At 39.9% G+C, this 111486-nt stretch overlaps 1 protein-coding gene and 1 pseudogene across 1 annotated transcript; one reads left to right on the top strand and one right to left on the bottom strand.

Annotated features, from left to right (window-relative positions):
- Positions 1 to 16774: 16774 nt before the first annotated feature.
- Positions 16775 to 16871, top strand: LOC121150962 (annotated as a pseudogene).
- Positions 16872 to 61206: 44335 nt separating this feature from the next.
- On the bottom strand, positions 61207 to 105245 carry DNAJC10 (DnaJ heat shock protein family (Hsp40) member C10). Its single transcript, XM_040971820.1, has 23 exons — positions 105027 to 105245; positions 103254 to 103588; positions 100204 to 100366; positions 98672 to 98722; positions 94668 to 94750; positions 94300 to 94431; positions 93062 to 93155; positions 91894 to 91971; positions 90698 to 90741; positions 83384 to 83521; positions 79696 to 79785; positions 78591 to 78704; positions 76904 to 77018; positions 74390 to 74517; positions 74005 to 74121; positions 73185 to 73286; positions 72153 to 72308; positions 70132 to 70265; positions 69405 to 69458; positions 69049 to 69196; positions 66589 to 66708; positions 64857 to 64961; positions 61207 to 61738 (listed from the first exon to the last, which is right to left on the bottom strand). Exons 2-23 carry the CDS (start codon positions 103455 to 103457, stop codon positions 61727 to 61729), a joined length of 2382 nt encoding a protein of 793 aa, XP_040827754.1. The 5' UTR covers positions 103458 to 103588; positions 105027 to 105245; the 3' UTR covers positions 61207 to 61726.
- Positions 105246 to 111486: the final 6241 nt, after the last annotated feature.

Raw genomic sequence — 111486 nt, 5'->3', positions numbered from 1 at the left:
GTGGCATAAAGGTTCTACTATACTAAAATTATTAGGTTTGTGCTTAAATAAGACTGTGTCTGAAATCTTACCATTAGAAAAACAGTCTTTTCTGTTGAACCTTGTTCTTTATGAATCTACTTAAAATGCAAGTGCTTGCATCCTATATCAAGTCACCATTCCTTAGTGACAGAGAATCTCTGAACTCACTGAGGCCAAATGGACCCTGGAAGCTGCATGAGGGTACATACTGTTTAGAAATAAGGGGATAGAAAGAAAAGAAAGAGCTACTAAAGAAAGATGTTGGGCTGTCTCTCCCACTTAAACAGCATCCCCGGCCATATTGTTGTTCCTGTAAAGGTGTGTTTTTTTTACAAAATCTTGCATGAGTGAATGCTCATGCCCAGGTAGAGCATCCCCATTTGGTTAATGCACACCATTCAGCCAACACCTGCTCTGACCCTAGACTGTGTGCTAAGAACTGAAGATAGGAAGCCGAATAGGATAACTTAGCAGAGAAAATTGACATGTAATACTCATTCATAGGATGTAGAAAAGAAGCTAGATGAAAGGATAATTATTTTTCAAAATCCCTCATACTGCTAGTTTTATTTCTCTTTTGCTCTTTCTACTATTCATTCTAGTTTGATGTATTCAACCCTAGTAACTGGGAATCATAGTGCTAGTTAAAACTTATTTTTAACTTGATGTGCTAGAGATCATAAAAAATTATACACATGGTTAGCAGCTGTTATTTCTAAAAAACCTTCTTTCCTTGTTGTTATTTTCTTAAAATTTTCATTTGAATGGCTAAATCTGAAAACAGAGTGCAGGCTGGGCTGCTTGAGTACTAAATTCCTCCTGTGTGTTTAACCCATTTGCCATAAACTTGATTTACAACTGCTTTCTTTGCTTGATGAATCCCACATGCCCCATAACTTAAACATCTTAATGTGCCTCTCACTGGAGTGCCTTTTTATTTGAATGTAAATCGATTCTGAAACTGCTCCCAATCAGAAGTTGCATTTGATATACTGTAGCTTAAGGTTGAATCTGGTCATACTGAGATTTAGTCTGTAAGATTTGGGATTGAGGTTCAATTGCTACCGTAATTAACCTTGTTGGCATTAATTTAACCATAAAATATACACTGCGGTGGACTGTTCAACTTTTCATGAATAAATGAGTGGCATAGATCCTGGGCCACTCAGAACATGGAACGTGGCTTGTTCACAGTGATGTAAGAGAAGCTGGATTTCCTTACTAAATAGGTGCAGTTTACTTATTTATTTTAGAACTTTCAGGGATTTTCAAGCAGACAAGATTCTTGTAGTAGTCTAGCAGCAAAATTCTATCAACTTTAGGTAAAAAAAGATGCAGACCATGTAAGATAATGATTCATCTATTCTGTTTAAAGATAACTTATTAGAAGCTACTAAATGATCTCCATTTATTGTCCTAGAGAATAACAATACTTCCTGCTAGATGCCATTTACCCTGTACATTTTAGTGCAAGACACTATTAAATTACATAAAATATTTAGCTACAATTGTGGAAGTTAGGCCTCTTTGCTCCCCACACCTCAGTTACTTTCTCAATGTGTCACATTTAAATAGCCAAATTCCAAAGTATTTCAAATTTAGGTTGAATATCATCTTAGTAATTCTTAGTACAACTTAATGTCCTGTTTTTTTTAAATTATTTCCATGATACAGTTTGTAGGTATAAGAATTCACCCCTACCGTCCATTCCTCCTTCCAATTTTACCCACCATCACAATTTTCCCCAACATTATTGCAATCTCATAGTCCTTCAGCAACAGTCACAAGACCAACATTCAACTATTTAAATTTACCATGGCATTGTTGGTATAGACAATGGTAGAAAGTCTAGTATCCTATTGATGAAGTTTGTATGACAGTTTAATTGGGAGTCCTTTATTCTGGAATGGAAGTGCCTACTGTATCATGTCTTCATGTGCTAATCTCCATTACACAGTTCTTCTATGAGAACATGTGTATACACATGTTTACCTACATATCTATTTGTACTTTGCTTGACAGTTACCTTGTATCAGAGACAACATATGATTTTTAACCTGTTGGGATTGGTTTATTTCACATAGCAAAATGATCTCCATATTGTTGCAAATGGTAGAATTTCATTCTTTTTAATGACTGAGTAGTATTACGCAGATATGTGTCCCATAGTAGCTTTATCCATTCATCTTTCAACAGACACCTGGGTTTTTCCATGTCTTCACTACTGTGGATTGCCATAAATACAGGATTTCAGATCACTTTCTCATATGCACATTTCACTTCATTTGGATATCCCCACTAGTGAGATAGCTGGGTTGTATGTTGTTCCTTTGGCACTCTCCATACTGACTTCCATAGTGGCTGCACTAGTTTACACCTCCACCAACAGTGCAGTAGGATATCTTTTACCCCACATCTGTACCAACAGGTGTAGGCCAGTGTTGCTGGAGTAAGGTGGAACCTCAGTGTGGTTTTTATTTGTATTTCCCTATAGCTAGGAGGCCAGAGCCACCCCCCCCCCCTTTTTTTTGAAATGTCTGTTAGACACTTGAATTTGTTCTTTTGAAAAATAATAAAAAAAACCTGCTTTGCCCATTTCTTCACAGGGTTGTTTGTTTTGCTCTTTGAGTTTCTGAAGTTCTTTGTAAATCCTGAATATTAGTTCTCTATTTGCTACTGGTATGTAGAGATTTTCTCCCATTCTGTTGATTGTTTTTTTGCTTTCTTGATTGTTTTCTTTGCTGTACAGATGCTTCTTAATTTGATGAGGTATACTTGCTTATTTTGGTTTTGACTGTCAGGACTTATGGTGACTTTTCTAAGAAGTCCTTACCAATTCATACATTTTACAGAGCACTTCCTATGTCTTCCTTTAATACTTTGATGGTTTCTGGACGCATTTTCAGGTCATTGACCCATTTGAGCTGATTATTGTATAAGGTGACAGGTGGGCATTTTGCTTCTTATTTCTGCAAGCTGCTATCCAATTGTCCCAACAGCATTTGTTGAAAAGACCAGAATTTTCTCCCAGATTATTTTCAGCTCTCTTGTCAAGGATTAGTTGGCTGTACATGTGTGGGCTACATTTTGGGATTTCTATTCTGTTCCATTGATCTTCTTTGTTTCTGTATCAGTTCCAGTCTGTGGTGATGACCACTGCCCTGTCATTGTAATTGCTCCAGCTTGAGTTTTATTCTTCAAGATAGCTCTGACTATTTATGTCTCTTGTATTTCCAGATGAACCTTTGCATCATCTTTTCTGAAAAGAATGCTATTGGGATTTTGATTGGGATTGGATTAAATCTGTGTATCATTTTTGATTATGTTCATTCTACTGATCCAGGAACATGATAAATTTCTCTCTCTCTTTTAATGTCTTCTATTTCTTTTCTCATTGTTTTGTGATTTCATCATAAAACTCTTCCACATCTTCAATTAGGTTTATTCCAAGGTATTTAAGATTATTCTCCACCATTTTAAAGAGGACTTCACACACAAGTTTTGTTGTTTTTTTTTTCTCAGCCACGGAGTTGTTTGCATATTCTAGGACCATGGATTTATGTTCGTTGATTTTGTAATCTGCCAAGGTTTTTTTATGAGTTCCAACAGTCTATTGAGACTTTAGATTCTACTATGTATGGATTCATGTCATCTGAGAACTAGGATAATTTTAATTCCTCATTTCCAATTTGAATTCTTTCAATTTTCTTTTGTTGCCTAATGGCTTTTGCAAGGACTTCTACTTGGATAGCAATGGTGCAAGTGGACATCCTTGTCTAGTTTCAGATCTTAGTGAAAAAGTTTCCAGTCTCTCCCTGTTCATTATGATGAACATAGGGTATTTTATATATTGTTTTGATTGTGTTGTAGAATGTTCCTTCTATGTCTATTTTACACAGGAATTTTAGCATGAAGTGGTATTGGATTCTATCAAATGCCTTCTCTGCATCTATTGAGATGATCATATGATTTTTATTCTTCATTTTATTGATGTGGTGTATGACATTTTTTGGTTTGAATATGTTAAACCATCCCTGTATGCCAGGGATAAATCCCACCTGGTCCAAGTGACTGATCTGTCTAATTTATTGTTGGATTCTGATGGCTAGTATTTTGTCAAAGATTTTTTTGTGTCTGTGTTCATCAGGGATATCAGTTTGTAGTTCTCTTTCTGTTGTCTCTATCTGGCTTTGGTATTAAAATGATGTTGGCTTCTTAGGAAGAATTTGGAAGGATTGTATCTCTTTCTGTTGTTTTGAATAACTTGTGAATTGTGTTAAGTCATTCTTGAAACATTTGATAGAATGCAACAGTGAATCCATGCAATCTTGTGCTTTCCCTTTGTTGGTAGGGATTTAATTATTGATTCAATTTCCATCCTGGTTATAGTTCTATTGAGAATTTAATTACCTCAGGATTCGCTTTTTATAAATTATATGTGACCAGAAATCTATCCATTTCTTCTAGGTCTTCTGGTTTGTTGTTATATAGCTGATTATAATAGTTGCTTATTATTTTATGTATGGCTGCCATATCCATTGTTATATTTCCTTGATTGTCTCTGATCCTATTGATTTGTATCTTCTCCCTCCTTATTTATTTATTTATTTATAATTATTCGGGCTAGTGGCGAATCTCTTTGGATCAAAGAGAACCAGTTCTTGGATTCATTGATTTTATGCATTGTTCTTTTGGTCTCTAGCTGGTTTATTTCCTCTTATTTTGGTTATTTTTTTTTCTGTTAATCTTGGGGTTATGTTGCTGTTGTTTTTCTAGCTCCTTCAGATGTATGGGTCATATAAATGCAACTTATTTTTTAAGAAATACATATGTATTTTTAAGGAAATGCTTATTTTTAATGGAAAGGCAGAACAGACTTATGAAGAGGAAAGACAGAAAGATCTTCCATCCACTGATTCATTTTCCAAATGACAAATTCTAGAGCTAAGCCAATCCAAAGCCTGGAGCCAGGAACCTCCTCTTGGTTTTCCATGTGGGTGCTCATGGCCAAGGGATTGAGTTATTCTCTGCTGCCTTTCCAGTCCACTAGCAGGGAGGTGGAGTAGCCAGGACTTGAACTACTAGTGTCCATATGGGATGCTGGTGCCACAAACCCATTGAGTCAGTGCATTGGCCACTATAACATGCAAGTCGCAAAACGAAAAAAAAAAGTTAAGTTTCTAGCCCTACTAATTTTATCACTCACTCAAATAAGGACAGGCCTCTATTGCCAAATGGTTTTGGGTGGTGGCTGGTACAACCCTATGGGAATGTACAAGTTGATACAAGGTTCATATAACACACAAGTGACAGATTTTGAGATGTGTCACATAGTATGAATAGCATGTAGTAATAGAGAATATAAGGGGTAGAGGTGGAAGGAGAAGTCTACTTAACAAAGGTCATCATGGAGTTAGAATCACTGGTGAGTTCATTAGCTACATTTGAAGGGTCTTCCTAGACCCTGAGTATGTACTCCCATGATCACCTTTCTTTGTAAAACCCTCAAAGTTTCACAAAAGTTTTTTTTATGAGAAGGTTTCTCCCAAATTGTGTGTGTTTTAGGACCCACATATTCTTGATCTGGTAGTTTAAAAAGATTTCTCTATGGAACTGACATTTGAGTCGACTAGGAGAAGAAGGATCCTGCCATGCAATATGTTGGGTTAGCAGTCCTTTAAAAAGCTTGACATTGGGCCCGGCGCGGTGGCGCAAGTGGTTAAAGGTCCTCGCCTTGCACGCCAGGGATCCCATATGGGCGCCGGTTCTAATCCCGGCAGCCCCGCTTCCCTTCCAGCTCCCTGCCTGTGGCCCGGGAAAGCAGTCGAGGACAGCCCAAAGCCCAAAGCTTTGGGAACCTGCACCCGCGTGGGAGACCCGGAGGAGGCTCCTGGCTTCGGATCGGGATAGTATCGGCCCATTGCGCTCACTTGGGGAGTGAATCATCGGACGGAAGATCTTCCTCTCTGTCTCTCCTCTCTGTATATCTGCCTTTCCAATGAAAAAAATAATAAAAATAAAAAAAAAAAAGCTTGACATTGAAACCTGTCTTGTGAGGTGGAGGAACTGTGGATGGAAGGGAATGAGGGCTGAGGAGAGAGGCAATTGGCAAGGCTGGAGATATTTTCAGTGAAAAACATATATGGCCAAGGTAGACATATAGGGAGTGGGTTTATATTGAGGGGTATATTAACCACTAGAGCTTGTAAGCAGGAGAATGAAAGGAGCAGGTTTGTGTTTCTAAAAGATAACTTAGATTGCACAGGAAGAATTGATTAGAGAAATGAAGTATTCCAAATGATGTTGTTTGGTTTCAGATTGTGGCAATAGCTAAAGGGGAACATTGAGACACTTAAGCTCTGTTAGACTAAGCTCATGGGAGTAGCTGATGATTGAATTTAGGAAACTGGCAGAGTGAAAGAAACAAAGAATTTTTCTACTGGTCTGGGGACAATGTTGCAATTATTTAAGAAAAAGGTGTAGGAAATGGAAGGGCTGTGTGTGTGTGTGAGAGAGAGAGAGAGAGGAGAGAGAGAGAAAAGGAGCCAGTGGAAGCAGGGACAAGCATGGGTAGATAAAGAATTCTGATCTACAGGTTTGAGATGCTGAAAGAGAATACTCAGAAAGAGAATGCTGAGTTGAATGTTTGCTACATTAATTTGGAACTTAGAAGAAAATTATACATTAAAAATTTGGGAATCATCCATATATATTTTTGGAAAATGTAAAATTTCTTAGCAGTATGCAGTTGTTGCTGTTGTTTTGGTTTGTATTGCTGATCCTTCATTCCATACTTGAACTGAGACAGCAAGGAACCTCTAAACTACGTTGAGCAGAAATGCTAAATTGAAGGGATACTTTCACGTAAGACCACTAGGATTCTTAGCAAAGACGTTGAGAGTTTGGTGTTAAGTACTGCCAAGAGGTCTCCAGAGTCACAGACAGCTGCATTAGGAATATCCAGGGAGACATTTATTACTAGTAAAATGAATATGGCTTTCTATGTGTAAATATATGTCAATGTTGCCCTCTCTTTGAAGGTGATATAAAGGCGGGATTATGGATTTAGACATGTTTCTGCATCACTTAATCCCACTCGAGTGTGCAGGAGTGAATTAGGTATGTGAAATATGTATACAGTACCATCCTAATAAATCAGATCTTAACTTTTTTATCTGACTTAGTTTACATTTCTAGCGACCTTATTTAAGCACCACTGAATCATTCTAATCAGTGAAGAGACCAAGCCTTTAAAGCACACGTGAAATACGGTCAACATTGTGTTTGTGATGAAGGTTTTGAGAAATAGCAGTTAGATGTTTTTCGTTAAAAGGTAGCTTTAAAAATAATTAACATGTATTAGATAATCTGACTTTTTCTTTTTTTTTTCAAATATTATTGAAAGTTTTAAGTGTCAATTATAGTTAAATATTTTCTGGGAATTTAGAATCCGGACAAATCCATATCGTGACACCTTAGCATTACACTGTCTCAGAGAGTGGTGAAAGGGAGCCATAACAAAGGGAGTTATGTGTTGTGCTGGCATTCCAGCATTCTTTCGCTTTCCTTCAGGAATACAGATCCATATGCATAGTTGGTAATCACAAATGCAATAGGAATCGTACTAACTTCAAAGTTTTATTGTACTTTTAGGGGGTACAATAACATCCCACCCCAGGAGCTTCTCCTCTGGCTTCCAGCACCTGCAGCTACATGTTACTGCAAGGATTGGGTTGTTTCACCAGGTATATTCAAATAACCACAGGAGATTAAGGAGCTCTGTGTGTTTCTTGGTGCCCAAGATGATTGTTGACAGCCTAATGCATGAAATACTACCATTAAGATCCTCACTCTCTCTTTGGTTACAAAGTCACTTTTCATGAATGGAGCACCTTTGATGGAAATTTGGTCTTTATTTCATTCTCACCAAGTGTGGCTTCATGAAAGCTTGAAGAGAGAATGAATAAATTTTCATCAATCATCAATGAAAAAAATGCCTTGAGTTTGTGACCTATCCACAAAATTAATTCAGGAAAACTAGCTAGATTTCTCCATCTGTTGTGTTTTACTTAAATGCTTGAGATAAATGCTTCACAGCCAATTTTGCCCCTCGGTTAATAAAATTAATTGTACACGCTGGCCGACTGACCCTGCCTTCTACTGCTGCTTTGGCGTGCTAATTGAATTGTCAACAATAAATGAGGAGGAAAGGAGGCACTTTAAGCTACCACAAAACCTTCGCTTAAAGGCTGCCTGCTGTTCTCCCAACTATGCATGAAAAGCAATTAAGGAAACTCTTGTGTAGCTATAGTCTGTTAAACCAAGAATAAGCTGTATGGTGGAAGTAACAAAGGACACACAAAACACTTGCAAATCTTCTCAGCAAACTGTATGCATTGGTGCTTGTAGGAATGTGTGGTCCAATTAACTGAAAAACACTTAAGAAAAAGTTAAATTGCCCTGTTGCCTTTTGCCATGTAACTGCTGTCTAGCCCCAAGCATGAGAACTCTAGCTGAATGCATATTTTACTAAGGTGGAAACACAATGAGCCAGATATGAGCCAGTCTAATAACTATTAATGCTAGGAATTTGCATTGAATGAATACATAGCTCTTAGTTATTTTTCATTGTGGCAGTGAAAAGCTTACCCAATTCCCACAGGTTTGGGATGGCACAGAAGATGCTGTGCCAGCACAGCAGTTCCATTTGATACTCATGTAAGGGAAGAACTGCAGGCATTTCGGCTTGCAAGATAAAGTTTGTATTGGCTGGCAGTTAGAAGAGTCATGATCATGTCAACTTAGGTTATCAGTTCTCAAAAACTGTATGAAGTTATGTTCCTGCTACTAAATGCTTGCGATTTGGACATATACATTACCATTGTTCTTAGCTCCAAAAGCTGTCTGTTTTAGGTGGTACTGAAATGATTTATGGAGTAATAAATCTACAAGGATTCTTCTACACCTAATCACCTGGTACTTTAGCGTGTGTAATACTAGTGCCTGTGTTAACCCAGGATAGATCACCAAAACTGTACCTAGAAACTGAAATAGATTTAAAATTGCCAGCGAATTTTCTTGAGAATATAAGATTTTGAAAATACAAAAACTAAAATTGAAGATTGCTAAAGATAGACTAGTTTAATCCAAACTATTCTAAAACAGACATCTTAAACCTGTATTTTAAAAATAATTTATACTCATTCTTGAGTTTCTTTATAGAATTAAAATATAACCAAATTTCAAAATGTTTTTCTTTTTAAAAGATTTTATTTATTTATTTATTTAAAGATTTATTTTTATTATTTTTTCATTGGAAAGGTGGATATACAGAGAGGAGAGACAGAGAGGAAGATCTTCCATCCGATGATTCACTCCCCAAGCAAGCGCAACGGCCGATGCTATGCCGATCCGAAGCCAGGAGCCTCTTCCGGGTCTCCCACAAGGGTGCAGGGTCCCAAGGCTTTGGGCTGTCCTCGACTGCTTTCCTGGGCCACAGGCAGGGAGCTGGAAGGGAAGCAGGGCTGCCGGGATAGAACCGGCGCCCATATGGGATCCCGGGCTTGCAAGGTGAGGACCTTAACCACTTGCGCCACCGCCCTGGGCCCCGATTTTAAAGTCAGATATACAGAGAGGAGGAGAGACAAATCTTCCATCCGATGATTCACTCCCAAAGCAGCCGCAACAGCCAGAGCTGAGCTGATTTGAAGCCAGGAAGCAAGAACCGTTTTCTGATCTCCCACACAGGTGCAGGATCCCAAGGCTTTGGGCCATCCTTGACTGCTGTCCCAGACCACAAGCAGGGAGCTGGATAGGAAGCGGGGCTGCTGGGATGAGAACTGGTATCCATATGGGATCATGGTGTGTGCAAGGCGAGGACTTTAGCCACTAGGCTACCATGCCAAGGCGCTCAAAATGTTTTTTAATCAAAGTTTAAAGGATAACACATCTCAGAAGGCTAGAATTTGTGAAAGTGCACAAACTCACAGCCATTCATTAAAAGTGAAAATATTTTCTTTATGCTGACTCCAAGTGATCCCTAATGATATTTTAAACTTAGGATATGACATGTTGTGGTTAATGTTTGAAGCATTTTTTTTTTACTTCAAGTGTTAGGGTATTTATCTATTTATATATAGGTTATATAAAGGTTAGCCTCTGCTTTAACCACTGAGATCTGCAAACCAACCAGCAGATGCTTCACCCTGCTACCTACACGGCCAGTTCAATCATTACTGCAGCCTTGGCTGCTGTACACAGCAGTGTCCTTTGTTCCAAACAAAAAGTGGCTGCAGTAAGATTTGGTTTTCTTTTATGTCTCTATTTTTAGCAGGGGCAGAGTATGTCCTAGAGATTGCTTCCTTTGGTCATTTTTTTCTTCTTTCTGGTGGTACCTGGCAAAAATGAATCATCTTTAAGAAAATTCAAGTCCCAAAGCAAGTTTGGTTAAAAAAAAGAGTAGAATGGATTTGATAGTTCTAGTAATAAGTTTATAGCGACCACATATATTTCCATGGAAAGGATAAACCACCATAAAGATTTCTCTTTCTTCTCCCACTCCACACTCATAGAATATTTCTCTATAATCAGTTAATGCAGGAACAACTTGATGACTATCAGGAAGAGATTAGAGATCTAAGTAGTAGAAAAAGTTTTAAATTTCTCTTTGATCGTTCTCATTTGAATTTCATTCTTGCTTAGAAAAATCCTGTGATGAGAATCAAGGGATTCAAAACATGTTCTCTCAGCTAGCGTGCCTTGTTTATCAATTTGAAGCAACTGTAAAATTTGGAGAAATCAACTACATTTCAGAAGCTCATTGAACATCAATGCCTGGAATATATTGTGCATATTCAGAGAGGTGGTTTTCACCCTTGGAGCCAATCTTGCTGGGTTCCTGGCATTTGAGCCCACAGTGAAGGCTCTGTAACTCCGCTGAGTGCTTCTGAAAGTACCTAGAGACAGAGCAAAATGTTAGCAAGGAGAGAGAACCCGCCAGCACAGGATATTTCCCCTAAACGTTTGCTGTCAGTTAAAGCTCTGTCCCAGGTTAGGCTGGAATTCCTCCCACTGGGGTGCTCCATGTCAAATAAAATATTGCCAGCTGTGGTCAATTATTTGATTTCCCTGTGAAACTCAAGAAATGTGTAATCACTGTTAATACGGGAAACTTGATTGAGTGTGACATGCTATGCAATTCACTGATTGGAGTGGTCTTCAGGTACCTGTGTGGCGCAGCGTCAGCTGATCAGCGTGTGGATGTCAATGGCTGAAGCAGAGGCTATTGTGTATCAGGTTTGGCTTTGTGTCATGTGTCAGAAGATTGCTTGGAGACCCGTATTTTAGCCACTTAACAGAGTAGTATGGATTACTGCATGTTTTTATGAAGAATACTAAATAATATAAAAATGCTGATATTAAATTTAAATGAATAAAGTTGGACTCGAAGTTGGAGGAGTACATGGATTGATTCTAGTTACATTGAAAAAAATTTGAGGTTAAAAATGGCTAGACTACCAAAACATCTTTTTTTTCCCCTGGTTTCAATTTCTTTTGAATCAAATGTCTAATTCAAAAAATACATTTGATAGCCTGCATCTAATTTGGAAAGGATGCAGAGGGTAAAATATGTTAAAATCATCAAAATGTGCTAAAAACAAGAAAGAACTAACATTTAAGTAGTAAGCAGTGAAAAATAGAGGTGTGTGAGAACAGATATTTGCCTTCACAGTTAGTGCCAACAAAGGAGTACTCAGCTCAGGCTGAGGGTAGCTCCCCACGGATCCCTGTACCCCGAAGGCCATCGATGCAGAGTTCCTGCAGATGCGAGGAATCTGAAGATGTCCTTTAGTATCTGTAGAGTCTTTGGTTAGGCCTTGTGCCTCAGCACGTGAGTGAGGGTGATTGCTCTTTCCAGGTCTAATGAAGACCCGTGTCCTAGGTGGGATCATTGCTTTATGTGTATTCACCTAGCCTAAAGGGCTCAGCACCAGTGTTGTATTTCTGGGTCATATCAAGGGACCTGCACCCACTTTGGCCCAGGAGTTCTTTCTCCCTTTGATGGGTGGCTAGGTGCTGTGGCCATGCTCCTTACCTGGCTTTTCTCCCACCACGGTGTGTATACTTGTTTCTCAGGCTGTGTGCTTTCTCACCACTGGGCCTTTGGGCAAGTCCTCTGGAGTTTTCTAAAACGTCTCCGTCACTTAGAAGCTCAAAATGAGTTCAATTTGTTTTTTCAAGTAAACTTATCCATTTCTTTTTCTGCTAACTTTGGGCTCTCCATATCAGCACTTTGGGGGCAGGGGAAGTTCCACTACCCACTCTGTGGCCCCTCTGTTCCACGCTCACAGACAGACATGACCCTCTGGTGCTTCCATGGTACAGAATGCAGCCATATGTGTGTGACCTGCTCCAGTCTTCCTGTTGCCTCTGTAGTATTTCCTTGTTTTTGTTTTCCCAGGATTTGCAGATACGTTCAAAGATGAGCAGAAAGGTTTTATGAAATTCTCAGCAGGTAGTGTTTGAGTGAGTACCCATCCATCGTTTAGAATATTTTCATCAGGAAGAAGCGATGCGCTCTTACTTGGGGGATAACAACAGTGCCGTGCTTAAGTTTTTGCTGTGTGTTCATTTTCCATGCTGCGATCACAGAACAGATAATAAAAACATTTTATTGTTACTGGGCACAGAGACAAGCTGACATTCAAGTTTCTTATAAATCCCACATGATTTCTGGTGGTTTTCCATGAACTGCAGCTGAGCAATTATTCCTGGGGTAACTAGATAATACTCTGGGTTTTGGGTTTATTTTGTTGTTAGGGTGGAAATCAGCCTGATTCATTCAAACAATATGAAGGTACTGAAATTTGAAGACGTTGGTCAACCCTTATTTTTCTAAAAAGAAGAAGGCAATACTACTTATAACTAAGTACCATATGTTTGATTGCTTCAAAGGAAAGAGAAACACTAAATCCAATCAGCTGGTGCTAAAGGAAGCTGATGAGGCTGTGAAAGATTTGTGTGGTGGTTATTTCATTCAAAACACACGTTTCACTGTTGGATTCTCAGAGTAGTGTCTCATTCTCCTTCAGAAAATTGAAATTGGTGGGGTTTTTTTTTTCCATTATCTGTTTTGGTTCTTTATGAACAGAAAGTGGAAACATGGCCTGATGAGGTGACAGTAACGTTGAAATCCACACCCAGTCTCTAACCTCTGTCCCCACAGGATGCAGTCTACGAAGACTCTAACATTTGCTGCTATTAATAAAAGCTGAATAAAATGATGCCTTTGTCCAAAGACATTAGCAGAATTGTAGTCATGTTCCAATGGACTGGGGTGTGGAGGAGGAGGAGGGTTTGGGAAGGCCAGCTGCCCAGGGCACAGACTTAAAGTGTTGCTAATTTTGTGCAGGAGGAAGGCACCCAGCCATCAGTGAGCCACAGTAGTCTGCCATCAATCCAGGTATCCATGAAGCTGGGAATAGTTCTGTTTGCTTGCAGCAATTCCACCACATCTGCTGTTTTGAAATTCTGTACATTTAGATGCTTTAAATAAAGCATGCTTTTAAACACAGGTCAAGCCATCTTACTCTACACTCATGTTAACGACTTTAGAATTAAGGTGGTAAAGACACCAAAATATTTCAAACCAACCAGGAAACCTGCAGCATCTTACACTGCATCCCCTGAAATCCTCCACAATGGAAAATTTGTTTTCCTATTTAGTTCTTATTTGAGGTCATGGTAATGCCAGCATCTTGGCTGAGTGGTAGAAATCACCTGAAAATTCTGCTGCATCACAGTCCAGCTGAGACCCATCTCTGGGGAACGGGTCCCAGGAACGTGTAAGTCTGAATACCCTCAGGTGAGTCTAATGATCACCGAGGCCCCGTGGGGACCACGTGGCAATGGTTCCTTAAGGCCTCGGCATTTGCTCAAGCTTCACCTGAAGAGCTTGTAAAAGCTGAGCTCTTGCCTGCAGTTCAGCGTTCTGGAATCGGTAGGCCTGGTGTCTTGTTCCACGGACGTCACTTCGAGAACCAACTGCTGGGCGGTGCGCTTTCTAAGGTACTTTCATTGCTAGCTAATTCCCACAGTTGCTGTTGTTGTTTATGGTGGCGGAGTTGTAGGTCAGGGGATGGGAGGCCGAAATGTAGGAAGGCGACTTTTGGAAGAGAGTCGAGATGCGGATGTTATCAGGACTCGGGAGAGGACATTGTGAATTTCAGAAGTGCTGGCTGGGAGTCTGACAAAGGAGGACCTGGAGGATCCGGATGGATGTGTGAGAGTTAAAGAAATGGTGTAAAGATCTCTATTTCCTTTAGCATCCTAAGAAATATTAGTAAAGGATGGTTTTAGGCTATCACCTGTCATCAGCGAGCTAAGACACAGCCGTCTGTATATCCCCTACTTTTTTTTTTTTTGAGAACCACACGACTTAGTTCTCTGAGATGCTACATAATTTCTTCTCTCTGCAAATTAACCAACTAGGCCAGAGCAACCTTCCTCTTGGCTCACGGTGGTCCTTTCCATTGCAGGAAGCACTGTTGAATATTAAAAAAAAAATCCCTCAAAGCAAAATGGGAATGTGGTTCCAGTTCTCAATTAATAGGAGGCCTGCCCTTTACACAGGTGCAAGCAGGTGTAATTAAGACAACAGTGGCAGGCAAGTTCATCTTTGAGGGGTCGAGCAAGACTCACGATTTCTTGGTTGTGCAGTTTTGTGTTTGTAAACGTCTTAGGAAGGTATTCCATTGATAATAGGAGTTGAGCTGATCCAGGAATCAGAAAACCTGAGACCTAGTGTGGTGTTACTGATAAATAGCGGGACTTAAGTCCAGACATTTTTGCTTGCTGAGTTGCTGTGGCCTCTTAGGACATGAGTATCATTACAAGTCAGCTCTCGCTAATATCTTTTGAAGCAGGAATGAAAAACCTGATTTCGGGTTCCACAAAGGAGCAGTTTTGAAGCACGCAACTTAACTGTCTTCAACTAGAATCACATTAAGCAAAGCTCACAGTTGCTTACTTGGGTATGTAAATGCCAGAACAGCTGAATCCAGTCAACTAGAAATCTGGAACATTCACACAACATTACAGGAGAGTGGGTGTCAGTTCAGTATTTCTCCCCTCTCCCCACTTTTTCTATTCTCCTGGAGGGTGGAGAAGTTTACAATTCTTAAAAGCAGTGAGCTAAGCAAGATGAGGTGTACGCTGGAATCTTTGTAAACAGTCAAACAGCAGACGAGCGCTCTGTTTATTTGGTTGCCCTGTATTGGTTCTGGTACTGGTAAAGCCAAATATTTTTTTCCCCTTTTAAATTCACCCATTTCTTCAATGAAAATTAACAACACTAGTTTCTCTTCCTTTGTTCTATTTCCACCTCTGCAGAGGTGGTTTGCTGATCAAGTACAAAGTTGTTCTAGAAAACGTGGACATTCTTGAGCAGGTTTTGGCCTAGTAGTTCACACTCGTGAGAGTCAGGTCAGACTGGCTGAGACTGCTCCCGGCCCTTTCTGCCCCTTCCAGCTTCCTGTTCCCACAGACCATGAGAATCCGTGGCAATGCCTCAAGTCCCTTGGTTTCTGCTTCTAACTATAGTAACTGTGTAACCCTTAAATCAATTAAAAGCTTAAATGCACATTGTGCCATTCCAGTAGCATGATCTTACTAGCTTTAAGGAGGGCAAATCGGCTAAGAATAAAGCTTTAGGGGAAAAGAAGGAGCTTGCGGAAGAACGATGCCATGCCTAGGGAGGGGAGGAAGCTGAAGTGAAGGGAAGGCAACTAGTTTGGGTGGTACTGATGTAATTGATCATTTTTCTTCAGTTCCTATTTTATGAAAGCCAACTTATGTGTATTAATTTACTTTTCTACTTTAAGTATTACATAACCTAGATATTTTAATTTCATCTTTTTAATATTATATTTGGTAACATCATTTAGAAAAATTGCAAGGTAAATATAAATTTGTATCCACTCCAGGAATAATCCTGTATTAACTGCTTAATACACATGGATGCTACCTTGTTATTAACATATCTTATTTAATTTTTGATAATAGTGCTTAAGGGAAGGAACTTTCCAGCTAAATGAGAGGTTTGAGTGGGTTTTGGGCTTTGGTAAGGCTTTATTATATTAATCCAATTGGATTGGTTCTTAAATAACAGCAGCCAAAGACTCAGGAGGGAATTTGTTTTTCCTGTTGGAAAAACATCATTAAATTTTTCCCATTAGTAATCTTACAATCAATGATCTTGGGAATTATTCACATTTGTAACATTTCCTGAATTGCTTAAGGTTATTTAGTCTGCAATGCTTAGGAATTAACACAAATCTCTTACTGTGAGATTGCTGCATTTGAACATGTGAATTTCTCTGAGCCCAAATAGGAATAAAAACCAAATATAATTACTTTCACTTGTGTATGCCTCATTAGTCATCATCAGAAGTGAAAAATTGTGAGCTTCAATTATGAGTTGTAATTTTACTGATTAGAAATGAATGCTAAGTCTACAGAACTTGGCGTTCTAGGACCCTGTTAAAGTGGTATTGGGGATACTGGGCTGAAAGGGAAATTATTTTCTAAGTTTATCTTGGTGCTCCAGACAGACATATTTCATTTGGTTTCAGTTTCTGGAGTTGGATAACCTAAGAAACTAGAGCTAGGACGTCTTAAAAGATGTGTGATCTCAGCTGCCAGAAAGAAAGATTTTTCCACATATTTTCAAGTATTGACATTTTGGCAGTAACATTCGCTTTGGCAGCACATTTACTAAAATTGGAACAATACAGGGAAGATTAGCATGGCTCCTGTGCAGGGGTGGCAATAGGGTAGCGCATACTGGTACTGCTGTAACTTGCCACCTTTCAGAAACAGCGTGGCTGCCTAAGTTAGGGTCTTTGCCATGGGTAAGTACCTGCTTGCTAAGCAGATATTAAACAGTTGAAAGTTCTGTAATATGTGGCTTTTAACAAAACAAAAACGGCAGAAATATGACTAGCACAGTAGCTGATTACCTAGCCACTATGACAGGTCTCCAAAAAAGTTCATAGAAAATGCATATTAAAATTATGCTTGGATTTGAAAAAATGTTGCCCCCAAATACGCTTATGCTTTAATTCCATTGTCTATGAACTGTTTGAAGTAGATTCCTGGGAAATAATGTAAATAGCAAAATTTTTACATGGTCATAGTGATATGAATGATAATGAACAAAGCCTCATGCTGACAGGAGAGCTTGCCTTCTAAGATTAGATTAGAAAAACTTCAAAAAAAATCTAGTTTTTGGTTATCACATTTGTAATAGGGTGTTAGATAATGGCTGACTTTCTCTTACAAACTAAGTCACAACAAATCTGAGTATTGAAACATGCAGTAGACGCTTAATAAATGTTTGAATTAATATGTGAATCACAAATGCCATTTAGAAATCTTAAACAAGAATAATATTGTGGCTATTTTAATAAAGATTTATTCAATGAGACAGAAGGTGAAATAGCGTTGATCCCTATTTATGGATTTCTATTTACAACTAGCCCATCTTTATAATATCAATCTGTACTCACAGAGCATTTGAACCCATTCGTAGACATTGGCAGAGTGAAAAGGAAGTTGAAATACCTGAAGTGCACATGCCATGTGAGCAAATGCCATGGTGCTCTGTTTCTGGGTGGCTCTCCTGTCGTCAGCAGGTGTCCTCTTCTATCTTAGTGCCACGCTTGTATTGTGCTTTGTGGGGCAGGCTGGCCTGGTGGAGGAGAGTGAATCACTGTTTAAGTGGCCCCAGGCGTAGCACTGAGGTGCTGGCTCGTGTTCCTAAGTACGGCACTGTTTATGGTGTTCTTTTTATTTATTTATTATTTTTTAAAAGACTTATTTACTTTGGAAAGGCAGATTTATAGAGAGAAGGAGATAGAGGAAGATCTTCCATCTGCAGCTTCATTCCCTGAATGGCCGCAACGGCTGGGGCTAAGCTGATCTGATCTGAAGCTAGGAGCTTCTGGATTTCCCAATTGGGTGCAGGTGTTCCAAGGACTTGGGCCATTTTCTGCTGCTTTCCCTGGCAAAAATCAGAGAGCTGGAATGGAAGCGGAGCAGCCGGGACATCAACTGGTACCCACATGAGACGCCAGCATGTGTTACGGTGAGGATTTAGCCACTGAGCCTTTGCATTAGGCCCTTTATATGTATGTGTACAGTAGGTAAACATATTCAGGCATGAATTATAGTGCTGTTGGCCAATAATTCAATGCTATCAAAATCAGCAGTTGTATCAAGTGTCTTTAAAGAGAAACATCCATTAAAACAAGGTTATACATGGGCCATTTGACAAAAATGTGCCCAGAGGCTTATAGATACCTGATCCTATACTTTCCCCATGAGCAACAATTTAATATTTGCTAATTCAGTAGTTGTCAAGGGTGAGAACTGACCATTTTTACTGATGAGGTGATGTTGCATCTGTCATGTATTCCTAAATACAGGGAGGAATCAACAGTTAGGTCCAGGGAAAGAGTAATGGCAATGAGATGACAATTGTTGAAACTGTGTTAAGGGCCTGGCATGCTAGCCTGGTGGCTAAATCCTTGCTTTACACGCCCCAGATCCCATATGGGTGCTGGTTCATGTCTCAGCTGCTCCACTTCCCATCCAGCTTCCTACTGTGGCCTGGAAAAGCAGTAGAGGATGGCCCACAAACCTTGGGCCATGTTAAGCATGCAGGGATTATCAAGTTACTTCTCTATATTTGTATGTCTGTTTCCACGATTAAGTTTTTCTTTTTACTAAAATGTTTTTTATTAACTTGTTATATTTGCACATTTTATTGGGGGTATTCGATAATATTTCAACACATGTATATACACTACAAACTAATCAAATTAGACAGTTAACACTAGCTTTTCCCATTGGAGCCTAACCTCTCCTCCTTTCCAGTTTTTTTCTCCCACAGTTATAAAATGTTGTGAACCATAATGCCCTACTATGCTATAAAATACTAGAATATATTACTTCTATTAACTATGTTGGTATCAGATTTAATCACACTATCTTGATCTCTGGTCCCTCTCCAGCCTGTAGAAGTGATTGTTTTAAGTCAACTCACTTTCTCTCTACATAGCAAAGGGAAAATGCAGTGATTTTTTGTTTTTCTGTGTCTTACTTCACTTAACGACCTCAAGCAGTCTGTTTTTACTGCAAATGGTACTATTTTATTTTTATAGCTAAATGATTCATTGCATACATGTCACATTTATTCTTTAGGCATGAATATACATTATATTCCGTTTTTGGCTGCAGTAGATGGTGATAAAATGAACATGGGATTGCAAGTTTCGCTTTTATATACTGATTTCTTTGCATTGTGATGTATAACCAGAGGTGGAATAGCTGGGTCATAGGGTAAAGTATTTTTAGGTTTTTAAAAAACCTGCATCCTAGTCTCCATAATAGCTGTGATAATTTGCACCCCTACCTAAACTCTAATGTTCCCTTTTCTGCATACTTGCCAGTGTGTGGTATGCGTGTGCTGGATGCACATGTCTTTGTGATAAAGGTCATTCTAATGGGAGTAAAAGATAGTGGTTTTGATCTGCATTTCCCTGGTGGCTGGTGACATTGAACATTTCTCCTTATTTTGGTCACTTGTTTCTCTGTTGTATAAAATACTTTCTGCCATTCTGTTTTTTTTATCTTATTTGTGGTTGAGTTCATAATATGCTATATAGACGTGTCGTGAATAGTTGGAATTTTTTCCATTTTGTTGTCTGTTCTACTTACTGCTTTCTTTGCTATGGCAGAAGGTTGTTAACTTGATGCAGTCCTGCTAGAGTTGGACTTCATGGCTTGTGTTTTTGGGGGGCTTGTCCAAAAAAATGGCTGCCTATATTGACACCTTGGAGTGTTTCTCCTATATCTTTGCCTAGTAATTTTGCAGTTTGACTTCTTTAGGCCTTTGTTCAGTCTTACGTTGATTATTGTGCAGAATGACAACTACGGGCAAGGATTAGTGACTCACGTTTGACTATCTCATTTATTGAAGTTTATCCGTGACCATTTATTAAGGATACTGTCCTTCCTGCTGTTTATATCTTTGTAAAAAAAGAACATATATATATCCATTTCTTATGTCTCCTTGGCTTATTTTTTGCTAGTGCTGTGCTGTGTTGAGCAGCTCTGTAGTATTTCTTGCTCTGATATGGTGATGTCTCCAGCCTTACTCCAGATTGCTCGGGCTAGTCTCAGCCTTCTATGTTTCTGTATAAACTTGAGGCTTGCTTTTACTTGCTCTAGGGAGAATGCCATTTATATTTTGATGGAGGTTGCATTGAATCTGTAAGTCACTTTAGGTAGCATGGAAATTTTAATATTGTTATAATCCACAAATGTGGGAGGTCTTTTACACATTGTATCTTTGGATGTCTTACTGTTTCGTAATTTTTATTGTGGAAATGTTTCACAACCTTGGTTAACTGTTGTGAATGGGATTGCTCTTAGAATTTCTTACAGAATTCATAAAAGCTGATTTTTTTTACCCCCCACAAATTCTTTTTATCATGTAATTTTACTGAATTCATTTATGAGTGTTTAAGTTTTTTTTGTACATAGAATAATGTCCTATGCAAGCAGGAATAATTTGCCTCTTCCCCGTTTGTGTGCCTTCTCTTTTTGCCCATTTGCTCTAAAATCTCCAGTACAACAGTGACTAAGAATGGTGAGAGTAGACATCTTGTCTATTTCCAGAATTTACAAGGAGAAGCTGAAAGCATTTCCTCTTTAGTATATTGGCTCGCCACATTCAATATGATATGGGTTTTTCATGAATAGCTTCTTTTTGTTGAGGTTTTACTTTTTTGCAGATGTTCAACTTTACTGAATGCTTTTCCTACATCTATTAACGTGGTCATATGCCAGAGAAGGTCTCCCCTAGAAACCGCTGAACTTATCTGGATAACAAGATGCTGAACTCTATGCTAGGTATATGCATGCAATGAATGAATCCCAATTGAACTTCAACTATGAATATGCAGCAAAGTGGAGGAATCCACCATGGGGGTAGGGTTGTGGGAGGGGTGGGGGGAATCCCAGTGCCTACAAAACTGTATCACATAATACAATGTGATTAACAATTTAAAAATTAATTAATAAATTGGTCATATGATTTTATCCTTCATTTTCCTTGTGATGTATTGATTTTCCTAAGTTGAACTATATATCTGGGATTGGTACTAGTTGGTCATGGTAAACGATCTTTTTGATATATGGTTGGATTTTGTTTTAGTATTTGGATGATAGCCTCTGCTCAAGGATATGTCACAAAGATTGTCGTGGATGTACCTTTGGGGGCTTGTTCACTGACTCAGCCTTACCTAGTCCTAGTGTGCACAGGTTTTCTATATCTTCATAGTTCTTTGTTTGTTTGCTTATCTATTTCTTTTAGGTTCTCATTTGTTATGCTTGTTCATAGTAGTCCTAAATATTGTTGGTATTTCTGTAGCATCAGTTGTAATATCAATCTTTTATTTCCGATTTTCTTCAGTTTAGTCTTTTCTTTCCTAAATAAATCTTTTGATGTGTTTTTTAAGGCTTCATCTCTCATACCTTTTATCTGAAAAATGTTATGTGTTACATGAACTTTTTAATCTTCTGATAACTATTTTTTATTTTGTAGTATTAATAAAACAGTTCTAACAGTTTATAGACACAATTCAAAGATCATATTTCATTCCTTCCTGTCTTCCCCTTAGCTTCACTCCCTACATTTTTATTTTCTAGTTTTTAGTCAAGGATTTAATTTTCTACCAAATAATGAGTTCAGCAAGCAAAAAGTGCTATGACGCTAAGTACCATGAGAATATAGTTAAGGATCATAAACAACAATCAAATTGAAGATGACCATTTTACCCATATGCAAAATATCAGAATGATCACAGATCATAAAAATCATACCAGTATCACATTTTTAGCCATCAGTTTTGAAAGCTATAAATTTTTTCACTAGTTACTGATGCATACATGCCTTTGTTTTTCTTTTAACTAACTCCAACACATGAGACAGAACATGTGTATGTTTTTTTTGTGTCAAGCTTATTTAATTTAACATGAGATCTTCCAGTTCATCAATATTGCTGTCAATGGAATTTCATTTTTATATCTGAATAATATTGTTTTGTGTGTATGTGTAACATATAGATATGCATGCATATATGTATATTTGTCTAAAGACACTTTACTTTGGTCCCAGATTTTTTCTGTTATGTAGGGCTGCTACAAAAGTGGTGGTGAGGAAATCTCTTTGATAGAATGTTTTCATGCTTTTGGGCATGTATCAGTAGTGGGATTGCTGAATCCTATGACAAGTCTGTTCCTACCTTAAGAAATCTCCATGCTGTCTTGCACAGACTGCCCTAATTCCCATTCCTACTCCCAGTGTGTAGGAGTTCCTCTTTCTCTGCGTACTCACTAGTATTTGTTACTCTTTGCTTTGTGCAATAGCCATTCTCTCACTGTGTGTGAGAGTGTTCTTTAAGGACTTACTTGAAAGGGAGAAAGAGAAAGGAAAAGACAAAGTGTGAGAATGAACTCCAATCTACTGTTTATCAAATGGCTACGACAGCTGGGGCTGCACCAGGCTGAGGCCCAGGGCCTGGAACTCGGCGAGTGGCCGGGTCCAAACACTTGTATAATCTGATGCTTTCCTATGCACATTGGTAAGGAGCTGAATTGGAATTCAAGTCAGGACTTGAACCAGGATTCATATGGGATGCTGGCATCTAGGTTGGTGGCTTGATCAACTGTATGACAATCAGGCCTCCTCCCTGTTTTGATTTGCATTCCCTGATGGTTAGTGAGGTTGAGCATGTTTTCTTAGATTTGTAGGTTATTTGCATTTCTTTTGAGAACTGTCTTTTGAGATTCTTTGACCATTTCTTAGATTGGTTCCTTTATTTTAGGTTGTTAATATATTCTAAATATTAATCTTTTGTCAGGGAGCTTGAAGGTGTTTTTCCCAATATGTTGCATGTCTCTTAATCATTTCTTTTGCTGGGCAGAAGCTTCTGGGTTTGATTTAGTCCTATTTGTTTTGCTTTTGTTGCCTCTGTGTTGGAGATCTTATCTAAGAAGTATTCACCTACAGCAAAGTCGTGGAGTATTTCTGTTACAGTTTCTCCCAGAAATGTCATAGACGCAGCCATTAAATTTAGGCCTTTACCGACATTGAGTTGATTTTTGTATATCTTGAGAGGTATGGATCTAATTTTGTTCTTTCATTTGTCTGCATCGAATTTTGCCAGCATCATTTACTGAAGAGAATATCTTAACTGCCTGTCAGGTCTGGGCACCTTTGTCAAATATTGGTTGTCTGTGTGGATTGGTTTCCAGGCTCTCTCTTCTGTTCCATTGACATGTGTAGATTTTCTATGTGAGTGCCATGCTGTATTAATTAGTATAGTTTTATTGCACGCTTTGAAGGTAGATACTGTGATTCCTGCAGCTTGATTTCTTCCCCCCCCCCCCAGGGTCATGTTGATTATTTTGTATCTTGCAAATTCCATACAAAGTTTTGAATGTTTTCTAATTGTACAAAGTCTCTTATTGATGTTTTGATGGGGATTGCATTGAATCTGTAGATTGCTTTAGGTGATATATTTTAATGATATTCCTTCCTCCAACCTATGAGCAGGGAATCTTTCTTTCTTTTTTTTTAAAGATTTATTTTTATTATTTTTTCATTGGAAAGGCGGATATACAGAGAGGAGAGACAGAGAGGAAGATCGTCCGTCCGATGATTCACTCCCCAAGTGAGCACAACGGCCAATGCTATGCCGATCTGAAGCCAGGGGCCTCTTCCGGGTCTCCCACGCGGGTGCAGGGTCCCAAAGCTTTTGGCCATCCTCGACTGCTTTCCCAGGCCACAGGCAGGGAGCTGGAAGGGAAGCGGGGCTGCCGGGATTAGAACCGGCGCCCAAATGGGATCCCGGGGCGTGCAAGGCGAGAACCTTAACCACTTGCGCCACCGCGCCAGGCCCAGGAATCTTTCTTTTTAAACCATGATACAATTTCATAGGCTTAGGGCTTCCTCTTTCCCACCTCTATCTCCTTCTCCATTTCCCCCTTGCAACATTTTCCCCCATATTATTACAGTGGTATAGTCCTTTAATAATGGTTGCAAGTTTAACATTCTGCTGTTTAAGTGTGTCATGGCACGGTGGGTATAGGAAATGATAGAAAATCTAGTATCTTATTGTCAAGGCATAGTTAGCTGTTTTGCTGGGAGTCCTTTATTCATGAGTGCAGAAGCTTACTGCAATTTATCTTTATTTCCCCATGTTTGTCTCCATTATACAGGTTGTCTATGAGAATATATGTATGCACTTGATCACATACATCCACTTGTTTTGTATTTGGCATGAATATCAGACAGAACGTAAGATAACTGTGAATGTGACTTCTTTTGAGTGCATTTATATAAAAAAGCTAATCTATCTTGTATGTTACTTTGTAATCTGACTTCACTGAATTAATTAATTGTAACACATTTTTATAAATGTTGAACCATTATCTTTGAGCTGAATTCTACTTGATCGTGACTTATATGACCTTTTAATGGGATTTTGAATTCAGTTTGTTAATACCTGGTTGGGAATATCTGCGCCTGTGTTCATCATGGTCACAAGTCTAGTTTTCATCTTGCCTTTCTAATCAATATTTTGGAGTAGTTTTAAAAAGTATTAATTGTATCATTTTCAAGTGTTTTAACAATTTAATAGTAAAGGCAGGAGATGCTGGACTTTATTGATGGAAGGTTTTTAATGATTGCTTTAATCTCATTGGCTCATTGGTTGTTGATCTGTTAGATTGTTTATATATTTCAGCTTTAATATTGGTAGATTTTAATGTTTCCAGGAACTTAGCCATTTCTTCAAGGTTTATCAGTTTATTACATATGGTTTTCTTTTAAATTTACTTATTATAATTTTATGATATAGTTCCATAGATCGTGGGATTTCTCTTATCCCCTTGCGAATTCCCTTCCCCATCACTGAGTTCCCCTATATAATTACTATAGTATAGTTCTTCATACACAATCATAAGTCCATGATTGCAGGCATGGACAATGGCAGAGTCCAGCATCCTATTGTCAAGATTTAGTAAACAGTTTCATTGGGAGTCCATCTTTGTCTGAAAGTAGAAATGCATATTGCATTGTATCCTCACATCTGGGTATGATAGTCTCCATTACACAGTTACTATATATCCCCTTAAATGAAAAGCCACAATACAAAATCAACAGGAAGAAAAAAAAAATCGACACCATGAAGTAAAACAGAATGCTACTGAATGACCAATGTGTCACCGAAGAAATGGAAAAGAAAATCAAGAACCTTCTTGAAGAAAATTATGCTACTATATGATCTATGAATCAGTAAAGAATATAATCAGTTTCATCTTTTCAAACACTTTCTTCAAACAAAAATTATAATCTATAAGATATAGTTTCTGTTGACCTTTGTTGGTGAAATGTATCTTCTGTAAGCATCAAATAGATGGGTTTTGTTTTTAAATCCAGTTTACTAATCTGTGACATTTAATTGAGTTTAAGCCATTTACATTCAGGGTTAATATGAATAGGTGGAAATTTGGTCTTGTCATTTTAGCAATGGGTTGTTCGCTGATTTAGTCTTCTGTTGTCATTTTACTGGGATGTTTTTCTCATTTGCCTTTGGTTTTGGTGGGTGCTATTCCTTTTCTCTGTCAAGAGAACATCTTTAAGTATCATTTGTAGGGCAAGTTTGGAAGAGGCGTATGCATTTAACTTTTCTTGACTGTGGAAGAATTTTATTTCATTTTCAAAGACAAAGTTTTGCTGGATACGTTATACTGGGCAGACAATTTTTTGCTTTTAGAATTCATTCTCTTTTTGCCTTTAGAGTTTCCTGTGAGAGGTCAGGTGTGAGTTTAATTGTCATTGCTCTAAATGTCCGTTGATTTTTTTTTTCATATGCATATTTAAGGATCTTTTCCATATGTTCGATGGAAGAGAGCTTGATTATTATGTGTCTTGGTGAAGATCGCTTTTGGTCAAGCCTGTTGGGAGTTCTGTGCCCCTCCTGGGTGTTTCCAAATTCTTTCTCTAGATTAGGGAAGTTTTCCCTTATTTCATTAAATACACTTGTAAACCTAGCTTTTCTTTCTGTGCCTTATGGGACTCCCATAACTCTAACATTTGGCCTTTTAATAGTGTCTTTCAATTCTTGAATATTTTGTTTTAGCCCAATCCAGCTCTGCTTCCAGCTTTTTGTTTGTTTTCTTCCAGGTGACAGGAGATATCTTCCAATACTGACATTCTTTCTTCTGCTTCCTTCATTCTATTTTGGAGATTCTCCACTGTACTTTTAATTTGCTCCACTGTATTCATTTCTGATACATCAGCTTTCATTCGATTCATTTCCAGTGTGACATAGTCCTTGAATTCCTTGAATGCCTGCTTTACGTGCTTCTTGTTGTTAAGAAGTTTTATAACAAGTGTTTTAAATTTTGTATCCCGCATTTTCTTGATGTCTTCCTCAGTTAACTCTGAGATTGGCATAGGGTTTTACTCCTTTACCAGGGAGTCTTAGTAACATTCATTGTACCTTTGTCTCTTCTTTTGCTCTTGGTCCTTGTATTTGTGGTTATCAGATTCTTCTCCTTGGGGCAGGGTTCTAAGCTGTGTCACCCACAGGTCTACAGTTTAATTTTACTTATTGCAATTGGTACAAGGCTCTTTGTTTGCAGTCAGTTGTGCCACTCCCTCCAGAGAGTTCCAGGTCTGGGTTTTTATGTTAGATTTCCACCATGGTCTCCATAGCTCCAGCTCCTGGCTTGCCAGTATGCACCTCCTGTGATACTGTGCTGAGGGAGTACTGTTGTCTGTACAACCTTTCTCCCACTTCTGGTTGGAGCAGGTCCCAGGATTAGGGAGACACCAAGTGTTTTATATAGCTAGGTTGTTGGTGGTGTTGATGTTGCTGGAACCTGTTGACTGTTAGGACTGAGGGCCACATGGACATATTTTGACCTGTACGATGCCAAAGTCAGTATTATTTTCCTGTGGGACCAGTGTAATTCACTGAGTTCTGTGGGTTCTCACCAAGCTCAGTGCATGCTCGGCTTACTGTTGTCCCTGCAATCTTAAATTATTTGCCACACTGTATGAAATGGTGCCTTAGCTACCACAACTAGAGTTCTTGATTTGCTGGCCATCAGGTCTAAGTGCTACCCAGACCTGTCTTGGGTAGAACCTATATGATGCCACATTGTTGCAGTTCACTTAGTCAGAAATTAGTTCACTGCCAGCTCAGTGCATGCTCAGTCCTGCCCCATAGCCCTTGCCTCCTTAAACAAAATGATGCCCAATGTGACTCTAGAGGGCGGACTTGGCTGTGAAATCCACCCTGTTCCTGCACTGCCCTCTTGGGAACTGCTGCTCTGTCTCTGCTTTTGGTCAAATCAAACAGACCAGCAGAACAGGCAGTTCTTTGTCTGGGTTCACCTCTGGAGCTGCCAGTGAATGTCCCTTCCCGCCTTGTTGCTGGTTGAGTTCTGGCTGCTGGTGGAGCTCAGATCACATTTGGCTGACTGCCACTAGGTTATCAGTCACTGCAACACCACAGCATTGTGTCTGCTGCTTTCCTGTGTCTGTCAGCCTCCAGGTACCTCTCCCCTGTTGTTCTGTCTTCTCCTGTTTCCTGGAATGTGCCCTCTCTGCTTCACACTGGCTAATACTCTCTGTCTGTTTAAACGGTCTTTACCCTATTCCGCCATCTTGATTCTCTAAACATGGTATTTCCATGGTGTTTCACAGTCTCCTTTTGCATCTCTCATTTTAGGTGATGTTTTTGGTTGGTCTGGCTATAGGTTTTCTATTTTATCTTCTCAAAGAACACCTATGTTGCACTAATTTTTTAGGTTCAATTTCTTTGCTTATCTTCATTCCTGTCTGCTGATTCTGGTATTGGTCTCTTGTTTTTGAGATGCATCACTGGAACATTTTAAACTTATCGCTTTCAATGTAAGCACTTTATACTATAAACTTCCCTCTAAATTCTACTTTCGCTGTTGCCTACAGATTCTAAAATGTCCTATTTTCATTTTTTGCTTCAAGGAGGTTTGATTTCCTTTTAAAAAAAGAATATTTTGCTTTATTTATTGGAAAGTCCAATTTACGGAAAGGAGAGAAAAAGATTTTGTTGTCCAGTGGTTCACTCCCCAAAAGGCTGCAATGGCTGGAGCTGAGTTCATCTGAAGCCAGGAGCCAGGAGTCTCCTCCAAGTGGGTGCAGGATCTGAAGTCTTTGGGCTGTCCTCTACTGCTTTTCCATGCCACAAACAGGGAGCTTGGTCAGAAATGGAGCAGCAGGGATACAAACCAGCATCATTATGGAAAGATGCCTCTTGCAAACAGAGGGTCAGCCGACTGAACCATTGTCCTGGCCCCCAAACTGAGGGAGTATATAATGGGGTCACATATTTTATCTCTTCTGTCAACCTAAATCTTTGGGATGGAGAATTTAGCCCATTTACATACAAGGTTAGTACTGATGGAAAACTAACATCTTTTGTTGATTGGATACTGCTTCTACTTGTTCGTAAATCTGGTAGTACCCTGAGTTTTCATGATGTTTATTTGTACTGCAGGACTCCCTCCAGAATTTCTTAGACTCATCTGGTGATGGTGAATTCTCTGTCTTTGCTATCTGGAAAATTCCTTATTTCTAAAGATAACTTTTGAATGCGATCTTCTTGGTTGGAATTTTTTTTAAAAGATTTATTTTTATTATTTTTTTTTATTGGAATGGCAGATATACAGAGAGCAGAGACAGAGAAGAAGATCTTCCATCTGATGATTCACTCCCCAAGTGAGCGGCAACAGCCAATGCTATGCCGATCTGAAGCCAGGAGCCTCTTCCGGGTCTCCCACGCGGGTGCAGGGTCCCAAGGCTTTGGGCTGTCCTCGACTGCTTTCCCGGGCCACAGGCAGGGAGCTGGAAGGGAAGCGGGGCTGCTGGGATAGAACCAGCACCCATATGGGATCCCGGGGCGTGCAAGGCGAGGACCTTTAACCACTTGCGCCACCGCCCTGGGACCCCTTGGTTGGAAATTTTTAGAACCTTGGATATTATCATCTCGCTCTCTGCATACCAGCAGAGGTTCTACTGAGAAGTCTGGGTTTAGTCTAATTACTTTTTCTCTGTAACTTGCTGCTCTTTGCAGGTGTTTAGCACTTTTTCCTTTTTTAAAATTTATTTTTAAAAATTTTATTTTTGATGATTACATAGTTGATTAGGGTGGAAATGGGTCAAGGGTTAGAGGAAAATGGGTGGGATCATTGTTTCCACATCAGTTTTTTGGTCTTCCTGGATCTGGGGGAGCGGGTGATAAGGAGAGACGCTCCTCCCAGCGTCCCGCCACCTCCATACCCTGGGATGGGAGACAGCCACCTGATGTCATCCCAGGCTTCCTGATGTGTGGCATGCTCCAAGGGTCCTACTCAAGTAGCTTTTATAGTTCAATAGTTCTGAATTGCTATTGATCTCATCACTACAAGCATGATGAAATCCCTCCAGGACTGACTGGCTGGAATAGTCCAAATTAGAGACTTTGTTTGGGCCTGACACAGAAGTATCCTAGTGGCTAGAGTCCTTGCCTTGCATGTGCCAGGATCCCATAAGGGCATGGGTTCTAATCCAGCTCCCTGCTTGTGGTCTAGAAAAGCAGTCGAAATGGTGCAAGGACTTGGGACCCTCCACCCATGTGGGAGACCCCGAAGAGGCCCCAGACTCCTGGCTTCAGATCGGCTCAGCTCTGGCCACTGTGGCTGCTCAGGGAGTGACTCAATAAACAAAAGATCTTTCTCTGTTTTTCCTCCTCTATGTATATTTGACTCTCCAACAAGAATAAATAAATATTTAAAAGATAGTCTCCATTTTCCCAGATACTCACTGCCAACGCTTGGCTGGCGTAGCTAACCAATTGGTTCTGTCCCCATCCTCTATTATGGTATGAAGTATCCTCTGCAGGCTCCAATGGATTGCTATATCCTCCGTGTGCAACTGGGTATGTTGTCTACTCCTTTGTCTAAGGCACTGAGGAGGTCCAGCTCTGACCCATGCACTCCATGGTCAGACCAAGGAACCTGCAATTCTCCCCATGGCTGGAGTTCTGAGTCTAGCCATTCAGTTGAGGGCAATCTCCAAAGAAATCTTATCTGAGGCCATCCCAGACCTTATTCCTGTGTGTGCTTGCCAGATAGCTCAGTCTGTTACCTATCAACCTATGAGCACATCAGTGTTTGCAATTGCTGGAGTCAGTTCTGTTTCTAGCCCTGTCTCCTACACAAACCAGTAGGTGTTGCAACCCTGCCTGATCCTACCCACCACACACTTGTCCTTCATGTGCATTAGCAGGAGCTGCAGCCAAGTTGGTGTGACCACCAATAACTCCTACCATGACCTCCTTCTGTCATCCAGCCCACACTCGTGTCAACAGCTGCCACTCTCTGTCTAGCCATGCCTGCCCACAACCTGATTCTCATGCTCACCAGTAGGAGTGGCAGCCCAAGAGAGGTGCCCAGTTTTTCTAATGGGCTCACTCCCACTCCCAGATCTTGCCCTCTCCTGGTGGTTTTGCAGTCTAGCTTGACAGAAATTGCCCCTAGTGCCAGCACCTGCTAGCTGATGCTGCATCAAAGCTCAACCAACCAACACCTACTCTGGCTTACACGTGCACCAGTGGGTACAGTCAGCCCAGCCTGGCTTTCCCCCAACATTTTTCACATGCAGGCCAACATATTTTGCAGCCCTGCCTGGCCTGGTCTGCCCTGATCCCAGCTCTTGTGCTCACCAGTGGGAGTAGTGGCCCAGCAGAAGAGCCCTCCTACAGTCTACTACTGGGCTTACATTCCCACTGCCCTGATTTCACGTGTACTGGTTGGGCACTGTGGCCCAGTCTGACATGACCTGCTTCACCTTGGCATTTGCCAGTGTGTGCTGTAACCTGGCCTTTCCCAGCCCACCCCTAGTTCCAGCTCATGCTGGTGGGGGCTACAGCCTAGCCCATCCTAGCCAGTCCCCAGTTCCTACCCTAATGTGAACTGGCTGGTATTGCAGCCCAACCAGATTTGTCTCACACCCCATTATGGTTCTTGGATCTACCATTGGGTGACATGAACTGGCCAGCCTGACTCACCCCTAGACCCGAGCCATGTGTATGTTGGTGGGTACGGTGACCTGGCCTGGCCTGAGTTGCTCAGGACCAAGCTGCTTCTTGCCTTGGTTCTTGGGCTCACCTATAGGGACTGCATCCCATCAACTCCTCCATCAGAAGCTCTCATCGGCTTGGTGTGGGAATGTTCGTAATTTCTGGCAGTTTTTTTTTAAGGTCCTTTTATTTAAAGGGCAGAATTACTAAGATTGGCCTAGGCAGAGATCTTCCATCTCCTGGTTCCTCCAATGGCTGCAAAAGCTAGGGCTTAGCCAAACTGAAGCTGGGAGCTTCCTTTGGGTTTCCTATGTGGGTGCAGCTGCCCCAGCACTTTGGTCATCTTCCATTGTCTTACCACTGGTTTCACCAAGGTTCTGGAGAAGAAACGAAACAACTCAGCTTCAAATCAGTGCTCATATGAGATGCCAGTGTCCTGGATGGCAATTGTACCAACTATGCCATGATATCTCCTTAACTTTTGACAATTTGACTACAGTATGCCTTGGGGATTTTGTTTTGTCTAGGGCTTCTTAATGTTCTTTGAACTTCTTGTGTCTGAACATCCTTATCTCTTCTCAGACCTGTGAAATTTTCAATTACTTCATATAACAGGTCCTTAATGCCATTTTCCTTCTCCTTCAGAGCTCCCCATGGTACCAGTATTTGGACATTGAATGTTATTCAATACTTCACATGGACTCTGTCCCTTATTCTTTTTTTCCTTGTTAAGTTATTTCAGATGTCTTATTCTTGAGGGCAGAACTTCCTTTCTTTAGGTAATAGTTAAAGATTTCAGATCAATTTGTTTCACTGGTTGATGTTTCATGTCTCAAATTTCTATTTGGTGTAGTCTAAATTCTTGATTTCTATTTCCTTTGTAACATTTTTGTCATGTCACTCATTGATTTTTCTCATTTAACCGGTATTCTCTTATAGTGTATTGAGCTTCTTTTAAAATCCTCGTTTTTATTTCTATTGCCAGCACTTCATAGGTTTCCTTCAGTTCAGAGTCTAATTATGGAGAGCTGTTTGTACTTTTGGAAGTGCCCTCTCTCCACATTAATATCTGTGTACCTGGCACAATAGACCCTTCTTCTCTAGTTTTTTTATTGGAAATGAGTTCATGGTTTAGATGTTGCTTTGGTCCTGGGTGAACCCAGAAAGTGTAGCCTCTGAGTGGTGATTTTTACTTTAATGAATGTTAGGTGTGTCTGTGAATGACATAATGGTCTACTCGGCAGTAGTTCATTGATGTAGAATTGCAATGTTTGAGTGTTTCAGGCCACAGTTTGGTGTCAGTCATGCTAGGGATTGTGATTGAGAAAAAGGGGACTATCTCCTTGTGTGCCAGGCACACCTGGCTGCTTCTGGGGCTTGTGGCACTAATTGCTATAGCTGTAATGCTGTGTGATGTTTCAGGTCTTACCTCAGGGCTTGCTTGGCTGCTGCAGCTCGAGCTGTGGCTTGCCAGTACAACAGCCCTAATCCTTGTACCGGAAGATGTCCTCTGGATCTTGCTCCAGTATTAAGAAGATCTACAAGAAATGTTTGCATTGCCAGATTTGGGTTCTGAGAGGTGTAGGATGGCCAGGTTTGTCTCCCAGACCTCCTAAGAGATTTGAACTGATTGTTACAGTCTTGGTGTTTCAGAATTCAGTGGGATCATTGTCCAGATCCCCCAGGGTGGGAGTGGATTTTCTGTGGGTTGCTGCTGCTAGCCCCAGGAAGCTAACCAGACATCCCTGGATCATGTTGAATGAACATAGCTGAGGGGCTAATGCCCCCAAACTGCCATGGTTGCAAGATACAGGGAATCTGTTCTCTGTTGTGCAAATTGCCCTGATTCTTCTTCTGGGAGCAACCTAACAGATCAGCTGCGTGGTATTTCACACCCCAGTCTGGCCTGCTTTGGTGGTGAATGGGAGGGAAGCAATGTGAAGAGCCGTTCACACCCCAGTAAGGTCCCCAAGCTGGAGCTAAGGTCAACACTGTCTGGAATTTTCAGCTGACTGTATGTTGCTGAGCATGCAGCTACCTCCTAGCTTTTCTTGGAAAGGTGGCATCCCCAGCCAGCATTGGGCTGCCCTGCTCTGCTGTGTTCCCAGCCTCGGCTGCATGTCTACCCTCTTTGCTTGTTGTCCCAAAGAGTCTTTGTTCTCCTCTGCCACTTTTTCACTGAAAATGTGACAGGTCCCTAGAAATTGTGTTCAGTGGGGCTTCATCCTATTTATTTAGGCTCCTCATATTTGCTCATCCAATTCTGATAGAATTTTTGCTCTTTTTTTTTTTTTCCTTCTTCTAACACGGTTGGTTCTTACTTTTCTGGGTCTTTAAGATGCATGTGAGATTTTTCTATTTCTGGTTTTTCCTAAATTATTTGCGTATTAAAGTTTATCTTATTGTTTTACTCCCAATCTTATTTCTTTATGGTTAGATTGTTTTCAATTTTTTTTTTTTGTCTGAGACTTGTTTTGTGGCCTTAAAATGTGATTTATTCTAGAGAATGGTCCATGTAATGATGAAAAGAATAAGTATTCTACAGCTGTCAGAGAAATGTTCTGTGAATATCATTTAGATATCTGGTTAATGGCACAGTTTTAACTCTTATGCCTCTTTATTTTTTGTCTAAATGATCTGTCCATTGATAAATGTGGGGTATTGACGACTTTCACTATTGTAATTTATCCCTCCCTTTAGATCTGATGCTCTGATGCTGCATGAAATTTGATATTCTGACATTAGATGTGTGTCCCTGTCACTTTTCATAGTTTTTGTCTGTAGCTCTATTTTATCTGATACAAGTAAGGTTACTTTACTTTTAGTTTTCATTGGCACGTAACATCTCTTTCCATTCTTTCTGCTTGTGTGTCTGTCTTTACACAGGAGGTGATTTTTTTTTTTGTAGGCAGTTTATCATGGATTTATTTTACTTGAAAGATTACAGAGAGAGGTAGAGGCAAGTCTTCCATGTGCTGCTTCACTGCTCAAATGGCTGTTTCTGACAGACATGGGACAGTCTGAAGGCAGGAGCTTCTTCCAGCTATCCCATCTGGATACATGTGCCAAGGACTTGAGCCATCATCCTCCATTGCTCTCCTAGATGCTGCTGCCTCAGGCAGAGGCTTGGTGTGTTATGCCACTGTGCTGGTCCCTGGATGTTCTTTTTAAAATTCAGTCAGTCTGTCTGTAATTTTAATTGTGAAATTTAGGACATTCATATTCAAGATTAATAAGTAATAACTTACCTCTGCTATTTTCAAAAGTTTATTTTGGGGCCAGCGTGGTGATATTGCACGCCAATCCTCTATCCTGTGGTTCTAGCATTCCATGTGGCTGCTAGCTTTTGTCCCAGATGCATTTCTGTTTGCAAAGGTGGCTGGGGTGTGAGTAACTGTTCAAAAGGATGTTTCTGTGGGCAGATGCCACTAGAGTTTTTTTAACTCCCATTTTTATTGTTCAGATCCTTGAATTCCTACATTTTCATGAACTTTTCCTCCTGTCAATAAATTTCAAAACTCAAGATCTTCCCAATTTTTTCTTCTATCATCTTATTATCTAGGCTTACTTTATTGTGTTATAGCTAAAAAAAAATAGAAGGAAGATGGTAAGATATGAAGGGCATCCAAAGGGATTAACTGAACTGTGCAGAACTGTCTTGGAAAAGTAAGATACATCTTACTTATTTCTGTCCAGCTGTCTAGAGCATTCAAAACATTAGTAAACTGCTGCTGGATTGGTATTTTAAAAATATTTTTATGTACTTAAAGGGGTGAATGAGAGGGACAGAGGAGATAGAGAGATGGCTGTCTCCCATCAACTGGTTCACTTTCCAAATGTCCCAATGGCTGGCTGAAGCCAGGAACCAAATGCTTGGTGTGAGCCTCCTGTGTGAAGAGCAGGGGCCCAAGACTTAGACCATATTCCACTGATTCCCAGCTAAGATTTGAACCAGCGTTTTGGTATGGGATAATAGTGTAGCAGGCAACAAGTTCACCTGATGAACCACAACATTGGCTCAACAGAGTTCTCCCTAGAACTTTCTTCTGCCTCAAAGACTGCTATCTTGTTTCTTTGTTTGGAGAACGAGTTCTGGAAGGGAAGCCTCATGGGAAGGTTCAGTCCTTACATCCTGGTGCACCAGTGGTTGAGATGGTTTTCCGTTAAGGATAGCATTTTGTTTTGTTTTGTGTTGACCTTTATGCTTAGCTAAGAGGACCCCCTCGGGACTGCGTTTTTGGATGAGACCTAACCCAGCCCAGGAGCAGGAGGCTGGCTTCCAGACTTGGAGGAATAGGCCACCCGCTCTGTTTACTTCTAATAAACAGCAGCCAGGACTGAAAGTGACAGGAGAAAAATACAGGGAAAATAACATAATTGCGCCTTGTGCTTTCCTGTTTCTTGCCTGTCGGGCTCAAAATACTCTCTAAACAGCAAGCCCAAATTCAGTAGCCCCAAGGGAAGGACAGGGCAAGCATTATTATCTTCATCTGAAAGCTGAGGGTCATGCAGGGCAGGGAATTGACACAGGCAAACAGAACTTGACTCGTACTTAGCAACTGGCAGAGTTAACTCCAGGGCTCCTGGCAGCCTCCCCTCTCAGGGTGGTTTTCCATCTGCACTAGGTGAGGTCCCATCCCCTCATTGCAAGCTGCTTCTGATTATCTTGGTGAACTTTTCTACCACTTGGGAAATCTTTCCTGACCTCCCAAAGCAGTGTCTGCCTGTCTCTAAGCCCCTGCCACCATCACCTCGCCATGACCTCCTTTCCTTCCTTTTTTTCTCCAGCTTTTTGATTATTAACCCTCCATCCGCCCCTCTCCCGGAGAGCATGTTTTCGTCTTGGTCTCCCCCTCCTTAAGGTGCTTCCTGAATGACAACTGTATTATTCCATCTTCACTGTCTGTCGTGCCTATAGCAGATACTGAGTAAATATTTGTTGACCCAATAACCCAGCAGCCCCCTTTGCCAGGTTAGCACTGTTGCACTGTGGTGCAGCCGGAATCCCCTCCCTGTTGGTGTCAGTTTGAATCCTGGCTGTCCCACTTCTGATCCAGCTCCCTGCTAAGTACGTTCCTTGGAGGGCACAGGAGGTGGCTTATGTGCTTCGCTCCATGTGGGAGATCTGGGTGGAGTTTCAGGCTCTGCTGGCTTTGGCCTGGCCCAGCCCCAGTAGTTGCAGCCATCTGGGATATGAACCAAAGGATGGAAGATCTCTCAACTCCACCTGTAAATTAATGGGATTTGCCTTTTGGTTCCTAAAAATACCCATTAAAGCTGACATTTAACTGGAAATACAATAGTTATCTCTGGTATTGAGGAGGTTGCTTTATAAGACACTTTCTGAGGGTTGCTTTTGTGATGAAAGGGGAAACTTGCTGTGATTTGCATTCAAGAAATAAAGCCCTAATGCATTACCATAATATTGTAGAAACTAGTGTAGCACAGTATGGGTTTTCTATTTATGATTCTGGCTAAGACTGAGGGCAACTCTCCAATATCAGCGTGGAGTCAGGGAAGGAGGGAGGTAGATGAGAAACAAAATTTACATGACACACATAAGCAGTGCTATTGGCATCATATAGGAGTGAAACACAGGTCTTATTTTAACTGCCAGATTCAGGGTTAGAAATAAACCTTTCAGTACGTTTTGTGTTTTATAGATTGTTTTTTAATGCTAGATATCCAACCATTAATTTTATGAGTGGATGCTTTCCATACAAAAGGCAAAGAGTTGGTGTTTTGTTAGCCAAGCATCCACAGGGGCTCAGACCTGTCTCGATCAAAGACAAGCAAAGCAATGCCTTTCTTGCAGATTTTGTCTGGTGGTGGAGGGCTTAAAGTCCCCCATGGATAATCATGGCTTTTCACACAGAACTCATCATGAGGATACATGGAAATTGGAAGCAAGTCAGGGCACGATAGGACTTAGTCACTTCTGAAAGACGTAAATGCTAGATTCAAGTCTATTTAGGTGATAACCTATATTGTGGCTATTAAGTAATTGCATTCTGTAGAAATAATTTAGAAGTAACCAATGTAAAAATATTTTGATCACTGTAAACATTTATCATTTTTAAATTCATTTTCTTTAGTGTTGTTTCCACTTAGTCCTAGAAGCATTTTGTTATTTAGTAAGTACACATAATCAAAACAGATTACATCATAGTGAAAGAGGAAAGGTGGGATGAATGTAAGAATGTCTTGGAGTACCTGCTGTGAGGTCGGCATTGTTCTAAGCATTTTGTGAAAGAGTTCATTTCTGGCCCGGTGTTATGGTATAGTGGATTAAATTGATGCATGTGAAGGTAGACCAGCACTCTGACATGGGTTGCTGAGTCCTTACTCTCTTGATTCTGACTCAACTACTTGTGGAAAAGTGTGGGAAGACACTGTACGATGGCTCACGTACTCAGGCCCATGAGATCCATGTGGGAGAGCAGAAGGGAGCTCTGACTCCTGGCTTCAGCCTGACCTGGGTCTGCCTGTTGGAGGCAGTTGGGGAGTGAACCAGTGGATGGAAGGTTTTTTTCTCTCTCACCAAGTCTTTAAAAAATCATTTAAAATAATAATCAACAAATTTGAGTATTTACAATTTTCAGATGAGGTCACTGAGGCAATGGATAAGTGTTGAGCATCATGCAAACAGCCAATACTAGAGCTCTGGAACTCAAAGCGCGGCCCTATGGCTCCGTGATGCTCTGCCAACTCAACAATGAAACTAGAAATGAGATTAACACACAAAATAAGCATGTAAGGTCCTATGGTCCTGCTAGAGACTGACCACAAATTTGCCTCTTCAGTTTCTTTGGCAAAGAAAACCAAGAAGGAAAAATGACTACACAATTCAGTGTTTAAGAGATAAAAACAAGCTGTTTGCTCAAGAGTGGCATAATTATTTCTGGTTGGGAAACCAGGAAGAAATTTCTCTTGTAAATTCTCACAAAGAAGTCACTATGTGATGAAGTGGACACTATTCTCCAGTAAGTCGGACAGCTTTTTATAGGGCCCTTTGGTACAACATCCCTCACTGTGTCCGAATGTATAATGAGCACCACAGCCAAGCTCAGCAAAAGGCAACTCAGCAGGGGTGGGGATTGCAGAAGATGTGGTTGGCTTTGTGGATCTCCACTGGGCTGATTTAATTTAGGAAAATATTTTAGGCTAGTTTCAGGGTAGAAAGCACTGTAGGTTCTGCAGGCCACTGTAATTATTACTCCTTTCAATTGAGTTTCTGTACTGACTTGAGTGGTAATGAATTTGAGGTTATCCCCTGACCAGTGTCTGGAGAGCAGCTTTACTGTGGTAAACACGGAGTTTGATTTAGTAGTTAATTGAGCAAAGTGAAGGATTGGGTCTCTTACAGGAGCTGAGAATCAGAGAGAGAGAGATCGTTTGAATAGAGGACCAACCTAGGCTGTCACAGGCCCATATTCCATGAAATAAAATCTGAGACCTAGACTGCCCCCAAAATACATGGAGTCAAAGCAAGTTTGTGGAGAACAAAAGTATTCCCATGTGGGGCTGGCATTGCGGTGCTGCAGGCTAAGCTATCGCTTGCCGCAGTGGCATCCCATTTTAGAGTACTAGTTCCTGCCTAGGCTGCTCGGATTCCAGTGCAGCTGCCTGCTGTGTCCGGATAAGATGACTTCCCAAGGACTTGGACCCCTGCCACCTTGATGGAGTTGTGCGCTCTGGCTTTGTGCTAGACCAGCCCTGTCTGTTATGGGCATTTCAGGAGTGAACTAGTGAATGGAAAATTTCCTCTCTCTAATTTTTTATAAAATTTATTAATTTGAAAGAGTAACTAAAGATTAAGTAAAAGTCAAGACAACTCTATCAGCTTTCATCCAGTCTCACAAAGACCACCAGCTTAATATATTTTTGTAATATTTTTTATGTCCATATTTCACCCAAGCTCACCATTTTTAGTAACTTAGCTTGCATTATTATCTCTCAAACTATACCTACATCAGACATGTATAAATACAAGCATTAATTATTTGAGAATAATTTGTAGCCATTATGCCCACTACCCTTACGTCTTTTAGTATCTATCTACCAAGCACAGATTGAATATTCTTATATGTAACCACAATTTTCTCCAAGTCAGAAAAGCAAACCCTGGTTCAATATTTTACCTACACTTCATGTTCCAAAGGCATTTGTTTAATGTAAAATCCAGTTTAGTATCAAGTATTGCATTTGTCATTCCAGCTCATCTTTTTTTTTTTTTTAAGATTTATTTTAGGACACAGCATGGTAGTTTAGCGGCTAAGGTCCTCTCCTTGAACACACTGGGATCCCATATGGTTGCAGGTTCTAATCCTGGCAGCTCCACTTCCCATCCAGCTCCCTGCTTGTGGCCTGGGAAGGCAGTTGAGGATGGCTCAAAGCCTTGGGACCCTGCACCCGCGTGGGAGACCTGGAGGCTCTTGGCTCCTGGCTTTGGATTGGCGCAGCGCTGGCCGTTGCGGTCACTTGGAGTGAATCATTGGATGGAAGATTTTCCTCTGTCTCTCCTCTTCTCTGTGTATCTGCCTTTCCAGTAAAAATAATATAAAATCTGTAAAATAAAGATTCACTCCCCAAGTGACCACAATGGCCAGAGCTGAACTGATCTGCAGCCAGGAGCCAGGAACGTTTTGAGGGTCTTCCACACAAGTGCAGAGTCCCAAGGCTTTGTGCCATCCTCAACTGCCTTCCCAGGCCACAAACAGGGAGCTGGATGGGAAGCAGGACCACTGGGAGTAGAGCTGGTGCCCATATGGGATCCCAGTGCATACAGGCAAAGACTTTAGCCACTAGGCTACTGTACCAGGCCCTCAGTTCATCTTTTTTTTTTCCTGGAATAATTACCTTTAAAACGATAGTAACATTTATTTAACTCTTTAAGAAACCATACAATTGCATACAGGTGTACAAGTTAATTTGTCTTAAGTATGTCTAACAATCAACACAATCAAGAAACTGAACATAGCTTTAGTTAGATCTTCATATTCCTTTATAATGTCTCCACGCAGTCATGCATGGTTCATTCCCTGCACATGCATGGGTCTGCTTGCTGCCACAGAATTAGCTTATTCTTTGATTTTTTGGTAAGATTTTAAATATATAAACTGATCATGAAAATGATTTCAAAAGCCAATCATTGACATATAAATGCCATTTTAAGGAGAAATATTCCTGTATAAAATTAGATAATTTACTCAATCACCCTTGATGGATATTTGAGTTGTTTCTTAGATATCCTGTTAAACTATGAACATTTGTGTACAAGTGTTTGTATGGACATATTTACTTTAGAGGTAAATACCTTTTATGGGCATCTTTGGTGGGTGTGTGGTTAACATTTTTATTTGAGGGAGAATGACCGAGAACTCATGAGTCCGAGGCCCATGTGACTGGGACTGGGTTGGGACTGGAGCTGGAAGCCAGACATGCAGTCCAGGTCTCCTGTGTGAGAAGCATGTGCCTGGTTACCCGATTCGTCACCTTGCTTCACAGCTCATTAGCAGGTAGCTGGAGCCACGCATCAAACCCAGGTACCCTGACATAGGATGGCATCTTAATTGACATCGTAACTGCTAGAAAACATGTCTGCCCCTCAAAATTTTAAAAGTCTCTTGGATTAGTTCCCCCATTCCACTTTGTTTCCCTTAAAATGAAATTGGGTTAATCTGCACTTACTTGAAAGCTGTTCCAAGGTTTTATTCCTGTCTCTGTTAATTTGATCTTTTGAATATGGGGAACATTAACATGATTCCAGACACACCAAAAGATATACTCAACCAACTGATTCTCTCCTCTATCCTCCTACTGCATTTCATCACAACTTGTAAATCTATAATTTGATTAATTTCCCTCTTTACTCTGCATTTGCTTTTAAAAAAAGATTTAGCTTTTTAAAAATTTTATTGATTATTTGGAAAGGCATACGTACAGAAAGATCTTTCTGCTGATTCGCTCTGCAAGTGGCTCCAATGGCTGGAGCTGAGCCAATCAAAAGCTAGGAGCTTCTTCTGGAACTTCCATGTGGGGTGCAGGGTTCCAAGGCTTTCACCATCCTTTTCTGCTGCTTTCCAAGGCAGACGGGACTTGAACTGGATCCCATATGGGATCCTGGCCCTTGCAAAGTGAGGATTTAGCTAGTGAGCCATCGTGCTGGCTCTGTGTGTGTGTGTGTGTGTGTTTAAAGGTTTATTCTTATTTGAAGGGCAGTTAGAGAGGAGAGACAGATCTTCCATTTGCTGGTTCATTCTCCAAATGGCTTTATTGGCAGGCTGGAGCTGAGTTGATCAGAGCCAGGAGCATCTCCTGGGTTTTGCTTGTGGTGCAGGAGCCCAAGCACTTGAGCCATCTTCTGCTCTTTTCCCAGGCCCTAAGCAGGAAACTGGATCAGAAGTGGAGCAGCTGGGTCACAAACCAGTGGCCTTATGGCACGTTGGTGCTTGCAGACAAAGGATTTGTTTGCTATAGTACTGTACCGAATCCTCCTGTATTTTTCCTTTTTTAATACAACAAATTTATTTTTGATGTTTGCATGCCTAAGAAGTGTACATGCTCATGTGGACCACTGAATAGGGTCAAGATGGTGGAGGTATAGGAAAAAGTGAAAGAGAAAACTCCTTCCTATGTCCTTTTTTCTTCCTGTATCTGGAGAGAGTGGGGACAGGAGGGGTGAAAGCTACTCCCAGAATCCCAACCGCATCATTAATTGGGGATGGGTGATGGCCACCTGATCTCATCCCAGGGACCCGATGTGGAGCATATTCTGAGGGTACTGCTTAAGTGGTTTTGATAGTTCTGAGATGCTGTTGATTTTGTTGCTCCAATAATGAGGAAATCCTTCCAAGGTCCATTGCCTGATGTAGTCCACCTTAGATTCTCCAGTCACCAAGATGCTTGCTGTCAAAGTTTGGCTGGGAAAGCTGTCCACCTTGTTCTGCCCTCCATGGTACATCCTCTAGACATCCTCAATGAACTAGTTATCTTCTTCTCATTGTACCTCTGGGCGCGCTGTCCACTGCACGGCCTTCAACATCCAAGGAGGTCCAATTCTGACACATGCAGTCGACAGATATTGTGATGTTTTTTCCCTTTGGTGGGAGCTCTGAGTCCAGTGGTCCATTTGGGGGATCCGCAAAGAAACCCCACCATTATTTACCCCGATCCTGACTCCTGTGTGTGCCAGCCAGTACAGGGTCTGGCTTAGTCTATCATGCACATCAACCTACACACACTGGTGGTTGAAGTCACCTGGTTAATTCTGTCTCCAGGCCCATCTCATACACAAACCAGTAGATGCTGCAGCCCATCACATTCCTGCCACACACACATGGTACTCGTGCACACTAGTAAGAACTGTAGCCCAGTTGGAGCAACCCTTCCCCAGTGCCTCTCGCCACACCCATGACCAGTCTTGATTCCTGTGCATGCTGGTATGTGCAACAGACTGATTCAGTCCATCCCACATTCCCTTCAGCTGTCACACACATTGATGGGTGTTGGAGCCTAGCTCAGCCTGACCAATCCCACTATCCAGCCCTCATCTTGCTGGGAGGTGCCGCTGCCTGTCCAGTCTGGCCGCCCCAGCCCTGGTTCCCATGCTCACTGGTGGAAACTGCAGCCCATTGGAAGGGTGCCCACAATTTCCCAAATGGGCCCACTCCCAGCCCCAGATCTTTCACCTTCCAGGTGGTTCTCTGGACTAGACTGACTTGCCCCCAGTCCCACCACCTGTTAGCCAATGCTGTGACAGAGCCCCACCAGTCTGCACTTGCAGTCTCCCTATCATGCTCGCCAGCGCCTACCCTGGGTCTTATGTGTGCTGGTGGGAGCTGTGGCCTAGTCTGACATGACTTACATCACCTCAGCACTGGCCATTGGGTGTTGCAGGCTTGCCCAGCCTGGACAGCCCTCAGTCTCTACCCTATTGTGAAATGGCTAATGTTATGGCCCAACCTGGCCTGTACTGCACCCTATGCTAGTTCTCACATCTGCCAGTGGGTGTTATGAACTGGTCCAGCTTGGTTCGCCTCCAGACCTGACCCACACAATATTGGCGGGTACTGTAACGTGGTTTGATCTGGGCTGCTCCCACCCTTGCTTTTTGTGCTCATCCTGGCAGATGAGTTCTCCAAGCTTCTCTATCAGGTCTCCCAGTGGCAGATCTCATACATACTGGTGAGGTTTTGGCCTAGCATGGCTTGGCTCACCTCCTGGGGTGGCAGGTACAGTGGCCTTTTATGACCAGCCCACCCCGTTCTGGCTGTTACCAAAGGGTGTTGTGGTCCAGATTTGCCTTGCCCACCCCCCTGAACCAGCTTTTGTGTAGGTCAGTGGGTGCCAAGACCTAGCCCAGCCTGTCCTATACCCACCCTGGCTCCTGAAAGAGCTAGCAGGTGCTAGAGCACAGCCAAGACCCAGTCCACATCCATGCTGATGGATGCTTCGGGCATGTCCAGCCTAGTTCACTGTCCCCATTCCAGCTCTTGCACTCAGTAGCGGCAACCACAGTCCAATCCTCTTAGCTCCCTAATCAGGCCCATTCCCAGCCACAGATCTTGCATGTGCTGGTGGTTTCTCCAATACAGCTGGCATAGTCCATCCCTCATCTTTGCTTTTGCCATCAGATGCTGAAACCTGGCCTGGATTGTCCCACCCCTAGTCCCAACTTTTGCCGGTAGGTGCTGCATCCTAGCCCTGCCCGCTAGAGCACACATCCCCAAACCTGGTCCTCTGACAACATGTTGTTCTGCCTACGGGCCCTGCCTACCTGCCTGGGGCTCATGCACCCTGTCTGCTGGTGTGCCAGCATTTTACCCCCATAGATTTTCCTCCCACCCTCAAAATAGGCAACTGTGCTGGCACACTGGTATAGTTAACACCAATTTGGTGGTTATCAGGCCCAGCATGTCTGCCAGCTATTAGCTGCTTTTCTCACAGCAGTGTAATGTAACCTAGTCAATTGCCTATAGCTAGGGCCTCCTGTGTTGTTTTTACAGATAAATTTCTTTTTACAGTATAAATTTTTGTGAATTTTGCATTCATATAAGAATATGTCCTAGAAATCACTGTAAGGTTTTATTGACCTTTCTTTTAAAGAAATTGAAACTATTGGATCTGGCATGGTGGCTCAACTGGCTAAATATTCCACCTGCTAATGCCAGCATCCCATGTTGGTGTTGGTTTTATTCCTGCTGTTCCAGTTCTGTCCTCAGATCCTAACAGTGTAGTGGAGGGTAGCCCAAGTCCTTGGGATGCTGCAACATGGGAGACCTGCAAGAAGCTCAAAGCTTGGGATTAACTCAACTATGGGCATTTTGGGAGTGAACCAGCAGATGGTTGTGACTTACTGGGCCTCTTGAATGCTCTTAGTCATGTAAGATTTGCAATGCCTGACCTAGTTTCTCTGGACTTGGGTGGGCAAGGACTTGAACAATGCTCCCCTTACCTTCCCTGGGATGGTGTGTACTTGTTTCTGCATTAAACTCCAAATGGATGAGAACATTTGCACTGCATGGCAAATTTTGTTTTCATTGTTCACCTTGATGCCACATTAACATTCTGTAACTATAGTTTCTTGCTCTGTGGGGCTGAGACTATGGTGGAAGGCTAAAGGGGATTCTTCTTTGCTGTATTCCCCAGCCTGCCTTCTCTCAGGGACTCCTTTGTCAGCCTTCTGTGCAGGGCCGGGCTTGCTTGGGTTATGTGAAGGCTCTCTGCCCAGTTCTTGTGATTTTGCTGCACTGTTATCGGGATTGGAACCCTTGTAGTCTGGGTGCCATGCACCTTTGTATCTTTAACAAAGAATTAGTAGATTTTTCAGCCTGAAAGTATTTCTACTTTAGACTTAGCTTCTCCCACAGCCTGTTATCGTATCTGGAATTGCAGTTACAATGGATGCCTGTTTCTCTGTGGGCTGTTTTCGTGTGCAGGAGGTACCTGTCTGGAAACTTTTCGGATTGCTAAATAAGAAGGTCATTAGCCTGAGGCGCTCTCCCATGTAAAGAACTGCATGCCAACGCTACAAAAATGAACCAAAGGGTAACTTAGGAGTGTTTTACTTTTACTTTTTCTGTAGTAGCAGTATGGTCTAGGCCAATTGCAAGCCACAGATGAGATCGTGTCCAAATGTGGCGAAAGCCTGTGGTGAATCGTCAGGTTGTTTCCGTCCTTTACTGCCATGTTCTGTCCATGTTCATATACTTTCTGAGGTGGAACTCTTGCAGCCTTTTCGGATTGAGTTCTGTCTGGCTGATTACTCATTATTTGCTGAAATAAACACAATGCAATTAGATTTTCTTGCAACAGGATCTTTTTGAGTATGTAGTTGATTCTGGGTAAAAGTTAACCTTCCTACTGTGATCTGCAAATTCCTGTAGGATTTGACTCCCATTCTTTCCCTTTCCTCTTCCCAAACTCCTAATCTCCTGTCACTTGCTCCTTCCAGCCCATTAGCTTCCTGCTGTTTGCTGCCTTCCAATATGCTCTCCCATCAGATAGCGTCTGCTACATTTTTCACCTGTTTTAATGTCATCGTCTCCAGGATATCTGCTCTGGTCTTAAAGTTTAAATTGCAACCATTCTGTTGTTATTCCCCCACCTGTTCTCCCATTCTATATTTTCATTCCATAACACAACTCCTTCTAACCTTTTGGAACATTGACTTACATGAATTGTTTGGCATGTACCTTTCACCCCCAGAACAAAATCTTCATGAAGTCAGAAATTTAATTTCTTGCCTTCAAAGCTTTGGAGCAAGCCAAGGACATTGTAAATGCTCAGTAAATTTTTGTGGAATGATAGAGGATTCATGATGAGTTCCTAGAGCTAAGCTCCTATGTTTAGGAGAGCCAAAGGGAGGGCGCCAGAGAAGGTCGCTGTAGTTTCCAGTGGAAGCATTGTACCTAATGCTTACTGCTTTCTCTTGTTGATATGCTAGTTTGAGATTGTAGGCTTGCGATTGATCAAGAAAGACACTGACATGCATTGTAGGTGGACTTCTGAAGCCAATATCTATAGTCTGTGGGGGAGCAGATGGGATAGGTTACATGATCTCCAGATGGGGAATTTTTGGACATCAGTTTAAGGGTCCAAGCAGGAATATGGAAATAAATGTTACCAGGGTTTGTAAAAATTGCATACTTGCTTTATATAATTTTCAGACTTAAAAATGTTATCTTGCTCCAAACCCTAAAAAAAACCTCTTGATTTAAAGTAACGTAGTCTTAATTAAACAGTATATTCTGCGAAGGTATTTAATTTGGATGAAATTGGGGAAAATAATAGCATAAATATTGAGGAGCAGTTATTTAGTGATATAATATGTGCATTTGATGCAGTAACTTGTAAATTGTGAAGCTAAGATTTTTTTTTCTTAAAAATATTGAGTGCTGAGACTATTGTGTCCTGGCTTTCAAAATTGATGTAATTTAGTGCAGGGAAATAAACAGGCTTGGATTTTTAAAAAAATATATATATTATTAATTACATTGCATTATGTGACAGTTTCATAGGCTCTGGGATTCCCCCAGTTTCTCCCTATACCCTCCCCCCCCCCCAGTGGATTCCTCTACCTTGTTGTAGTATTACAGTTCAAATTCAGTCAAGATTCTTTCATTGCAAGAATATACCAAGCATAGAGTCCAGCAACTTATTGTCCAGGTAAATTTAACAGTTTCTTGGGGAGACCATCTCTGTCTGAAGGCAGAGCTGGCAGAATATTATCCCAATCAATTTAAAGCCACAATACAACATCAACAACAATTTACAACATTTTATGGAATTAATTGACATGGTATTGAGTAACCAATATATTAATAAAAAAATGCAACTTCTTAACCACATCCTGTGACTACTTCATTGACATTTCAATTTTAGTTTATATACAGAACCAGCTGCTATACACCTTAAAATGGCTATAGGGTACTATTCAGCTGTCTTGTGTCTATTTTCATTTTAGTATGTAGCAGTTTATAGTGCAGAAGCATAATTTTGCTGAACTTGGCAGATTTTAGGATAGTCTAAACTGATTTATAACTCTAACAAGGCATATATCAACAGTTGAGGTGCAGAACAGTTTTAGGAGGGGTGTGCAGAGAAACCTTCAATACCCTAGTGAGGAGTAACTAATCTTTGTGTCCTACCCAGTAAGGTATATGTGAGTCCATGCTGACCATTTCCTGTCTGGTTCTTAGCTTTCCTTGTTCTTTTCTGCCTATCTATTCGTGTGTGTGTGTGTGTGTGTGTTTGGGGGGGTGGTGTTCCGGAGCGACCCTGATGGTCATTGCAAGAGGGTGGGGATCCAAAGTTGGGACTAAGGACCAGAGAAAGCTCCTCTCCCTAGTCCCGAAGGAAGTTTACTGTTCTGTTTCTGAGGACCCAGGCTTGGATTTTTAACGATTACTTTTATTTTCCATGATTCATCTTGTCGGACTAGGGATTCTCCCCTTGCGCTCTCCACACCCTCCCCCCACATTCCATTTTCTTCCATAGTATTCCAGTAGCATAGTCCTTTAGTAGCGGTTATAAGTTTAACATTTTGCTATTTAACTCTATCATGGAGTTAAAGAAGTATAAAATCTAGCATCATATTGTCAGGTCAAGATATATTTGTTCCACTGGGAGTTCTCCTTTTATTAGGTAGAGAAATGCCTACCGTGACATATTTTCACTTCCTTATGCACTAGTCTCCATTATAGAGTTCACCTATGAAAAAAATATATATATATTACTTATTCCCCTGTATTTGTTTTGCCTTTTGTATGAATATTGCCTTTTCTCAGAACATAAGATATTTGTCCTTTTAGAATTGGCTTATTTCCTTTTAGAATAATGGTCTCTAGTTGGGATCATTGTGTTGCAAATGTTAAAATTTCATTCTTTTTTATTTAGTATTTCTTGGAATAGATGCACTACAGCTTCTTTGTCAGTTCCTCTTTTGGTGGGTATTTGTGTTGTTTCCATGCCTTTGTCATTGTGGATTGTCCTGCTTTAAATATAGGGTTGCATGTTGCTTTTTCATATTCACTTCCTTTTGATATATTTCCAGGTGTGGGATAGCAGGCTCATTTGGTAGATCAATTTTCAGTTGTCTGAGAACTCTTCATACTGACTTTCATAGTGGTTACACTCCCACCACACTCCCACCAACAGTAGAGAAGTAAGGTACATTTTTCCCACATCCATAATAGCCTTGAGTTTGCAAGATGAGTTTTAGAATCTAATCATCCTATTTCCTAGCATTTTGTATTGTTTAGAGATGGAGTTAAACACTTTTATTTTCAATACTTCATAAAATTCAAAATATAATTTACAAAGACTATAAATATTTATTGTTGAATTATGAAACATAATTTTGAACATCTTATATCAATGTTATAATTAAACATAATTAATTATAACTAGAAACCTTACTATGTGTAAGTAATGACTAAATTCCTACACTTGATCTTAGCCAAAAGCCTAAATTCCTAGTTTAAAGTGATTTATGCACATTACATTTGAGTGTCTTGGAATGTTGTTTACAGTTTTGATGCCAGAATGCTTAATTCATGAAACAAAAGAAATGAAAAAGAAAATAAAATTTCCATTGTTGGGGCCAGGTTTTTCTGACTTGTCGAGAAAGACTTCATAAAATGTGCAAGTTTGAAGAGAATCCTGAAGACAAAACATGGAATTGAACTAGTGTTTTCTAGTAGTTTGCTAATAGATGTATAATCATTACGGAGAAAGTCTAGTTTTCCCAAGAAAGTGTCTGAACACACTTTAGTTTCCAGATGGGCAGAGTTTTTACCAAGTTGAAGATGTGCATGTATTTTTTTTCCTTACAATTTCACTTTATAGTAACTCATTTGATACTTATTTGACCGAAATATTCTTGAAAAATGAATATAGATGGCCACCAGAATACATTTCCCTTTTAATTTCTAATTTTGGAGGCTGGGTGAGGAATTTTTATGTTGACTTATTCACATCAAGACATACTTGGTTTCGTTGCCAGTTAGTTATGATTCAAGAGGATTGAAAAGTAGAATCTAGAGTTTATTAGAGAATTATTGCTTGGATTCAGATTTTTACAGTCTGATCCTGTTTTATAGACGTTGCTCTACTTAGAGAAAATATTTCATGTAAGGTAGAGCTGTGTGTGGGTATCGCTTCACTGAATTTATGCAGCATTTATTTTATTCCAAATGTAAAATTTATACTTTTACTTGAAAGTAAGTCATAAATTTTTATTTCCAGAAGAGTGCACATGGAAAACATGTAGACAGGATAGTTGAGCAGGAGAGGGGAGAAGGTAATGACATAGGAGAAATAAGGCAGAGGAAGAGCAAAAGTTGAGTTAGTCAACAAGTCACTTGAGCAAGCAGTCTGACATAGTGAGTAACTAAGATACTTGATTTGGGCACTCAGTGGCATGATTAGCACTATCCAAATTTGCTTCAAGGGAACAGAATGCCTTGATTATGGCTTTTACTTCTGACACTTTATAGAGCAGATTTAAACCATCTAGTTGTGTTCAGTTCTTTAAATCTGGATTATTCGGTGTATAAGCTTCTCCAGTTTCACATACAGAAAGTCATGAACTAAATGAGTAAATTCCCAAGTATTTAGCATCCTAAAGGACTTTACAATGGTTGATGTTTACAAGTACAAAAATTCCGGCATTTGAATACCTAACAACATAGTTTGGCAGATGACAACGTACAGAATACTTGGAAATCAATAGAGTGCTAAATGAAGGCTTATGGTTTTTCTCATGGAGGAACACTTAATTATTTGGTAGAGAATAAGGTCCTCTCAAAGTCAGCAATCAGGGGACCAGCACAATTGCTCAGTGATTAAATCCTTGCCTTGCAAGCACCAGGATCTCTTGTGTGTGCCAGTTTGTGTCCTGGCTGCTCCACTTCCCATCAGCTCCCTGTTGACAGCCTGGGAAAGCAGTAGAGGCTGAGCCAAAGATTTGAGATCCTGAACTTGTGTGGGAGACTGGGAGGAGGCTTCTGGCTTCACATTGGCTCAGCATCATTGTCGGAGGTACTAGAGGAATCTGCCCACCATCCAGCCTCTGAATGCTCGAGAAACAGACATGGCAGGGTTCCGGCTAAGCACTTCCGGTTTATTTGGGAAATTCAGTTTCTTACATAGAATAGCGAACAGCCTCAGGCCAGGAATTCCAGGAGGGGAGAGCAAGGATCCAACTGTCATTAGCACTGACTGTGGTAGCCACCTCCCATAGGCCAGGGGTAGGTGAGCAAAATGGCCCTGGCCAATCAAAATTTCTTTGAAACAACTTGATCCCTGCCCTGGTTCATGCCCATGTCTCTGTCTGTGGCCGCCATTTTGCTCATCACATGTTAACACAGTGACCTTGTCTGTTAGTCGCCATCTTGTTGACTTACTGACCTCTTTGTCCTTGAGTCCCACATTTGGGGAATAGCAGTCTCTCCTTCTCTCTGTAAATCTGCCATTACAATAAAAATAAATATATCCTTAATAAAAAGGAAAGAAGTTAACAAAGGCTTCACAAAACAAAGTGGGTTTCGAGTGGGGAAAAAAGGCATTTGTCTGAAAAATAATATGAAGCAAAGACTGAAAATGTAGATTCTCAATAGATGTCTTGCTAAAGTAATATGAAAATCTAGGGTTACATGTGTTGTGCCAGATTTTGATATCCCCAGAAAATCATCCAGTCTGAAGTCGGTGCTAAGGCATAAAGGTGGTTTATTCAGGTTAGCCTCCCAGCCACCTCCCCCAGCCCAGCAGGTCTGGGTTGGGGAGGGGTAGCTGCAACCGAGGCTGCAGCTGGAACAGCAGGGCAGAAAAAGAGCAGGAAGGCAAAAAGGGCCGAGGTTGACCAACACAAGGTTCTTACACATTTCAGGACAATTCCATGTAATTATACAGTTATGATTGGTCAGTTTTAACTGTTAACTTTCAAAAAGAGCAAGTAGGCAGGCTTCTATTGGTGGGCTTGAAACAAGCAACTCCAAGAGGTACACACTGATGGACGGGTAGGGTGGTGGGTCTTGTCTAACACCAGGGACCTCTTTCCTGAGGAGTGCTCTGCCTATGTGACCTGTCAGGTGTCCTGCAGGGTGTTACGTAGACTGTCAGGCCTGGAGTTCACATAGCTCCTAGCCAAGCAATTAAGACAGAATCACAAAAGCAGAAAACATCTAGGTTCTTCACATGTTGCAACCATTTGGATCTGTGGATGTACTAAAGTGGACCTGGTCAGCCCATAGCCTTAAAGACTTTGTCAACCCTGATGCCGCAAAGCAAACAATGTCTCAGAACTGTCAAACCACTAGGGCAACACACTTGGAACATTCTTCCCCACATCCAAGTCTGTCTGGTGTCGTTAAATGCCCATTCCCCATCCTAGGTGCTCATGTAGAATGACAAGGAGCAGTCCTATCTCTTTTCCCCTCTGTGGACATGGGAGGGAAGAAAAAACTGAAATGTTTGTCTGACCTACCTTCTTCCATGCCTCAACCTTCCCCACCCCAATCAGAGGCCAACATGGGCATGCGTCCATCCCAGCCATGTAAACAATATTAAAAAAATAAGCAAATCAAACCCACAATAAGATGTTACTCAGATATCAATTGAAGTGACAAGTGTTAAGAATGTGGAAAATTGTAACTCTTGCATATTGTTGGTGGGAATGTAAAATGTTGTAGCTGCTATGGAAAGAAATCTGGTCTTTCCAATATAATTTAGAAATAGAGCTACTAATTAGTAGAACAATTGCACTTCCAGGTATCCAAAAGTATTGAAACAGGGTCTTGAATGGATACTTGCATTCTCAAGTTCAGAGTACCATTATTCATGAGTACAGGGTAAAAGCAACTGTATTGTCCATAATCAGATGAATGAATAAACTGATAGTCTTTAAAAATATCATTGGAAGTACATACTCAAAAAACTACGCATAGATTTCAAAAATTTCCCCCAGAGTAATCTGAGCTTTTGGTTTCATTTTTGAGATATCCTCTTACATTTGAATATTTTTCCATGTTAGAAGGCCAAAGCCTGACTTGCTAAAACATGTCTAAGTTTGGAAGACATGGAAAATTAAAAAAAAAGTATTGATCAAACAAATGATTATGCTTATGTGGTACAACTTCAACTTCACTTAATTGGGTTTCTAGTATAATCAACCTGGTAAACATTTGATGGCTATCAGGGGATGGGGTAACTAGAAGTGCATATTCAACGGATGCGGAATCTGTATAGTGCACACACACAAAAATAGGAGGTTGCACAAGCGGAGTACGTTTTGTGCAGGGCTGTTGGTGTTTCACGGTGGGTTGAGGCCCTTCTGGCTCAGTTTCTTGATAATGTTCCTGGGAAGGCAGTGATCGATGGTCTGTGCTACCAAGGTAGGTACCACGTTGGCTGTTGGAAGCATTTAGGGAGAGAACCATCAGGAAGACAATCTCACATCTTTCTTTCACTTGAATAACTGATTCCTTAATGTGCTTCATTGAATTGTAAACTACTAGAAAGATAAAGAACATCAATTTGCTATGTGTGTATTACAACTTAAAGGCTGAAAAGAATCAAAGTGGAGGAAGGCACATGACCTTTGCTTCCTTGAAACCCTCCTCCCCTGTAAGACACCCTGTCTCCTCTCCCTGCTATCATTCTCTGAATTATCACAGCAGTATAGTGCCAGGAATGGTTACAAGGCTAACACTCTGCTATTTAAATGTATCGTGATGTGGTAGGTACAAGCAGAGCTAGAAAATCTGGTATTCTGCTGCATAGATGTATTTACATGTTTCAGTATAGGAGTCCTACTTTGTGCAGGAATAGAAACAGGTGTTGTAATGTAACTTTACTTCCCAGTACGCTACTCTTCATTACAGTGTTCACCTGTATGTACTTGTTTGCTCACATCTATTTATTTTGTAATTTGCCTCAAAGCTGTATTATACCAGCAGCATATATATTTGTCCTTTGGGGACTGGGTTATTTCACTAAGCAATATGGTCTCCAGTTGGGAACATTTTGTTGCAAATGGTAGGATTTCATTTTTTTCAATAGCTGAGGAGTATTCCATAGAGTACATGCACCACATTTTTATCCATTTCTCTGTTGACAGATATCTGGGTTGTTTCCATGTCTTCACTATTGTGAATTGTGCTGCTATAAATATAGCGTTGCAGGTTACTCTCACATACAAATTTCATTTCCTTTGGATATATTCCCAGGAATGGGATGTCTGGGTCATATGGCAGATCAATTCCAGGGAGAATCTTCTATATAGAGAGATCGGCTAACAGCAGCTGCTGGCGAGGATGTGGGGGGAAAAGGCCCCCTAATCCACTGTTGGGGGAGCATGGTCTCATGCAACCACTATGGAAGTGAGTATGGAGAGTGTCCTAGCCTTACATCTACTGGCACACCAGACCTGCCCTCTGCAGTTCATTTTGGAAGACATTTAAATATTATGCCCTTCTGTCATCTTCGAAGGTGCCATTGTTATCCTGAGGTAAACCAGTTGTTGTACTGTACATTGAGCTCCTGTCTGAACACGAATTGGATCCTCAATTACAGGGCTCACAGCACTACTACCTGGTGCTGCCATTGTCTTTGAGATAGATACCTCAACTCTCCATCATTGCTATCCAGACATTTTTCAAATTCTAGTACTAATATTTTTATATTCTTATTTATACTCACATATTTGTTACTTCAAATTCTAAGGTTATAGTAAAAAGAACATGCCTTAATTTTTAAAATTATTTCAATACAGAAGCCTCTCATAAAAATCACTCCTTGTCTATTATCAAACATATGCAATTCTACCTTTATTCTTATACAACATTCACCAAATTAAATCTTTCTGTTTAGTTACTTTAAAGTTGAAACTATTGATCATGAATTTGGGCCTTAAGAAGTGTTTTATTTTATTATTTTTTATTGGAAAGTCACATACACAGAGGAGGAAAGACAGAGAGGAAAATCTTCTGTCCGATTATTCACTCCCCAAGTGGCCGCAACAGCTCGTGCTGAGCTGATCCCAGGCCAGGAGCCTGGAGCCTCTTCTGGGTCTCCCACGCGGGTACAGGGTCCCAAGGCTTTGGGATATCCTCGACCGCTTTCCCAGGCCACAAGCAGGGAGCTGGATGGGAAGTGGAACTGCCGGGATTAGAACTGGAGCCTATGTAGGATCCCACTGTGTGCAAGGCGAGGACTTTAGCTGCTAGGCTATTGTGCTAGGCGCAAGGAGTGGCTTTTAACATAAAAGACCTGAACCTAGAGTTTCATCTGTTTAGGCAGGTACATTTTTGTCCTAGCGATTGAACTATGTGGGTAATACAGATTTTAGGTTTGCCTGAACTTCCAAAACAGCAGAATTGTTAAACTAGTCAATAAAGACTAAATATGATACAGTTAGTACTTAAAACCCTTATAACTTTCAGTGCTTTCATAAGCTGAAGGCGCAATGTCTGGTGGGCAGTGTAGACGATGATGGAGGTGTGATTCCATACAGCGAGATTGCCTAGTCACTACGGTATTACAAGTGGTGTGGCGATGTGGCCAGGAGGGCTGCCACTGATACGGGTGTATGACTTGCAGTTGTAGGTAATCCTAGGTGTTAGGCTAAAACTGCTTTTTAGACAAATATGGTTCCTGCTTGATCTGAGGTAATATGTTTTTTGTCCAATGAGTAAAAGGTTTTCCAAGATAATTTTGTTTAAAATTGAAGATTACTATTTGTATCACTGTTACCCCATTTTACTCCATGTTGTTGGTTTTGGAAACAGAGGCTAAAGGATCAGTACCAAGCTATCAAACACACTGTGCATAACTCGTCTGTGTCAAAGAATCCATGCTGATGCTGACCTCTTAACCTCCAGATTCCAATGGTTTTTACCTCATTGTTTAATTTTCTTTTCATAGTTACGTTAGTCCATTCAGGCTGCTGTAAGTGCAAAATGCAATCAGCTAGGTGTCTGATCAATGACAGACAGTTGTGTCTCCGTTTTGGAAACAGGAAAGCCCACATTAACTGCTGGTAGATTTAGTGTCCACTGAGGGCCTGCTTCCTGCTCAAAAGTGGCACCATCTCGGGCATCACAAGATGGAAGGGATGCGCTGGCCCCCTCGGGTTTGTAGGCACTATTGACAATCACTTCGCCATGATGGCGTACCATCCCTTTAGGCAAATTCAGCTGAGCTTCCTCACAGAATATCGCCAAGACTGCTGTGTCAGTGTAGGTTAGCTAGACAATCCCTACAGTCCATTCTCTCCATTTGAGAAAGACAGTGCTGTGATCTCAGGGAAGAAATGACAATTCTCCAGCACTCTGAGAGCTTTAGCCAGTAATAGCATCTAGGTAGTGAGATGGTTTTCAGATTCCAAGCTGAGAGGAAGGAATGAATGGAAAATGAATTCCACTGTCTTTCAAAGTGGTTCCACTGAGTGCCAACCCACCTCTATTTTTATCTTGTACCATTTTCTTAGCCTCTAACTCAATAAGCTGATTTAATAGTAAAGAGATAACTTACACATTTTATCATTTGGGTTTTGCATACATTTCAATATTAGCTTTTAAAAACAACAGTTTGCTCTTTAAAAATTAAAACTCAGTATCAAATTATAATGTTTGTTGCCAAACATTCCACACAGAAAAAATAGGCTTTGAATGTATTACGTATCCATTATCCAGTTGCTTTTTCTAGAAAATATATCTTCATGCTCCTCCAGATTTATTCTTTAGTTCTGCATGTACTTTAATGACTTCCTATTTTTATTTATTGTTAAATTTATTACTCAGTTTTAATACTTGGTAGACAAAGCACCCCTCCTTCCCTCTGCTCTTAAGTTCTATATCCTTGTCGTTAGATTAAAACAAATCCCACTGTTGCTTTAACAGCATATCTGTAAAAAACAAAAATCTCTACATCCCTACCCTCCCCAAACAAGGACATTTCAATAAAGTCATTTAAAGATTGTTGAAAAACAATCTTTAATTTCATGAAAGATTTTTCTTCGTTAATTTCAAAATTTCCTGCATCCAAATAAACTTACCTTTAGAATACAACTTTCCCTGTAAATTTTTTGAAATACCTTCATTGATTAATATAAAGTATGTTATTTTCCCCACTGTTTCTTGATTTTTTTTGTAGCTCATTCAAATCAAGATCTGAATGAAGTCTACATATTTTTGGTTGATACGATCAAAACCCTCCTCAATTCCTTGAATTTAGGGGTTACCTCCCTTTGCTGTATTTCTGGCAATTTTTTTCATTGCAGATTGTCTTACGCAATTTTCCACATTTGTGTGTGTGTGTGTGTGTGTGTGTGTGTGTGTGTGCACGCGCGCACGCCTGTGTGTTTCAAATAGATGGAGAGAAGGACAGAAAGATTTCCCATGTGTTGATTCACTCCTGAGTGGCTGCAGTGGCTGGGCCTGAGGGAAGCCAAAGCCATTAGCCAAGGATTTCAAGATTCCCGGGGGAAACAGCTAGGACAGACCCAAGTTCTTGCAGTGCCCTCTGCTTTCCTGGGGGTGTGTTAGCAGATGGGTGGAATCCAGGGAGTGGGGCTAGGACTCAGAGCCAGGTACATCTGGGCACCTTGACTGTTATCTGAACAGCGAGATTAAATACTTATCCCTACTTTTTTAAAATACATGACTACATGATGTACTTAGCAAACAGGTTAATCATGGTCCTAATATGGAGCAAGTGATTTTCCCAACTAAGATTAAGTCCTCGAGTTAAAACACTAGAACTCAGGAAACCTGTTTTTTTTTTTTAAAGATTTATTTTTATTATTTTTTTATTGGAAAGGCGGATATACAGAGAGCAGACAGGGAGGAAGATCTTCCATCTGATGATTCACTCCCCAAGTGAGCGCAACGGCCAGTGCTATGCCAATCCAAAGCCAGGAGCCTCTTCTGGGTCTCCCGGGTCTCCCACGAGGGTGCAGGGTCCCAAAGCTTTGGGCCGTCCTCGACTGCCTTCCCGGGCCACAGGCAGGGAGCTGGAAGGGAAGCAGGGCTGCCGGGATTAGAACCGGTGCCCATATGGGATCCCGGGCGTGCGAGGCGAGGACCTTTAACCACTTGCGCCACCGCGCTGGGCCCTGGAAACCTGTTTCTTAGACCAAGAGGTCCAGAGTCTGGGTCTCTTAGCTGATAAAGCAGCACTTAAAAACTAGAAAATAATGAAAAATCACCAGTGCAGTTTTGCTAATTTATAATTTATTTGCATGTTTTAATTTCTTCAGTGTACTTTTCAGTATTTCTTGTATATTTATTATACCAAATAATAAACCTGTGGATGCAAAGCAGCTTGTTTTATAATTTCCAAGCAGTTGTTCTTTTTCAATAAAATAACAAAGGCAAATGCGGTTGTGAATCTTGAGCAGTATTTAAGGGAGAAATGATATTTTCTCCAAGTATTAAAATACCTGCTTATTTTTCACTGCCCTCTGTTGGTGCCTGATGTTGTTTCTGTTGAAAATCATACCAAAGCCTGTCAGAAGGATTTCGACATGGGGAAAAAAGTTGGAAGCTATAAAAGTTCTAAGAACTTTCTGCAGGACTAAATGGTACTGTGATAGGTAAAGCTGCATTACATTTAATAATGCCAAACTGTATCTAAGTTACCATAGCATTTATGATAGTGTTAGTCTCAGTGTTTATCATGATAATCAGCTATAATTTTTAAGGCATAACAGTGAAATCATAACTGCTAGTTACTAATTCTTTAATAGTAGTATTTAACTAAATACATCTCTGGTTATTATAAAATATACACTGACAAGTAATTTGCTAGGTCATAAGCAGATTAACTTTTCAAAATCTTTGATTTAGGTTATAGGCCTTCTGAAGTGGCATTCAATCCTGAGTTCTCTGGTCACTGTTTCAGATGAATTGCTAAGGCATGAATAAAATCACTGTAGTTACCTTTCAGTGTTGTTAGTCCTTTAATAAATGACTGTCCCAAGTTCAAAAAACACAAACCCCAGCCTTGCACATTATTAAATCCTCCCAAATAGAAAGTAATGGTCATTTAAGAAATACAGATAGTTGGGTTTAGGGACTAGTAAAGATAAATCTAATTTTATTTAAAATAAAATAATTTTCCTGCTTTACATTTTCATAAATCAAAAGGATGACATTTTACAAATTTTCTTTTAGTAGTGGTTTGAACTGAAAGATACTTACAATGGATGCATGGGGCTTTTTGCTGGTTAATTGCCTTAGTTAGCCAGGGTCTTACCATTTGCTAATATATACAGTCAGACCTTGCATTTCCTTTCTAAGTTCATAAATTCTGAAACCCAACACCTATTCTTTCTAAAAAAAATATTTTATCCTCTCCAGCAAAATGCTTCACACTGCAGCTGTTTAATGCAGAGGAGTTCTCCCCTTAGTGGTCAACATGGGTTACTACAGACCTTTTTGAAGCAGCTACTAGGTGAACACACTCAAGTGACTTGTCAGTGAGTCCAGTGCGACACGTGGGCTGTCAGCGAGCTAGAACTTTGAAGGCTGAAGGGCATCTCTGAAAGCCCATTTGGTGGCAGCATGAGAATCTAAGTGCAAATCCACTGTTAAACAAAAAATGACTCAAGCCAGAAATCACTGATGCCTTCATTCATGATCAATATTACACTTAGCTTGGTAGGCAGAGTTTTATTTATCTTACTGCAAATAGTTTTATTCATGAAGAATTGGGCCTATATAAATTTTCCACTTTATGCAGAAAGTAGCGTATTTTCACCTTAAGAATTTTCACTTTAGGAATAAAGTATAGATGTCATAATTTAAAAGGCATGCTTGTTAATTTAGTTTTGGTGCTATTTCTAACATGGAGTGAATGTATTTGGCATGTTTTTGTGTGGAAGACTTAGAAATGGAGCCTAAATGCTGTACCAAAGTTCTTAAAATATTTGCCAAAAAATGCTATCTTCCCTTCATTAAAATCTGCTACACTAGCAAACATCTTGGTAAAGGTTTCACAGGACAAAATGTGTTTTTAAGAGGACTACTTCAAGGAAATTTTTTGAGCAATGCCAGAAAGCAAATACATTTTCAAAAGAAAATTCTGTAAAACAAGTTACACAAAACAACCATTTTTTAAAAATCTTAACCATATGCTGTGGAAGAAGAAAGTTTGGGCAATTAGGATAGGCAAACATCGATGCCCAAAGCATGAATGCAAATAATTTTTATACAGGAATATACTTCAAGTGGGTCAAATTCTTCATTTAAAATATTTTTTTATTTCAAAGGCAGAGTTACAGGGTGAGACATGTGTCCTCCATGTGCTGGATCCCCCTCAGATGGCCACAATGGCGGGGGCTGGGTCAGGAGCTGGGAGTTGCTTCTTCATCTCCCATGTGTGTGCAGGTGCCCAAACACGTAGGCTGCCCTCTGCTGCTTTCTCAGGGCATTAGCAGGGAGCTGGATTGGAACTGGAGCAGCTGGGGCAACCAGTACCCATACTGAATGCTGGAATTGCAGGTGACAGCTTAACTGTTCTGCTACAATGTCCTCTGGTCTGCCAAAAGGCACATTTTACCTCATGTTCCTTACCAGGACGCCACAGCAACAATGCAGCCCCTTAATCTAAAGCGCTCAGCAGTTCTGAAAGACCCTTCCACATTCTAGGCAGCAGAAGAGTCTTCTCATGTCAGTCCATAATGCATTACTCACTGTGAGTCCTGGGTTGGGGGTTGGGGAGGTGGGGGTCCTGGCTTTAGAGTGTGTGCCGTACAACTTAGCAAGCTACAGGATAGTTCTTACCCACTATGGGCCTTTACTACTAAGTATAGGAAACATGACTATGAATGTTACAACCTATTAACTCAGTAAACATAACTGAATTACAGAATGGGAGCGTAAGAAACCCTATCTGAACATTGCATGTGAATGCTCAAGTCGAGCATAGTGGTACACCTGTGCACCCAGACAGACTTCTTTAGGCCTTCTACTTTGAGATTCTTACAGAAATAACTCTAAAATAGCTTTTCAGGCTTTAAAAATGTAACGAAAGGTCTTATCACTTTTAACTCAATCTTGGTGTGTGAGGTCAGAAGTGGTGTCTGTGCTTGTATGACAAAGCAGAATCCTGGATGAGGTAAGAATGTATACAAGAGAAAAACATGGGAGAGAACAAAGAATTAAGAGTAAATGTCTGTTTTTGTATAAAAATAGCTGTTACATAATCCTTATGGGGAAAAAACAGGAATGTAGAGTATGATACCTAAAAAACAAAACAAACTGTTCCAAACACAATAAAGCATAATCCTACTCAGTTCTTGGAAAAATCAATTTTTTATTCACTGATCTTTTCTGAAGTGGGATTTTTATCATTCCGAATACCCTGAATCATAATGAAACAACTACATTTTACTCACAATTGTAAGATTTTCTTTGGAGTCTGAATAATGCAGAAATGAAGTCCCCTTCCTAGATGTACATACTTGATTTGCTTATAAAAATAACTTGTTATGCAATATTAATCTGATAAAGGTAGCCTCTGACAGAAAAATAGTGGAATAATCCCTCTCATCATGACCTACACTGAAATTTGCAAAATTATTTTTCATAACTTAATAATAGAGATTATTTTTAATTCATAGTGCTGGTCCAATGTAAGTAAGATACAGGTCAAAGCATGAAGTCTGGATAGTAAAAATGTAAATGAGATGCTACACAAAAGCCAACTGTTGTATGGGGAACACTTATGAAAGTATGTGCGGAAGATAATGAACAAATAGCCTTAAAATAGAGACTCTGATATTTGTGACACTTGATAAAGCCCAGTTAATCGCTATACATTTACCTCTAATGAAACAGCAATCATTTATACAACTGATGTTGTGATGAAGTTACCAATTTGAACCTTTATAAATGAATGCAAAACAATGTAGAATCTCTTCATTTAATACAGCATGAACTCAGGGTATCTGTTTATTTTGTACAATGTGAACATTTTAAAAATAAAAAGTAGTCAGAATTTTCACAACAGGTGATTGAAAATCAAGTTACTACATTTTAGGCCAGGCACAATACTTCCAGTGAAAAAAGTTCACTTTGTATTTCTTAGATATGTGCGTAGACAATAGCAGAGAAGGCTTGTGGTAGAACCAGGAACCCAAAACATCATTTTCAGAGTCAGCAACCTATGGCCAATGGATTAAATTTGGCCTTGGGCCCATTTTTATATGGCCCTAAGAAAATTTTTTACAATGTATGAAAGTCTGTTTTAAAAAATAAAACAACAACAAAGAATATGCAACAAACAGTCTTCAAAGTCTAAAATATTTATAATCTGGCCCTTTACAGAAAAAGTTCACACCATTTCTACCAGTGTTGTACAGCTCTCAGTGTAGTTACACACCATTATAGTACTGGTTTATTTCCACCATGAGTGTATTAACATTCTATCTTCTGAGCAGTGCTTATTTTTCTTTATCTTCAAAGTTCATCCTATAATACCAAAGTGATCAAAACAAAGGTAGCATGAGTTTATAATGTTAGAAACATAACATTACTATAAAAAGCTGACTTTTTTCCTCTTTAAAAATAACCATCAGTACCTTATAGATCACCACATGATACGCGTCGCATAACCATGGAAAAGGAAGGAATGACTCCCACCTCTAAGCTCCCAGCAGGAGACCGTGTCAGCTGCAGTTGTACAGACTATGAAATTTCTACTTGGTATTTCTTTCGGTTATGCAGCTTTGGTTTAAGATAAGTTTTATTCCAGATATTGAATACTGAAGTCACAAATTTTAAGTACACTGAGAAAGCAGTTATTACATCAGTAAAACATGAAATCAAGACAACAGATTCCTAATTTTCTTGCCTATCTTAAATCTGGATAAAACATACATGAAGCCTGCAGGCAGCATAGTTTACTGGACTCTGTGATAAAGATACGGGTTATGGCTAAATCTAGGTCTATAAAACTAGACTTTGATGTTATTGTGAAAGGAGACAAAGTAACAATGACAAGTGTCTGACAGATTTTTAAAATACATACTCAGTAATGGGGCTTCTGAATTAGTTTTATTTTTAGTTTTAAGGAGCTTCCATATTACTTCACTAATTTACTTTATACTCTGACTGAATATATGAGTTTCCGCCCCACCCCTTTTCTCATTTTTACCAGCACTTCTTAACTCTGATTTTCTTGACTAGTGATACTGGCACTTTTCACGTAGCTGTTACTCACTGAGAAATGACTATTTGGAGCTACTGTTACCTACAGCCACATTCTGCAGTTCAGTAGTTGAGCTTCCTCTCTTTTGGATATTAGTTTCTTATCAGATGTATCGCTTGCAAATATTGTTTCCTCATTCTGTTTCCTTCATTGCCCAAGATAAGATGCTCTATTTTTGCTCGTTTCCAGCACTTTTGAGGTCTCAGGCCTAAATCCCTGTCTGTTCCAATGCTCTAGGAGTAATTTCTAAAGTGGTATCATGGTTTCAGGTTTCATACTTAGGTTTGTAATTCATTTTAAGTTGACTTTTGCTTATAGTGAAAGACAGCAGGATAACTGTACTCTTCTGCATGTGGCTGTCTCATTTTCCCAGGAACACTTAAATCCTGTCCAGTGTGTGCTCGCAGTACCTTTACGGACGTTCGGCTGGCTTGTGGGTGTGTTATTTTGATTCAGTTCCATTAGTTTTTTTTTTAATGTCAGTACACGCCGATATTACTAGGGATGGGAGGGAGTCATGGCTTTGTAATATATTTAGAAGTCAGATAGTGTACTACTTTTCACTTTGTTCTTTCTGTTCAAGATTGCTTTATTTGGAGATTCTGTTTCCATATGAATTTTAAGATTTTTTTTAAATTCACTGGAAAAAGTTCACAGCATTTTGATAAGGAACTCACTCACTCTCTAGGTTGATTTGGATAATATGGATATTTTAACTACCTTACATTTTTCACGGGCAGAGTGACAGTGCTTCCAACCACTGGGTCACCCCCCCAGTGGCCAGGATGAAGCCAGCAGCTCAGAACTCCATTCCAATCTCCTTTGTGGACGTAAGACGACCTGGGTCACTTCTACTGCCTTCCTAGAATCACTGGCAATGAGCTGAATCAGCAGTAGAGCAGCCAGGACTTGAACTGGCCATCACTGCAAGCTGGGGCATATTTAATCTACAATGCCACGTGGTGCTGGCCTCCAATATTGATTCTTAAAATATCAGCATGGGCTGTCTTATCATTTGTGTTTTCTTTGGTCTTTTTCAATGTTTCACAGTTTAAGTTAAAATTGTTCCTAGTTATTTCTACTTTTGTAGTTACTCAAGGTAGGATTGCATTAATTTTTCATTCATTGTACCACTGGCGTACAGCAATGCGCTAACTATTGCATTCTGACTTTGCATAGTGCAACTGTGAATTTACTACAAAACCATGTCAGTTGCAAAGAGTAGCAGCCTTTTTGCTTTCCAATTTGGATCATCCCTTTTCTTTGACTAAATGCTTTGGCTAGGCCTTCAAGTACTATACTGAATAAAAATGAACATGCTTGTGGAGTTCCAGATATGGAGAGAAAGTCTGGAACTTTCCCTGCACTCAGTATTTGAGCCGTTGCTTTGCTATGAATAGCTTATTAGGTTGACATACAATCCTTCCATAACTAAGCTGTTTACAGCTTTAACAATGAGTGCTTTTATCAAATGTTTTTTGCATCCAGTGATAATCTTAGTTTCTGCTCTATTTTGTTGCTGTACATGTGAAAGTTTATTGATTTACGTGGGCTGAACTATCCTTACACTCCCCTCTTTGCGGTGTGTCCCAACTGCTAATAATAAAGTCTAATGGGATGTTAGGTTCAATTTCCTAGGATGTTTTTGAGGATTTTGAGTCTAGACACTGACTTGCAGCTTTTTTGTTGTCTGTTGGTTTTAGAACTGGTCTCAGAATGTATATGGAAAAATTCTCTTGCTCTGTTTTGTAAAAATTATATAGGGTAAACTGGCATTGGCTCTTACGTAAATGTTTGGTGGAATGCAGCCGTGAAGTCACAGCATTTTTTCATGGAAAACATTACTGAGTCAATCTCAGTATTATTTATATTAAATTATGAAAAATAATTTCCATTTGCTAGTTCATTCCCCAAATGAATGCACAAGCCAGGGCCGGGCAGGGCCAAAGCCAAGAGCCTCATCTTGATATATCCTACGTGCAGGGAATTTTCTAGGCACATTAGCAAGAAGCTGGACAGGAACTACAGTAACCAGAATCAACTGGTGCTCAAGTGGGGTGCCGGCACCACATGCAGAGGCATTTTATGGACAAACCACATTCTGTTTCTTCATTAGTCAATGGACATGAGTTTATTAGTGATGCTATCAACATTTCTAACCAAGCTTCTATATGGACCAATACTTAGAAACTATTTTTAAATGACTACAAGTATTTCAGTACTTAGGGGTTGCATTTTGATTATTGTTTCCCAAAGCAGGCATTTCCAACTATGCTAATATCTTTTGAACTTCATTTTACCTCTCCACTGATAGATGTAAATTACATCTAAGAAATTTTGGTAACTTTTGCAAAAGTCAGCTCCAGGCTTAGTCCTTACCTTATCTCGCTTCCCTTGATTGTGGAGCACTTCCAGTTTTCCATCTATTAAGTTAGCAATTGCTTTTGCATCTCTAGAAGGTATTTGTTCTTCCAAAATATTCCTCTGAAAGGAGAAAGACTCATTATTTTACCCCAAACCGGTATTCTCACCTAAACTTGAATGAAGATGCTTTAAATTTCTTGTTCTAAACTGCTTGAAATTGAAATTTCTTCAAGGAAGTAATGCTGCAAAAAGTTTGACCCTGAAATAATTACTACTAATAGGGATAAGGTAGCATAATTCTTTCAGAAAAATGTATCAATTGATACCAAAAGCCTAACATGAGGAAAAATGTCTGCGGAGGACTAAAATGATTGTAAGTTAAATACAACTGTCAGCAATGACCAAATGTCAAACTACAATAATGCAATACAACCCATATTCCCTATTATCTGTCCACAGTAAGCAGGTGGCTGAAAAGCAGAATAAGCAAGCTAACAGAGTCAAGTGTGCTTATTTTGTGCCTCGACTTACCTATTATCCTTGGTGCAATCCCCAATTCAGACCTGGGGACTATGATTTTATTTGTGTGTAACTTCCTACCTTGGTTTGTGTTTGAGTTGACTGTAGTCATTATTTTGGTTTGTCCATAAAAGGAAATTTTAGCTTTGAAAAGCAAAATATGAATCCACACCACAAGATGGATGAATTAAAGCCAATCAGAAAGGGCACAGATAGTATGATTCTGTGTGTATGAAATAGCCAAAATAGACTAATGTAAGGAAACACAAAACAGATTAGTAGTGTGGGAAGTGTGAGGTGACAGCTGTCGCTAACAGTTGCCTTTTGGGTTATGGAAAACAGATGGAAATGATAGCAAAACCTTGAATATACTAACATTCGAATATGGGAAATTTCTGTAAAATATATATTTCTGATCACCACACCTACTTTTCAGTTTGGAGAGGGACATTTAGTTCTTACATTTGTTCTCTGGAGCCCTCTCAATACACAGCACCATTTTTTTCCAATAGCCCTTTCAATGCCCTGGTTACCTTGGTGACTACTCACTATGTGAATCCTTCTCTAATATCACTCCACCTGAATATGATCTACAGCCTGACCTCTCGATTGTTTTTGAAAACTGAGATAGCTACTGTTTCCACAGAAAGGTTCAAGTTCTCATATAACTCTCATTCACACACTATGTTCAGCATGCCTCAGGCTCATCTTAACAGAGAGCATCTTGTCAAAGCAAAAACCTCCACTAAAAAATTAAATTTATGCCAATTCCAGATTTCTGAAATTTATAACCCAATTTCTTAGCTGTAGTTTATAATATAATTACCATTTAATAGTGAATACTGCTTGTTACAGTTCATTTTTCTCTAAAGTGAGCTCATTACTTTGAAATGTACAGGATTTTTTCAATAGAAACACAAAGTAGTATTCTGGGCAGCAGCATGCATTGCAGGGTATTCCCAGTGACTTCAACAGTCACTGTAAACTTCCGAAACGTCACTGGTCTTATGGTTTGTTGAACAAAAAACAATATCAACATTAAATTAGTAACTGTCAGCTTATCCTAAGCACAGAACTATCTGGGATGACCACTCAATTCTTTTATCAATTTGCATTTTGCTCATCTTTAGCTATTACCTATGATGTCGAAATTGTTTTTTAACCAGCTACAGTAAATGAAGAACAATCTTCTTTTGCGAAGGGAAGGTGCGGAAAGCCTTGTACATACCTTTGCTCTGTCATAGAGATACAGTTTCACAGTTGGGTAAGCTTTGATGTTAGCTTTTTGGCATGTATGTCCATAAGCCTGGCAGTCTACCTTCCCAGCTTTTACTTTTCCTTTAATTAACTGAAAAAGAAAATGATGTTTTCTCATTGGCATAAACAATTTTGGCAACCAGTAAGAAGTATTTTAAATATTTTCCATTCCTTTTTTTTCATCATAAGGGCCTGCTATCTTGAATCTTAGGTTTACCTCTCCTTATTCAAAAAGTCCTCTAGCCCTTTAGGCTATTGCCACCAGCCCTTCTGCAGAGGAAGCAGAGGAATTTATCAAGAACACTGAGAAGTTGTATCCTGAACTTCCTCAGCTTCTTCCTTCCCACACCTTGCCTGGAACATAAAGGCCTGTTTTTGTTTCCATCGTGCATCCATCCCCAAGCTCTCCATAATGAGGGAGCACTGCCTGGGGGAAGGCGCACTATGCTACTAACCTGTCCAGTTCCTCAACTAATCCATCTCTGGGTATACATACAGAACCAGAGAAGGATTCCTGGCATGATCCCTTCTAGTTACCACACTGCTTGGTTCATTGTATGCTTTCTTTCCTCACTTAATCACCATCTATTTTTTGTGCTCGTCTGTACTGAAGTGGCCCTATGTTGATCAGTGTTTTCTAGTTGACTAAGCTGAATGAGTACTTCAATGTTGTGGCCATCTGGGGAAGTGAAACCAGATCCAAGGTCTCTCTGCCTCTCCCTCTAGCTGTGACTCTTTCAAATGACTAAATCTTTATAACTTGTTTTTCCACATTTGTGGTAATGCAGTTTTCTTGTATTTATTTTGATTTGAGAGGCATATTTATAGATTTTCCATCTGCTGGCTTACTTTCTAAAGGGCCCCAATAGCTGGACCTGAAACAATCTGAAAACAGGAGCCAGAGGCTCCTTTCTGGTCTCCTGGGTTTAAGGGCCCAACGACTTGGGCCACTTTCCCAGTCCATGAGCAGGGAGCTGGATCTGAAGTGGAGCCGCCAGGACTAGAATTGTTGGCCTAAATGGGAGGCTGACACTGCAGGTGTAGGGTTAGCTTGCTGAGTAACCATGTGATGGCCCCATAAATGAATCTTAAAGGAGAAAGGATTAATTTTATTTATTTATTTTAAGACAGGCCAAGAGTAGATTTAGCAGTTTAGCCTAGACAGTAGGGGCATCCTAAATTTCTCTTACCAGAAATAGGTCTTAATGTCAGATTTGAAGGGAGAAAAAAGATACCAAATCTATCAAGGTTGCCTAATATTGGATCCTCTTTACTATCTCTCACTTCAGTAAAATTGTCTTGCTACCTCTAATTTGTGTGAAGACCTTGAGGAAGCTGTAGGCGTAAGCAAGTACAAGGTCTTTCTCACTTGTGGATTTTTCTGCACTTCAGTATAAGAGTACAAGGTGTTACTTAATGTATAAAACATTTTAATATTTTTATGTCCAATTACACATGAAAATGTACTGCATTATTTCCAATGTGCTAAATCTTTTTTATTAGCCCTTGTCCAGAGTATTAATGTGATTTAACATGTAATATCCTGCTTACCCAGTAATGCTTACAGAGATGATACTCTGGAGGTAGCATACACAGTGTGGGGTAAAGGAATAAATTTCTTCCTTACTGATAATCTAGCTTTAGTTTTTACCACTCCCCTTCTAAATTACACTCTGGCTATACTAGACTAACAGTGGAGACCCCTCAGCATGTCCTAGGCTTTCATGCCTCTATTCTGCTCTTTCCTGTTTGAGGTGCTAATTGGCACTAGGGCCTGGGCATTCTTAAATGTGTCATCAGTACTATTCTGACTCCTCCTGGTGTGAATCTGACATGAAGCCCATCTTTTACCCTCATTCTAAGTTCCCACAACCAATTATACTGTTACATATCTGCATTTTTCCGCTAGATGAAAATTTCATCCATGTTTAGAGAATGTTATTATCATGCTGTACCTAGAGTTGAAGGGACAAAGATAAGGCTGAAGAGCAGGACAGAATCCTTCAGAGATGTCAATTCTGGTTAGTACACCAGAGAAAGCAGTATTTTAGAAAGATCACCTAAGCAGCATTGAAGGAGGAAAAGGGAAATAGCGACTGGCTAGATAAGCGACAGTGAAAGCTGGAACAAAGAGGCTATCAGTGGAAAGGGACAGGGCATGAGAGTGAGACATGGAAGACAGAGGGAGGCAAGGTACCGACAAGGAAAGAAGAGAAGCTTTGGATTTGTATGGGTAGGAGGGCAATGATATTAACTCCAGAGAAGGTACTAGTTAAGCCCTTTAATAAACATGAAGCATACAGTATAGATAATTATACAAATGAGTAGTTCTTCTAAAACTGAGCACACTGAATTATATCTACAATGCTTTATCTAACTGCTAAAACATATAAGTGACTACAGCTTATTTATGTATACAGAGAAGACTTACCCTAGCCAAGAGCTCAAATTCTGGAGCAAAATTCTGGCAAGGTCCACACCAAGGAGCATAGAAATCAACTACCCAGTGGCTTTTCCCTTGTAAAACTTTGTCCTGGAAAGTCTGCGGTGTTAAATCAATGGACACTTGAGGTAAAAATCTGCAGCAAGTAATCAAAATAATTTATTATATAAAAATCTAAACTATAATTATTGTAAAACTTCCCAAACTAAAAATGACTTCACAAAATTGCCATGTATTTTTTGGTGCATATAACTTTATACAACCCACACTAAATGTAACCACAGACATAAGCAGAATATAAAAAGCTTTAAATCTACTTTATATAGTGATAATACTTTACTCACCCTAGACCCCAGATTCTTAGGGAATAAGCATCCCTATTCCAACCTTTGTAGCTACTGAAAGAAGAAAAAAACGTAATCTTACTATAAGCAATTGAATGAATAAGGACAGCTGACTGATAGCCATCTCCAATATATCTTGCCACTAATACTAATGCACAGCCTCCCAGAGTCCTTTGCCTTCTTGTGGACAGAATGACCAGCAACGGCGAAACAGGTTCAGACACTCAAATTTTGGACATCTCAAGTCATTAATGTTTCTCAAATGAAGACTCACATAAAGTTACTTTAAAAACGTGTTTCTTTTTTTTAATGCTTTTCTCACTGCTGTGATTCTTCCTTTGAAACCCACAGCTCATTTCTACTTTAAGTTTCATCATACTCTATTTTGGAGCTTCTGAACTGAAATTGCACATGGGGACATGGAAACACAAGGACACCGAGACAGACCCTCATGGCCATGCCTTGGGAGGTAACAGCACGTGTGAGAGTCAGAGTTTACTCTTTTATAATACAGAGCAACGTGAGAACCAGTGCAAACAATGAGCAAATGCACCTGAAAGTAAATCAAGGCTTCATGCATGACAGCTTTCCTTCTCCTTGTCTTCTTGTCAGCCTGTTCGATTCTCTTTACTTTCCAAAAAGCTCAGTAACCCAGTGGGCTTTATTTAGGCTATTTTAAATGTTAACTGTATAACTTAAACAGTTAAAATTTTCAGAGAATACTTACTGATACTGAAAGCCTTTATTTGATTTTTGTGGAAAAAGCCTTATCTCGGGGTATCTCTGAACGTTCTCTTGAGTACAGAAAGAATGGTACTGTTGGCAATCTACACTGCCCACACTGATCAGTCCATTTAGTGTCTATGCAAGAGAAAGACAATAAAGGTGTCAAAGAGAATCAAAAGCAGGTATTTTATTAACAATAGTGGTTTTATTACTGATTTTCACCACATGAAACCGGATATGGCCTTGACACAGATCATTTATACCAATAAATTTATAGTAATTACAGATTAAACAGCTGACTTAATCCACTATTACATAGAAAAATGTTTATAAAAATCAAAGTGTTTGAAATAATTACTTTTTTTAATGGAGGCAAAATTACAGGTTACTTATCAAATTATGCCCAAATGTAAAAAGAATAAACATAGGTTTTACAAAATACTGTACTTTAATATTTAACATTTTTAACCTTTCATGTGCCTATTTGCAGGAAATTTCCAAATATTTTTTATCACTAAAACCTTAGAAAAGTTTTTAGAATTAACCCTGACAGCTCCCTTTCTTCAGAATGTTTTTCTGGGGCTTGTGCTGACACAGCAGGCTGAACTCCAGCTAGCCCTCTGCTGCGGCACCTAGAGAAGCAGCGGAGGATGGCTCGCTCAAGTGGTTGGGCCTCTGAACTCACTTGGGGTCTTGGAGTTCTAGGCATCTGGCTCTGGCAGATCCAGCCGTGGCTGTTGCACCATGTGGGGAAGTGAACCAGATCTCTCTAAATCTGCCTTTTAAATACTCCTGCTAAAGATTTTCATTTTTATTTGGAAGGCAGTTAGAGAGGAGACAGATTCCATCTGCTGGTTCATTCCCAAATGGCCTCAGTGCAGGCCACAGCTGAGCCAGAAATTTCTTGTGAAGTCTCCCATGTGCCTGCAGGAGCCCGAGGACTTAAGTTCTCCTCTGCTGCTTTCCCAGGCCACAAATTTGAAGCTGCATTGCAAGTGTGGCAGCCAAGACACAAATTAGTGCCCATTTGGTTGCTAGTGCCACAGGTGGAAGCTTAGCCTACTATGCCATGGTGTGCAAGGCAAGGATTTTAGTTCCTGGCCTACCATGCCAGGCTCTGGTCCCTCAAATGTCTTAAAGAAATGCTTATTTTCATCTACTTGAAAGAGTAACAGGGGTGGTGAAAGATTGATTTTCCATGGGGTGGTGAAAGATTGATTTTCCATCAACTGGCTTACTCCCAAAATACTTAAAATAGCCAGAGCTGGGCCTGACCAAACCCAAAAGCCAGGATCTCTATCAGGGGCCAACAAGTTAGCAAGAATCAAAGCATTTGAGCAATCATCTGCCTCCCGGGATTATTAGGAGGGAAACTGGATTGGAAGCAGAGTATCTGGGACTTAAGGTGGTACTCTAGTAAGAGACAGGAGCATCACTAACAGAGGTTTAACTTGCTGTACTACAGTGCCTGCTACTCAAGCATCTCTCTCTAAAGTCCCAAATATTGAAAAGAAAGCAGTGGGGCAGTGTTTGGTGTGGTGGTGAAGATGCAGGCTGGTATGCTTATGCCACACATTGCAGTACCTGGGTCTGACTCCTGGCTTCAGTTCCTGATGCCGGCCTTCTGCCAATGAGTAAACAGTTGGGTCAAGGCTACCCAAATGGGAAATACTGGTCTGAGGTTCTGGTTCCTGGCTTCAGCCTAGCCCAGTTCCCAACCAGATATTGTAGGATCTGGGAAAGAACCTGGGGGTAGGGGATTTTCTCTTAAATTGAAAGTTTACTAGTATAAAAAATATAAATACAAAATCAAGATTTTTGGGGTAGCTAATGGTCATACCCACACACCAAAAAGCATTAAAAAAAAAAAACCAAAACAATTCACATTAGGAAAAAGTTGGAATCTACATGACATGTTATGAAATAATCCAGTTTTGGTTTTACTAATCTGTTTCAGAGTAACTATGCTAAAAAACAGTTTTCGTGAGTTATTAAGATTGAAAAGAAACAATTTTACTGCACCCGAGCCATTCTCTTCCATTCTGGCATCAGCACTTGACATGGATGACACCATGGCGAATAGAAGTCAACCATCCAAACTTCATCATATTTTCGGTTTTTAACTAGTTCATTGAAAGTCGTAGGTGTAAGGGAGACCACAGAAGGATTCCTAAGGTCCTAAAAGGAACACAGATTCTATTAGAACAGTGATGGCTGTTCACATATTCTTGTCAAATTGTTTGCAGTCATTTATCAATTATGTTTTAGAAGTTGAAAGATGTTTAAGGAAATCTATAGAGTATTAGACTTAAATCCAAATTAAAGGCCATTTTTGTTTTCCCCATCAATTTTCTTGAATCAGGGCATATATATTTTTCCTGAAATCACAAGAGGCAACTTAAGTTGGGAGTAGATGATACCATTAGCAGATATATTCGCATCTACATATAACTAATCTGTTTTGGATCCAAGAATGATTGGTCTAAAAAAGACAGTTTAATCACTAATGGAAAGTCGACCTTATTTGGCTGACATTCTGACTGGAGATGCACCATGATCTCTCTAGAAGAGATTACATGTTCCAAAGGCAGTTTTAAGCAACCTTTAGATTTATAAAGTCCAGGTAATACTAGCAAGAGATTAGCTTCACTAGGAAAATGATAATAATTTTAAAAAGCACCAAAACATTACTTTGTAGGAGACACAGATGAGTGGAACACAGTAGGCTGGCTGGCTATTAAATGAACAAGCAGCTAGAACATATTTTTGTTCTATGCAGGAGACTGGCATAAACTGCCAGGCCTGCTGATCTTAGAGAAAACAGGGCACAGCAGAGGGCTAACAAAGCTTTACATGCCACATGTGATTTCATCTATTTAATATGTAGAATATTATAATAGACACAACAAAATAAGATTGTCACAGGCAAGTTTATGATAAAACACTATCAAAATCATCTTGGCAGAAAAATTTTGGCAAGTAAATATGACTAAATATTCATACAAAGTCTAGATAGAGAGAAGGGTTTTAGTCACAGGCTAGAACTTTCAATACCTCTATGAACTCCAAGATCTGTTCAGCAGAATGATGTCCTTCATACTCATGAATGTTGGATTGGTTGAATACGACTGTTGTTGGATAAGCCTGAATATTATACTGCAAAGATGGAGAATACAAATTAAATTCAGTACTCAACCCTGCTGATAATTTCTCCATTTGCCATAAAAAGAAGACATCAAAATACTGAGACGTAACCATGGTAATTAGTGCTTGGTGCTTTCTTATTCTCCTCAGTCAAGGCAGGAAGAGGGTGTAAAGAACAAATTGTCAGTTCTCACTTTAATCTTTTTCTGAAAGAAATGAATAACAGGTACCTATTTCAGGCAATTTCCAGATATTTCTGGAACTGAAGTATTTGTTTACATAAGAAAATATTTTGATATAAACAAGTTTCAAAAAGTGCATTCACTGCCTCAAATTTCTCCTATGAAGGGTCTACGAGTTCATGAAAAATGTGTATTATAAAGAAAAGGTTATTTTTCTTTTACCAAATTCAACACATTTTTTAGAAGTAATCTATTAATTACCCTTAAAGGCAAACATGAGCAATGCCAAAGGATAAAAATTAGATTGCCACAAGCTAATAAAGACTGCGAATAAACAGAAAATCATAGTTGCCTGAGTTTGAGATGATCTTACATTCTAACACACAAGTTACTGGCTATGATTTACCCTCATCATAATAAATTGTTTAGAAATATTTTTATTGCTTATAACTGGAAAAGCCACATTTGAAAAAAACATCCTTTTTAACATTATATGGTTTAAAGGTCTCTATTTTACAAACTTAATGAAGATAGATGTTTATACTTACCATATTACAGAGTCCCTCATGAATTGTACAATCCAGCGTGCCAAACTTAAGCTGTCCATAAAGAAGTGTTGAGGCTTTTCTTAACTCTGGCAGTAAAGCTCGACATGGTGGACACCACTAAAAAAAAATATTCATAAGCACTGAGCCAAATGAAACAAAAACTCATCAGTTTTGCAAACATTTGAAGACAAATCATACTTGGTGGCAAATCATACTTAGCAGTAAGCCTTAAGCCTTGGAGAAGGACAATTACATTTGTTCTAACTTTCAAGCAATATGCAAGAATGGTGAAAACCCAACGACACAGTTCTAATACTAAAGACATTTATATAGAAAATTCCTTTTTAACCATACCAACAAAAAAACCCTCTGACAAATAACTTACAGGGGCAAAAAAATCAACAAGCCACGGTTCTTTGTCATTGGCAGGAAAATTTTGAGGTCCAAGTGTAGTCACATGAGAATTAATACTTTCTTTGGCAAAGGCAAGTATATCATATAGAATCTTCTTTCCTTTGAAATTGAATAAGAGAAAAATTAAATCCACAATCTGCTTTTATATTTTTAGAACATTTCAGACTTTTCTCAAAAGGTCATCTTAATATTTGAGCATAATTGATCTTGGGGTGTGTGTGTGTGTGTGTGTTAAAATGTCACTGCTTCTTTGAAGTACTCTTTTAGGGGTAGAATATACACTTTATTATCTTGTTCTTTTGGTTCTTTATACTTATGGTGTATTTTCTAAAACTATTTCTTCAGCAGACTGCTCAGGAGAAAAACTTACCTGGACATCTTATTATTTCAAAGGAAATGTATCCAAATTACAGCTAAATTATTCCCAACTTGCTCCCTTTTTCATTTTCTCTGTCTTGCTTGGCAATCAGATAATCTATTTCATGCCTAAATAAGTGTTCCCAGAGAGCCTACTTTTTTTGTCCTTTTATCAAACCCTCACCCAAGCTATCCAGCTCTGACAAGATCCAACTTCATGCCTGAGTTTAATCTGGCCTACTGCAATATCAAGCTGGTGTCCAAAGCCTTCATTAATCCATCTCCTATCTGGTATTTACAATGTCCCCTTGCTTAATTGCCTCTGGGTGTCCTCCACTGCCTATATTTCTCTTAACCAAAGCCTAATTATGTCTCCCAAGTGCCTCTGACTCACTGTAATAGTCTGTCTTAACTCAAGCGCCTATTATGTGCTAGACCTTGTTCCTAAACATTCTATTACATCTGAAACAGTAAGACTCTCACCAGAGCCCAATGAACATTTTACCTTTTCCTTTGGGCAATCACTATTTCTACTTCAAATTTCAACAAAGTTGTTCTCTTCAAGGCTTTCTATAATCCTAGAAGATTTTATGCTTATATCTGGTAATCCATTGCTAAAACAGCCCTCAATGACCTCCCCTTTGGTTTTTCAGACCACTAGGTTTTACCAGGGTTGGATAAATGCAATATTTGGATGTAATATTCTGTCTTAACACAAGGTTATGAAAGATACTGTTTTGTCTTGTTTTCTCTCAGAATACTTGTTCTGGATGGAGACTGACCACACTGTGGCCACTATGTGCTGAGGAACTGAGGCCGTGGCAACAACCAGCAAAGAATCCCAAGGGTTGGCCTGACACTACATCCTGAGGCCACAGTCTGCACTTCAACCTCATGAGAATCTGACTCCAGAACCATCTTGTTAATGTGTTGTCATTGATCAACAAATCAATGTGAAGTAATAAATGTTTAAGCTGCTGAATTTTGGGAGTCATTACTACTTAGGAAGGCAATTAATATTCCCTACTTCATGTTTTTCAAATTTGAAAAAATATGTCAACTTGTCCATCTGCTTTCCCTACTAATCCATAACGTTCTTGAAGGTAGAGACTGAGTCCATATATATTTTTTCCTATTCTCTAGAACTCTACCTGGTACACACAGAGGCTCAATACCTATTTATATCAAAAGAATCAACATTTGTAAAGTCAGTAATGACACATTAAAAGAAATGCTTGGGGCTTTGCAGTTAATCCTTGGGGAGAAACTACATTAAGGTTTGAAGGGTGATTACAAGCTTGCTAAATCTTTGCAGGAGCAGGAAGTAATGGTTATGCTGGAAGAGATTATGAACAGTGGAGTAGAAGTAGAGCACTTTCAGATGCAAAAGTACTTGACATTAAGATCATCTACAAGGGCAGAGCGTAGGAGTCGAGGCAGGGAAATCTGGCAATGGCAGATCATGAATTTTCCCCACTCACTTAAACACTAGGTAATACAGTCTGACTATGTTTTGGGCATCAAGGCAGGTGCTAGAAAAAAGCTATATTCTAAAACAAAGTGATTGCTCTTATGATAAGGAATCTCAGAGTTAAGGCATGTAAGCCATATGAGAATGGTGTTCCAGGTAATAACTTTAAAACCAATTCCTTTCCTGTTTTTTTTGCAAAGTGAAAAACCTAAATAGGTAATTTTCCAGAAGGAGCAGGTAAGAGCAGATGAAACAGACAGACCTAAAGTAAGGCACCAAGGAGGGAGGAAGCTGAGAAATATTTCAGAGATAAGCAAGGCTCTAACTTCACCACTGAAATTTGGTTTAATGGCTATAATCCTATTTGGAGTCAAACTCCTTTGGTTTCAAAACCTACACTGATCCAATCTGTAGTTACTTGTCATGAGTAAGCTTTTCTGGGTCTCTTCTGAATTTAATTAAATATTTCTGCACCAATTTCCATGAACTTTTTGAAACAGCACTGTATAATCCAAAATATCTTCACATTCACTAATGAACTAATAAATGAGAATATAGCTACTCAATAAGCACATCCAAAAAAACAAGGAAAAAATATACTTAGAAATTCCCTTTTGGAAATGAAGACTGATTTCCATCATTTCCCCCCATTCTTACCATGATGAAATTCATATTCTTTGGTTCCCTGTCCTTTAAATACTGCTAGGCATGGCTGGAAAACATAAAGATTGCTACAGATGTCTGGGGCAGATGAACAGTCAAACCTGCCAACCTAGAGTAGAAAGAGGAGGGTGACTTTGCTGCAAACACACAATCATACCCATTCAATATTAAAATACTCCTAACAGTACCCAGATACTACCTAAACCGAAGCTAATGGGTCATAAAAGACAACTAGTTCATTTGCATTTCATAGTGAATTCAATTTAGTTAAATGCTTCCCAAAAAGTTAAATTCAGGAAATTTTCAAGAAAATATGAAGTTATGTAAGACGTTCATGCAAATAAAGGCTATTTATATAACCTTGGGGCATAAGAGAACTTTCTAATTCAAACATTAGTACAAATAATGAAAAAGGTTAATGTTTTCATGCAGTGTAAAAGACCAGCATGAACAAAAAGGGAAATTAAAATCTCAAAAAAATCTGTAGCATTTTGCCCCCGAGTCCAATAAGACACAATCTGACAGATACACATTCCACCAGGGAGAAGAAAACGGGCTAGGAAAAAACTAAAGTATTATGATCTGCTAATAGTTACTAAAAAAATTTTCTCCCAATTACGATAGACAACAAGCAAATAAAAGTATACATTGTTAACACATCACTTTGATCAATCAGAATAGCAAAGATTATAAAAAATCAAGATTCTAGGTTGTTGCCATAAGTTTGAAATCTAAATCAATAAAACTTTGTGGAGGAGTTAATTTTGGACAAGTGTATTCCACTCAATATTAAAAAAAGTGGGAAAATAAGATCTTAATACAGCCTTGTCTTTAGGGAATAAAGAGCTTTAAATATTAAATATTCTTACAAGTCCATGGAAAGCTTTGATGTTGTTGAATGAGAAGTCAAATAAGAGTGAATTTACGTAAATTAAAAGTACATGTACAAACTTACACATGGATATCTATTATAAGGACCGCTGCAATACAAATGCATGGCATACACACATATAGCCATTCATAAAATATTTAAAAGTGACATTGTAAATTCTCATGCTGATCAATAGTACTGAAACTATCGGTGATATTTTTAGACAATTCGATTATATAGCCTACATTTTAAATAATGATCAGGAATTATATGAGTAAATTCCAAAAAAGAAAATTGGGGATTATGTTGTGGTGCAGATGAAGTCACTATTTCACACAGCTATATTTCCTACTGAGGCACTGGTTCGAGTCCTGGTTCCTCTGCTTTAGACTCAGCTGTTATGGACCTGGGACTCGGACATATGGGAAACCTGGATGAAATTCTTGTCTCTGGCTTTAGGAAGCCCAGCCACAACTCTTGCAGGCATTTGAGGAATAAAATCAGTGGATGCTTTGTTTCTCTCTTTCTCTGCCATGCTTCCAAGTATATCAGTAACTCTTAAAATGAAAATCAATAGTGCATATATCCCAGAAAATGTGTGTAACATGTCTCAAAAAATAAAAATAAAAATGAACCACTTTGAGATATGTCCATTCTTAACAGAAAAAGAACACACAATCCACAAATACAGGCTTCCCAACCCAGAATTCTAACTGAACATTTAAAAGATACTTTTTGAAGTTTCATTAAATGCATTAAGTTACTAAGAAAGCAAGCCATCAAAAGATAGGCAAAATACATTTTTCTTACTTGAATATGATCATTTTTAAGTAGAGTTTTTAGTTTTTTCAACTCAGGATCATCTGAATTTCCATTTTTCCCAAATTGAAAAAATAAGAGCCATCGATGATGTGCCAAGCGATCCTTAAAAGTAAAAAAGAAATATCAGACATAGGGAGCTTACAAAGAAATCTAGCTTTTTATACCCTTGGGGTATTTAGCTACCCTACCAACATAAAATATTACCTAATATTTTGAAAACTAATATTTTAAATATTCAAAAGGTAATAACATTATCCATTATTATTACCTAATAATACCTACTAATATTGTTTATAGTTTACTTGGACCAATGCTATGGAAATCAATCTAATTCTACAGCAATTTCAGTTAGTAATTATAAAATTGGAAAGAAGATGACTGTGTCAAAAACACTTTTGATAATGCAGAGTTAAAAAGCTTGGAAGTCAGACTTTTTGTACTGAAGAAAATTTAGTAGAAAGATTTATAAAGCCTTGGGAATAACAAGCATGGAGAAGGGCTAGCACTGTGAACCAGTGGGTAAAGCTGCTGTGAATAGCACTGGCATCCCGTATTCAACGTCCTTGTTCAACATCCTTGCTACTCTATTTCTGAAGCAGCTTCCTGTTAAAAGCCTGGGAAAGAGGCGCAGATGGTCCAACATCCTGCACTCGTGTGGGAATCCCAGAAGGAGCTCCTGGCTTTGGGTTGGTCCAGGTCCAGACACGGCAGCTTTTGTTTGGAGAGGGAACCAGCAGATAGAAGGTCTTTCTGACTGCCCTTCTCTGACTGCCTTTCAAACAAAATGAAATAATTTTTTTTTAAAATAATAAGAAACCCAGACTGCCAAAGACAGGATATTTGTACGTATTCTATCAACAAACTGAATGCTTAATTCTAAGTGATGCCAGGCACCAGAATAAACAATACAAAAATTTAAAGCTAAGAGTGTAAAATTCCTAAGCAGATCTAAAGTTGCTTTGTATTCAGAATCCTACCATTTCTATACTTGAAATTCACTGTACTCGTCAAACCAATGCTGACTTTAAAATGTTAAGACATAAAATGTTACAAAAAAGTTAAGCATTCATTGCTATTTAATATTAAATATTACCTCTAGTGTGTTCGCTGAAAGCAATTCAAAGTCTGGAAGATTTCGTATTATTTCCAAATAAATTTCTTTAGCATCCAATGAATTAAGAAACTAGAATGAGAAAATCATGTTATAATCCTTCTGAATAAACTAGTGTCTGATTTTTCCCCATTTTCAAATTACAATTTTTAAGAAAACGATTATAGGAGTTAAAAGGTTTTCCAAATAACTTCTTTCCATAGTATATTTTGGAAATTACTCGAGATGTTACATAACTAGATTTTTAAACATGGTTATAAAAAAGAAAATCCTACTATTAGATGTTAAATTAATCAAGTTTTCTATAAACTTTGCTGTGTTTTTTATGATAATTCTCAGAATAACCTGGCAAGATCTCCATATTATTATAAAAACATTACTTAAGTTTAATTTTAAGTTTAATCATATTGTACAGAATGTCAATGTTTTACAAAATTTTAGAGTTGCTATAATGCTAAACAACTTGATGAATTAAGAAACTTCATATTCTAACCAATACTCAATAATTAAGAACTTGTAACAGAAAAAATAACAACTTCTCTTTATTTCTAACCTTATTTATCCTCAGTATCTTTTTAAATGTAATTTTCCTTACTAGTCTAATTCTCAATGAAGCAGCCATTATTATGAAGTGTAGCAATAGTTGCATCAAGAAAATGTATATGAGGATTGACAAAACAGTTGTTCTGAGTCACATGTTTAACACTTCAGGTACTAAATGAAACACTAAACTTGTAGAAACTGTCACAGACTTTGCATCTTAATGGTGTTATGCCTGAGAATGAATATTTGGAAGGTTAAAGTATAAGAAGAATACTTTCTAGATTCATGTCTTAAAATTTAAATCTACAGCACAAATATTCTGAAATATTTATATAAAATAACTTCTGCCTCTAGAGTTTACAATATCAACACAAAAATCTTGTGTTTCAGTTCTATAGCTTCTGGTTCTATGGTGACATTCATTATGAAGATGTTACTAAAAACACTCCCATTAACACCTTATCTAAAAGTGGTAGCAATTAATCCATTGGCACAACACTGTAAACTTGTCTTGGAATTTTCCAGTTATATCTGTAAAGTTTACCCATCTTTCTCTTAAAAGTTACCTGCAATGTTTTTATAAAGAGAGGCATGCCTTTAGGAGCAGCAAGGAATGTCTAATTTCCCACTCTGCTATCTCCCTCTTTTCTCATTTGTTTCCTAAGAAGAGATCTGTACTTGCAAGTCTGCCATATAACCTAAAGATCTCATAAAAATATGAGACTGAAGGAAACAAGCTGTAAGTGTTGTTTCTGCTGTAGGCGATCCTCATAAACTGAAGGCAGTGCCAACTAACAACTATTCTAGAGACAATCTGGCGATATAAATTGAATTTAAATCTGTTGCAGGCATCACATTTTAAATCATGTGACTGAAGAAAGGAAGAATGAAGATGCACGATAGCTCATTCCAACAACGTTTACATCAAGAAAGAGTAAGGGGAAAACACCAACAGAAGAAGTCTGATTAAACTGTGTGCTGTAAAGCATGCTGGGATTTCAGGACTGCAGAGTGGATGATGTATGAACAAGAGAAATACATGCATAAATAAAATGAAACTATTTTATATATATATATGTGATAAGTATATTCACACAGGCAAAATATCCTGAGCGAAAAAATTAGATTATGAAATAATATCCACTACAGGATCCTATTTATGAAAAGAATCACATATCTAGGGCTAACCCCTTACATCTATGCATATGTCATGTACACACACATTTACATATATACAGCAGGTACCATAAATGAAAGAACTTTACAAAAACTGAAGATTCATTGCAAAAAATTTTGAAAGTGATTCATAATTGTTTATTATATGCATTTCCATGAACTTTCTGAAATTTCCTTGTGTATATTTATATGTATATATGTATGTATATATAAACATATACACACACACACACACACACACACACACCAGATACTTTATTAAGCATCCAGGGTATGTCAGTAAACAAATCCAAACATTAATGAGAAAAACAGAAGACTAACTAAACAAAGTAAAGTGTGTGTTACAAAATGACAAATGCTCTGGTAGAAATAAAGGTAGATTATGGAAACTTTTCCAAAATCAAACCATAGATGTTTTTCTTCCTGAGAAAGTGATTATAGGGATTAAGGAAAAGGAATCAAGAATGATTACAAGGCTTTGAGCCTTAATAATAAAGAATGGAGTTTTCCATTAACTGAAGCATGGCAAATTGGGTTAAAAAGATAAATGGGAAAATGTGAGTGGTACAGCCGGGGCACTTAAGCTGGAGACATCAATAACCACAGTAGAGTGCGCATGTCTACCATGTATCTTGAGGGGAGTGCACATCTCAGAACAGATCTATATAAATGTACACATATGTAGAGATCTGGAAGATCTAGCATCTGGTGGTGACTGAGTGATTTGGTTTTTGGAAATTCTGCATCTTGGTACATTTCTGCACTGCATATGACTTTCTTCATTAATATCTAAGAAAGAGTGAAAATACAAGAAGACAGATGCATCATCATCAGAATTCTTTCCTTGCTTTTGGGATTCTTTTAAGAGCTATGTAGCATTACATGTCTCAGCTCCTTGACACTTGGTTGAGCCTCCATGTCCTATTCATAAATACAGGGAGGTGAACTACATCCAACGTTCACCTGGGTTTACATCACAATGCCACAGGATGCTTTAAAATAGGGCTAGGAAACTTTTTTCTGCCCAAAAATCATTTGGATATTACAACACAATAGTTGGATATTTGTGGGTCATACAAAATTATGAACTTAAAATTTAGCACATTACATAGATTTGCTAAATTTCTAATCATACTCATGTTGCCTTGGCATGGCCAGACCAAATGATTTCGTTGGTCTTGCTCAGTTGCAGGTTATTTATTCACTCTGCTTTCAAAGAATACTTACCTGAGTCACAGCAAAACCTAACAAGAATCTGTATTTTCAACATTAAGAAAAACGCAATTAAGTAAAAACTTATAGTATAAATGTTCTCCCCTTTAAGATGATATTCTGTATCTTTGGTATTTAAGAATGTAACAGTTTAAATGTAATCTGACTTCAAGTGTAGATATACAGTAATTTAAAAGTTATATGAATGTCACTTTAAGAGTAATCTATATAAAATGACTTTATAAACTGAAGCATGTATTACAATGCTAGAAATTGAAATTCATTCCTTAGGACTGGCACAGTAGCCTACTCGCCTTGTATGCACCACGATCCCATATGGGCAGTGGTTCATGTCCAGGAGGCCCTGTTTTCCAACCAGCTACCTGCTTGTAGCATGGGAAAGCAGCTGAAGAAGGACCAAAGCCTTGGGATTCTGCACCCACATGGGAGATCTGGAGGATGCTCCAGGCTCTTGGCTTTGGATCAACACAGCTCTGGCTGTTGCTGCCATTTGGGGAGTGAATCAGCGAATGGGAGATCTTTCTCTCTGTCTCTCCTTCTCTCTGTATATCTGACTTTGCAATAAAAATAAATGAATCTTAGAAAAAACTTATTAGAATAAAATGTTCCACAATACTGACATAAACTGATTCATCTCATTACTTGCTTGCAAATAATGTACTATTTCAATGTGTGTCCATGTGTATTTATAAAGACATGTCTTTAAACTGATTCTTACCAAAACACTGTTTTTCTCTTTGTTATTTAAAGTGGCTCCAGGAGGAAAGTAAGCCGTAGTGCTTGTTGTGATATCCAAACTTTTGCAAAGGTTTTCCTGGGTGGCACAGTCCATCCATCCTACATTAACTAGACCTTCCTAAAATGAAGAGGAACAAAAACAGGCCATGCTGTAAATGGAAGAAAATGGGCTTTAACTTTTCTTTTACAAGATTAAAACATTTCAATAGCATTCAATAACTTCAGATTATGAATTATGGTTTTTCCCTGATAAAAAAATTTACTTCTTATAGAGAAAGACTCCAAGAAAAATGATTAACGGAAAGAAGGTTGTTCATTAATCTCTTTCAGGATAAAAAGCTTGAACTGTTGTGTGAGGAGTTTCATTATGAGTATCCTTTCAATGATTACAATTTATTAGACATTCTGTATTTATAATGTACAATTAAATTATTGCCTTCTTCATTTTAACCTACAGTGGCAGAGCCTCTTTTAATGAATTTCAAAATCCTACATGACAAGCACCTTTTTTAGACAGTCAGGTTATTGCAAAATCTGGTAATGGGGCAAGAAAACAGTGATGTAAACGAATGTGAACATGTATCCAATGGGAATCCCAGAGATGAGAGAGAATGAGACAGAAAAAATAATTGAAGTAACAACTGGCAAGTATCTGCAGCTCAAGAAGCATGTTACTATCTACTGAAGAATTCCAACAAACTTCAAATACAGTAAGGAAATAAAAACCATAAAGAGAGACTGATCTGTTAACCTGGGAGATATGTATGTAATATCTATGCTTTACAAAGAGCTTTAGGAACTCAATAAACAAAAATGAGCAGGCATTTTTCAAAAGAACAAATCCAAATGGCTAATAGACATAAAAAAAAGAAAAAGCTCTAGCCACCTACCTGTTAGGGAAATGAAAATAAAAATTGCCTTAAGGTTCCACTTTACTCCAATGAGAATAATCTGCATTTGGAAATCTACTACCATCACCTACTGGCATGTAACTGGAGAACAATTACACTCTATTTCACTATTGGTGGGACTTAGACTAGGTTCAACTTCTTGGAAGTCATAGAGAGTGCTAAGACAACTGAAAATTGATCTACCATATGACCTTCTCCTGGGAATTTATCCAAATTAAGTGAAGTCTGCATATAAAAAATGAGCTGAATCCATACAGTATAGCAACACAATCCACAATAGCAAAGACATGGAAACAACTCAGATCCCTGTGGAACGACGAATGGATAAAAACATTGTGGTATATTGGTCATTCAGTACTAGGTTATTTAATTTCATGTTGTTGTAAATTTTTTGTTTTTCATCCTGTTGATTTTGTTTTACTGCTTTTCATTTAATGGGATGTACAGTATCCATGTAACAGGGACTATCATATCCAGACGTGAAGATACAATGCAGTATGCATCTGTACTTCCATATCAAACATGGACACCCAATGAAACTGTTAAATATATTTTGACAATAGGATACTGAACTCTCTGCCATTGTCCATACCTACAATGGCAGGATACATTGAAAAACCAGAATGATGGACTTAGGACTGTGTATGAAGGAATACACCACTGTAATAATGTAGGGGAAATCAATGCAGGGGAGGGGATTCAGGCAGGGGGCTGGGAAACACCAGAGCCTATGGAACTGTATCATTGAAAAAAACCAAAAAACACCACTGTGGTACATCTACTATATGGAATACTACTCAGTCATAAAAAGAACAAAATTCTACCATTTGAAAGAAAATGCTCCCACCTAGAGACCATTATGCCCCGTAATAAGATAAGCCAGTCCCCAAAGGGAAATATCACATTTGGTCTCTGATATAAGGCAAGCTTCATGCAAAATGTAAAACAGATATATAAACAAGTATAAACAGAATTTCTAATACATTAACTGTGTAATGGAGAGTAGTTTACTAGGAAATGAAGATACATTGTAGTGAATATCTCTATTCCTAATTTGAGAACTCCCAATGAAACTGTTAAACATGTCTTGACTATCTGATACTGGATTTTCTACCAATGCCTATTCCTGCAATGCTGTAACATTACACATGAGAATGTTAAACTTGTAAGTGCTGCTAAAGGACTATACTACTGTAATATGAGGGAAAATGGCAAGAGGGGAAAATGAGGAGGGATGGAGAGGAGTAGGAAGAGAGAATCCCTATAATAGAAAATGGAAAATAGCAAAATTTAAAAAGATATCACTATTATGCAAAAAAACTATATTTAAAAACTCAGTAGCGAGGATGAATATTTGTTAAGCAATTTAGTCAACATAAAAGTGATACTGGGAGCCTACTGGCTAAAGTTGCTTGCACCAGGATTCCATATGGGCACCAGTTCTAATTCCAGCAGCCCTATTTCCCATCCAGGTCCCTGCTTCTGGCCTGGGAAAGCAGTTGAGGATGGTCCAAGAACTTGGGACCCTGAACCTGCATGGGGGACCTGGAAGAAGCTCCTGTCTCCTGGCTTCGGATTGGCTCAGCTTCAGCCACTGTAGCCACTTGGGCCAGGAATCAGCAGATGGAGATCTTCCTCTCTGTCTCACCTCCTCTCTGTATGTCTTACTTTCCAATAAAAATAAATCAATCTTGGGGTCTCAGGACGGACGTCTCATGCCTATATCCCAGACGACAACTACAATGTGCACGTGGTGAGCTGTCCCCGGGCAGCCAGTACGCCATTTGGTGCCAGGCTCTGCCTGCTGGCTGACCAGCCTGGATCTCTGGGGTTTTGGTTCTTTGAATCGCTGGTTAGGTAGATCCAGGTTGAACCCATTGTGCTTCTAGGACATGAAGCAATTGTAAAGATCTCCAATGGCAGTAACTCTTCCTTTGAAAAACTTGTAATCACTGAACAATGCTGACCACCAAATACCAGTCCATGCAGAAGCTATGGCTCAGGGCTTGTCCAGCAGGAGCATATCTTGCTACCTGACATGATGATGGATCAGAAGAAGGGTCACATTAGGCCGGGCCATGACATTAACTGGCACTAGAACAGTAACCGGGGGCAGATTCTGTGAGGGATGTGTGGGCCAACCCTGTGGAAATTCTAGCCCCACTGGTTAGCTCAAGAGTTGGGGTGGTGATGGATTATGCTAGGTGTGACCAAGGAGCCTGCCATCAATCACAGGTAAAGGAACCCCCAACAGTCTGGACTAGTCAGGGCAGCAGCAACCAAATGTGCATCCTGAACAGGGTGTGCGGTGGGCCGGGCTGCAACGTTCACCAGCTCATACAAGGCCAAATGGAAGGCTAGACTTTGCCAGAACCTGGCCTAAACCCAATGGCATGTATGAGAACTGGGTCTGGGAGTGGATTAAGTGAAGGAACTTGGGAAACTCCCTTGGGGAATCATAGTTCCCGCTGGTGAACATGTGGTCCAGACCTGGGGGTCGGACAAGCTGGACAAAGTAGCTCCAACAGCTGGGTAATGTGTCAATTGGTAATGGAACAGGGTGGACCAGGCAAGACTGAACAAACCTTAGCCCACAAGCGAAACTAGAGACCAGGAGGGAGCACAGGTCATGCCGAGCTAGGCTCTTATACCTACTGGCTTGCATGTGCCAGGAACACTAAGCCACAGTGTCTAAGGCAGAGGTTGGGACAGGTGAGGGATTGAACCTAGCTGAGTCAGAGCCACCACCAGTATGCATGTGATCTATGGCTGGGAATAGGCCTGGCTGGGGAGCTAAGGGGACAACCCTAGCCGGGTTGAGGTTCCTAATAAGGGGCATGTGGGCTGGAATGGGGGCTGCATTTTGAACAGGGAAAAGGTTGTAGTCTCTCTTGGCACAAATGTGGACTGGGATTGGATGCACCAAGCTGGACCAGATTCCAACACCGTCTGGTGTCCTGGAGGACCAGGGTAGATGTGGGATGGACTAGGCAAGGTCTCAACCCCTACTAGCCATGTGTGAGCCATATGTGGGTATGGACCAGCCATGGTTGGGCTGAAACATCCAACAGCAAGGACCAGATTGGGTTGAAGACCAGTGACGAAAAGCCACTGTTCCTGCTATGACAGGAGGTGAACTGAGTAGGGCTGGCTCATGGACCCACTGGTAAGCGTGAAACCTGGCATTGGGAGACGTTCTGATGGAGGAGCCTGGGCAACTCCTCTGGCAGGAAACAGTCCCGGCAGGTAAGCGCAAGAAACATGATAGGAAACAGCCCAGAACAGGCCATGGAAAGTCACCCACTAGCAAACATCTGGCATGGATTGGGGGAAGGACCAGGCTGAATCTGTCCACGTCATCCACTGGCAAATCCAGGCACCAGAACAGTGTGGGTTGAGCCAGGTTTGGTCACAACAAAAACTAGTGCACAATACGGAATGCCAAGGTGAGGTTGCCTGTAACAGAAGTGACCACAGCACCCATCCAGCACGTTTGAGAACCACGAAGGGAGGGGGCGGAGCCAGCAGGGGAATAAGGGGAGGGTTCCTTTGATGGACAGCTACTCCCACTGGAGAGTGTGGGCTTGGATGGGGGCAGACCAGACTAGGCAGGGCTACCACACCTGTGAGCCTCATGTGGACTAGATCAGGGAAAAGCTGGGCTGGGCTGATTATTCCTACTGGTGCAAACAAAATTAGAGTGGGTGAGGGTTGTTTGGGCTTAGCCACAGCATCAGCTGGCAAAAGCTGGCATTGGGGGCTAATTCTGTCAAGTCAAACCACAGAACTATCTGGAGAGTGCACAATCTGGGAATGGGGGAGGCCTGGGAGGGAAATAGTGGGCTCCTCCCTCTTGGGTTACCACTTCCACGGGAGGGCACAAAAACCAGGACAGCGGCTGGGGTGGAATGGGGTGTGGGACAGACTGGACTACTGCTACACATATTGGCAAACCAGGGTAGGGAGTGGGCCTGGTGGGGGTTATTGTGGGCCGCTCCAACTAGGCTGCAGCTGCCACTTGTTTATGCGAGGGCCGAGAATGTGCTGGGCAGAACCAGGCTGGACTGCAACACCCACTGGTTCCAGTGGAAGTCGAGGCTGAAAACAATCAACCCAGCGATCGCAACCATCAGCTGATTGGGGCCATGCACCGAACCAGGCCCTGTCCCTGCTAGCACATATAAGAATCTGGTCTGAGAACACCTCAAAGTTTCTTTGGAAATTTCCCCAGTCGAAATGCTGGACTCAGAACCCTAACCAAGAAAAGAGAGAAGACAGAACAGATCACTCAAACACCTCAGCTATATGTTGGCAGTGAAATATAGGGCAAACAGAGACTCTATGATGGACTATATCAATCAGTGGATTCTTCAAAGACCTCATAGTGCTTGGAGTGACAAGACTGGCAGCAAGATATAACTGTTGAACTATCAAAACCACTTGAGCAAGAACCTCGGAGCACACCCTACATGTGGGACCTGGGGAGGGTGCGAAATTGGGTGGGCCTTCTCCCTTAATATCCCCCTTTAAACATGAAGGAAACAATATGGAAAAAAAAAATAATAGTCTTACCCACTTTCCTATAGCCCTTGAACCATTTTACCCTAATTAACTATGTAAAGATTGCAAAAAATATAATTAAAAAAAGGTAAAAAAAAAATCTTTAAAAAAAAGGTGATACTGGAATAATCTTTTACATATAAGATTTTTTCAATGTGTACATAAAGAAAACTGAAGGTTCAGACTGTTTCCCTGATGAATCCTATGAAAAAATAAAAACTGTGCTCGCTTCGGCAGCACATATACTAAAATTGAAAAAATAAAAACTGAAGAAGTAAAATCAATCATTTGGAACAATTTCCGAAAATTTCCTAACTATTTACAAGGCCAGGATATCTTTGATGCGAAATATGCCCAATGATATTAGTGAAAAGGAACACGAAAAATCAACATTACAGACAAAACACTCACACATCAATGCCAACTATGTTGATTTAATTAATCTGTGAGATATTTTTCTTTTGTTGATTATTTTGAGATTTTCAGGTGATTCTCAGATAGTGGTGTTGTATAGGTACTCCTAACGTACAGCGAAATACAGGGAGGCAACAAAACAAAAGTATACTAAGTGATTTTGATATCTCAGATACAATTGATATTAAAAGAACAAAACCTCAGTGATGCATAAAAAGAGACGAACAGTAGCCAGTATAAAGAAGCAATGATTATGAATATAGGGCCACCAACATTATGCCCAACTGTCATGTGCGCTCTCCAGTCAATGTCAAATCACTTATATGACCGTGGTTATAGAAGATCAACATGTAGCTGAAAAAAACTTTTTATCTAATGAATGCAGAGCTAAAAAGAAGCCGGGGAAAAGGAAATTATACAACTAAAAGCATCTTTAGTCTGGCTTAGCCTCAGCCATTGTGGCTATTTTGGGATTAAACCACTGGATAGATCTGTCAGCCTGACTTTCAATGAATAAAACAAATCTTAGAACTTAAAAAAGAATTTTCCTGCCGCAGTATCTGTTTCCTAACAAACCACACATGGCACATTTCTGAAGAGATACGTGCTCAACAAGAGCCAGCCTCTTCAGGAAGGACTCTACTTGCAGGACTGTGACTACAGGAGGTGACAGCTCCACGCATGCCCCTGCTCCTGAAGGCCTCCCAGGGGACGGGATGCCAGACTGTACCATATTCATAGACTACACAGACTGATACAAGCCCTAGGCTTTCACATTCACCCACCACACAATGACTCATCCACAGCATTTTCTACTTCTGCAAGCTCCACTCATGATGTTCATACGGCAATAGAATTGTCTAATGATGGATTTCCCAGGATGCAATAACTGACAGAAATTTTATCAGGAGAAAAGAATGTTATCAACAATTGTGACTGCAAGTTTTAATATGCCCCTCTCAGAAATCAAATTCTCATACAAAAAAATGATACAGATATGAATAACATAATAAATTTGAACTAGTAGTTATAAAATTTCACACAATACACAGAGAATATATAATTGTGCAAAAAACATTTTCAGTTTTTGCAGAGGACAAATTCTCAAAGCACCAAGGTACCTTTAATAATGTTAAAAAAAATCAATGTCATACAAATAAAAAAATGAAAACACAAAATGGTCTGCAAATGACAACAGAACTCAGTTAAAGACGAATTCATAAATGACAATGAAAGCAGCACGTGCCAATACCTACTGAAGATAGCTAATACATATCAAGAAATCACACTGTGAATGCATCAGAAAACAAGGAGGATTACAAGTGTTCAAGAAACTACAAAATGTGTGAATCAATACATAAATGTGTTCCTTTACAAGATGATAATTTTACAGAATGATTGACACTTACCAACATGCCGCTAAGCCTCAGTCGTGTCTGTGAAGTCAAACAATCTGAAGAGGAAAAAAAAACTGTCATGAGGCAATTTCAGCTGAGTAAGCTTACACTTCATCCACTCGCTTTCATTTCCACCCAGTAACTTCTCAGGATTTCTAGCTACAGACTCTCAGACATCTTTTGGGGGTATTACTCTCAAATCTTTCTATAGTAACAATTCCTTTTTTCTAAGAGATCTCATGGTTTGGGTAGATTAAATGCGATGCACCTATTTGATAAAGATATGTAAGAAATTTTCAAAACCTTAAAATAGCTTCTTCATTACTTAGATGAAGTTGTGCAAACATGCATGCTAGTATACAATGAGTAACAATGAAGATAAATGGGTCTACAGCATCAGAGAACCTAGAAGGACAGGAAAACATACTTTATTGGAACAGAGACTGTTTAAAAAGTCAGCCAGGCAGATGCCTGGGCATCAGGCCAAAACAAAGGAAGAGCTGGTCGTGAGAGACTAAGTTTAGAACTGGTTTTTCCTCAAATGTTTTATCTTTCTTAGAGAACAGGCAAATGGCTGATTTTTAATTACAAGGCAATACATCCTGAGCAAAGCAGTAAGAAGGGCGAGAAGTGAAGTGTAAAGAAAAGACTCAGTTGGGATTTAACACCTGAAAATGTATTGATGTTATCAGGATGTTCTAGATTACTGGCGACAATTTTTACCCAATCTCACTGAATATAGTCTACAGTGTGTATATTTTTTGTTACAAAGTGTTAATCTTTTAACTTACAGAAAGGTTCTTAGAAATGGAAAGGTGCTACCCCCAAATACTTTGAAAGAAATCTATGTATTTCTTATATAATTAAATATGAGACAAAGTTTGTATCTCCAAAAATAATAATACTCTGGGAAGGGACATAGCTGTCAATAGTTATTTTTTAGACTTCTGATATCTGTGACTGCATGAAGGTAAAATTTATCAATGCTCCAATTAACTTGTCCACAGAACATATATTAACAAATAATTAACAAATAATTGGATCATGTGCAAAATAATGAAAAAGGTGAAATACTCATCAAGCAAAAAAACTACAATCTTAATTATAAACTGTAGTTTCAAATACTGAGTAATCAATTACAGTAACACACAACTGTTACCTAAATTTTACATGCCAGTCTTTTCATTTCTAGAAAATAATAAAATTACCTCCTCCTGTGGAACAGAAAGTGATGAGCCAGCCAATACCAGCAGCAAAAGCAGTCTGTATAGAGTTAACAAAATTTCCTTCAAAGAAAGCAGATTTTTTTTCCTTAAAAATTTTTTGAACATTTCAGAATGGGTTTAAATTTACAAAAGGCCACCTGAAACAGTAATCCCCATATATTCCATATCCTGATGAACCAATTACATCCAATCTCTGATCACCTGTTGGTATTAATGGAAATAAGTCTCCTGCATTACTTTTTCTAATCTTGTTCCCTTCCAATCCACTTTTGTCTGAGCAGTTATGTTAACATTCCCGTTGAACATCAGACTCCTTCAATGATTGTCTAAGTTGTTTATTCATTATTTCAATGAGAAAGAAATTCAAACTATGTAAAGCTTTGTATGAATTCAACATATTTCTGCATACAACACATTTCTTCCCATACCACTCCACCCCATTACTCATCTTTTGTCAGATTCACCACATACTGCAAATTCCCCACATAGAGAGTAATCTCATAAGGTTTCTAACTCATTTTTCATGATGACTGGGTATGACCTATTTCAAGAAATATTTTCTAATTATTTCTTTTCTTCAACTGGGTTATGTCTTTCATGTTTCCCGAGCTTTCTGTAACTGTCTCCTAGTGTCCTCACTGCAGAAGGGTGCAGGTCACCAGGACTGCACCCCTACTACAGCAGCCCGAGTTTCTGACCTGGAATGGATACTCACGGATGAAATGAACATTTCTGTAGTTGTGAGTACTATCATGTCATGGACAGGCCAGGCCAGAGCAGGTATCTGCCTGAAATCACTTGAACAATTAAAAACCCAAACAGAAGAGTTTAACTTTAAGCTGGAGAAGCCAGACTTTACTGCCTGTTACAGGGCAGTAAAATAGTATAGCAATAGCACACATGGTGTCAACCTGAAAATGCCTTTCCACTGAGCCTTATCTCATACCCATTTCCCAAATATTCCTTGTTTTCGTTTCTGTACAAAATACAGTTTAAGTACATACTATTCAGCAGAGACGAAAGAATGACAACTCTCTTCCATTGAGAAGATACTTAAAATTTTACCTTGTTGATCAAAATATTAGCATTGAAAAACTTAAAATGCCAATTTCAAAATATCCTTGAAGGGAAAACTAAGGGAAAAAATTACCTGTTGATAGTTCTGTCACTGTGCTTTTCACATGCTGCATGGCAAAATTCACCAAGCTTTCTTTTGATCTGTCTCCATGATACTTCACTGTAGCCTATTGATTTTTTAAAAAGGGAAAAATTTTACTTTTCCTTTTTTTAAAACTAAAATACCTGTATTTTATTTTACATCATTGTAAATAGTGCAGTAAATTCTTTTTCAATAGTTTAGTATATTTCTTTTAAGTTTTATTTAGGAGCCAGTATGGAGGCAAGCAAGCTCATCCTCCCTGTAGCATTGGCATCCCCAAATGTGCGTTGGCATCCCCCGATGGGGTTCTAGTCTGGTTGCTCCATTTCCAATCCAGCTCCCTGTTAATGATCTGGAAAAGCAGCGAAGGATGGCCCGAGACCAGAAGCAGCTCCCGGTTCCCAGCCTCAGATCAGTTCAACTGTGGCCACTGAGGTCACTTAGGCAGTGAACCAGCAGATAGAAGCTCTCTGTGTCCCTACTTCTCTCTTTGTAATTATGACTTGAGTAAGAAGAAGTAATAAATTTTTTAAAAACTACACTTTATTTATTCGTTTTAATTTTATTTGTAAGGCAGACACAGAGCTCTTATCTGTTAGTTCACTCTCCAGATGTTCACAGCCAGAGACTGCCATACTGAAGCCAGGAGACAGAACCTCTGGGCAGCTCTCATGTGCTGCTGGCAGGAACTCAGGACTTTAGCCATGGCCTATTACCTTGCAGGTATGTTAGTGAGAGCCTGGATGGGAGGCAAAGGCAGAGGGGAAACTTCATCCCAGGCACTCTGATGTGGAATGCAAGTGACCCAAGCGGTAGCTTACCTTGCTCCACCACAACACACAGTATTTCTAATTAGTATGCTGAGAACACTGATTGATTTTACGGAAGAAATTTTAGTACTGTTTTTAAGCTATAGTTTCACTCTCATTATTGGAAACTATAAATATTAGAGCTACGCAGGTTATGAAATACCTGTAAGATACTGTAAACTATCCACACTGAATAAATTAGGTTATTTCAGACAGAATAAAATGGACAGGCATTTCATTTGAAATGCAGCAAAATCAAGTATGGCATCCAATGTTTTTACTCATAAATCATTCAAAATATTTACTATTACAGCCTAATCAGATGACACCAAAATTGAGGCTTATAACTGACAACAAATTCACACGTTGCATTTTCTTTGCAGTTCCACAAATCTATAAGAGGCCGAGTTTATTCCTTACCATTCCAGATCTAAAAATGAAGAGGCTGGGGTAACTGTTGACTCCTTTCATCCGGCAAAGCATTCTGTCATCGCCACAGTTCACAGCTCCAATCCGAAGTAATCCATCCACTTCTTTAGCAAAGTCTCTCCACTGTGAGAAAAAAGGAAAACAATGATCTCTCTGGTAAGTTTATTTTTCTTCAAGTTTTACATTCATACAGCAGAAAATTTAGCAAATAAAGCCATGCAGAAGTGAAAATACTGGTAATTATTTCTGATAGTTGTAACAACTGCTAACAGGAAAAAAAAACCACTCAAACGTACTAAAAAAAGAAAAAAATTGATTAGAAATAAAACTTTAATAACTGAGATACAAGAAATACATACGGTAGGAGCTAAATCATGACAGTGTGAGCATCCTGGGGAGTAGAAGTTGACAAACCACAGTTCTCCGGAGTTCACAGCAGCATCTGAAAGCACACAGGATAGAAGCAAGGCAGAATTACCTGCTAATGCTCATGAGTGTCTGTTAAAAAACACCTGGTTGCAGAAGAATGAAACGTATAAATCTTTCATATTACTTTAACCATTTTCTGTTTAACTTTTGTTGTTGTTAAAATGTCATTTCAAATGTTTTAACTCTTGGAAGCACCTAACTGAATACACAGTAGCCTTGACCTGCAAGATGAATATGGACATAAAGCTTTGCAAAGGCTGCTGTAAGAAAATAACAGAATTCCATGAAACAGAGTTGTGGATGACAGCAACAAACAGAAGCAAAGACAGTGACTAAAGTTCTTGAACGATCTGCAGTACAAGTTAAGTGTGCGGGGCTGTGATTTTTTTTTTAATTTTAAAAGTTTATTTTCATTTCATCTGAAAGGCAGAGTAGCAGAGAGAGATGGAGGGAGGGGGAGTGTTACAGAGGGAAAGAAAGGGAAGGTAGGAAAGGACAATGAAATGCAGGGAAGTAGGCATCAAGAGATCCACCTGCTGATTGACTTGCCAAATGCCCACAGCAACCAGGGCTGAGTCAGGTTCAACTCGGGGCTCTTGAACTCAGTCTGGATGTCTCCTGAGGGTAGCAGGGACACCAGTATTGAACCATCATGTGCTACGGCAGCAGCAAGCTAGAGAGCAAGAGTAGCTGGAAGTATAATAAGGCACTCTACTGCAGGGTGTGGAGTCCCAACCAGCAACTTAACTGCTGCCATCTCATGTCTGCCCCAAAGGATTCTGACAGTGGTTTCTAATTCTGAATCAATCAAGTAACGTACACATATAATAAGATTTTATCGAGATCAAGTTTAATATTTACTCTAAAGAGGTTTAACTTAGAAGATCATACTGCTTGAAAAGTGTAAGGATATATACTATGTCATTCAAGATAAAAAGGTGAGGATCACCTGCTTTCAGTTCAAGAATCCCAATCCCAAATCAGCTACTAGTAATTTAAAGTTTTTTTCATAAATTATACTAAGGCATCAAACAATACTTTAAGTGAATACTTTTAAAAAAAATACATATTTTATTTGAAAGACAGATTTACAGAGAGAAGGAGGCACAGAGAGAAAGATCTTCTGTTCACTGGTTCACTCCCTAAGTGGCTGTAATGGCTGGAGCTGAGCCAATCCCAAGCCAGGAGCTAGGGGCTTCTTCCAGGTCTCCTAGAGGGCTGCAGGGTCCCAAGGCTTTGGTCCATCCACTACTGCTTCCCCAGGCCACAGGCAGGGAGCTGGATGGGAAGTGGAAGAGCGGGACATGAGTCAGCACCCATGTGGGATCTCAGTGCATGCAAGGCAAGGATTTAGCTGCCAAGTCATCACGCTGGGCTGCAGTGCATACTTTTCTAAATACATGCAGTTAATGCAGGCTAACAGAAACACTCAGGATTTGACATTCATCTAAATTTCAGTTATAAGACAGTTTGATGGAAACTGTTCATTTATATACCTGTAATGTACAGTTTAAGATTTTATTTGCTGTTCTAATGTTTAGAATCTGACAGACAAATCTAGGTGCTTGAAGTAAGTGACAGCTGGTTCGAGACCTGTCTTCCAGAAGATGTCTGAGTATTCAGAATCACTAGTACACGTGTGACATGTTCTGTACTTTTGCAAAAACTATCCAGAACTTGTTTATTATGACTGAAAACCATGCACAGGCTTTTCTTAAACCTTTCAAAGGTTTCCTAAGATGCATGAATTTCAAATAATTTTTTGCCCCAAATAAATTGATAATTCTATCTTCCATCATGATCTTGGCGTATGCTTGTATAACTGCACTGAGATGTTAAAAAACAAAAAAGGAATGTACTTATGTACTGTGTTGTTAATGGAAAGCATGAGAAAATTTTAAAAGCCTTAAATATGCCATTTTCTGTTTTGCACTGAAACAATGTTCTGTTTTGACAGAGAACTTCTTGTACGATTCTACTCCTGAGTAAAAGGAGAACTCTCAATAAAACCTGCAAATAAATATATCTCTACACTGTACTATTAGTTTTTCTACCTTCGCTAGTTCTTATCACATCATGATACATTTAAACGTCAGAACGTTAAACGGGACTACACAATAGTGATAAGATGGGGGAAATGGCAAAGGAGGTAGGTGAGGGAAGAGATGAAGCCTTACACCTATAAAAATGTATTGTGCAATAAAAAAGGAAATATTTCTAACAATCTAAAGTGGCGATTTGGAAAAAAAAAGTGAATTGCTATGTAATTTGGGGTAAATATCTAACTACAAATTGAATAGGTAGAAAATGACATAAATGAGAAGAGACCTCCACTGAAAGCATGAGTTACAATGCAGCGAAGCACTAGAGGTGTAAGCTACAGGACATGCTGAGAACCAGAGGATCAGTGTTTGCCTTTCCAGGAGAGGTAGTTGACAAACACTTTTCAACAGACCCCTGAGCCATAAGGACAAAAGGGGACTTCAAGGCACATCTATAGAAGGGCCAAACTGGAAAGTGACAAGTCCTCTCAAGGTCCTACCATTAGATTATCAAACATTTCTTTGATTGATGATCTTTATTTCAAACAGTTGGAGGTCCTAGCCAGAAAACACAATTCTTTGCAAGAGGAAGAGAACATACGTAACTTTAACTATAACTCCATAATGGGGCCAGGTGCAGTGGCCTAGTGGCTAAAGTCTTCGCCTTGAATGCGCCGGGATCCCATATTGGCGCTGGTTCTAATCCTGGCAGCTCCACTTCCCATCCAGCTCCCTGCTTGTGGCCTGGGAAAGCAGTCAAGGATGGCCCAAAGCTTTGGGACCCTGCACCCCTGTGGGAGACCCAGAAGAGGTTCCTGGTTCCCGGCTTCGGATCGGCGCAGTACCATCCTCTCCATATATCTGACTTTGCAATAAAAATAAATAAATCTTTTAAAAATATATATATAACTCCATAACAATTCAAATGAATTTTTTTTCTTTCCGTTTGTAGGAAGACAAATTCTAAATAGACAGAAAATATAAGTGTTGACATGCGGGATCTGTAATAAAGTAACTCACTTAATAGCTACTTTGTATGCCTGAGCTCACCAAATGAAGAAAATAATAAAAGGAAATCCTTCAGAAAGAACAGCAAGAAATTCAGCGGTTGCTGTTCATCTCTCAGGATAACAAATGCTAAGCATGTAAGTACTGCTACATGTATATTTTGCAACTGGTATGCTGTTCAAGTTTTATCCTTCCAAAGTAACTATTCAGAAGTGAAATCAAAAGGCTGGATTTTTTTTTCCCACAAGTCTGTAGCAAGCAAGCTTAGCGTCTACTTGAGCCTGTTTTATGCCCTGCAAAATTCATGTTAAAATCTAACCTCCACTGTGAGGTAGAAAGAGGGTGGAAACTGGCTCCAAGTGTGGTATTTAGAGTCTTTGGAGTAATGATTCGGGATAGCTGAAGCCACAGAACACAGTCTCTGTCACTGAATTCTGGTGGCTCTGTAACACAGGGAGACACAGGTGCTCCCTGGCCATGCGATGCACTGTGACAGCTGGGAACTCTGCCAGCAAAAAGGCTGTTACAAGATGCAGCTCCTCCATCAAGCACCAGAAGCATTAGCTAGACTTTCGTTGTTGTTTCAATTTACCCAGTCTGTAGTAATGTGCTATGAAAAAAAGAATATACACCAAACCTATCATGAACTTATATACGACTAAATAACGTTTTTTATAAATGGCATACACTTTGCTAAAGATTAACGTTTTTATCATGGGACATTGTTCCATAACTTACCACGAATTTACTTAATCTCCTGTATTCATCACATTAACTTTTAACATCTGAAGAGTTTCTATCACAAACACATTAAAAACGCATGAGTTTTAGTGAAGAGACTGAACTTGTCCAAGTTTTAGAAAATAATACATTTGCAAACTTACCAAATTCTCTTCTTTCTAATGTTATGATTTCAGGATCATCATCATAAATACCTAATTTAAAAAGTACACAAAAATTACATAATTAAAATTTCACCATAAAATATATTACCACATAAAAACAGATTTAGTCCCTTGTTTTAATTGTGAAAAAAAATTAGATATGTCTACACTAAATCTTGAACGTGCAGATTAAAAAAACCTCAATCTACTTACTGCTGACACCTCTGAAGAGTGAGCTAGGGGTACTAGTTTCCTCACTTGGACTGTTACAGGTAGGTGTGTGAGAGGGTTTCTATTATTCACATAATGTCATCTCTACAGAAAATTCATTTTTAACTTTACTTTATAGACTCACAGGAAGTTGCATGAACAGGATGTATCCTGCTTATGTTCACTTCACCCAGCTTCCCCTATCAGTATCTAGTTATGTAGCTGTAATATAGTATCAACACCAGGGAACAGTTGCAAATCAGAGTATATTATTAACTATACAACAGACCTTATTCAGTTTGCTGATTTTAATAGTGGTATCACTTTCAAGTATTTTCCACTAAGCTTTTATTGTTAACTTTTGCAGAGATAAAGACAAAAATTTAGGAAATATAAACTTATTTAGTCAATGAGAAAATTTCCCATTACTATACAAAGTAGCCAAATCATGTTAACAATGAATGTTACTCAGAAATCAGTAAAGTTCTGCAGAGGCCAGCAGTAAAGAATTTAGGCTTCGTACAACAGAGTTCCATCACAACTACTCAACACTGTGCAGTGTGAATGGAGTCGCTAACAGCAAACAAATGAACACAACCGTATTCCAATAAAGTATTATTTATGAAAACAGACTGCAAGCCAGATCTGGTCAGCACAATGCAATTTGCCAACACCTGAAAAAACAACCAGGTGTTGTATGGACAACATATCAAAACATTCTTTTGACAGTAAAACCAGATTGGGAAGCAAACTCTCCAGATAAAATACTGAAGATCTCTTAGTCTAAAACGAAGGGTATATTTCAATTCCTTCTGTGCAGCTGAGGCCGACACCGACTTGGAGATCAGTGCTTATCTGAACACAGCCTCTGCCTGCCTCCTGTGTTTACCTTCTCTCCACCTTCCGCTAGTTTCCTTCCTCTACTCTTGCCTTATTTTTTCTTCTTATCAACACCTTCAGCCATTATCAATAAGGGTCCTACATTAGAAGGATGGCTTTTCTATTTCAGCGACCAGTATGAAGGGAAAATTTAGTCTTTCTTGGTAAATGAGACACTCAACATTTTTCAAAGACTTGAGCATTTAACTTCTTCCAATGCATGCATTTTTTAAATTAAACAATAACCCTTCAATCAGCAAGATTTCACCAATACGTCTTCCCTTCTGTACACATAACTTCATTACAATCGACAGACTTTCCTTCTAAATTTGACACCTATGGTAAATTAAAAAGAGCTAAACAAGGTGACAGATAACACAGGTAGGAGTGAAATAAAACTTTCACCTCGATAAAAAAATTTCATAAGTAATAAATCACTTTACCAAAATCATAACGATAATAGTTCCAGCTTTCATACTGGCCACCTTGATTCTCTTCAAGTCCCTTTTCTCCATACTTGTCATACTTTTTTCGCAGATCTTCATCTTTGAGTACTTCATACGCTCTATTTATTCTTAAAAAGTCACCATGTGCATTTGGGTTATTCTGTAAGAAAACATTAGAGATGGCAGAAATGACAGCTTAGGAACAACCCACGCGATTTCAGAGCTCCCGTACAGATCCCACAAATGGAGAGATTTCTGTAACTGCATATCAACCTGACGAGGTACAACGTGGTATCAGCTTGAGTTGAAATAAAGTAAGACTGTCTGAGGAACTACAATTTTCAAACAAAGATGACGAAAGGAAGAGAAATAAGAATTGACACAGGGGGTCAGAAACAGTTGTTCACCAGGCTGATCCTCAACCTGTAGGGCACTGGTTCCAGTCCCAGCTCCCTGCTCGCGGCCTGCGAAGGCAGCAGAGGATGACCCTAAGCCTTGGCACCCTGCAACCATGTGGGAAACAAGGAAAAAGCTCCTCGCTTTTGGCTTTGGATTGGCTCAGCTTTGGCCACTGCAGCCATTTGGGGAGTAAACCCCCGGATCAAGAGCTCTGTTTTTCCTTATCTCTGTAAATCCACCTTTGAAGCAAAAATAAATAAATAAATAAATAAAATAATAAAATAAAATAAAATAAAACAAAAAATCACAAAACAAACAAAAAATCCTAAAAGAAACTGACACTTTAAAAAGATTGTCTGATTTAGTCAAACAACTTTACTCCTTCCTAAGAAATGCAGCTGAGTGAAAAAAAATCTGACAACTCCCTTGGATTCTTCAATTTTGTAAATATTTGTTGCACACAAATAATTATACTTAAAATATGTATCTTACTCTATTTGAGGCAGTCTAAGGAAAGAATTAAATATGAATCAGAGTAAAAATTCAAAATTGCAATGGGAATGCTTCTTTTTTATTACTATTTCACAGAACAGGTTTTCAAAGAGTGCTTTTCATTTAGACATCCTGGGAGGGCATGGAGTTGTGGTGCAGTGGGTTAAGCCGCTGCATGCAATGCCCCAGGTGTCAACTGGTATACTGGCTGATCTTTTTTTTTTTTAAGATTTATGTATTTTTTATTACAAAGTCAGATATACAGAGAGAAGGAGAGACAGAAGGGAAGATCTTCCGTCCGATGATTCACTCCCCAAGTGAGCCGCAAGAGCCGGTGCTGCGCTGATCCAAAGCCAGGAGCCAGGAACCTCTTCCGAGTCTCCCACAGGGGCGCAGGGTCCCAAGGCTTTGGGCCATCCTCAACTGCTTTTCCAGGCCACAAGCAGGGAGCTGGATGGGAAGTGGAGCTGCCGGGATTAGAACCGGTGCCCATATGGGATCCCGGCACATTCAAGGCAAGGACTTTAGCCGCTAGGCTACTGCTCTGGGCCCTACTGGCTGATCTAATTCTCTGCTAATGCACCTGGGAAAGTGGAGAACAAAGGCCGAAGCATTTGGGCATCTGACCCAAATAGGATGGAGTTTCAGGCTCTTGGACTCAGCCTGGCCCAGCTGGGGCTGCTGAAGCCATCTGGGGAGTAAAACAGGGGACTGTCTCTTCCCTTCTCTGTCATTCTTCCTTTCAAGTAAGTCAGTGAAATCCCCCAATTAAAGAAAAAAAAAAGATGTACTTTGCTATTTAAAGTTAAAAATCATATTCAGGGCCCGGCGCGGTGGCGCAAGTGGTTAAGTCCTCGCCTTGCACGCCCGGGATCCCATATGGGCGCCGGTTCTAATCCCGGCAGCCCTGCTTCCCTTCCAGCTCCCTGCCTGTGGCCTGGGAAAGCAGTCGAGGACTGCCCAAAGCTTTGGGAACCTGCACCCGCATGGGAGACCCGGAAGAGCCTCCTGGCTTCGGATCGGCATAGTATCGGCCCGTTGCCCCGTTGCGCTCACTTGGGGAGTGAATCATCGGACGGAAGATCTTCCTCTCTGTCTCTCCTCTCTGTATATCTGCCTTTCCAATAAAAAATAATAAAAATAAATCTTAAAAAAAAAAAATCATATTCAGACATGTGAGACAAATTTGAAAACAATAAAAATAAAATATAAAGCCCAGGAAATTGACTAGAACTTATGAAAAGTATCATTTCTACTATTTAGTTTCACACAAGTGACATAATCCTATTCAAAAGTTCTCTCAAGAAAACATTGTCTTTTTCCTAAGAGGAAGACTAAATTTTACTAGGAATTAATCAGGTAACGTATAAGAAAGCCATGAAAATCAAGATGAATTCAATTTTAGATGATTTCTGGATATTTAATCACAATACTATAATTATATTTGGAAGTTCTCAGAGTTCTTTAAAACTTTTGGTCGGTGGGGATGTGCACACAGAAAACAGAGAATTTTAAGGTGTGTTACTAGCTATTATTGCTATTTTTAGTACGAGATATCCTCAATTCTAAGGAAATATTTCTGCTACTATTTTAAAGATTCTATCTATTTGAAAGGCAGAGAGTGACACAGGGGGTCGCTCTGGGGAGCGAACACTCCCACCTGCAGGGTGGGGTGGACCAAGCGGTCAGGGGAGTGGTCGAGATCTGATCACGGCTGCCATCCCTTGCTGCTGTTCATGGGCACACCTACAAGGCTGGCATCAGGGGTGGGGAACCCCAGAACCCCAATAAGGGACGTGAGGGTAAGCACCATCTTCACTGCTATGTGAACGGGACCCCAGAACTAAAACAAATGACCTTAACTCACTTGGCTAAGAAAATGACTTCAAATAACTTACACTGTTGGTCTGAAATTAGTGTTTTTAATGTAACTGTTAGAAGCTGGTTTATAAATTGTGGACGGCATTTGTTTTACCGATTTCATCATGCAGTTTTAAACCAGAACTGCTTTGCTTTTTCCTATTTTAGCATAGCAAGCGACTTAGTTTTTAACGCAGAATTGTTCTTAGGCATTTTGAACATTTCCTTTAAATAATTAAGAAAATAACTAAACATATTGAAATACAATAAATAGGTATTTAAAAACTTTCACCTACTGGATTTTTATCAGGATGTAATTTCAATGCCAACTTCTTGAAAGCTTGTCTGATTTCTCTGCTGCTTGCGGTTTTAGACACTCCCAGTAAACTGTAAAAATCCTGATCGGTGCCTACTAAAACGGCCAGACACACGATCAGAAAACAGAGACAGATCCTCTTCATGTCTCGGATATCGGCATCTTTATTTAACCAGACTCCCATTCTCCTTGTTAATACAAGCTACGACTTAGGTGAACCTTAAGATCCACTGCCGCTTCCAGTTGATGAGAACTTCTGCCGGCATTACTTCAAAAATGAATCAGCCCTTGTAAAACTGGCTCCAAATTGTTACTCTAAAGGGAAGAAAGCAACCAGTTAAAATTCATTTCACATTAAACGGCGATACATTTTAATTTATCAGGTAACTTGGTCAGCAAAAGTAACATCTCAGTAAGTGGTAGAGCACTGGAAATGCCTCAGGCTCTATTTGTTGGGGGGGGGGGGACTTCCTTGCCACCCTGGTGTTCAAGCATCCAGATTTGTGGAATCACTCAAGCCAACACAAAAGACACTGAGTATGGCAAGCTACAACAGTTAAATACACACTCAGCGATTTATACAAGGAGCTTCTTACCAGCAATAACACAGGGTAGAAACTTCACTTCTCTCCCGTTTTTTCTTAAGGTAGTGCTGTTTTTTAATAAGCCCCTTTCTGCTTTAGTTCTTTAGCCCTTCAGGCTGTCCAGCTTTCATTTCAATCAGATTTCACTTGTAGGAAACGACCTCTGAGGGGACTAGAAGCAGTGTCCTTTCCAAGGCCCTATCCGTTTCATCAAAGCGCAGCTACACTCTGACAGCGGCTCTGTTCTACCCGAGTATTCTTAGGTGAACTGCCTAAAGTAAATTTGGATAGAGGCTGATGTGTAAAAACACTACGATAAAAAAAATCGAAAATTAACAGTGTAATTTTACTGCAAAGTTTGAATGCAGCAAAGGGGGGCTGCAGTCTAAGCCCCCTTTAACAAATGGAAAAACAAACAGTAAAGAAGAAAAGCAGTTACGCAGATATGTTCACCTGTCTAGGGCAAAAATAATCACTCCACATCCTATCCAAACACTTAGCTGCAAAGTTTTCACAAAACTCAAGAATCTAAGTTCCCCAGCATCCGCCAGTCTCTTCTTTCTTCACTTAATCCTTCCTACCTGTCCACTTTAGAATGTCTCTTTACTTTTTGAACAGGCTTTCTCATTTCTAATCCCCCTTACCGTCTCTTAAACACAGATCTTTGTAAAATATATTGACAGCGTTGAACAAACACCCCGACTGGCAAACAAACCCCACTTGGGACTCCCCACGTCGGGGTGAGGCTGCCCTCGCCCACGGGTGAGTGTGGGCGTGGCGGCGTGGCCATGGGCCCCGGGCTGCAGGCAGCACAGGTGCGGCAGGTGAAGGCTCCGCAAGCTCTGGGATGCTGCCCTCCCGCCCCAGCCCGAGGGGGGAAAGACGGGGGGCCCCCGGGGCGAGCAGGGGGACACACCGGCCAAGAGGGCTGCTGACTGGAGCCCCAGGTGCAGCTAAGGCAGCCTGAGCAAGTGCGAAGCAGGAGTCAGTGGCAGTGGGGAGGCTGGGTAGAGGAAGGGCGCAGTGAGGAAACCGGGAGGATGCAAGGAGCGCCCAGACGCCCGGGGTAGCCATGGGAAGGACGGGGAGGACGCGGAGGACGGAGTCTCGGAGCGCGGGCATCTCGCTCCTCCCCTCCCGGAGGGCCCAGGACCCCGGCCCGTGCCCACCTCCAAGTTGCCTCCAGCAGCTACTCATCCTCAATTCCAGCGGCCCACTACGCCCAGCCGAGCCCAGAAGGGTGCGGGGGGCGTGGGGAGCAGGCACTCGGGGCCCGGCCCGCCGCCGCGCCCGGGTTCGGGGAGGAAGCCGAGTGGCACCGGCAGCCGAGAGCGCTTGGCCGGCTCCGCTCCAGGCGCGCCGGTCTCCGCGGGGAGCCGGGGCGGGGCCTGGCGCGAGGCACTGTGGGAAAGGCGGAGGGACGCCGCGGCCGGGGGAAAGGCCGCAGGCCCGGGGCGGGCGACGCGGGCGGCGGCGTGGCTTAGGTTGACGTGGCCATCCGTGCGGGATCCGGATCCTGCTCCGGGTCCGGTTCCGACCGCGAGCTGAAGGGCACAGCCTGTCCGGCCCCTCTACGCCCCCGCAGGAACGCGGCAGGTCGGCGGAACCGAGGCCGACGAGCCCCGCCCCTTCCTGGCTCCGTTGCCCGGGTGACCGGGAAACCCGGAGGTGGGGGGCCGTGTCTGCGACGCCCTCTTCTTAAAGGGGAGATGGGCTGGTAGAGAACCAGCTGAAGGGAATTTACCTGGTTGATGGGTGGTGGCGGCCGGCAGGGGTAAAAGTGGCCAGAGGAAAGGGTGCTTGCTTGAAGTGGTAGCGCCTACTGAAGAATAAAAGCGCACAATTTAATGCGAGTGTACCAAACACTTGAACATGATTCAATACTTGCCGGTACTCAGCCACAGTCCTCTATCTGGTTCCAAAACTACGTAGTTTTGTTTTCCAGAACTATACTTTTGACCCACAGCAACATAAACATCAAAGGAACTTCAACCACAGCATGAACAGAGAAGACCTCATGATTAAGAAGATAGTTGCTTGAGACGTTAACTATATGAAAAAAAAAAAAGGTAGCAAATCAAATGTCAGGTATAAAAAATTCAACGGCTCTGTAGACTCTATTGATAAGCCAATACCTCCTATAGTTTGGAAAGAATAAGAACAAGCCAAGGCAGAAATATTAGAAGCAACCTGAATAGAACAGTAATGAATATGTACCCGGAAATGATTTAAGCACATTTGTGTTGACTCAACCATCCAAATAATCTTGAAAGATAGCAGCTATTGTACTCATTTCACAGTTGAGGAAGCTGAGGTTCCTTCCAAGTGACAGAGCTGGTATTCCAACCTAAGCAGACTGGCTCCAAATGCTAGGATATTAACCCTTGCCACACTAGGAACCTCAACTTTTTGAAAAAAAATATTACTCCCGTGTTTATTAGGTATGTTTGGACAGTAGCAAGAATTCTTGGAAGTGGAGAAACTGAGGAAATTTTGTTCATTGTCTTTTCAATGTAATAAAATTTGTATGTTTTCTTTCCATTTGAAATTTCTATAGGTCAGCCACTTGGGAGTAAAACATTAACCTGAGTCTATGTTTCATAGCCTTATTTCCTGCATCTTGTCTGACATGAGAATCTCTGCTGCCAATGAATTTTTTTTATGAGTCATGAAGTCATCATCTCTCTGAACACCTAAAAAAAAACTTTCCTGAGGTAAACGTCTGATCGATCTCAACTTTGTTGTCTTTCCAACATGATTGTTTGGAATGAATGAAGTTTCTTAAGTTCTCAACTTCTTTGTCTGAAGCTCTCTGGTCAGGGTTGAGGCGTTGCCATGGGAATTCTGTGGTCACCAGCTGAATGTCCTCACTAAGAACCATCCTGGTCCTTTCCCTCCACAGCGTCCTCGCCCAGGTGATCTTCCTTAGGGAATGTACATCTTTAGAAGTCTGTTGTGCCTTAAAGTGGACAATGAGGAAAGGGCCCCATTACACAGGGCTTTACCCCATGGTGAAGCTGTGGATGTTAATTTTTGAGTGATGAGAGAGCATTCGAAAGCTTTTACCAAGGGCTGAGATTGTATAACCATTAGATCATTCTGGTGGCTGTTGCAAAGGGGATAGAAAATGGGGCAAGGGCAGAGAAAGGGAGAGCAGATAAGAGACTGTTACACAGAAATAAGACAAATATAAGCAGTCATGGTGATTGGATAGTAGAGATAAGGTAAAGGAAGGATTGAAAGTGAACTGCTGTGCTTGATTCCAGCACAAAGGCCAAGAAGCAGTAGGGTTAAATGCTGGATCAGGTGCTTGAATGCTGCTACATGAAGAGCTGAAAAGATAAAAGGATTTTTGCACATATCTAGTTCAGAAATTCCTAGATTACGTCTGTGTGAGAATAACCAGAATGAAAGTCCTGGGAAATCTAAAACTAGGGGGGAAATGAGGAAATTGCAAATAAACCAGCAGCTGGACCCCTGGAATGAATGAAATCACCATAAGAAAATGTGCAGAATAAGGAAAATTGTGGGCCAAGGAGACAACTGGGAGAATTCTAAGAGCAGGAATATAAACTCCATGAAGACAGGGATATTTGCTTAATTGCTGTTGTTTCCCCAGCTATTCATGGTATTTGCTAGATACTAAGTATTTTTTGAAGAAAAAAATCAGTTGGAAGTATGGAATGAAATAAGAGCTCATATAGGGATTAAAAATATATACAGGGATTAAAAGGTGATCAACAAAGTATAGCAAGAGCTGCACACTGAGGAATTGATGTAATTGATGTAAAATACTAAAGCTTATTACTTTTATGGGTTTTATGAAAGTTACAGGCATCTTGCGAGCACAAATTTTGGGGACGATAAGGCTGAAGGTCCGATGGCAGTGGGATGAAATTTCATGGGAACTGAGGAAATGGAACAGGTACATTAGCACTGTTTAAAGTTCAGATGAGAGGAGAAGCTGGAAAACTGGGATGTAACCGGAAGAGAACATGGATTCAAGAGAGGACGTAGTCTTTTGTTTTTGTTTTTTTTTTATTGTCATATTTTCCATGATTCAGTTTTGTCGGTTTAGGGATTCCCCCCTTTCCCTTTCCCTTTCTCGTTCTCCATTTTCCCATGTATTAATAGAATCCTACAGGCTTGCAGTAGCAGTTGCAAGTTTAACACTTAGCTATTTCTGGACCCTGTACTGACATGCACACACAAGAATCAGGTCTGGGGTCACCTCAGGCAAAGTTTCTTTGGGGATCCCTCCAACTGAACTGCTGATCTCAGAACCCCAACCATGAAGAGAAGTGCAGGTTTCATGGTCTGACTATGAAGTGCATGTGTCAAAGCTGAGCCTCCTCAGAGGCTCAGATGGAGCAGTGGACAGCTCCATCCTACAGGTGCACATGGAGAATATGGCAGTCCGTTGGGACCTGCAGAGGACACCTCGTATCACAATAGAAGACGGAGGACAGAACAAATTGATCATCTCTCCCAGCCTTGTGCTGACAGTGAAAATCTGGGCAAACAGAGACTCTAAGGTGGACTATGTCAGCCAGTGGATTCTGGAGAGATTTCATTGTACTTGGTATGGCGAGATTTGCAGCAATTCAAAACTGTTGAATTCTCAAAACCACTTCAGCAGTGGCTTTGGAGCATGCCCCAGGTGGGGGACCCTGGGATGGGTGGGAGGCTGGGTCAGGCTTCTCTCTTTATCTTCCCTCTTAGTCCAGATACAGGAAACAAACAAACAAACAAACAAAAAGGAGTGTGGAAACAAAGGTCTTACCCACTTTCCTATAGCCCTTGACCCTTTGCGTCCTAATTAACTATGTAAAGATTATCAAAATAAAATAATAATTTAAAAACCACTTTGCTGTTTAAATGCATCATAACATTGCAGGTACAGGCAAAGGTATAGAAAATCTAGAATCATTATCAAGGTATATTTAACTGTTTCACTGGGAATGTGAGAGGAGGTGCTTTAGGTTTGGATGGATTGGAACAGGTTCTCACCATGGTTAGTATCACTTCCCTCCTTGCCCCAGCACAAGAAGCTGCAGGTCTAGAAGAGAGGGCCAGAGTCAGGGCACAGTTATATTGGTTCACTCTAAACAGCTTTTTCTTAAAAACTGTTTACTCTTCCTTGGTCTACGTCCTTGGCAGGACCTTGGCACATCAAGGTGTTCTGTCCTCAAGAAATAGGGTCACGGAAGGCACATTAGTCAATGGCTGTAACTAATCTGTAAGCACAAAGAGGAACTACATGGTGCTGTGAGAATTAATAATAGGAAACGGACTACTCCTGGGGGCAAAGGTTTAGGAAAAGATCTTGAGATCAGAAGATACACTTGATGTACATGGTCATGTATGTTAGAGTATCTTCTAACCAGAGGGCATAGTACATCCATGGACTTACATTTCAAAAAAGCATTAGCAGTCAAGAAATGAAAGAAATGTTAGCAACAGCTGAAGGAAGACAGTCAACAAAGACTGAAAAAGCAGATGGGGATAAGAGCATAAAGAGCCTGAGAGTTTATTCTTAGGGTTTTGATCTTTTTTCTAACAGCATTATTAAGGCATAGAAAGGCTTTAAGCAATGAGATATTATTGTGTGACTATTATTATACTTAATCAGAAAAAAAAGCCCTCAAAGTTACAAGAAAGTTGAATGAACAGCACACATTCCTTTTTTTTTCCCAACCCCTTGAGAGTTATTTACTGATTTGTTCCATTAGCCTGCAAAGCCATGAGGTGTACTTTTAACACACAAGGACATTCTCCATTACCACAACACTATCATGGAAATCAGGAAGTTAAAATAGATATATTATCACCACCCAAGTCTCATACCTCTTTCCAGGCTTTTCTTGTTTACTCAATGCCTCTGCAGTAACAAGATTCAGCCAGCAACTACATTTTGTGTGGTTGAAAACAGTTGTTGCTTAACTTTTAGCATCTTGAGACTTGTGACGAATACAGAACAGTGGTTTTTGTCTTTGTTTTATTTTTTAACTTATTTTTAAAAAGTTTGTCTTTTTTTCATGATGCAGTTCCTTAGCCTGTTGTGGGAAGTGAGGGGAGGGTGGGAAGCATCGTTATGCTTCTAATACTGTATTGTGAAATACACAAAATTTATTCACTTTATATAAATAAAAATGTCATATAAATGTTAGCCTGCTATATTTGGTCAAACAGTCAATTAACTCATCTCCAGTATGATGGCTGGAACTGCTTCGCTGTCTCTATTTTTTTTTTAAAATAGACCCCAAATGTTAAGCTTTTACATGTGAAGCTTTTGCTGTTTTGAAAGTAAAGATGCTGCTCAATTCTCAGTAGTCGCAGATGGCTGACTCACCAATCACAGCTACCTATGGTATTGCAAGTCTTACACGGAAACTCAGCCCACTCACATTTTTGGGGGGTGAGTCCCCAGGTTTGGTGGTGGGCTAAGAGAGACTGTATGAAGGAAAGTGAAATGCCACAGGAACCATTTTTTGGCTATTGGAGTGGAAGGTTGTCCAGAGGTTTGTATCACAGCTACTTTTTAAACAAATAAAAAAAACTCCTTAAATCCATGAGCAGCCCAATGAATATTAAACAGGTCTGTTTTTACAGGATAAGACTGTTTTTAAGGGCCTTAATGATCTTTTATCATCTGTTTCTCTGGTCCCTTTTCACCTTTTTCCACTTTTTTGCTCCTCTTCATCCATATCAACATCTTAATTCTTCTCCACTGACTTCACCTTTATTTTCTTCTCCTTCTCCATCTCTCTCTTCCTTTTTACCTCTCCTTAATCCACAGCATCCACTTCAGCATCCCAGTTAGGCTTCCCGGTCCTGTTGATTGTAGCCATCTGGGTGGTTTAGCTGGAGCAGGAGCGAGATGTTCTTTCTGTGGTCATTCAGTTTAGTGCCCTCACAGTTAATTGTAGCCAGGGCTTTCAAATAACCCCAAATTTTCAAGTAACCAAGGTATTGATGCCTTTCTGCTTTTCTTTTTAATGATTTGTTTATTTGAAAAACATAGTTAGAGGGAGAGACAGAGAAAGATCTGTCTGTTGGTTGGTTCCCCCAAATGCCTGCAGTGGTTAGTTGAGATAGAATGAAGCTGGACACCAGGAGCTTCTTCTGGGTCTCCCATGTGGATGCTGGGGACCAAACACTTGGGCCATCTTCTGATGCTCTCCCTGATGCATTAGCAGGGAGCTGGATCAGAAGTGGGGAATCATGATTCAAACCAGCAATCATGGATGCCAGTGCTGCAGGAAGCAGCTTTATTTGCTATAGCACAGCACCAGCTCTACCTTTCTTTTCTCCTTCTCTTCCTCCTCCTTCTCCACTCACCCTCCTCTTTCTCCTCCGTCTTCTCCTCCACTTCCCCCCTTTCTCCCTTTCCCTCCTTATTTACCTCCTTTCTTCCTCTCCGTCTACTGCTTTATTCCTCAAGTGGCTGCAAATGGCTGGAGCTGAGCCGATCCGAAGCCAGGAGCCAGCAGCTTCTTCTGGGTCTCTTTTGTGGGTGCAGGGTCCCAAGGCTTTGCGCCATTCTCCACTGCTTTCCCAGGCCACAAGCAGCGAGGTGGATGGGCAGTGGGGCAGCTGGTGCCCACATGGATTCTGGCATTTGCAAAG

The sequence above is a fragment of the Ochotona curzoniae genome, unplaced genomic scaffold, assembly GCF_017591425.1.
Source record: "Ochotona curzoniae isolate NIBS_2020 unplaced genomic scaffold, NIBS_Ocur_1.0 contig_2210, whole genome shotgun sequence".
In the NCBI taxonomy this organism is placed as follows: domain Eukaryota; kingdom Metazoa; phylum Chordata; class Mammalia; order Lagomorpha; family Ochotonidae; genus Ochotona; species Ochotona curzoniae.
The sequence above is the reverse complement of the archived record's forward strand: the minus strand, read 5'-3'. Positions and strand labels throughout refer to the sequence as shown.

Coding starts and splice junctions, on each gene's coding strand:
- DNAJC10 (XM_040971820.1), bottom strand. CDS start 103,457: ATGGGAGTCTGGTTAAATAAAGATGCCGATATCCGAGACATGAAGAGG. Junction 91,972..93,061: donor AGTGACAGAACTATCAACAG/GTAATTTTTTCC, acceptor CTTTCTTTGAAG/GAAATTTTGTTAACTCTATA. Junction 66,709..69,048: donor AATTTGAGCTCTTGGCTAGG/GTAAGTCTTCTC, acceptor TTTCTTTTTCAG/TTAATTAAAGGAAAAGTAAA.